Source organism: Antechinus flavipes, chromosome 3 (assembly GCF_016432865.1).
Source record: "Antechinus flavipes isolate AdamAnt ecotype Samford, QLD, Australia chromosome 3, AdamAnt_v2, whole genome shotgun sequence".
Taxonomy (NCBI): Eukaryota; Metazoa; Chordata; class Mammalia; order Dasyuromorphia; family Dasyuridae; genus Antechinus; species Antechinus flavipes.
In genome coordinates this window covers 522,050,887-522,195,065 of record NC_067400.1, presented here as the reverse complement: position 1 = coordinate 522,195,065, position 144,179 = coordinate 522,050,887, and the positions used below count along the sequence as shown (strand labels likewise).

Sequence of the window (144,179 nt, the reverse complement as noted above, 5' to 3'; positions counted from 1 at the left end):
CTTGTTCAGAAACCCTGTTCTAGAGGATTTCTGCAGAACCTCAAATCAATTAGAAAAAAAATTATGAAGAGGGGCAGTCAGGTGATGAAGTGGGTAGATAAAGCATGATCCATGGAGTTAGGGGGACCAGAATTCAGGATCTGAATTCAAATTTGACCTCAGACTCTAACTAGCTATATGACCCTAGGCATGTCATTTAACCTAGATTGCCTCCCCCAAAACAAACAAAAACTATGAAGAGATCTACCTACTATATGCAAATCACTGTGACTATACTGGGGCCAATTCTAACTTGCTCTCAATAGCCATTTGTCTGTTATTCATTGTTAGAATTCTAACAGATTTGGGATGGAAAATCTCATGCATGTCCAGAGGGAGAATTGTGGAAACTGAATGAGAATGGAAACATATTATTTTCACCTTTTTGTGTTGTTGTTTGCTTTTTCTTATGTTTCTTTTCTCTTTTATTCTGATTTATCTGATATATCAGATTGCTTGCTGTCTTGGGGAGGGAGGAGAGAAGGGAGAGAGAGAGAAAAAAATTTGAAATTCAAAATCTTACAAAAATGAATGTTGAAAATTATGCTATGTGAAATTGGAAGAGTAAGACACTATTAAAAATATTCATTGTTAGGATTTAAATGTCAAAACCCAGCAATTCTTATAAATCAGAGCTTGTTTATTGTTCTGCTGATTGTCTAGACTTAAGAGAGTGTTAATAATGTAGATTAAATTTTAAAATATATTTATTCTACCCTCAACTTTCAAGCTGGTTGTTAAACATTTATCATTAAACATTTATATAGCAATGCTCTATAAATATTTCTTGAGCTCAGCAGGAGTGCAGTAGAAGGCTTGGGGAATGAAGTCATTGTCCCACTGGAGGTCTGGAGACTACAGGTCAGTATGTGCTCACTCCCCATTTCATTTGCAGCTCAGCTTGGTCTGAATCCTCTTCCCTGAGTACCCCATGGTGTCCTTTAACTTTCTAGATTTTTTTTGTTTACTGTTCCTTCCTCCCCATTAAATTATAAGGTCCTTGAGGAGAAGAGATTTCCTTTTTCTTTTTTGTGTGCTTGATCCTTAACACACTGACTGGCACATAGTAGGCACTTAATAATATTTATTGAATTGAATAACAGTAATAACTGCCATTTATATGGTTCAGTTGTATCCAACTCTTGGTGACCCCATTTGGGGTTTTTATGGCAAGCATACTAGAGTGGTTTGCCCTTTGCTTCTCCACCTGTTTTAAAGATGGGGAAACTGAGGCAACAAAACTGAGGCAAATGAATGACTTGCTCAATTTGCAAGTGTTAGAGGCCAGAGTTGAACTCTTGAAGATCTAGTTATTATCCTTTCTTCTAAAAGAGAACCAAAATGACATCCCTATATTAGGATCAAGGGTACAATGTGTCTGACTGGGGTTGACCCGACCAATATGAGCTCGGAATGCTCTGCGCAGCCAGACACAAACAGTCCCTGAGAACATTTAGGTGAATTCTCTAACCTGCACATCTCAGGTTTCTTTGGAGCCACTTTAATTCTGCTTTACTCATAGTTCACAGCCCCTTAGGGCACGCCAGGAAGACGAATCTTCCAGGTCCAGCATGCACCACCTAGCTGCCCCTAAGAACACTTCTAAACATCTATTGACTCATTTGAACTTTACCACACCTGTGGCTAAGAAGACTAAAAAGAGGAAATGAAGTAGGACCTATGCTCTGTTGTGCCACAGTTCTCTTTTAGTGTCTTCCTCAGTTTCCCTAATTGTTCTGAGTTTCCCTAAATTGGTTCTGTCTTAGTTTCCCTAATTATTTTGCTTCACTAATTGTTCTGCTTCAGTTTCCCTAAATTGTTCTGCCTTAGTTTTCATAATTGGTCCTGCCTCAGTTTCCTTAATTGTTCTGCCTCAATCCCCTTAGTTGCAACCCTCCCCCCCCAGTTCATTAAGACTGGTATAACTCAAAGGTTATAAATTGTCAATGTGTAAACTCAGAAAGGGGGAATCCAGACATTCTGTCTCTAGCCAGACACTTTCCTACCTCCCAGGTAGTAAGAATTTATGGTTCTACCACACAACCTGTCAGAACTGAAGTGATGGTTCCTGCCTGAAGATTCCCACTCACCAGAGTTTGGACTCCACCCCCCCTGCCTTTGTTTAGCTACTGTGCATAAATATGTCAGGGAGAACTTCAATTGGCTGCTGGATGCAGGATGCTGGATTCTTGGAGAGGATAGTCTCTATCAGCCCTGAGACCAAACCATGGATCCATTTGGTCCCAGTAAATCTCTCTCTTTCAAATAAAATATTAAAAACTCTCTAATCTTTATCTTGCCTCGGTTTCTCCACAATTACAGCTCAAGCAGCATGCTTTCTCCAGAGGGGAGGGAGATTAACAAAGAAGAGAGGACTGGACCCCTAGGCTGGTGTGGTGGGTAGAGAGCTGAGCTTAGAGACAGAGGGATGTGAACTAACTTATTCCCTGTGGGACTAGACATGCCCTTCAGTCTTTCTGAGCCTCCTCTTGATTGATATACCTGCAATATAGAGTTGTTGTAAGGAAAAAAAAATGAAATAAAGTGCTTCAGAAACCTAAACCATTGTGATTGTTGATTGCTGATTTCACTCTCAAAAAGGACAAAATGATATCACTATGTTAGAGTTGAATTACAGGGTGCCCGATTGTGGCTGGTCAGACCAATACTAGCTCGAAATGTTCTGCCACAGGTCATATACAAATAGTCCCTGTGAATATTTGGAGTGGCTCAAAAGGACTGCCACAAACACTTTTGTGCAGGTGGATCCTTTCCTTTTTTTTTTTAAATGATCTCTTTAGAATAGTTTTCTAAAGTGATCATAAAAAAAAAAAACAAAACAAACAAAACAAAAACAAAAACAAAACGGAATTCTCTAAGGGGGAAGTGAGTACTTTCCAGAGATAGGGAACCACTTGTGCAAAGACAGGTAGGTGGGAGATGGATTAATATATGCAAGGAATAATGCCATGCTGGGCAGTTCTGTATCACTGTCTCCCATAAGATGCAATCAATTGTAAAGTTCTTAAGAGAGATCTTGAGAATATGTTTGTATCACCTTTTCTGACTATCTTGGGAGCACTTGCCCTAAGTGAGCTCTCCATAAAACTAGCCTTTTTGTCAAGCTGCCCCTAAGAGCACTTTTAAGCTTGCCAAATTGTTGACTCATTTGAACTTTACCACACCTGTGGCTAAGACTATGAATAGAAAATTAAGTAGGATCTATGCTCAAGCAGCATGCGTTTTCTAAGGGGGAGAGGAAGGGGGGGAGAAGGTTGGCATTCAAACAGTTGTAGTAGCCCAAAGGAGTTGCTTGCCCTCTGCAGCAGAGTTGGAATGCTTGGGAGTTTAGTTTGAGAAAGAACCTCAGTGTCTGGTATTTTTTCCTGCCAGGTGATCTTCGGAATCTTCTTAACACAATTCAGACAGAAACAATTCACTTTCCTAGCCTGGCGCTGGTATACCAGTCAGATTTCCCAGGCATGCATCAATGAGATCAGACAACAGCTCTGTGGTCCTGCAGTTGGGCAGTCTAATACGTCTCCTCTCCCATACTATGGGAGCCTCCCAAACATTGAGCTACTCCAAGAAGCTGAAGCAAATTATTACTATGTGCATAGAGAAGTAATTAGAAATCTTATTTAGAGCAGTGGGTAGTAATCAGAAGTAATTTCAAGAAGAGGGTTTTGAGTAGTGATGAGATATAGTTGATCATTAAAAACAGAGTTACTGCAGACCAAAAATAAAAAGAGGGTTTTGAAAATCAAGTTGACTTGGTGAGCCAGTATTCCCAGGCCAGCTTGTCAATCATTGTAGAAGGAAGTGTTGTTCAAAAAGAAACATTTGTCGCGTAGCCAACTCACTCCCACCTAGGATCTTTGTACCACCTGCCTGCAAAGTGTCATTTTTGATACCTCTGGGAGGCACTAAGATGCTATGGTTCAATCTCTTTTGCTGATGTGGATCTATCTGAATTGTCTTAAAGTTACCTATAGAAGCTGGCCCCACCTTGAATCTACTGCTGATCTCCAGTGATCAGCCTGTCCAGATGTGGCTACCTTAACTTACTTATAATAAACTCCTTTCTCTTTGTCCTTAGATTGCCGTGTTGGTCACTATGAAAGTCCAGACAAAGAATTTTCCTTTCAATGAGGGGATGAGGGAAAGGTTCCTGTAAAAGGTAGAACCTTTGAAGGAAGCCAAGAATTCTCTCTCCCTCTCTCTCATAATAATGTTTTTTTTCCCCCAAGATACATGTAAAGATAGTTTAACACTCACCCTTATAGTGCACTTTTTCTAAACATATTTCTACATTTATCATGATACAAATCAAAGGGAAAAAAATGAGAAAAAAAAACAAGCAAGTAAACAACAAAAATGGTGAAAATACTATCCACATTCAGTCTCCATAGTTCTCTCTCTGGATGGCTCTCTCCATCTCAAGTCTTTTGAAATTGGCTGAATCACCTCATTGTTGAAAAGAGTCAAGTCCATCACAGTTGTTCATCACATAATCTTGTTGCTATGTTCTGTTGGTTCTACTTGTGTGGGACAATAGTATTGAAGTTGGGGAGGGACCCCAAAAGGTTGGGATCACAGACCGATGTTTCAAAGTATCTCAAACAAATTTACAGGCTTGAACCCATTTCCAAGTCAAGGGGACAAAGTTTATTCTAATTGTAATGCCAATTTAAGCGATCTAAATTCCAAGAGAATTTAGCAAAGAAACAGAAGCAAGGAGACACATTTACCTAGTTCTCCATGTTATAGATATGCTAATTTTATGGTCCAAAAGTAGAACCAAGGAATGGTCTCTGTTATCACTGACCAACGGACAATAATGTTTATTGACAGACATACTGTTAGAACAACAGTATTCTTAGTGACCTCAATGACTTTAGAATCTCTGACAGATTATTAGAAAAGAAGCCCCTAAGGTCAGGGGACCTTAATATTATTGCTGTCTCCCCTAGAAGCTATATTACACCAGTAGCAACCACTAAAACAATCAGAAGTCCGAGTATGAATGTAGGAAAACGTTTATTTTTTTTCCCATGAGAGTGTGCAGCTTCTGACACACAAAGAATGGTTTTAGATAGAGACACACATTCAGGTTTAGGACATTCCCTTTTTTATTCCCTAATGTGAGCTCCTTTCCTCAACCTCCTGGCTTCTTTCTTCATTGTCTAGGATTTCTAAAGCACTGTTTCTAAAAAAATAACACAAAGTCTGAGGCTATAAAATGCTTAACAGAGTAAGAGTAGGGTGTTTCCCACTCAATCCAGTCCCTATCCCCAAGGAGCTTCCATTCTTAGAAAGGAAAATTACAATGGAAAGCTAAGGGCAATGAAGAAAAGAATTCTTTTCAAATCTCAGGTCACCAGCCCTGATTACAAAACACAGTCCCTGCTCCTAAGGACCTTAAATTCTTACATTCTTTTGGACAAGATAATTTTCAGCCCCCCCACTGCCCTGTGGGTTTTAATTTTCTAATTTAAGTTGCATTTCTCTAATTTAATTTTTAAACTGTGGAAACCAATTATCCATTTCTCACATACTCACTTCACTCAGCATCAGTTCATGTAAGCCTCTCCAGGCCTTTCTGAAATCATCCTGTTGGTCATTTCTTACAGAACAATAATGTTCCATTACATTCATATACCATAATTTATGCAGCCATTCCCCACCTGATGGGCATCCACTTAATTAAAAAAAATATCTGGGGGAAGCTAGGTGGTACAGTGGGTAGAGGACTATCCCTGAAATCAGAAAGACCTGAATTCAAATCTGATGTCAGACACTTAATACTTCCTAGCTGTCTTACCCTGGGCAAGTCACTTAAATTAATTCAATTTAATTTTAAACTCATTTGCTTCAGGAAAAAAAAATCCTTACCACCACCTTGTATGTGTGTCCTTTTCCCTTTTTTATGATCTCTTTGGAAGGCTAGGAATTCTCTAAGATGGAAGAGAATACTTTTCAGAGGCAGGAGAGCCACCTGTGCAAAGTATTGGTGAGAGGTGGAATAACATGTACAAGGAATACCTAATGTTCTAATTAAACTGAAACGGAGTGTGTGTGAAACAAGTGGAGAAAATCTGAAGCAAAAAGCTATGCAGGGTCATTGTTGTCAAAGTATCTGTGCATATGTTTTGAAAATAAAAGGCTTTGTTTAAAAAATACAAAGTGAAATCAAATATGATTGGAAAGGCAAGTGTGAGCCATACATTTTAATGACTTTAAACAGTAAGCAATGTTGATATTTCTTCCTAGAATCAAAGAGGAATCACTTAAGATTTTTGAGTAGGAGAATGATAGTCAGATTTAAGTTTAGAAGTATCAATTTGGCAGCCGTTGGATGATAGGTTGGAGAAGGAATTTGTTTTTACTCAAGACCATGTGGCTCTAAGTATTGGAGCCAGGAGTCAGAACATTATAGCTCAGAATCTCCTCTTCCAAGGAAGAAGGTGGATGAGTCCAATGGGAGAAAGAGAGCTTCCTTTCAGGAACCACAGAGGGTTTCTGCCCATACACCAGTACCAGTTCAATGTCCTAGCCACTTATCTACTTATCAGCTAAAATCTAGGGACCCTAATGAGGGGTAGCAAAGCAGGGTAAAAATCTGCAGTCTTGGATCTCTGAGTCTCAAATCTAGGCCAGGGTTGGGGGTGGAGAGCCAAGGTGCTTGTGGGGGCAGGAAATGTATTGTGCTGTGCACAGTAACTCCCTATTGTGCCCCAGGACCCTGGCACTTCATGGGTGAGTCATAGCTGCCCAACCCATTCCCCCTTACAAGGCGGGAGCGGGAAGCTCTGATGGCTCAGCAGGGATAGGAGCTGATCTCCAAGTGGGGGCAGGGCTGGAAGGACTAGGCAAAAATTCACCAGGGCAACTCAGGACATGGCCAAGGAGTCTCCCTGCTGAATTCTGACACCCATTTAGAGCATGCTCTTAGTGTGGTGGCTTGGATTAGGAATTGGACAAACTAAATTCAAGTCCTGATTCTGATATGGAACAGGAACCTTTAATCAGTAACTTTAATTCATCCATCCTATCTCTATTAAAGTTACTGATTAAAGTTTCCTATTTCACATCAGTTCTAACATAGCCTCACTTTTGGAAAAGCCACTTTCTCTCTCTGGATCTCGGTTTCCTTCTCTGAAAAAATGAGGATAATTTTGATTTTTTAAAAAAAATTTCCTGGCCAGATTCCCCCAGAAGGCTAGCATTGTAAGATCAGAGATGGGTGGAGGAGTGCCTAGGAAAGTAAGAAATACTGCAGAGCAGAGGGATTATTATTATTATTGGGAGGAACCTGGGAACAAAGAATGTCAGATCTGGAAGGGACCTTAGAATCTGGCCTGGCAGGATAGGAAGGGCCCTTTGAAAAAAGACTATCAGAGCTGGAAGGGGCTTTAGAACATAGGATGTCAAAGCTTATGGAAAGCTTTGTCATACATCACACATAATAATAATAATAATAATAATAATGATATCAATTAATTTTTATATAGTGACAGCTCTGTGAAGACATTGTTTCTAAACATTCATTTTTTCCTGCTACTTGTCATCCTTTGCTCACAGGATTGTTGTGAGGATCAAATAAGGTCATTCATGTGAAGTGCTCTGTAAATATTAGCATCGTTATGGTCCTCCATAAATGACCATCTGCTTTTTCCTAGTAAGTGGTTTGGGCTTGATAATTAAGCTGTACTTGAAAATCATTTTATTATCAGTTCAATGGGAAAAATACTGCCTATCAATGAGGTAGAACACCCAAGGGCTAGATAAATTTGCCTCCTCGCTCGTGGTTCTTTGCTAAATTCTTTTGGAACTTAGTCCTCTTCAATTGAATTACAATTACAATAAACTTTGCCCCTTAACCTGGATATGGGTACAAGCCTACAAGTTCTTTTGAGGGACCTCACAACAGCATGTGACCCCAATTTTGGGGGGTCTCCTTCTGCACGTCAACATTTGATGGCTCATGCAGAGTGAGTATGGCCTCCCCTGGTTTGATTCTTTCCTTGTCAAGATATGTGCCCCCATTTTTTTCTCCCTCACGCCTATAGCTGGGACACCCCAAGCAACTGGGAGAAAGCTTATCTGGATCATTTTGAGCTCCACTCTCAGTAAATTTTCCTTGATTGGGGGCACTTATACTTGGAAATTCTTGTAATTTTGGCAAAGATCCTAGGGAAAGTTTGTCATCTTTTTACCTTCTCTGGGAAGCCAGAGAAACTGCTATAGGATGACTTTAGGCAAAGAAATTTTTTGACTTTTGGCAAAGATGGGACAATCCTCTTTCATGTCATTTTTGTCTATGTCTGTGTATTTGTGTAGAATGTCTGTATCATGTTTGTTCTATGAGCTAGATTTTGTTACCGGGAAAGATTTAAAATGCAACCAGCAAGAAAAAACTTCAATGCTTTAGTTAGAATGCTGGGAAGCTTTCTTAATATCTTTGACTTTAACCTTAAAAAGGGAAAAAGCCTAACTTTTTCTTGTGGAGCTCAGCTCTGGCCAAACAGACATAAAGTTAACTAATTAAAATTAAAATACCATCTTAACAGATTCTCAAGACTCATTTTGAGAGTAATGAGTAAGACATTTGGGGGCAGCTAGATGGCACAGTAGCTAGAGTGCCAGCCCTGAAGTTGTAATGGGCTGAGGCTTGAGTTGATGCACTGAGGTCCCAAGCACATGAGGCTAAATAGTAATTGGACCATACTCTATTAATCTATATGCTTGAAGAAAGAATGGCCCCCGCCCACTCTTTGTGCAAGTCCTGATGTATTGTATAGGAAATGATGATTTTGGTGGGTGGAGGCAGGGGAGTGGAAAAGGAAGGAGAAGAAGAGACTGCTTGCATTGCCATTGCAATGGCCCCCTTTCAGCTCAGATACCCCTCTGTTAGCTGGCTTCCTGTCGCAGCTGCCCATATTGCTATCGCAATCCTTATTCACCTCTTCACTTCAATAAAGATTGAAGATTTTTCCCTTAACCTGAATTCTTGACTCTGGCTGATTTTAAATAACCGGTCATTACAGTTGGTGCCCAAGCGTGGGAACCAAGGACCCTACTTTCACTGAAGAAGTCTCCAGTGACCAGGAACTTAGGTGAGTATAACCTTTTTTGGCTGAAATGGGACAGATCCTAGCTAAATATTCTCCATCCCCCACCCTTATCCCCCCACCCCCAGCCACACCCAGGAGTGGCCCTATAGAAAGCCTGATTAAGCTGATAGAAGATCAAGGGCTACTTATAACTTGGGAACAGACAGCCAGACTTCTGGGGAACAGGCAGCTAGACTTCTGGGGAACAGGCAGCTAGACTTCTGGGTACATTAAAACTCCCCTCCCCTTGGTTTTTAGAAGAAGAGCAAATCTCTGTAGATAACTGGGCATTAGTTGGTCAACAGCTCTCCGCATATTACAATGAAAATGGTTCTTATTAAATTTCCATTGAGACATTCTATTTATACAATATAATACAGTTGGCCTTAAGATACCTAATAAGTTCTAGGAGAAAAGGAAAAAGCTCTAGGAATAGACAAATGGGGAAGCCTGAGATAAAGGAGGAAGACAAAGAACAGATTAATGGCCATATCCCCACAGGGCATGGAGACTTAAGTGAGGCTCAAGGATGGGATGAATCTGAGGCAGCTTCAGCCCCACCTAAGGAGCAGGTAATTGACTCTCCTCCATCAACTCCATCCTCCAGGATGGAGGGAGGAGGGGTAGTGGGGGGGGAGGGGCAGTGACAGCACCAGCACCTCCCCCCCAGCATCCAGCTGCTCCTATGACTAGATTGCAAAAGGGACTAATTAAAGGCCAAAGAAGAAGGGAAAAATGTATCAGAATTTCAACACCACATTTTTCCAATAATTCAACAGTTTAATTCTTCAGGTCAAGAAAGTAGAAGATACTCACCTTTTGATAGAAATCCTCAAAGACCTGAAAAAAGCTTGCACTCTTTATGGGGCTACATCAGCTTATGTTAAGATGTTATTACAGAATTTGGCTTTTGAAACCTTGACCCCTAATGACTGGAAATCTATAGCAAGGATATGCCTAGAACATGGACAAAACTATTTGTGGCTTTCTGAATATAGTGAGCTCTGTAGGATACAAGCCCAACAAAATAGTCACAGTAGAGTTCATACTGCAATCACCTGTGACCTACTAACAGGTGTAGGTCCTTATGCAGATGTCGCAGTACAAATTAATTATTCTGTAGCCACATATGAGCAAATTGCTGCTAAAACTTGGGGACATCATTGAATTCCCTGATATGTGAAGCAATGGACAATAGATTGTTTTAGGACTATCTCTTGGCTGCTGAAGAGGTATATGTGTGACTGCTGTTTACATACTCTCCTTCTAGGACTTCTGGCAATCTTTTACAACACCATGTTGATTTATATTGTTTGTTATACCGTTACTTGGGTGTATAATTCATGTTTGTTACACCACATCAAGCCTGCACTGACTGTGGGGAGAGTCATCACTAATAGCCTCTGCGTTGTTGCTGTGTACTTGTGTAATACTTCCCATGCTGATGGGTTTGTGCATAATAAGACCCTTCAGCCCAGAAACCTGCTAGCAACCCCCACTTCCCTTTGGTGCTTTTCATCTCCCTTCCTGAGATATCAGGGGGGTCGTGATCACCTCCTTTTCGGTGCTTTCACCTCCTTTCCTGAGAAGTCAGGGAGGATGTGATCACCTCCCCTGGGGGGCTCTGACCTCCCTGAGGAGTCAGGGATGGCATGATCACCTGTGTTCTAAAACAAAAGAAAGCGGGAGATGTAATGGGCTGAGGCTTGAGTTGATGCACTGAGGTCCCAAGCACATGAGGCTAAATAGTAATTGGACCATACTCTATTAATATATAAGCTTGGAGAAAGAATGGCCCCCGCCCACTCTTTGTGCAAGTCCTGATGTGTTGTATAGGAAATGACGATTTTGGTGGGTGGAGGCAGGGGAGTGGAAAAGGAAGAGGCAGGAGAGACTTTTTGCATTGCCATTGCAACGGCCCCCTTTCAGCTCAGATCCCCCTCTGTTAGCCGGCTTCCTGTAGCAGCTACCCATATTGCTATCGCAATCTTTCTTGCCCATATAGCTATCGCAATCCTTATTCACCTCTTCACTTCAATAAAGATTGAAGATTTTTCCCTTAACCTGAATTCCTGACTCTGGCTGATTTTAAATACGCAGTCATTACATGAAGTCAGGAGGACCTAAGTTCAAATCTGACCTCAGACACTTAATATATTCTAGCTATGTGACCTTGGGCAAGTTACTAAATCCCAATTGCCTCAGCAAAAAAAAAAAAAAAAAAAAAAAAAGAAGAAGAAGTTTGGCAATTAGTCATTTTAAGATTGCAAGAAACAGTTCTTGAAATATTGGGGATAATTATGGGAATTTATTCCATTCTGAAAGAAAAGAAAAAGAAAAAAACAAACTAGGTAAATAGTAACTTTTTGCTAACTCTTCCTTGACTCCTATTTATCCAGATTCTCCTTCTGCTCTTTTGGGATAGCACCTCAGAAGGTATTAAGGGACCCTCTCTACTCCACTCCTCAGAGACCTGATGTATTTCAGTTGTGGAGATTGCTAACAAGATCAATATAGCCCAAATCCCTCTGTTTGCTAACTCCTCTCATCTCAGATCAGATTAAGAAAAAGAAAAGGACTGTGGGGAAACTCAAATTCTGCCTCATCTATAGACACAGGAGAAACAGCAATAGCTATGGGGACCCCACACAACCTTGTCCAATCACTTCCCTAACACAGTTTTGGGGAATGGAGATGGAGTGAGAATCTGGCCCCATGGTCAGCATTCCCTGAACCATGGCACCTGAAACTACCATTAAAGGGAAATTCTGGCATCAATCACCCCAGCCTTCAGCAGGTTCTGTCCAGCAACTTCTGGCAGCACCCAGCATAGCACTGTGAGGTGAGAAAGACAGTCAGCCTCTGCATTTGGTAAGCCCACCATTCTCTGTTTCAATTGCAGAAATGTATTTATTATGTAATTTATGACAAATTATTTTATCTCTGCCCAGTTTTATGATTTATAAATAGAAATAATAATTGCTGTTGTGAAGATCATATGACTGCAAAAGAGCTTAGCATAAAACAAATGCTATATGAATGTTAATTGCTTTATTGGACATAATTGCTTCATATTTGATAACTTTTTTAGTTTTTAGATATGACCAACATATGATATTAATGTTGTGATAAATGATTTCTATGTGTGTGTGTGTATAAAGTAATTTAGAAGCAAATTCAGCTAAATTAAGACCTCCCCAGGACTAGGAGGATAGTGCATAGAGAAAAGAGAGTTTCTCTTTCTTCCCTCTTCCCTCCTTCCCTGACTGCAACAGAGATATATGGACAAAAGAATGAGAGGAGAAAAAGAAAATATACTCACTCAATTCAGTGAAATTTGTTAGTTGAGATATGAGATATGACAATAAAAGCAATTTTGAAGGAGCTCTAGTCAAAGTCCACTAAAGAGATATATAAATTGTAATCTATTTGCTCTGATAGTGTTAACAGAAGATTTAAGAGTTTGGGAATTTTAGGAAAACAGAAAAGCAATTTGCTGCTACTTTAAAAACTGGCAACAAACAGCCTGCTTTTGAATTATTGAAAGTCAAATTCCTGAAGGCCCTGTAAGTAAAAAATTAGCACTTTAATCCTTTCCTGGCTAACAAAGGAGAAATGGTTTGTGTGAATTGGAAAATAACCAGTCCTGAGAAATGAGACTGTTTAGGATGTATGATTCCTAAACAAGGAATGTGTTTACTAAGAATCTATAAGCTTGTGGGGTTTTGGATCTTGTTCTCTCACCCTGTCTTCTCTATCTCTATGCCAACATTGAGCTTTCAGATGCCACCATTCTCTGTTTCAGCTGCAGAAAGGTTTTGCAAGGGTCAGTGTTGAAAAATTGCCCATGCATATGTTTTGTAAATAAAAAGTTTTAATTTAAAAAAAGAATCATTTATTTTGACTTTTTTAATCTTTTCTAATAGAACAATAATATTCCATAACACTAATATACCATAATTTATTCAGCCATTCTCCAACTGAGGGGCATCCATTCAATTTCCAGTTTCTAGCCACTACAAAAAAGGCTGCCACAAACATTTTTGCACATGTGGATCCCTTTTCCTCCTTTAAGATCTCTTTGGGATATAAGCCCAGTAGAAACATGGCTGGGTCAAAAGGTATGGATAGTTTGATAACTTTTTGAACATAGTTCCAAATTGCTCTTTAGAATGGCTGAATCAGCTCATAATTCCACCAACAATGTCAGTGTCCCAGTTTTCTCACTTCCCCTCCAACATTCATCATTATCTTTTCCTGTTATCTTAGCCAATCTGAGAGGTGTGTAGTGGTACCTCAGAGTTGTCTTAATTTTCATTACTCTGATCAATAGTAATTTAGAGCACCTATTCATTTGACTAGAAATGGTTTTAATTTCTTCACAGGATGAGTTTAAACATACAAAATATGTTAAACAAAATCTTCTATCGTGTGGGTCCTGGTAAACTTTTAAAAATAATTTATCTAAGCCTTGAGTTGCAATTAGTAGAATTTGCTATTAGAGATAAAATCTCTTGGGACTATAACTGATGTTCTCTTGAGTTTTGAATTTGGATATGATTACCTAATGAATCATTAAGTCAGTAACCCAACATTTGAAAGAAATGCCATAAGATACTCCTGAACTATCATAGACATCTTATCTGATAAAAGAGCTGGACAACCTTAGTCTCTGCCCAAGGTTGGATCCTTCTGACTCAGTTTCCAGTTCTGTTTCTTTGTTTCCCACCCAATTATACCTGAGTCTGGCTATAAAGTCTAATTGTTAATTGATTGTCAAACAGAGCTGTGCTTTCTCCCGTCATGTGTGTGCTCTCAGGCTGAAGCCTGAAGGACTTGTTTTGAAGTTATTATAATTATGTCCCTGCTTTTTCCTCTTATAGCAAAGTTCTATAATCAGAGCAAAGGAGCAGTAGAATATGAGCCCAAAAAGTATTGGGGGGTGACACATGATGATTTTCTTCTTTAGATCTTAAAGATGCTTCCTTTTGCATACCATTGAATAAACACACAATTTCTTTTTGTCTTTGAAGGAGCAAATCCAGGGGAACATAATCCCCATCAATTGACATGGACAGTCATGTCCATAACATGGAGGTAGCTCAGGGCTTCCATCATAGCCACCCTATATTTGGACAGGCACTGACTATCCGGTATGTAGGTGATATCTTGATCTGCAGCCCAACCTGAGAGGCTTCTCTGACCGCAGCCATAAAAACCCTTAACTTCCTGTCCCCCTACTCACCCAATGTCCCACATTGCCTATCAATTTGTTTGAGTATTTGGGCCATGAATTAACTCCCACCTCCCATCCCCTCACAGCTGAGAGGAAGTAGACAGTCTTATCACTCCCTGAATCTTTCTCAAAAAAAAACCAAAAAAAAACCAGAGTCTTACTTTCCTGGACATGGCTGGATTTTGTAAAATCTGGATACCTAACTTTGATTATCGCCAAGCCCTTCTATAATTCTATTCAAGGCCCTGACACAATTCCCCTTTAATGGAGCCCTGATCCAGCCAAGGCTTTTAATACCCTGAAAGCTAATCTGTCCTCTGCCCCAGCCTTAGCCCTACCTAAAGTCTTTTACTCTGTATGTTGATGAAAGACTTTCATTCTTGACTCAATCCCTGGGACCCTATCCTAGACCCTTTATTTACTTCTCAAAGAAACCTGGTATCTGTAGAGTGACGCTCCTTCCTTAGAGCAGTGGCAGTCACAGCCCTTCTAATGGAGGAAGCCTCTAAGCTCACCCTAAGCCAGCCATTGGAGGTTCTAACCTCCCACCAGGTTCAGAGCATTTTTGCTCTCACCAAAGCTTTAGAATTGGAGAAAGGAATGATAGTGAACATTTATTCTGACTCCAAATATGCCGTTCATGTTTTGCATGCTCATTGGGCTATGGGGAAAGTAAGGGGACTTTTGACGGCAAAAATAAATAAATAGTTCCCCCATTAAATATGCAGGGGAAATTCTACAATTATTGCAAGCTGTCCATAGACCTATAGAGGTTTCTGTTAGGTTTTGTAAAGGACAACACAAGGGGGATTCACTTCAGGCCAAGGGAAACAGGCTTGCAGATTCAGCTACCTGTGCTGCTACCTATTTATCTCTAACCATGGCATCTTTAATTCCCCAATTTCTACACTCTCATATATCTCCCAGGAACAAGCCCTTGCTAAAGAAAGGGCATACACCCTTTTTCCTTCTGGGTAGTTTCAAACACCTTCAGACCAATTTTTAATCCCAGAGGCCAGCCAGTGGAAACTTCTCTTTGACCTACACCAAGCTACTTATTCGGGGAAAAAATGCTCTCCAATCTCTTGTGAAACCTATTTTCACAGGTCATAAGTTAGGAGAAGCAATTAAACAAATCTATCAGGTCTGTCATGTTTGTGCCCAAGCAAATTCTGAAAGGGCTGTTAACCCCCCCATCCTGAAGCTTATCTGGAGGAGGGGTACATACTCAGGGAAGGACTGGCACATGGATTTTACACATATGCCCCCTCACAGGGGGCAAACTGCTTTTAGTTTTTGGTGACACATTTACTAATTGGGTAAAAGCCTTCTCTTGTAAGACTGAAAAGGCTCAGAGGTTTTTGTTAAAGGAGATTAAACCCATTTAAAATTAATTATTATCTCCACTCTGCCTGTCATTCTCTCTACCCAATGCTTAATGCCTTTTAAACATTATGATGTTTGCACCCTAGGCCACTTGAGCATTCCTTTCACTATGTATAATGCCACTGTTCTACCCATTTCCCCTATTCTTTCAAGGAAATAGAAGCAGGAATTTGGGGGGAAATGTTCTTTGATATTTACCCTAGGAAAAGTTGTCTGGATGTGAGACATTCATAATAGCCTCATCTCTTCCCTCCCTCCCAATTTTCCTCTAGGTGGGCGTTCTTGATTACTGTTGCTAGTAACCCCTATACTAACTCCATTTTTGTTTATCTTTTTTTCCCCTCAATCTACTTGTGAGATTTGTTTCCTCCAGGTTCCAGCTGAACCTCCAACTACTTGTTGGACCTGAATGCCATTGGCTAATTGATAATCCCCTGGATTCTGCTGCTGCCACCTTCAACTCACTCTTACTCTCTTCAGTCTGAACCTCCACTAGGCTGGAACAGCCCTACATCCCTTTTCAGCATGAAGCAGTTCCAGAAGATGAGATCTCTGTCTCTTTGTTCCAAATGAATTTGGGTTTCAAACTGTCTGAGCGGGGAGATGAGGGGGTACAGCTCCTAAAGGAACATAGTAATGATGGAACCCTGCTTAGGGTGCTTTTGTTCTCACAATCTGTCTCATTCTAAAGTCTTCTGGTCTTAGAATAGTCTTACAAACATTGTTGACTGTCAAATAGATATTCTATTGGACAGTGATAACAAAATTCCTGAGACAATAATGATTAGACCATTCCTCAGTTCTTTCTTTATGCCATAAAATTAACATATCAGTGGGATGAACTGGATAAATTTGCTCCTGATTCTTTGCTAAATCCTTTTGGAACTTAGTCCTCTTCAATTGGCATCACAATTACAATAAACTTTGCCCTTTGACTTGGAAACCCATTTCCAATGTAGTGGAACAATCAACAATCTGGCCAGTCATCCTTTTTATATCAATCTGCTCTGGCTCAATACCTCCTAAGTCATTGGTTCTTCTGTCTTGTCATTCACAGGCGAGGCTTTTCATCTTTTCTAGAAGCAGGAATAATGTCTTTTTCATTTCAGTGTCAATATGTTCTCTCACATTTTCATTCATCATAGGGCCCTGAATTAAGGGGGATTATAGTAGAGAGTCCTATATCTTTCATGATGCACACAATTTTCAGATTTTATGTAACCAATCTAGTTACATAAAATGCCATGCCATTTTATTTATTGTTTCAGTCTGTCTTACTCTTTGAGACTCCATAAGAAAGAATTTTCTTAGCAAAGATACTGAATTAATTTGTAATTTCTTTCTCCGGCTTGTTTTATAGATAAGAAAACTGAGGCAGAGTTAAGTGACTTGTCCAGGATCACACAGTAAATGTTTGAGGCACAATTTGAATTTAGGAAGATGAGACTTCCTGACTTCATGCCTTTCACTCTACCTACTGTGCCACATAACTGCCCCATCCCTTACCATATAGTAGCAAAATTTTGAGGGCAGAATGCTAGACTTTGACTCAGGAAAGCTTAGGGCAAATGCTCCTAGAACCTCAGTTTCTTCATCCATAAAATGAGGATAAAAATCCCTGAAGTCCCTACTTCAAGGGCTGTTTTGAGGCTCAAATGAGATAATACATTAAAAGTATATTACCATAAACTGCTTGCATTTTTGTTTTTTTTCCCAGGTTATTTATACATTCTGAATCCAATTCTCCCTGTGCAACAAGAAAACTGTTCGGTTCTGCACACATATATTGTATCTAGGATATACTGTAACCTATTCAACATGTAAAGGACTGCTTGCTATCTGGGGGAGGGGGTGGAGGGAGGGAGGGGAAAAATTGGAACAGAAGAGAGTGCAAGGGATAATGCTGTAAAAAATTACCCTGGCATGGGTTCTGTCAATAAAAAGTTATTAAAAAAAAAAAGACACTTAAATACATTTTGAATAAAAAAAAAGAAAGAAAGTATATTACCCACTTGGTAAGTCCTGTATTTTTCATGTGTCTCTTGAGAGGACACTATGATAGCATATCTTTTGAAAAACATATTATTTTAAAATATTTTATTATTTGCTTCATTAACTATTTCCCAATTACATTTACAAAAAATTTTAACATTCACTTTAAAATTTTTTGAATTCTAAATTCTCCTTCTCTCATTCCTATCCCTCCCCCCATGCCTTGTATGACAACATATTTTAAGGCGGACTTGATCTCCCACTTCTGCCTTAGAAAAGGAAAAGCCATTACGGAATGCTTCAAGGGGAAGTGAAATTCCAAGCATATTAGGTGTAAATATCTATGAAATCATCAAAGCAAGGACAATAAACTGGTTTGGCACATGGGATACACCCTAGATTTAGAAGTGGAAAAACTGAGTGTGAATCCTGATTTTGCCACTTAAAACTGGTGTGACTTTGAGCAACTTGGTGAACCAGAACTTCCTCCTTTTTTTTTTTGTTTTTGTTTTTGTTTTGGCAAGGCAAAATTGGGATTAAATGACTTTCCCAGGGTCACTCCACTAGGAAGTTTAAAAGTACAAGAGATCAGATTTGACTTCAGGTCTTGCTGACTCCAGGACTGACTCTATCCATTGTACCATCTAGCTGCCTCTAACTTTCTCCTTTATAAAATAAGTGGTTTGAACCAAACCATCTCTAAGGTCCCTTTTAGGGTGATGAAGCTGGTGAGGGTTAAAGCCAGGAATTGTACTGGGCTTCTTTGGGATGTTCTGATGTCTAATGTTCTTTCTGCATGTATAGAAGGCAGCCTTTTGACAGATCAGACCTGGAAGGTGCCTTAGAATACCAGAAATCCAGGTATCTGACTCTCCAGCCATATAGCCTTCCAACGCATTCCTTTGTGTCAGATCTTTATCCCTTTGAGTGTAGGACAGGGAGTGACAGGTGGGATTCAGATACTGTTTCTCCTATAAGAAACCTGAGCCTACAAGGATTTCTCAAGGACTCCCAGGGCAAAAGCTGGAGCCAGCCTTCCTTTCTCCTTCCCTTGAGATTAATGGAAATGTCTCTGTAAGGTCACAGAACCAGAGAATGTCAGAACTGAAAATCATTTTGAAGATTAACTAGTTTAAGTTTCTCATTTTGTAAAATGAGCAAACTGAGGCCCAGAGAAAAGGGATTAGTGTAGCCAATGGTAAGTGGCTCAGTCAATCCTAGAACTCAGGATTACAGATTGTCAATACAATGCCTTTTACCACTAGAGGAAGTTCTCAGAGAAATTCTCTCTCTTCCTCCGCCCATTGTGAAGACAAGCAATGTGATATCAATTATATATATATATATATGAAATTGTTCAAAATATATTTCTATATTAGCCATGTTGCAAAAAAGAAAAGCAAGAAAAATTAAATGAAAAAATTATGCTTCAATCTGCACTTGGATTATTAGTTTTCTCTCTGGAGATGGATGAAATTTTTCATCACTACTCCTTCAAATTGTTTTGCTCTGTATTGATCACTGTATTGATCATAGTGGTTACATTTTTCACATCTAATCACTGTTACAATATTGCTGTTACTATATACAGTGTTGTAATTCTGTTTACTTCCCTCTCTATCAGATCATATAAGTCTTCCTAGGTTTTTTTCTGAAACAATCCCTTTCATAATTTCCTATATAATAAACTAGTATCCTGTCACATTCCTATACTATAATTTGTTCAACTGTTTCCCAACTGATAGATATTCCTTCAATTTCTAATTCTCTGCTACTGTAAAAAAAAAGTTACTATACATTTGTTAGTGCATATAGCTCCCTTTTCTTTTTCTTTGATTTCTTTAAGGTACAGACCTAGTACTCTATTGCTAGGTCAAAGAATATGTATAATTTTGCAGCCTTTTAGGTGTAATTCTCCATAGACCTGACAGGTAGATTTTTCCATACTCCTTTAATTTGCTTATTATATGATCCTTTATGTCTAAATATGATTCACTTTTGATTCTTCTGTTCTTCCTATCTGGTCTGCTAGATAGGAATAGCAGAAGTAGAAGTTCATGGACTAAAAAATCGGACCCACAGCTTCTTCTATTAATACCTAACATAATTACAACCTAATTTCTCCTATCTATTTCTCTATCCTTCCATTTATCCATCCACCCATTCATTCATTTATTCAACTAACCAGCCACCGAATCACCAATGTTGGTAGAAATCATGAAATAAAATAGATACCAGGAGTGGTAAATAGAACTAGATATGGGAGAGCAAAAATTGATAAAAGAATATTATATGATAGAATATAAGATAGTTTGTAAAAAGTCAAGAATTTCAAAGGAATTAATGGAAAAATGCCAAGGAAGGTGGCCTAGCTGTAACAGACCTAAAACTAAATTATAAAGTGGTGGTCATAAAAACCATTTGGTACTGTCTAAGAAACAGAATAGTGGATCAATGGAATAGATTAGGTTCACAAGACACAATAGTCAATTACTATTGTCATTTATTGTTTGATAAACCCAAAGACTCTGGTTTGTGGGATAAGAACTCCCTATTTGACAAAAATTGCTGAGGAAACTGGAAAATAATATGAGAGAAACTAGGCATTGACCAATACCTAACACTCAATACCAAGATAAGATATACTAAGATACTAAGATAAAGTAAAAATGGGCTCATGATTTAGACATAAAGGGTGATAGCAATTTAGGAGAACAAGGGATAGTCTATCTTTCAGATCTATCGGAGAAAGAAGGAATTTATGGTCAAAGAAGTAGGGAACATTATGACATGCAAAATGGATAATTTTAATTACTTTAAATTAAAAAGGTTTTGCATAAACAAGATCTATGCTGTTAAGATTAGAAAGGAAACAGAAAGCTGGGATTTTTTTTTTTTATTTCCACAATTTCTGATAAAGATTTCATTTCTAAAATACATAGAGAATTTACTTAAATTTATAAGAATACAAGCCATTCCTCAATTGATAAATGGTCAGGGACATGAACAGACAATTTTCAGAAAAAGAAATTAAAGCCATTTCTTGTCATATGAAAAAATGCTCTAAATCACTATTGATTAAAGAGATGCAAATCAAGACAACTCTGAGGTACCACTACATACCTCTCAGATTGGCCAAGAGGACAGAAAAAGATAATGATAAATATTGGAAGGATGTGGGAAAACTGGAATATTAATGCATTATTGGTGGAGTTGTTAATTAATCCAACCATTCTGGAGAACAATTTGGAACTATGCCCAAAATGCTGCCAAACAGTACATACCCTTTGATCCAGCAGTGTCTCTATTGGATCTATATCCCAAAGAGATCATAAAAAAGAGAAAAGGACCCACATGTGCAAAAATGTTTGTAGCAGCCCTTTTTATAGTAGCAAATAACTGTAAATTTGGGTGGTTACCCATCAGCTGAGAAATGGTTGAATAAGTTATGGTATATTAATGTAATGGAATATTATTGTTCTCTAAGAAATGATGAGCAAGCAGACTGATTTTAGAAAAGCCTGGAAGGATTTACATGAACTGATGCTAAGTGAAGTGAGTAGAATCAAGAGAACACGATATACAGCAACAAGATTATGTGATGATAACTGTGATGGACTTGAGATGATTCAAGGCAATTCCAATAAGCTTATGATAGAAAAAGTCATTTGCATCCAGAGACAGAACTATGGAGACCGAATGTGGATCAAAGCAAAGTATTTTCACTTTTGCTGTTGTTGTTTGTTTGCTTGGATTTTTTTTCCTATATTTTTTCTTTCCCCTTTTGATATGATTTTTCTTGTGCAGCATGAAAATATATTTAGAACAATTGCACATGTTTAACCTATATTGAATTGCTTGCTGTCTATGAGAGGAGGTGGGAGAGGGCAAGAGAAAAATTTGGAGCACAAGGTTTTGCAAAGGTAAATGTTGAAAACAATCTTTGCATGTTTTGGAAAAAAAAAACTATTTAAAAAAAAAAAGAAAGAAATTCAGTTCGCAACATGGGATACCCATGATAAAACATTCACCACAAATTACAAAATGTTGCTCTTATGTGAATTAATAAGGCAAAAGATGAGTTCCCCAGTGGAACTCATAATTAACCTGAAGGGAGGAGCCATTATAGGGAAAATTATGAGGTGGAGAATACCTCATAGCAGGCTTAGCCCTGGAAAGGATTCAGCAAAAATCATCATAAACACATCTTTTATAGAAGAAATATAACCTTGGGTGTTTCTCAGGAGAAGAATGGAAATAAAGGCAAGAACGGGGATATATACTGTGATTTTGAGACTGCCCTGAAGATACTAATAAAGACAGTCTGGGAAAGCGTAGGTTCCCATCACAGATATCTTAAAGGTGCTATTCAAGGGAGTCTAGGTACATTATGAATCTCTTAACTATGATAATAAGACAGTCTGGGAAACTAAGTTCCCTGGATTAGTGTTTTAGCATTTCCTGACAGGGGAGAGAATAATCTGGTTTCAAAATTCACATCAGAAGGATCTTTGACATCATGTTCCAAAGGAAACAACATCATTATTTTTTTTAGTTTATTTATTTTTAATACACATTGTTTTATGAATTTTACTGGGAGAGAAAAATCAGAGCAAAGGAGATAAAAAAACAGAAAAAAGAAGTAAGCATAGCATGTGTTGATTTATATTCAGTCTCCTTAGTTCTTTCTCTGGTTGCATATGACATTTTCTGTCCAAAGTCTATTGAGATTGCTTTGGATCACTGAACTGCTGAGAAGAATCAAGCCTTTCATAATTGATCATCACACGTTCTTGCTGTTATTGTGTACAATGTATTCCTGGTTCTGTTTGTTCTAGCTCAGCATCAGTTCATGTAAATCTTTTCAGGCCTTTTTATAATCAGCTTGTTCATCATTTTTTATAGAACAAAAATATCCCATTACTTTCAAATACCACAACTTGTTCAATCATTCCCCAACTGATGGGCATCCAGTCATGGAAACAACATTATTTTAGGAATAAAAAAAGACTTGTGTTCAAATCCTGATGTCACTGCTCACTGCCTGTGGGACCTAGAGGCCTGAACTTCCATTTTTTCATTTGTAAAATGAAGGGATTTGACTAGATGACCTTTAAGGCATAGTACAGCTTCAAGTCAATCATCTTATAATCTTGGAGCACAAGATTTATAACAAGAAGTGTCTTTGGAATTCTATCTGAATACTAACTGAAACACCTCATTTAGAGATGAAACTAAGAGCCAGAGAAGTCATTTTTCCATGTCCAGAGAACAAATAGAAGAGCCAGAATTTTGACTTGGGTCTTATGACTGCACCTCCACCCTCACCCCAAACCAGCATTACACTAAATTGTCATAGGATAGAGTACTGAAAGGGATCTCAAAGACCATCTAGCCCAACTCTCATTTTAGAAGTCCCAGAAAGGGAAAGGAACTTCTCTGAAGTCACATTATTGTTGTCATTTTCAAAGGGCACCAATGACATCATAGGATGTTTTGACTGGAAAATCAATGGGATTTAAATAAAGCAGAGTTACATAAAGTCACCAGCCTCTTCCTCTTCCAAAGCAAAAGTCAAAGTAACTGATGGTGTCCCAGGATATAGTGGATGACCTTGATTTCTTTGAAGTTTGACCAAGCTCTAAGCCCTCCACAGAGTCTTCTTCATACTATTGGAAGGAGTAGTTCTCATCCACTCCTTCCACCAGGGAAATGTTCACATGCTTGGGGTAGATGCCCTCCTAACACATCAATGGGTGTGAAGCCTGTTGGTTACCCTCAGCCTGTTTAGCCCTTTGCCAACCAAGATGGTTTTCCTGTGTGGGTTGCTGCGCTGCTACAGCCACTTGGAGCCACAGGTGAGAGTTGGGTGGTAGAACATCACCGAGTTTATCAGTGGCTGAATTGGGATTTGAATCCATGTCTTGCTTTTTCTCCACTAGTCCTATGCACAAACATTTACTCATCCCTCCTTTGTACAGGGCTTTAGATTCAACTACACTATGAGAATATAGCAATGAATAAAATGTGGACCTTGTTTCTCAGGGAGCTCAAATGGATGAGGAATCAGACAGGGACACACATAACTAGGGGTGATCAGGAGCATGGAAATAGGAGCCACAGGGCAAAGAGGGCTTGGAAGAAGGAAGACTCCAGAAGGATGGGGTAGGCTAGAGGGAATGACATCAGGGATCATGCAGCATCATAGATCTAGAAGCAGAAGCATCCTTAGAGGTATTCCAGTCTAGTCTCTCATTTTACAGATAAGGAAACTGAGAACCAGAGAACTTGAGTCCCTTATCTAAGGTCCCATTAGTAATATGACAGGATTTGAATGCAGGTCCTCCAACTCTAGTCCATTCATTACAATCTCATCATGTCTTCCAGGGAAGATTGCTTAGAAAAGACATCTTTGGATCTGCACCTTAAAGAGCAGGGAAGATTTCACCAGGGTTAAGTCACAGATCCAATTCCATAGTCAAAGGAACTGGAGGACTACTTGCTTAGTGTTATCGGGGAGATTCTTGTTCAGACACTGGTTTGACTAGTTCCTTGGTGGAACTGGGAGGTGGACACAAGAGTGGATATGCTTGGGATATAGAGAAGCTGAGAGCCCTGTAGCTGGCAGGCAGGAGATGCCCTCTATGGACTCACTGTGGAACAATCTCTCCTCCTCCTAGCTCCCCTGTTTGCTCTAGAGCCTCCTAACCAAGGCTTTGGTAGACTTTTCTTGGCCCGAATCAATGACCTGGCTGTAGGCCATGCCTGAGTAGGCCTTCCTCCCTGCCCATTCAGGATACTAGACTCTCCTCTGATCCTAGAAAAAGGAAGCCAAAGGCTCCAACAGGCAACAGATCCATGGGGTGGAGTCAGTGGAGAGTGACAATGGCCTCCCAGTGTCCTGCATCCTTCCACAGAAATGAAAGGGTCATAGGAATGAGAGCAGGAAGAAGGCTTAGGGACAGTTGAGTATAAAGTCTCATTCTTAAAAAAAATACCAGTCAGTCAGCAACATTTATTAAGACCTTACTCCATGCCAGGGATTGTGCTAAGCTGTTAAAAATATAAAGAAAGGCAAATGACAGATTTAGCTCTTCTCTGCAATACAATGATCCAAGACAATTCCAAGGGATTTCTGATAAAAAAAAACACTATCCAAATCCAGAGAAAGAATATGGAATCTGAATGCAGTTTGAAGCAGACTATTTTCTTTCTTTTAAAAAATTTTTCTTTCTTATGGCTTTTCTTTTTTATTCTGTTTCTTTTTTCACAACATAATTAATGTGGAAATATGTTTACATGATTGCACATGTATAATTCATATCATATTGCTTGCTGTCTTGGGGAAAAGGGAGGAAGGGAAGGAGGAAGAAAGGAAAATTTGGAGCTCAAAATTTTACATAGATGAATGTTGAAAACTATCTTTATATGTAATTGGGAAAAATGCTATTAAGTAGTTTTTAAAAAAAGAAATAAAGAAAAAGAAAGGCAAAACCATGGTCTCCACGCTCAAGGAGCTCAAATGTTAATGGGAGAGGCAATATGCAGACAATTATGTATATGCAAGATGTATTTTTCCCAAGTCACACAGACAGCAAATAGCGATATGCAAGACTTGATTGTTCTCAGTTCCTCTCCAGCTCTATGGTTCTGGGGTCAGCCTTCACAAATTGGGAAAGATCTCATACTTAGGTTGGGCATATACAAAATCATTGGTCATAGATGGTCCTCAAAGGCCATCTAGTTCAATCCCTTCATTTTACAAATTAGGAAACTGAGGCTCATTATGGTTATGTACTTTAGGCTTAAGTTCACATAGCAAGTATCAGAAACAGAATTTGAACCCAAGTCCTCTGCCTTTGTGACCAAATTAGAACTATGGAATTAGGCAAATAGACAGATAAAAAATAAATTTTGCCCATTTTACAGAGGAGGCATCAGAGGCTCAAAGATTTAATGTGAATTGTTCAAGGTCAGATGATATAGGACTTGCCTAGATGGTTATAATAGCCTCCTTTTTTAGCCTCTTTTTTGGCCTTCCCATCTCCAATCTTGTCTGCTCCATTTCTTCCGTGTATGAGGCAAGAATGAGTTTCCCACACTATAATTCTATTTCCTCTTTCCTTCTCCCTCCCAACTCTTCCTCAGGAACTTATTAGTTTGACTACTTCTGGAAAAGAATATAATTTCCCTCTTCTGGCATTCAAGGCTTCCATGGTCAAACAACAATCTATACAACCATCTCTTGGCTTCTAGATCCAATTTTGCTAACAATATGCTCTGTGATCTTGAGCAAACTAATAATTTTTCTGAGCCTGTGTTAGATTGTTTGTGAAGTAAAAATTGCAAAATCTGGCTTAAAGTTTCACCAGGATTACTAAAAGAATCCCATGAAACAATAGATGGCACAGCCTATCTGGGAAGTATCATGTTATTTACAAATACCAGAAATGTCATCTGGCTGACAACCTTAATTTTTAGTCTGGACTGAAATGGCTTTTGGGGCATGATGCATATTGGAGTGTCCGATTCTCTGGGATGGTGGGCCCTGTCTTATTCTTATTGGTTTTAATCTAGAAATGTGCACTAACTACTATATCTCATTGTTTATGCTAGACTGAGAGAAAATGAGAGAAACAGACCTGGCTCTCATTCTTAGAGGGCTCATAGTTGGAAAAAGCAGAGGGAAAAAATATACCCAGACATTTGCTAGCTTTCTGAGTCTTTCCAAGACACTTAACTTCTGTTTACCTTAATTTCCTCAACTATAAAATGGAAATAATAATAGCACCTACCTGCCAGGGAAATAAGTGAAAAGCAAATGAGATAATAATCAGCTCCTGAGTTGGCAGAAAGGACCTGGAACATTGATGGAATTGCTCCCTGCAGCAGATAAAGAAGGTCACTGATGGAGATCAGTTTAACCTCATAGTCCCACACTCTGCAGAGGTCATGGGCAGCTCCACCTTGCTATGTATGTTGGGTCAGAAATCTGAGTTATGCAATGAGTTGATTCATACCAGTTCCAATGATCTTGTGATGGAGAGAACTATCTGCATCCAGAGAGAGGATTGTGGGAACTGAGTGTGAATCACAACATAGTATTTTCACTCTTTTTGTTGTGATTTGCTTGAATTTTCTTTTCTTTTTTTTTTTTTTTGATCTGACTTTTCTTGTGCAACAAGATAATTGTCTAAATATGTATGCCTATATTAGATTTAATGTATATATATATATATTTTTTTTTTTACCATGTTTAACATATATTGGATTACATGCCATTTGGGGTGAGGGTAAGGGAAATGGGGAGGGGGGAATTGGACCACAAGGTTTCTCAGGGGTCAGTGTTGAAAAATTATCCTTGCATATGTTTTAAAAATAAAAAAAACTTCAATAAAAAAAGAAATCTGAGTTATGTCAAATCCCTGAGGTTAAATAAATCTGTCCATGGCCCATGCCATGAATTAAGTCTTCCAGGGAACTCATCGCCTTCTGGTGTCTTCCTTTTTCTCCCTCTCCCATGCCACATGGTGTCCCTCCTCTTATCTCTCACCATGTCTCTATTGTTTCTCCTTCTTATAACTAACTGATTCTTTTTAGGATGCTAAACTCCTTTATAGATTTAGCCTGTCAGCTAAGAGCATACTCCAACCTCATGGAATGTTCTCTTTCTCTTGGTTAATTTTAAGTTCCACTAGGGAACTTGTCTTTTCCATCATTGTTAAAACCTCTTTCGTTGCTATCTATATGCTCTCCCAACTTTATTTCATATTTACCAATTCAATTGTTTCTCTTCATTTTGTCTGCAAGACTGGATTAAAAGTCAGAACCCTACAATATGTTGTTTACAAGAAATGCATTTAAAGCAGAGTGATACATATAGAGTGAAGATAAAAGGCTGGAGTAAAATCTGTTATGCTTCAGGTGAAGTAAAAAAGCAGGAGTAGCCAACCTGATCTCAGATTACACAAAAGTAAAAACAGATTTAATTAAAAGAGATAAGGAAGGAAATTATATCTTGCTAAAGAATAGCATAGATAATGAAGCAATATCAATACTAAATATACATGCACCAAGTGGTGTAGCATCCAAATTCCTAGAGAAGTCAAGAGAGCTGCAAGAAGAAAAAGACTTCAAAACTGTACTAGTGGGGAACCTCAACCTTTTCTCTCAGAACTAGATAAATTGAGACAAAAAATAAATAAGAAAGAAATTAAGGAGGTAAATATAATTTTATAAAGGTTAGATATGATAGATCTTTGGAGAAAATCACTTTGCAACCTTTTCTTCTAAATAAACCTACCTTTTGCCAAAGAGAATGACCATTGTTAATTTTTCACAATACTGAACCCAAAAATTTGGTACCTCTCAACTTTTGATGCCTCTCAATATTTGGTGCTAAACTTCAAATCTATCATTTGGAACTAGAAATTACTCTCATAAAAACATCAATAATATTTGTCAAGTACTCAGCACAGTGCCTGCCACATAGTAAGTGCTGTATAAATATTAGCTATTGTTATTAGTATTATTACATATCATATCTCCCAATAGAATGTAAGCTATTTGAGGATCATTTATTTTTTGCCCTTGTATTTCTAGTGTCCAGCACAGTACCTTGAAAGTAAAAAAGCACTTAATACATATATGTTAGAGTGATCAGAATAGGAAGAAGTAGACAAAGATTTCAAAAAACAGGTCACAGATCTATCATGGAGGCATGATAGTAGTAATGAGAGTAGTAATGAGAAAATATCCCCTGCTAGATAGCAGATATCTAGATATCTGCTAAAGCCCGATCTTTCTAATGAAAGTAATGCATTTGATAAAGCCTTGAAGGACCTTAACATTAATTTTGTTCCTCAAAGGATGGAGGTACTAATGAGGGAATTTTCAATTCTAGAATTGATTCTGATTAACAAAGAGGGACTTATTGTCAGAGAAAAAGTTATGGGAACTTAGGAAGGAAGGAAAGACTTCATCTTAAAATCTATGATGTAGAAGAGAAAAAAAACTAAGATGGCCTAGCTTGTACCTGGGATTTGGCAGGATCTGATTTCCAAGCATTCAAAGTAAGATGAAGTAGAGTCTTATGACTCAAGACTCTAACAAAAGTGGATCCAAGAGGGAATGGAAGCACTCAAGAATGAAATTTTAGGGAGACAAACACAGATTATTCTGATGAAGGACAAAAGAGGCATTTGTCTAGAAACTGATGCAGAAAAGCAGGGGCCTCTCCTGCCAACTGGGATTTTTAAAAAGCCATGCATAGAAAGTGGGGGAAAAAGCAAATAATGGAGGATGAGTGCAAAAGAATGCTATGGTTGTCTCAGACTAGAGGACCTGTCCATCATAGGTCTCTATGACCTATGAAGTATGTTTCTAACAGACTGTCCTTGTTTAAGGACTTAACATACCCCTACTCATAGATATCTGCCCTCCTACTTTCTGGAATTGCTCCTTCCTTATGCTTGCATTTCCCAGCTAATCCTGTTAAACTAAGCCGTGACTAGCTTGTGCAGACTGGTATTTTTCTCCCAAGGGTTTCAAAATTGGAGGGTGTAAATAGCACCTAATTTCAGTACCTAATTAAGGGATGTATAATGGAGAGGATTGGGGAGATGATGTTAAGAAATTGAGTTCAAAACTTCTTTCAGTCTCTGTTTCCTCATCTGTAAAATGAGAGTAATGATAATTCCTACTCACTGGATTGTGAGGATCAAATAAAATAATATGCAAAGCATACTGAAAACATGAAGGTGCTATATAAATGCAAGCTATTATATTTATAACAGGAATTTATCAGGGATCTGCACCCTGAGTGAGACCCTCTTAACACAGCCCTATCTTGTGCTCTCCTTCTAGCAGCAGCCTCACGGTTTTTCTATTCTGTAACTCTTTCTGTAACACAGTTGAGTAAAAAGTACATAAAATATGCACTCAATCATCTTGCTGCATCGCCATCCCTTGAACAGTGAGTTCCCAAGACCAGAGAAATATCCCTAAAAAGCCACAGACAACATACAATAGTGACAATGTCCAAACTGCCACCACTTTTGAGTACTATAAAATTGTCTGAAACTACACAGTTCAGTATGTTTAGGAATCTGGGGGTCTATTCTGACTGTGGACATTTTGGGCATCTTTCTCTACAAAGTTGATCAACTAGGTTGCAAGTCTCAATTCTCCCTTCTAAGTGAAATAATTGACAATGACATGGCTGAAAAAGTGGAAAGGACTTTGGCCAGTTTGTATGATGATCTTGCAGGAAAAGTATCAGGAACTATAAAGTTCAGAACAAGCTAAGGCTGGTAATGATGCTACAGACAACAAAATGAAACCTTTACACTATTTTGAAAAAAGAGAAAAATTAGAGAAGAAATAAGAAAGCCTCTCTGTGTAAGTATGTAATAATAGATAATGGAAAAAAGGTAGAACTACTCAATTCTTTTTTTGACTTTTTTTTCTCTGTCAAGGAAAATGAGCTTCAGAGTAGATAGAATAGAATGAAAATGTTCAACAGGGAATTGAAATACAAGGCAGTTGAGAAGATGGTAATAGAATCCTTAACTGTCCTCAGTGAGGTTTTAGCCACCAGGTCTATACTAATAATATCCCCAAGGACCGAAAGAATTAGCACATGGGTTTGGTGAGTCACTATGAGGAAATCTTTGAAAAACTGTGAAGAATTAGGAATGATGCCTCAGGACTGAAAGAAGATAAATGTTGTTCCCTCTATCAGAAAAGGAAAGAGGGAAGATTCTACAAACTACAGGGCAAGCAGCTTAATTCCTAAGGAAATTCTAGAAAGCTCTTAATTCTCTAGACTTCTGATCTATCATGACCCAGCAGTCTTCTCACCTAGCATTTTAAGTCAAAGGCCCAAGTGCTTGTTCACTATTTCATTCCTTTCTTGCCTCTAAGCCCATATCTTCTACCTCCCCCTTTCTCAGCTTCCTTTTATGTGCCCCTTCTTCTCTATTAGAATGTAAGCTCCTAGAGGACAGGGACTGTCCTTTTTGCATTCATTTGTATTTCCAGAATTTAGCACACAGCCTGGCATATACTAAGTACTTAATAAATGCTTGTTGACATTATCTAGAAATAGGTTAGTAAGCACTTAGAAAGTGAGGCAGTGATCATTTAAAGCAGGAACAGGTTGTTCCAGTCCACTCCCATTTCCTTTTTGATAGAGTTACCAATATTATAGTTGGGGAACTTTATAGGCATAATATACCAGCATCTTGGTTAACTTTGGTAAAGTTGTTCATGCTATTTTTGTTTAAAAAAAAAAAGATTGAGAGTGGTTTAGAATGTACCTTCTTAACTTGTGGTTTGCAATCTATGTGGGGTCTCACAACTGAATGTGGGGAGTATGACACTATGATATTATCAGTAAACGTTTGATTTGCTAGATATAGGTCACATAGAATTTTCTTGGTCAAAAAGTGGTCTTCAATGGAAAGAATTTAAGAAGCCTTAGTAGGTGATAAAATACTTAAAAACAGCAGTTAGCAAGGAAAGGGGTTTTTGACAATTAACTAGAGGAAAGATAAGTTCCCTAGTTGAACTCATAATTAATCAGGAGGAAGGTGTCATTAAAGGGAAAACACTATGAAGTGGGAGTCAACATAAGAGAAATAATCTTGAAGTTGCCTGAGGTTTTTCTTCCTCTTTTCCCAGCCCCTGGGCAGGTAAGCCAAAGAAAGTGTTCCCAGGAATGATTCATATCTGGAAAACCATTAGACTCTCAGAGTGAAACTTCTTCTCCTGGCAATGGGTCACTTCCAAGTCTTCTGGGAGGAAACAGGCCTGATAGGTGTGTGTGTGTATGTTGGCACAGAGTTCAGGGATGGGCATTCCTGGCAGAAAATGGCAGGAGGGAAAGTTGGGAGGAGCTCACAGCCCTACTGATGAGATACAGCTCTAGGACAAATGCGGGAGACAGAGAGTCACAGAATTGGAAGGCTGGTTAGATATCCTATCTACCCAACCTTTTATTTTATAGGTGGAGGAACTAAGGCTCTTGCCTGGGTACTTTTGCAAGATTTAATTCAAAGCAATCTTAGATTTGTAAGAGAAATCAGAAAAAAAAATCTAGTTCAACTGTTACCTAAACCAAGAATCCCTTATATGACAATTTCAATTGGGGATCACCAGGGTCTACTTCATTAGCCCCTGGATCAGTTCCTCCTTACAGAGTTGAAATCTGCCTCCCTTCAGCTTCTTCCCATCTTCTTTCGTCTAGTAGGGCATATCTACTTTGCATGGCTGTCCTTGGAATACTTTGAGTAATCCTGCTTTCTTCCCCTCTCCCTTGATGGTTTCTCTTCTTCAGAATCATTATATCCAATCTCCATGTGCATGTTCTGGGTCCTCTCCAATTTGTCACCATCCATTTAAAATGTAGCTCTTAAAATGAGACCCAATAGCTTAGATGTTAGCCGTTGGTTTGTCAAATAATGCTCTGAAATTTACAATGACTTTCTTTCTCCTCCCTCTTCCTCTACCTTCCCTTCTTCCTCTGTGTCACTATCTCTCTGTTCCTCCTCTGTCTGCCTGTCTGTCTAGCTTTCCCTATAGAATATTTATAGCTTCTATTTCTCCTTTTATTCATTGCCACTTCCATTTTAATCTACTCTACAAATATGTATTGAGTTATTTTTTATAATGCCAGAGCTCTCTCTCTATTCCCCATCCTTATTCCATCTTTCTCCATCTCTGCAATTACCTATTATTTTCATCTCCTAGATATTTCCTTTCTTTTTTCTTCCTTCCTTTCTTCTTCCTTCCTTCCTTCCTTCCTTCCTTCCTTCCTTCCTTCCTTCCTTCCTTCCTTCCTTCCTTCCTTCCTTTCTTTCTTTCTTTCTCTGAGGCAACTGGGGTTAAGTGACTTGCCCAGGGTCACGCAGCCAAGAAGTGTTAATGGTCTAAGGCCAGATTTCAACTCAGGTTCTCCTGACTTCCGGACTGGTGCTCTATCCACTGCACCACCTAGCTGCCCCTATTTTTCCTTTGCCACAAACTCTTCCAGCCTTGGCATAAAATGTTGGACTTAATGCCAAGAAAAGCTGGGTTCACATTTTGCCTCGGGTACATACTATATGAGCCTCGGTAAATCACTGTTTCCTCATGTGTAAAATGGTGATAATAATAAGTCATACCTCACAGGGTTTTTGTGAGGATAATATGAGATAATATGTGTAAATAATTTTGCAAAATCTTAAAAATGCTATCTTCATTGAGATTATAGTGCTCCTTACTCCTAGGGATCAAGATGGGGGACTGCTTTGTAGGATTTGTTTTTTTAGCTAGTTTTATGACCTATAAGAGGTGAAAAACAAAACAAAACAAAAAAACTGCCCCCCAAACAAACAAACACAGAATAATCTTTTTTTTTTTTTTTTTAATATACACAGTGAATATATCCACACCCAAGCTTTCCCCGAAATCAGGAAACGGTTTCACCATTTCTGAGGAATCCTCTCTGGGTTTTCCCACCAAACCTCTTATCTTGACTAGAGAATTTTGGAAACCTTCAGATATGAATGTTTCAAAATAACTGCCAGGAAACTTGGCCGTATCATGTGACCTCAGACACTTACTAGCTGCCAGAATCTAGATGAATGATTTTGCCTCAGTTTCCTTATCTGAAAAATGGAGTTTATTATAGCATCTACCTAGCTAGGTTGTTATAAGGATCAAATGAGACAATATTTATAAAGCTCTTAACACAACTGGCTCATAGTTGTTTGTCCTTTGGTCTAGAAGAGGAACATGAGAGTGGGAAGGTGATGTCATGACTTGCAAGTTAACTGAATTTAAGTGAAGTCACCAGCCTCACCCACTCCTCTGGCAGCATCTGGGTCCAATGGCAAGATACAGAGCAGCAAAACTGAAACTGACCCCAAATATAGTGGGAGAACTTGGTCTTTTTATACCTTTACCCAGGTCTTGGTTTGTTTGAGGTAATATCCATTTGGTGATTAAGGCTGAGTAAAAAATGAGGTAAAAAAAGTTTCATAGTAGATGATTAATAAATGCTAATTGGCCAACTGACTGATGGGAGGTGATCACAGAAAGAAGGTATTTAATTAGTATTGAGGGTAAATGCAAAAGGTTTGCTCTGAAACGTCAGATTTTAAGCATAGTTGTGTTGGAAAAGGAGCAGTTTAGGTAGTGCAGTAGACAGAGTGCTGGCTTGGAATTAGGAAGACCTGAGTTCAAATGAATTATATGATCCTGGGGAAGCTACTTAGCCCCTTTTTAGCCTCAGTTTCTTTATCTGTAAAATGATATGGAAAAAGAAATGTCAAATCACTCCAAGTATCTTTGCTAAGAAAACCTTGAAAATGGTTATGAGAGTCAGACATGACTAAAATGATTGAACAACAATAAAAGTGGTAGTAATTATCCCCTTTGCTGAATTTCAGGGTGTGAATGCAAGGAACAGCAAGAAAGCAGAGTCACTAAATTGTAGGGTGTATGGAGAGGTAGAAAGAGGCCTTCCTGGGACCACTTTAAAATCAACTGTCAGAGTTGGAAGGGTCATTCACCATCATCCCAGCAAATGCCCTCATTTTACTGAGAAAAGAACCCTAGAGGGGAAGATCCTCAGTCAGGGTGACACATGGGTCAGGGCCAGGGCTGGGACAGTGCCCAGCTCTCCTTATTTCCATCCCTCAAGTCTCCTAACCACACTGTGTCCTCTCCTGTGGGCACTCAGGGCCAACATGGGGGAAGAGCCAGGCATTTCATTGGGAATTTGGCAACAGAACCCAAAGCGGCTGCCGGAAGAAACCCAAGTAGCCTGAAGCGAGAGTGGGGAGCCTGGCCCCATTGTAGCAGAGGAGGTCAGCCCCACCTGTAGCGCAACCCCAAAGGCCTAACCCTGAGCAGGGTCTCCAGGCTCCAAGGGAAAATGTTCTTTCTCCTTCCTGACTGACCAGAGCCTGCTAGCATCTCAGAACTGATAGGGAGCTTAGGGGAATCCTGGTCCTCCTTCCCTCCCATAGTTAAGAATCTCTTTTTCACTCTCCCCCCAGGAACTTATTTTTCTCAGCTCAGTGAGGTGAAGATTTTCTCTCTGTCTGTCTCTTTCTCTCTATCTGTCTCTGTATCTCTTCCTTTCATTCTTTCTCTGTCTCTCACCCTTTGTGTGTCTCTCTGTCTCTGTCTTTATCTCTTTATAACTCTGTCTGTCTATTTTTCTCTCTGTCTGTCTGTCTCTGCCTCTCTGAGCAAGCTGTTCCACTGTGGAACGGTCCTAACTGTTAAGATCTTTTTTACATTAAACTCTCTACACCCTCTCTCTTGGCAACCTCATCAGCTTCATAGGTTCAATGATCATATCTATGCAGAATGACTCCAAGATCCCCAGGCTACCTTCTGAGCTACAGGCCCACGTTATCACTGATTGATCAAACATTGCAAACCAGATGTCCTCTAGGTATCTCAAACTTAATATACTCAGAGCAGAATTAATTCATTGCTCTTCAGCTTATACCCACCCCTATTCCAGACTTTCCTATATTTCCAAACTATTCTATTTCTGTTGAGGGCACCATTGTTTTACACAAGTTTGCAATCTCAGAGTCATCCTTGATCCCTTGTTTTCACTCTGTCACATACTCAGTTGCCAAGTCCTATCAATTCTACCTCCAAATCGACTTTCAGATCTGCTTTTCCTTATCTGCAGTCCATGGGCACATCACCTGAGATCAGGCTGTCATTGTGTCATCCCTAGACTATTTCAATTTATATTTTTGAATAGGGTAAAACTTTGTTTTAAAACATAAAGACTATTCTTAGCTTCAGATAAGATTTGACCCAATAATTTGCCAATACCATGATCTAAGATTCTAATGTTCAATTCTACCAACATGTATTGAGCATCAGCTATGTGCCAGACATTGTGCTAACTATTGGAGATATAAACCAACAGTCCCTGCCCCAAGAATCTTAGAGTCTCCTTGGGAGGGAAGTTATATGTGTGTTCATATATATATGTATGTATGTATGCATTTATATTTATATAATATATATAGTTTCCTTCCCAAGTAGACTACAGTATAGAAATAGTATAGAATAATCTATGTGTATGTGTAAGTATATGTGTATAGTATATAAACATACATATATGTGTATGTGAATTATATACTAGTTTAATCCTGTCAATGAACAAACATTGATTAATCACTTACGAACTGTCAGACACTATGCTAAGCACTGGGATACAAGGAAAAAAACATAGTCCCTGCCTCGAGCCCCAAATGGTAAACATTGCCTGACTCACATAGGTTGAAGGAGGTTCCCTCTATCATCAGTGAAATCACAAGTGCAGAAAACAAGTTTTAAAAAATGGAAAATGATCTATCTCTACTTCACCCGGCTGTTGTGAGAAAAGTGCTCTATACATTTTGAAGAACTGCAGAAATGGGAGCTGTTATTACATATAAAGTCTTCTGATTTCTTGTTGGTGTATTGGCCCCCAAAAACAAAGCTGGAAGGGATGGATGAGCATTTCTAACAAACAGATATCAAGTGCAATGAGGAAAACCAACCAATTCAAACACTTGTTAGCAGTTCTGGAGGGTCACCTTGGGGAGGGGCTTGCCTTGCTGGGTGGTGAGCTATGGAGGCTCCAGTGTCTCAGTGGATATGACTTGCCAGTAATGTTGGGGAGGGGATTGATCCCCTTCTCAAGGTATAAGTTGTCCTGGCATCCCTCTGCAGCCCCTCTCCATTCTGGGATTCTGGGATTCTCAGAAGCTGGGTATGGAGGAGGGAGGGAAGGATTGACTGCTCTTGGATCTTTGTCTGTATTTGATGGACAATGGCCCTGGAAATCCCAGACAACAACTTGTCTGTACTTCCCTGGCCTCCACCAGGCTCTCGGAGGCTTCTGGGACAAGAGGCCAGGGCACAGAGACACTCTTGTCTTCCTCTTCCCTCCCCTGTCTCTCCCACGAACCCCTCCCCCCACGTGTTTGACCTGGAATCGGGAGCCAGTGGAGGAGGCTTGACCCAGTGTCCACTTACAGCAGTGTTGGGCAGCAGTCCGTAGGGACTAGCTTCTTTACAAATAGGAAGACTTCGGTACATTTACACGAAGCTGTATTCCTCTTTACTGAGCTCTAGGAGTCAGGCAAGATAGTAAATAACCTTTATCCCCATTTCACAGATGGGGAAACTGAGGCCAAGTGAAGTTAAACAATTTGCCCACAGTGAGTTATCACTAAGAGTTCTAACTGCACCCCATTTCCAAATTACTCCTAGCATCAGATTGATAATCCTATTTTTAGTGTAAATAGTTATTTATTTCTAGGCACATAAAGGATTACATAACTGATCCTAGTCCAAAACAGATGTCCCCTGCGGATTGAGCCACAGTTCCACATTGAATCTGACCTTGAGACAGGTCCGAGAGTTACCACTGTCCCTCCCCCCCATCCCCTCTTCCCCGACATCCTCACCCTATGAAGCAGCTGAGTGAGGGAGAGTAGCTGGCTTTATTTAGCTCCTCCCCTCTGCTGACTAGTATGCTACAGAGGGCAAGTCCTCCAGCACTGGGTCAGGAGTACCATCTTCCCCCAGTGAGGGTCTGGGAACCTTTGTAAAGGGCTGGAGCATTGGGACTTACAATAGCAGCAAAACTTATAACAATTTCCTCCACAGGTTTTCTTTTAGCCTCTGCTGGGATGGTTTTGGTGGGGAAATTCACTCTTAAGGGAGCAACCCAATCTATCCAGTTGATTCTAATCCTAACCCTACCTCCACTCTCTACCAAATGTTTAGCTATCACTTTATTTTATCTACTGGTTATATAAATGATTCTAATGATTCAGTCTGTTAACTTAAAAAAATGGTTAATTAAATTTTTTTTTAATTTTAAAAAATTCAATAAGATTTCAATTAAAGTTTTCTCAAATAAGTAGCACAGTGGATAGAGCACTGAGCCTGAAATCAGGGGGACCTGAATTCAAATCCTGCCTGAGTCATTTACTAGCTAGGTGACCCGGATGTGTCACTCGAACTCTGCCCCAGTTTCCTAATTTGTAAAGTGGGAATGATAGCCCTATCTTCCAAGTTGGTATGAGGATAAAATGAAATATTTGTAAAGTGCTTTATAAACTTTAAAATGCTACCTGTTAGCTATTATTATCATTACATGTGATTACATTGTATTGCACATGTAGAAATGTGCACATATACATTGTATGTATATATGTGGACATGCAAATAAACATAAAAATGTGTTTTGTGTATGTATGTATGGTATTATGATAAACAAACAGAAGGTGAAAATCTAGAATTGTAGATTTTATCACAACAGGGTCAATTATAAAAATAAAGATAGAGATAAAGATAAAGATGCTGATGAGGGAGATTTTTAGCCTGTGTTTATTGGCACTTGACCAGAAATGGAGGTGGGGTCTGCCATCATGCCCTAGGTAGTGCCAGCAGGCCAACAGGAACGGGGTACATTCCTGAGACAGGCAGTCGTGGGAAAAGAAGTCCAATCCCTGTGGATTCTGCTCTTTTACCCTTGCCCAGGAGGGTGGCACTAAGTTGGCACCAACTTCAAAATGCCTGGAGCCTCCTTGGAGTTTGGGGCCTGAGTGGGCCCCTCAGGGGAGGGGGATGATGTCAGTCTTTCTTACTTGCTGTGAGGACCCCTGACTCCTGCTCCCTGAATTCCAGACCTTTGACAGTTACTCAAAAGGGCTTGAAGTCCACTGGAAGGGAGGGGGGAAATTGGCAGCTTCAGGTTGGAGGCTGGGAATGAAATCACCCAGCCCACAGGACCAGCTCTAAGATGCTAAATCTTTCTATTTCCACTGACATAACATCTGAGAATCTCAGAATCGAAGACGCCCTACAATCATAGACTCTGAGACATAAAGGATCTTAGAATCATAGTCATGGAATCTCAGATTTACAATATGAGAATCTTAGAATCGCAGGTTCTTGAAGATTTTTTAACTAGGCATTTCAGGCCTTGCATAAATCCAGTTGCAATTCATTTTCCTAGATAAACTTCACATTACCCAACATTCAATTCAAAAAACAATTATTTTTCCCACTTAATAGTATTTTATTTTTTCAATTACATGTAAAGATAGTTTTTAGCATTTATTTTTGAAAAATTTTGAGTTCCAATTTTTTTCTCCTTCCTCGCCTTCCCTCCACCCCCAAGGCAATAACCTGATATAGATTATATGTGTACAATAATTTTAAACATATTTCTATTTTAGTCATTCAATAACATTTATTAAACACCTGTTATAACCCCTGCATTATGCAACATACTAAAAATACAAAGAAAGAGGAAAGAGCCGATCTTCTTGAAAGTTATATTCTATGGCAAGGTGGGATACAAAATGTATATAGCTAAGTAAGGAATAAATTCATATAAGTGAGAAAAAGTCCACTTGAAAATGTAGTGGAAAGTGACAAAAAAAGTTTAATGGGAGAAGAAGCCCCTGTGCTGGGCCTTGAAAAGAAATAAATATTCTGAAAGGCCAAGAAGAAGGACTTCATTTCAGCCTGGGTAATCCTTTTTACAATATATAAAAGCAGTTATAGAATGTCAACTTCAAGGCATCTAGAAGGCCGATATGATTGGAATATAAGAAACTAACTTGATAATATAGAATTGGTAATTTTAACCATAAATGTGAACGGGGTAAACTCTCCCATAAAGAGGAAGCAGTTAGCAGAATGGATTAAAAGCCAGAATCCTACAATATGTTGTTTACAGGAAACACACCTGAAGCAGGGAGATACATGCAGGTTAAAAGTAAAAGGTTGGAGCAAAATTTACTATGCTTCAGGTGAAGTCAAAAAAGCAGGGGTAGCCATCCTGATCTAAGATCAAGCTAAAGCAAAAATTGATCTAATTAAAAGAGATAAGGAAGGGCACTATATCTTGCTAAAGGGTAGCATGGATAATGAAGCAATATCAATATTAAACATATATGCACCAAGTGGTATAGCATTTAAATTCTTAAAAGACAAATTAAGAGAGCTGCAAGAAGAAATAGACAGCAAAACTATAATAGTGGGAGATCTCAACCTTGCATTCTCAGAATTAAATAAATCAAACCACAAAATAAATAAGAAAGAAGTCAAAGAGGTAAATAGAATACTAGAAAAGTTAGATATGATAGATCTCTGGAGAAAATGTAATGGAGACAGAAAGGAGTACGCTTTCTTTTCAGCAGTTCATGGAACCTATACAAAAATTGACCATATATTAGGACATAAAAACCTCAAACTCAAATGCAGTAAGGCAGAAATAGTAAATGTATCCTTTTCAGACCACAATGCAATGAAAATTACATTCAACAAAAAGCCAGGGGAAAATAGACCAAAAAATAATTGGAAACTAAATAATCTCATACTAAAGAATGATTGGGTGAAACAGCAAATCATAGACATAATTAATAACTTCACCCAAGAAAACGATAATAATGAGACATCATACCAAAATGTGTGGGATGCAGCCAAAGCTGTAATAAGGGAAAATTTTATATCTCTAGAGGCGTATTTGCATAAAATAGAGAAAGAGAAGGCCAATGAATTGGCCTTGCAACTAAGAAACTAACTTGAAGTTAAAGTGGGTAGAAACTAGGTGGTGGGAGTCCTGAAGTGCCAGATGGAGAGCTTGTATTTTATCTCAGAAGTGATAGAGAGCTCTGCAAGTTTGTAGCAGTAGTGATATGATCATACTTATGCATTGGGAAGATAGAAGATAGTTGTGGGAGTTGTGCAAAGGATACATTGAAGAAAGGATGAAGAAAGGAGGGCCTGGAGCCAGGGAGACCAACACGTTTCTTTCTTTCTTCCTTCCTTCCTTTCTTTCTTTCTTCCTTCCTTCCTTCCTTTCTTTCTTTCTTCCTTTCTTCCTTTTTTCCTTCTTTCCTTCCTTCCTTCCTTCCTTCCTTCTTCCTTCCTTCTTTCCTTCCTTCCTTCCTTTCTTCCTTTTTCTTTCTTTCTTCATTTCTTCCTTTCTTTTTCGCTTTCTTTCTTTTTTCTTTCTCTTGTTCTTTTTTCTTTCTTTCTTTCTTTTTTCCTTCCTTTCTTTTTTTTTTTTTGATAAAAGCTTTTTATTCTTTTTATTTTCAAAACACATGTAAAGAGAGTTCTAAAATTCACCCTTGCAAAACCCTGGGTTCCAGATTCCTCTCTCTTCCATCCTCCTCCCCTTTCCTCTAGACAGCAAACAATCCAATATAGGTTAAACATGTGCAATTCTTATGTCGTATTTCCACATTTATCATGCTGCACAAGAAAAATCAGATCAAAAGGAAAAAAAACGAGAAAGAAAAATAAAGGAAGCAAACAACAACAAAAAAAGGTGAAAATATTATCTTGTGATCAACATATTCAGTCCCCAAAATCCTCTCTCTGGATGCAGCTGATTCTCTCCATCACAAGTCTATTGGAATTTACCTGAATCACCTCATTTTGAAAAGAGCCATATCCATAAGAGTTGATCATCACACAATCTTCTTATTGCTGTGTACACTATTCTCTTGGTTCTACTCATTTTACTGAGTGTCAGTTCCTGTAAGTCTCTCCAGACCTCTCTGAAATCATCCCGCTGATCATTTCTTACAGAACAATAATATTCCATTACATTCACACACCATAACTTATTCAGCCATTCTTCAATTGATGGGTATCCACTCAGCTTACAGTTTCTTGTCACTACAAAAAGGGTTGCTACAAATATTTTTGCACATGTGGGTCCTTCTCCCTTTTTTGTGATCTCTTTCACATATAGACCCAGTAGAGACACTGTTGGGTCAAAGGTATCCACAGTTTGATAGCCCTTTGGGCATTGTCCCAAATTGCTCTTCAGAATGGTTGAATCAGTTCACAACTCCACCAACAATGTATTAGTGTCCTAGTTAAGAAGGTTATTTCAATAGTCTAAATGAACAAACACCTCAGCTAAGGAGGATGGTTGGGGATACCTCTGAAAAGGTGAGGATAGAGGTATATGTGCAGGTAGTTTTTTTTTCAAAGTTTCATTCCTCTTATAGAAGGTTTTCCCCGATTCTCCTCCTGCCTCCAAGTTGTTATTGCTTTTCTTGCCCCTGAAATTATTTTGACCTGATCAGAATATAAGCTTGTTGAGGGAAGGACAGTGTTTTTGCCTTTCTTTTTATCTCTATGCTTAGCACAGTGCCTGGAATCTAGTAAATGCTTAATCAATGTTTGTTGACTGATAGGATTGAATATATATATATATACATATACACACACACACTTATACACATATACATGCATATTATAGATAGCAGTCTATAATTTAGTTGGGAGGGAAACAATATGCACACACACACATATAAAATTATGTGTATGTGTGTATGTGTATGTACATATAAATTCTATTTCTTTCCTGAGTAGACTATAAGATGCTTAAGGGCATGGACTTTTTAGTTTATGTCTTTGTTTTTTCAACAGCTAGTGTGGTACCTGGCACATAGCAGATGTTCAATACATGTGGGTAGAATTGAACATTAGATTTCTAGATCATGACATTAGCAACCAAATACTATCCCAACCTGCTTTTGTATTATCTGAAGCTAAGAATAGTTTTTGCATTTAAAATAAAGCTTTACTGGATTCAAATATAATAAAAAATATTATTTTGATTTGATGGAAAACATAAAAATCAGGTTGGGCTAGAACAGATTTTTACCCTTGTAATAGATCATAGAGTTTTAGAGGTAGAAGGGGCCTAAATCAGAAGTTATCTAAAACTTTATCCAATCTAAGGACTCCCCAATAATGTTTTAGTGCTCTCCACTATTCCCCAAGGAAGACCATGAACCAAGCTAACCAAGATACTTCATTTCAGCCACTGACCTTGAGGAAAATCACTTTCCTTCTTTGGGGCTCAATTTCTTGATCAGTCGGATGGGACAACTGATCTACCTTCCTCCCTTCCTCTCAGAGTTATTTTGAGGTTCCAGTGAGATAATAGCCATCCATCAAAGGACTCTGAATACCCCACAAACAATAGTTATCTTACTATTGCTTCAGTCCTTTACAGAAAACCTAATAGAATCGGGATTTTTCCTAGAGGTCTTCTGTGGACAAAGAAACATCTAGCCTCTATACTTGAAGACCTCTATCATTTGGGGAGCTCATTACCTCTTGAGGTACACTATTTCACTTTGTCTCTAATTATAGGAAGGTTAATCTACTGAGCCTTAAATCTGCCTTCTTGTCATTTCCTCCTATTCTTCCTAGTTTTGTCTTTTGGGGCCAAATAGAACAAGGCTATTCTCCCTGTCCCAGGATGTCCTGCCAAATGCTTGAAGACAGGAATCATGTTCCTCTGGAGTGTTTTCAGATTCACAGAATCCCAGAGCTGGACAGGCTGTCAGCAGTAATGTAGCCTAATATATAACTGAACAGGAATCACTGTCTTCAAAATTTTGAAGGGATGTCACATGGAAGAGAGATAAGGTTTGTTCTGCTTGGCCCTGGGAAGGCAGAACTGGGAGGAACCAGAGGAAGTGGAGGAAGAACATTCCTGATGAGTGAACATCCAGCCTTTGCTCGGAGCTCTCCAGAGATGAGGATTTTATGACAAACTTACATTTTTGAGAGATTGCTCAAATTAAGCAGACATTTTTCTTTCCATTGACTTAAAATCTTTTCCTCTACCACTTCCTCCTCGCTCTGCCTTCTAGTGTTAGATTTAAGTTTATTATTACCTCTTCCATATGACATCCCTTCAACTCTTTAAAGACAATGATGCTATTCCCCAAATGACATCTTTCTAGCCTTAGCACCCCTTGTTTCTTCAGCAGATCCTTCCACAAGATAGTGTGAGTAGTGGATAAAATGGTGTGCTTGGAGCCAGGAAGACTTCAAACACATATTTGCTGTGATCTTGAGCAAGTCACTTCACTTCTATGAGCCTCAGTTTCCTCATCTGCAAAATGAAGTGATTGCGGTCAATGATCTTTGATGTCCCTTCCAGCTCTAAGTCTATAATCCTATGATGGTTTTCAGTCCAATAAACCTCTTCTAGACACTCTTCAGTTTGTTTTTGTTCCTCCTATAATGTGGTGTCAGGGACTGAACAAAGTCCTACTATTCTTTGCCCTCTTTAAAACATATCTGGAACTCTCACCTTCCACACTATTACACTTACCAGCTGTGTGACACTGTGTAGACATTGAGAAAATCACTTCACTGTTCTCTGCCTCAGTTTCTCAAATGACAAATGGGACTAATAATAGACCCTAATTTTCAGTTGGTTTTGAAGGCAAATGAGATAGCAGTTTAAAGCCCTCTGCTAACTTTCAAATAATATAAAACCACCAGTTTTGATGATGAAGATGAGGATATTAGTTTTGTTGTCTTCCACATGATATTATAGCATCTCATCCAACTTGCATACACTAAAACATTGAGATCTTCTTCAGACAAACTACTATCCAGATTTTTGGGGGAGGAAGTACATTTATTTTTATCTGTTTCATCTTGTTAGATTCTGCCCATCATCATCAACTTTATGGATTCTAGTTTCTCCTCCATTGCTAAAATTCTAACACTTTTTTCATGACCCAAGGAAAAGACTCATGATTTTCTTTCTTACTCTTTTCTTGGGACTCCTCTCTCTTCCTCCACATATCCTACAGGGAAGTCTAGGGCAATTACAGAATATAGGACAGTGCTGAAGGGGTAGTGGGGAGTGGGGAAGCATTCTTTGGGTAAACCAAAGGCTATAGTCTTCCATTATTTAGACTGATGTCTTTCCCAAGCTCTCTTGGTTTTAAATCACCATTCTCTTACTCAGTGAATAATGAGAAAGTTTCTATGAGTTACAAGCATCATTCTTCTATGTGGGAATGTAAACAGATTAACCTTATTAAGTATCTTATGATTTCCCTTTCTTGATTACCCCTCTTATGTGTCTCCTGAGATCTGTATTTAAAAGTCATATTTTCTATTCAGCTCTGGTCTTCTCATCACAAATGCTTGAAAGAATTCTATTTCATTGAATGATCACCTTTCCCCCTGAAGGATTACACTCAGTTTTGCTGGGTAGGTGGTTCCTGGTTATAATCCTAGGTCCTTTGTTCTCCAGAATATCATATTCCTCTGATTCTTTAATGTAGAAGCTGCTAAATATCCTGACCGGCTTCACTATATCTGAATTGTTTCTTTCTAGATGCTTGTGATATTTTCTTCTTGGCCTGGGAACTCCAGGATTTGGCTACAATGTTTCTGGGAGTTTTCATTTTAGGATCTCTTTCAGGAGGTCATCAAAGGAGTCTTTCAATTTCTATTTTACCCTCTGATTCTAGATAGTTTTCCTTGATAATTTCTCGAAAGATGATGTCTAGGCTCTTTTTTTATCATGGATTTCAGGTAGACCAATAATTTTAAAATTCTCTCTCTTGGATCTATTTTCCAGGTTGTTTTTTTCCAAGATATTTCACATTGTTTTCTATTTTTTCATTCTTTTGTTTTTTTAATTGTTTCTTGATTTCCCATAAAGTCAATAGTTTCCATTTGCTCAATTCTAATTTTCAAGGGATTATTTTCTTCAGTGAATTTTTGTATCTACTTTTCCATTTGGCCAATTTTTTAAAAAAGTATTCTCCTTGTTAGCTTTTTATACTTCCTTTTGCAATATTCTCATTTCTCTTTCCAATTTTTCTTCTGAGTGTGTGTTATTGATCTTCTTTGTCATTATAATAACATTCGATGTTGTTTGCTCATTTTTCCAGTCCATTACTCATCTTTTAACTTTTTGTTAAGTAGGGCTCTGTTTCCTGGGGTTTTGTGAAGTTGTTTTCAGAGCAACTTCTAGCAATCTAAGTTTTTAGCTTTTCCAAGATGGCATAATCCAAGGAAAGATATGTTTACTACTCTCCTGGTTTATTGTCTTTTCTGCCCTGGAACTGTGAGGAGGGTCCCCAATCTACTCTGGTTATAAATTCTAGTATGCTAGTGCTCTTCCTTGCCCTGGGACTGTAAGCCAGGACTATAGCTCAGATCTGAGTCCTCCTTCGGTGACAGTAAAGAGACCCTTGTAATCTCTTTCTGGTCAGCTGTTTGATCCTCTTATTAGTCTGTGGGCTGAGATCTCTGGAAGTCATTTCTCCTGCTCCTACTGTTACCACTTCTACCAATCCAATGACTCCTAAGGCCTGCTCTTAGTTTCCTGCCAACCTTCCAAGTTGTCTTTGGTGTCTATGGGTTGAGAGGTCTGGAAACTGCTAATGTTGTCACTAATTCAGAGTTCCCAAGGCCTGCTCCTTCTGACTTTTTAAGTTGTCATCATCTTGAAAATTATTTTGCTTCATCTTTTTGTGGGTTGTATGCTCTAAAATTTGTTTAGAGTTATTATTTAAAGGTATTTGGGGGAAAGTTTGGGTGAGTCCCTGCCTTTACTCTGCCATCTTGCAACAGTACTAATTATTTCTCTATAAACTCTAAGAATCATAAAATTCAGAAGAGGGAAATATTAGTTTGGGCTGCAGCCCTCAATGTATCTAGAAAGGAAGTTACTCAAGACTGGCTTCAACCTTTAGGAATCTTTCTTTCCTAGATCCAGGACTAGAAGATGGAGCAGGTAAAGGGATATCAAAATAGGAGAAATTTGCAGGGATTGGAGAAGCTAGGTTTGTCACAAAACTGGAAAGTACCAAAGTGAGTACTTTCATCTATACCTCTAATGAGTGATTGATATTTACACGATGCTTCAAAGTTTGCAAAGCTTTTACATGATCTTATTTGAGTCTCACAATTAGGTAAACAGGTTAAGTGATTCCACTAAAGTCACACAGTCAAAACTGAGGTCGAATTTTAATTCAAGGCTCTATTCACTGAGCAATCTAACTTCCAGGTATACAGATGAGGAATCCAAGATATTCAGAAGCTGTTCCTTTCTTTTAGTCACTCAACTAGGGAGTGTCAGAATCAGTATTGGAACCCAGATTTTGATTCCTGGTTTTAAGCCTCTACATCATTCTGGTAATATTTTTCTCTTTGCCATATCTCTATCCAACTTTGACTTTAAGACCTTAAGTATAGGAAACTCAGCACCCAAAAGGCAGCCCATTAGCTTGGAGTTGGTAAACTCATAGCATCCTTGCCAGCTCTAAATCTGTGACCTTCCTAATATCCTTTTGAAAGATTCATTGTAGCCCAGACTTTTTCTTTATTGAGTCAAAATCTGCCTCTGTGATTTATTTGCTGTATTTTCAATTCTGCCCTCAGTAGCTGAAAAAAATCTTATCTTTCCTGTCCTTGACATATCTTCAGATACTTAGTGACAAATATCAGTTCCTCCCAGACATCATCCACTATCTCATAAATCTTTTTCCTGAGCTATCTAGTCCTTCACTGATTCACTTATACTTGGATCTGCACTCCTGTCCCCAAGCCTCAAAATATAACAGTCCCATTTGGCAAGTGGCTCCCCTAAAGCTTTTTGCACTGAACTAAATTCCCCCCTCTGGGACCCTCTCCCTCCATATCAGCACATCACAGAAAACCCCTCTCTATAAAACTCAGTTTTTGCTCTCTCCTTCAATACTCAACCAACAAGAAATTATTAAACGCTCACTAGGATTTCCTCCTATGTTAGTGATCACTCGATTCTTCTTTCTATTACCTTAATTTGGTATGGATTTTTTATTTACTTCTCTGCTTAGGGTTATTTCTCCTTGAAGTCATCTTCTACTTCATTTTGTCTTTCTATCTCTGCTACCCAGTATTGAAGATTGTTGAATTAATTACGTGGAATAGAGTGGAATGGAGTTGGGTTGAAGAGGCTGGAGGGAAGTAGAGTGAAGATGCTGGAGGGGAACAGAGTGAAAATTAGGAAGAGAAAAGGAGGGGAGGCTATTGGAGATAGGGATCTGGACTGGGGAGAGGTTATGGTTGGGGGGGTCTTTCCTCGTGTACTTACGTCCTTACTTCCCCTCCCAAGGGCGGGACAGAGAAAGAGCCGGGACCTAGGACCGACGGACAGAGGGGGCGCCCTGAGCTGCGGGATCCCGGGGCGGGCTGGGCCAGGTCAGGGGCGGGGCTGGGGCTGAGACCAGCGCGCGGGACCCAAGACTGAGTCCTGGGAGCAGGAAGCTGCCGGGGCGGCTAAAGGAGCAGCTGAATCCGCAGTAGCTGCAGTAGCAGAGAAAGGAGGGACGCGAGAAAAACTCAAAGCAGGCTCCGTGCGGGGTGAGCTGGAGATCCGGGGGCAAGTGACCAGTCTCCTGGGATAAAAGAAGGAGAGGCTGGGTGTGCGTGGGCTTGCGCGCGCGCTTGTGTGTGTGAGTTCTCGACCAACTTTGTTAGTGTGTTTGTGTGTGCGACCGTGTGACTGTTTTGATGAAATATGATTATTTGTAATTGCGATTATGCGTTTACCAATGTCTGTGTGTGATTGTGTCTTATCGGGAGTCTCTGCGACTTTCCAAGTGCGTCTGCAGTTTTATCTGCATGTGAATGAGTGGGTATGGAAGATGATTGTGTGAAGTGATTGTGGCTCACTTTGTGAGTGTGTCCTGTGAGCATGTTCTTTTGTGTCCTTGCGGTTATATTTGTGTGACTATTATTGTCACTTTGTGCGTGTTTTCTCTTCCTTCCCTTCGTCCCCAAGAATCCATCTGTAAAGGGTGTGTAAACTGTGTGTGTTTGGGCTGTGCTATCCCAGTCTGCATGGGTTTGGCCTATTTCAGAGAGAGAGAAATTGGCTTGGGGGTAGGGGTGGCGGTGGGGGGGCGAGGGGTGGTAGGTACTAGCGCTCCCTGGACTGGGGGTAGGTATATTGAGTGGATGGGTCCTGAAGACGGATCTGCTCCCGGTATCCGGCTCGCTTGACTACCTCCACTTCGCGTGCGCCCCACGCCAGTCCCCAGTGTTTGGTGCGGGCTGTTTTGTGGGGCAAGCAGAGGTCGGTTCGGCTTCCTTACTCCCGGTCACTGCCCTTCCAGCCCCTCCCCACAGCGAGTTTAGTCCCGCCCTGCCCCCCAAGGGAGTTTTAGTTCATATCACACACGTTATGTACATGTGTCCACATGCCCCCCTCGGGACACGACAGAAATGATAGTTCAGCTCAGAGGAAAAGACTCCTGTAACAGGAATTAGGAGATCAGGCTTCGAGTGCGTTCTCATATCTATGGAGCTATGTGGCCTTAGCAAGTCTCTTTGCCTTCTGGGGCCCTCCTCCCGAAGCGGGGGAGGGAATAATGTTTTATATGTCTGGTGGTACCACAGCAAGTGTCTGCATAAATATTTGAGGAATTGGCTAGAGACACACAAACTCTGCATTATATAATCATAGGTTTTAGAGCAGCTAGAGACTCTAGAACTTATATAGTTAGAGAGAAACTGAGGCACAATCAAAGAGTTATATCAGCCAGCACCAGGTCTTCTGCCACTTTTCCATATTATTTTCTCTAAGTTCCCTACATATCCCCAGCCTCTTTGGGTGCTTTGAGTGGGGAGACCCAGAACAGAGGAGAATTAAAACCTTTCCTATCCTTCCTCTGGTTGCTGGGGACCCCCTGATCCTCGCAGGGGTCCTCAAACTACGGCTTGCTGGCCAAATGGGGCAGCTGAAGACGTTTATCCCCCTCACCCAGGGCTATGAAGTTTCTTTATTTAAAGGCCCACAAAACAAAGTTTTTGTTTTTACTATAGTCTGGCCCTCCAACAGTCTGAGGGACAGTGAACTGGCCCCCTATTTTAAAAATGTGACGACCCCTGCTAGGGATTTGCCTATGTCAGTTTCGCTATAAGTCAGTTCCAGAGCTAGCAAACTGGTAGTATCCACCAGGTCCCTCTGTTCAAGAAATTATCTGTTGTTTTGGTTTATTAGTTATTTATGTTTAGACATTAACCGTTTTGGAATTAACCAATATTAAAAATTTGTTATTTTTGCATGAGCTGCTTTTTAAGATTTCCCTCTTTCAATTATTTGCTGTTTTGAATTATTCATTATTTTAGGTTATGTTTTGTTTCTTTTTTTCTTTGTATCTTTATTATCTAGTATAGTATCTGACATTCAGTAGGAATTTAATAAATGTTTGTTGAATGGAATAAAATTACTCATTGTTTTTTGATTTTTATTGCTTTTTGATTCTTTGCTCTTTTGAATTATCCAATGATTCTTGGTTTTAGATTAATGATTGTTTTTTCTAATTTTGTTTTTGCTTTGGATTATCTGATTTTTGAGATTATGCTTTCTTGTATATTTGATTTTAAATTTTTTCCTGCTCTTTGGGAATTATTGCTTTTGGAATCATCTACTTAGATATTATTTGGATTGGGGAGGGGTTCATCTATTGTCTTTAGGTCACTGACTTTTATTGCCCAAATGCTAGAGGAAACTCTAAGGCAGATGGGTGTACCTTGTGGGCCCTCATTAACTGCTTCAGAAGGGAGAGAGAAGGCAAGGAGGAAAAAGAGTCCTGTCTTGTAAGGCCCTGTAAGTATTCTCTGAGTATGATAGGCCCTGGAGGAGGAGTGGAACTTGTAATGAGACTGTGTCCTGGGAGTTGAAGAGTTTGGAAGTCTAGGAAGTGAGGGTAGGGAATACTACCGTTGGGTAAAGCAGACTCTTGTTCAATTCCATTAGGCATGTATAGACTGGCTGCCTCCCAAGGAGCCAGCCCAGGGTACTGTGGGGGAGGAAAAGGCCCTGTTTTGTCAGAGCTCCCTCTGACTGGAAAGATTGGACTATTTACTGGACTTGTGGAAGGCACAGCCTGTGGAAGGCACAGCATGTAGCACTTTAAGTCCAAAGGCCTGGGTTTAAATTCTGCCTCTGATTCTCAGTAACTGTGATTGTAGCTGATTTACTTAACAATCCTGAGCCTCAGTTCCCTCACATGTGAAATGAGGATACCATTAATGTCCGACTTAACAGTTTCAGTGAAGCTTAAATTAGTTGAAGTGATTTAAATGAGGGGAAGTGATTTAAATATGATCATGTGATAAGATAAAGTGCTTAGCAAGCAGTAAGGGCTATAGGAATGTCACTTATTGTCCAATCTTTGTTCTGTTTCTGAGGCTGTGTGGCATTCAGTCCCTTTTCCTCTCTGGCTTATAGCTTTCCCACTAGTAGGTTTGAAGGTGGGGGTAAAATGAAGCAGGTAGATGGCACAGTGAATGGAGTGTTGGGCTTGGAATCAGGAAATCTGACACTTAACTCTATTTGCCTCAGTTTCCCCATCTGTTAAATGAACTGGAGAAAGAAATGACAAATCAGTGCATTTATCAAGAAAACTCCAAATGAGATCACAAAGGATCAAACATAATTAAAATGACTGAAAAACATCCATTCGAAGAGCTTGGAAGACATGGGATCCAAATTCTCTTCCAGCTCTGACATTCTAAGTTAATTCTAAAATTAATAAATGAACAAGTATTTATGAAGTACCCACCATGTTCCAGCCTATGTGCTGGGTATAAAAGGGTAAAAATGAAATGGTCCCTGCCTTCAGAGAATTTCTGCAAAGAATGTCCCCAAAGTCTCAGTGACATTTTAAATTTTAGTTTAAAACATCATTGAGATTTTGGGAGCACTGCATCAATAAATACAAAATATGTGCAGAGTTTCCAGAAAATAAAATGTTACTGAGATTTTATGAACATTGTATCAATAAATACAAAAATATGTGCAGAATTTCTAGAAGTAACTAACTGATAATAAGAAGCCTTGAAAAAGTGGATCTTGACAGCGAGAGGTAGAAAAGTAAGCAAATCATTTCTTCTGAATGGACCTCAATTTCCTCATCTGTAAACTGAAGAGATTGGATTAAGTGGGGTCTCTCTAAACTTCAGCAGTAGAAGACTATGATCCATGCCTGGATCTTGTCTTTGGGCTCTGGAAAGAACAAGGGGAGATTTCTGTAGGCTGGAGTGGTCAGGGAAAGCTTCCTGGAAGAGACAGCATTTGAGTAGCAGCCTCATAAAGTAATCAGTTTCCCATCACTGGAGATCTTCAAGTGAAGGTCAGATGACCTTGTATCAGAAAACCCAGAGATGGAATTCCTTTCTAGGTGTGGATTAGATTAGATGTCCTCCAATACTCCTTCTGGTTCTGAGATTCTAGAATCCTGATATGTGGGAAGGTGGAGAAGACAGAGTTTGGAAATTGGTGGAGAAGCTCTAAAGGGGAAAGGGTTCTCTAGAAGGCAAGCATGGCCAGGAAGTGCAGGGGGTTTGCCCAGCAGGTGGGCTGGAGATGAGGAGATCTCTGCAGCCTGGAAAGGTTATCCAGCAGCAGGTGTCAGGGATGGGGTAGGGGGTGTGAGGTTGAGGTTGGAAGTGCCAGAAGAGCTTTGGGGTAGGTGGCTTGGAGCCATGAGCTGGGCAATGGGCCAGCCTGGGCAAGCTGTGACAGGAAGAACTGGCACTTCTGAATAAGAAATCTCTAAGTATAGTAGAAAGTTCTGGGTCGGCAGCCCTCAGTTCTAGGCCCACTCTGCTACTTCCCAGCTGTGTGATCCTGAGGAAATCAGATCTCCTCCAGGAACCTTAGTATCTTTATCTATAAAATCAAGGTAACAACACCATTTTGCCTGGAATGTTGTGGGGAAGTCACCTTAAAAGCAACATAGAAATGTGAGATTTTTTCTATCCCCAGAATCTCATAGCAGGAGAGAATCTTGGACAAAGGCTTTTCAAGTTTGACATCTATGATTCTATGGTCCTGTGATCTCAGATAGCATCTTGTCCAATCTCTTTCCCTTCTACAGCCTCTCCAACAATTAGTAAGTCGATAAGCAGGGCACTGGGCTAGGCCCTGGGAATACAAGTACAAAGAATCAAACCATTTCTGCTCATAAGAAGCTTACACTGTAATGGAGAAGACCACAAGTTCATAGGAAAACTTTTTTTTTTCTCTGTGGGTATGTCTCTTCTATTTATTTACATATATGTATATATTAATGCATATATAAGTATATATTTATTTTTCAGTTCAGTCTTTTTTTCAGTTATGTCCAACTTTTCATGACCCTTTTGGGGGTTTTCTTGGCAGAGATACTGGAATGATTTGCCATTTCCTTCTCCATCTCATTTTACAGATGAGGAAACTGAGGCAAATAGGGTTAAGTGATTTGCCCAGGGTCACCTGGTGCCTGAGACTGGATTAGAGCTAAGGAAGAGGAGTCTTTCTGATTTCAGATCCAAGGATTTTCCCATGGCTGTACTAGCTGTATGTGTGTGCATGTATGCATATATGCATGATAGGGATATCTGAATCCATGTAGATATGCATAGGTGTGTATGTATGTAGATATGCACATAGATTCTTTAGGGATTTGACTATTTTCCTTTTATTTTTGTATTTTCAATATCTAGCAAGATACCTACTGAACAGTAGCTTCTTGAAAAATACTTGTTGCTGTGTTACAAGTGTCATTCCCATTTTATTGGGAAGAACCTTGAGACTTAGACTATTAGGGAAAATTTACTTCTCTGTGGGCACACAACCACTAGAGTCAGACAGAATTTGAATTTAGAGCTCTTGCCTCCAAATATAGATATAGTCTGTTCCACAACAGCTCCTGCCATATAGGTTCCTGCTTCAGGTGCAGGTTAGACTATGTCCTCTGAAGTTTTTTCTTCTGGGAGAGTTTAGAATTAGCTGTGATTTTTTTTTTTTTTTTTGCTAGGGGGTGGGGTGGGAGGATAGGGTGAGGTGGGAGCTTAACTGTCATTTTTGGATTGTAATTATAATAATACGACTACTCTGCAGTGCAGTGGAAAGAATGATGCATCTTGAAGTCTCAGGACATGGAAGTCAGCAAACCTGGACTCAGATTCTTATATTGCTACTTACTACTTATATAGCCTTGGGTACAAATTCATTTTCTTATTTTTTTTCTCATTTTTTAAAATTAACTCAACCTCCCAAGTCCTGGGTTCCTATGGTTTGGGCCTGGGGATTACCCCCAAATAGTATATCTTGAGCTCATTGCATCCACATCCATGGTTACTCTAGGGAATTTCTGAATATAGTTTATTTCTGAATCTCCACAGATGTGAAAAAAAACATACTGTACGTGGAGTACAGGAAATTAATCCATTTATTGGGTACAACCTTTTTGTTTTCACTGGACAGAAAATGAAGACAAAAGACTTAGAAGATACATAAAGTTTTCATAGTAGCTCATCAACAATCAGTACAGTTTCTCTTGGAGAAGGAATCTTAAAGTCATCCAGATTTAGCACCACTCCAAGGATTTCACTCTCCTTTGTAGGGAACTGACCTTAAGAGTCCCAGATGAGTAGCATCCCAGCCTTCTGATTAGTCCCTTTTTCACCCTAATGAATCCCTCTGAAAGTCTGAATATGGTTGTCTCTACTATAAGGAATCCATTAATATCTTTTAGAAAGATGATTCTCTCCATTCCCTCACCTCCTAATTGTCATGCTCCCAGGATCTCTCTAGAAGGAAAACAGAAGTGGGGGAAAGAATGAAAAATATAAAAATGGTTTGTCAACCCTGTTTACTAGGTAGAGCAACACAAAATGCTGCTGATTCTTCTCATAGCAGTCTGTCCTCCCAGATTTGTTGACATTTTTCAGCATGTCTGACTCTGTTATCCCATTTTAGGTTTTTATGGCAAAGATACTAGAGTGGTTAATCATTTCCTTCTCCAGATAATTTTACAGATGAGGAAACTCAAGCAAATAGGGTTAAATGATTTGTCCAGAGTCACATGGCTAGTAAATATCTGAGGCTGGATTTGAAGCCCTGCAGTAATATGTCACATAATTGTTTATGTCCTCCCAGAGGTCCAGGCCAAAATAGTTTATCTGGGGGCATCCCCATCCACCAAGACTTAATTAAGATATTATTTTTGTCCTTTCCATAAGGTGATACTTTCAGAACTCCCTAATAAAGACTTTGAAACTCATTAATGCATTAGGGAATTCTCCTGAGAAGTGTGTGTGTGTGTGTGTGTGTGTGTGTGTGTGTTTATATAGATAGTAACATATATTACTTCTAAAGTCTTTTTCAGCTATAATTTATGATCTTATTAATAAAATTTTAATAAGGTAGTTAACTAAAATGCAAAAATAATTACATGAAATTAATGATAATGTGAAATCTCAAATAATTCACTAAAGAAGATATTTTAAGTAAAACTAGGAAAACATTAAAATCATAAAGACTTCTAAAAAACTGGATTTGATCGGTAGAGAGCACTGAATCAGAAAATTAAGGAATATTTCTTTTTTTCCTTTTTTTTCTTTCTTTCTCAGGCAATTGGGTTAAATGACCTAGGGTCACACAGCTAGGAAATGTTAAGTGTCTGAGATCACATTTGAACTCGGGTCATCCTGACTTCAAGACTGGTGCTCTACCCACTGCACCACCTTCGATGCCCCTTTTCCTTTTTTTTTTCTTTAAATGGTCAAGGTGTGGATTTGCTTTACTTAACAAGGCTTATTTGCTACAGGGTTCTGTTTTTGATTTCTTTTCTTTAGTTTGGGAGCAGAAGAGCATCTCTGTAACTAGATCTGATCAAGGTAATGAATTCGTATCCAAGAAACCAGTTGATAACTTTTTGCATTCTTACATAGGTTCTATTTTAGCATAAAGCCAAAGAATTAAAACTAGAGGAACCTTCACTTATTCATGCAGTAGCATAACAAGATGATTCTCAGTTTTGCTGGCATTTAGTCTCATTAAAGTTGTAGTCAAGAAGTAGAGAGGCTGTACTTCTGGGTTGAGTCTTTTTTTGTGTGTGTGCATTTTGATGGAAATGTCTCTTTGGGGAAACAGGGGGAAGATAGGAACTGTGACTGAGTATAGACTCAGGAAGATGGAGTTGTGGGAAAAAAAAGTAGACTGAAACAGTTTTTGGAGAGGCTAGACTGGACATGAATCCTGGTCATTCCCAGTCCCCTCTAGGGAAAGAAGCTTGAAAGCAAAAACTCCACTGACTCATTGATGAATACAGGAAATATTTATTTTTACATTCTTGCAAGAATGGTGCCTAGGTGAGTAGACACCGTAAAGACAATTTTTACCGTTCATTTTTTAAAATTTTCCTTTCCCCCTTCCCTCCCTTCTTCTCTTTCCCCTTCCCAAGATAGCAAGCAATCTGATATAGGTTATACATGTACAATCATTTTAAACTTATTTCCATCTTAGTCATGTTATAAAAGAAAAATCAGAACTAAAAGAACAAGAAAGAAAAAGCAAAAAAAAGTTTAAAATAGCATGCTACAATTTGCATTCAAGCTTCATAATTTCTTAATACATCTCCCAGTTTCCTTTCCCACCCAATCACCAGCCCAGGCAAAGGGACACATTCCATCTCCAATTTCCCAAATAGAGCCTATGAACCTTGACTACTCGGAAGGAAGGGGGGCGGAGAACTTTGCAAGATGTGTCTTCCTCCCCTGCCCTACTGAGGTTGGTGATAAAAGGGAATCCAGGCTTGGTTAGGGAGAGGTGAGGGCTTAACCACTTGCTTCTGAGAGGTAGGGAGCATTTGGGATAAATCTTTGGTTAGTGGCCTCTTTCCAGGAAGGAACAGGAAATGTGATTAAAAGCAAAAGAAATAAGCTAGAGTAAGTGGAGCTGGAAGCTACTGAAGTCTTTCTCTCTTCAGAATCTTCCACTGGGATTCTAAATGGTCACCCTGGGAATCCTCTTGAAAGATTCTAAATGTTCCTCTCAGAAATCATTGGCAGAGGTGGAGATGGGGAGAGTAATGGAACAGGAGGAGATAAGTTTACCTGCTCTCTCCAGAGTTCTTCTGAAGGAATCTAAATGCTCTCCTTTGGAATCCCAGAAATATATTCCAAATGTGTCTCATTCAGGGCTGGGGAAGGTCAGGAGAAGCTTATTTGGAGGAGGAAAAACTTTTTTCATTTTACTGCTATGTTCATTCACAGCTAATTTATCCATCTTTCTTCTTCAACTCTCAAAATAAGATTATAAGATAATAGAGAAAACCCTAGATTTAGGATCAGCTTGAGTCCCAGGCTAGTCTTGTACCACTTTTTACTATTAGGTAAAACACTATTTCTTCATAGGTAAAATAAATGAAATAAACTTTTCTCACAAATCATTTCTTTGCTCTGAGTCTCAGTTCCTCATGTGTAAAATGGGAAAAAGTGATTCCTTCTTAGGAGTGCTGTGAGAGACAGATGAAAGAATGGCTAAATAAGTTCTTTTGAGCCTTGTGATTGGCTGGTTTGTACAGTGAATGGAGGCTCTTTCCCCTTCCCTATAGAGCTTCATCCTCCCAATCAATCTGACAATTTGAAGAGTGCTTGACACATAGGAAATGTTTGGGGAAGGGAGAGATAAATAAAAAAAGAGAGAACATTAGAAGTAGAAAGATCCTTGCATAGAGTATTTGCTTAGACCTGGAAGGAAACTGAGGATAGACTACAGAGTTCAAAACCCCATGGCTTAGCATGGAGTTCTTTTGTTTGATGGACTGTGAGAGTCGAGGAGGGAAAAAGACCAAAGGTCATTACTAATAATCCTGATCTTCCTCCAGTATCCTAGTCTGCTTCTAATTGTTTGAATAAAACATTCTGTGCAAGCAGAGATAATGAAGGGACTGGAGAGGAAGGGATTCAATGCTTCTGAGAACAAGATAAACGCTCATATTTGCTATTTGCCTGATAAGTAGAATTTTACCGATTTTTCTCTCCCTGTGAACTGATGTTCCCACCTACCACCAAAAGGCCAGCTTCTCTGCTCCTTATCAGGTGCAGCTGGAAGGGTGGGGCCTGGGAAAGTGGGTTGGTGAATTAGGGTTCTAGTCCTACCTTACTTTGAAAATTTAGAGAAGTTCCTTTCCTTTTTTAGGCTTAGTTTTCCCCTATGTGAACCAAAAAGGTTAATCTAGATGAAGAGTATAGAGAAAGATTTGCTTTTATCATCCTATCTAATCTGTGATCCCATTTGGAGTTTTTTCTTGGCAAAGATTTGGAATAGTTTTCCATTTCCCTCCTCAGCTCATTTTACCGATGAGGGATCTGAGGCAAACAGGACTAAATGACTTGCCCAGGGTCACATAGCTAATTAATGTTTGAGATCTGCTTTGAACTCAGGAAAATGAGTCATTCTCAGTCCAGGTTGGGCATTCCATTTAACTGCCCCTAGGGAAAGGAGGTAGCATTTGAATGCGGATGGGGCTTGAAAGACATTTAAATCATCCCTGCTGTTTGGTTGAGACTCTGGAGAGCTATGTGTGAAATGGTTGGAAACTGAAATGGAAGTCAGGTTGTAGAAGGTTGCCAGGATCAGAAATTCAAACTTTTTTCCTGAAGCCAGTGGAGCAAATAAGATAATTTATATGAAAATCAAGTTAACAAACATTTATTAAGTGCTTATTGTGTGTCAAGCCATGGTAAACTCTGGTGTTAAAGAAGGGCAAAAAAACCTCTAATGGAGAAACTTCGAAAAGGGTAAAATGCTATACAAATGAAAATAATTATGATTAATAATTGAAGGGACCATTGGATATGGGTTCCAGTTGCTGGCTGTCACTAACATGCTGTGTGAGTGGGCAAAATAACTTCATATCCCTAAATCTTTTTTTTCTTTGCTGAGGGGTTTAAGTGACTTGTCACATATTATGCTAGGTGCCTTACAATTTTTTGATCTATTCTTATTTTTATTTTTAAAAATTTTGTTTTCATTTTCTTTTTTTTAGTTTAATAATAGCCTTTTATTTTCAAAATACAAGTAAAGATAGTTTTCAACATTTACTTTTATAGTGCTTTACAAATATCTGATCTCCCCAACAACCCTGTGAAATAAGTGCTTTTTTTCTTTCTTTCTTTTTTTTTTTCCTGAGGCAATTGGGGTTAAGTGACTTGCCAGGATCACACAGCTAGGAAGTGTTAAGTGAGTGAGACCACTTTTGAACTCAGATCCTCCTGATTTCAGGGATGGTATTCTATCCACTGCACCATTTAGCTGTCCCAATCATCCTCATTTTACGGTTGAGAAAACTAAGGCAAACAGTTAAGTAATTTATCCAGGATTACACAGCTAGTGAATATCAGAGACTAAATTTGAATTCAGGTCCTTCTTTACTTCAGATCTAGCTCCTTATCCAGTGAGCTACTTAGTTACCTAATAGTTTTAATTGTTTGCTGTTTCTTGAAGAAGACCAGATCTGGGAGGTAATGACTTGTAATTGAATTGTAAAGACATCAATCTTATACATAATAAGTATACATGACCAAACCGTTATTTTGCTGTACAAAAATAATCGGACTCTGAAATGTTGTACAATTAGTCTGTGAAGGAAATCCAAAATGCAGGCAGGCAAAAATATAGGGATTGGGAATTCTATGTAATGATTCTAGTCATCTCCCAGAGTTCTTTCGCTGGGCATAGCTGGTTCAGTTTATTACTGCTCCATTGGAACTGATTTGGTTCATCTCGTTGCTGAGAATGGCCAGGTCCATCAGAATTGATCATCATTTAGTATTGTTGTTGAAATATATAATGATCTCCTGGCCCTGCTGGAATGTGGCTCTTTTCAACAATGAGGTGATTCAGGCCAATTCCAATACACTTATGATGGAGAGAGTCATCTGCATTCAAAGTGGACTGTGGGGACTAAATATGGATCACATTATAATATTTTCATCTTTTTATTGTTATTTGCTTGTTTTTTTCTCTGTTTTTTTCCTTTTTGATCAGATTTTTCTTGTGCAATATGATAATTGTGGAAATAGGTATAGAAGAATTGCACATGTTTAACATATATTGATTACTTGCTGTCTAGGGAAAAGGAGGGGGTGAAAGGGAAGGAGAAAAATTTGGAACACAAGGTTTTGAAAAGGTGAATATTGAAAACTATCTTTACTTGTACTTTGAGAATAAAAAGCTATTATTTAAAAAAAAAAAAAAAGGAAATTTATCCAAGAGATGGAGAGACATCTATATTAGTGGCCTTGAAACTTGTCTAATTTAAATACCAGAAACCTTATATATTATAATAAAGTTTGGACTTAGAAAAACTAGCTGTTTATTCAAGCTATATTTAATATCCAATATGATAAAAGTATGGCTTCATAGAATATTTATCCAATATATTGTAAACTAAATGCCAAATCATATAAAACAAAGTATTACAGGAAATACAGGATATAAGTGTATTAAAATTTTTTTCATGTAAAAAAAAAAAAAAGACATCAATCTTAGTCTGTTCTACAAAGTTTTCAGAGTCCAGAGGTAAGATCTAAATCTAAGGACTGGCTATTTGTTTAAGCTATAATCCCCCATGTGGTTGAATGAGAAGAATATGGTGAGAGTTTAGACTTCCAATACTGCCTAAAGGGATTTTCACCCTCTACCCAAAATCTTCTTCAGGTTTGTTAATAAGATAATGATGGTTCATCCTGGTGAGAAAAGGGTGGGGCTCAGTTTTCTTCATTGGAGGGGCAGCCTGGGAGGAGTTTGGTTTCTCTCCTTGTCTATACTAACCATTCCTCCCTTTCTTCCTCTCCTTTCCCTACCCACTTTTATTCCTTCCCTTACATATTCTTCCTTCTCTAGATCTCCTTGATATCTATATCTCAAGCTCCCAGCCCAAACCATTCCTGGAGTCTGATGTTTGCAGGATAGAAGTCTAATGGTCTTTGGAAGCCAGTGGGGATTTGGGCTTATTTGTGCCCTATGAGTTCATTGTGGAGTATTTCTGCACTCAGTTCCCCCAAATAGCCATCAGTGTCTTGCCTGGGGAAATCTTCCTGATGTCCATTATAGTTCTCCAGCTCATTTTATAGATAAGGAAACTTCAGTTTTGCTTCAGCAAACAGGGTGAAGTAACTTGCCCAGGTTCATGTAGGGCCAGATTTGAACTCATGAAGATCATTCTTTCTGATTCCAAGTCCAGGGTTCTAGCCAATGCACTACCTAGCTTCCCATGGCATAGAGGAACCTGGTAAATGCTTGTTGATTGAATGATTGCATGATCATGTCCCTTCTGAAGGGAAAAAACCCTTGGCTAAGTCCCCACTGCCAACCAATAAAACAAACTTTTCAACCTGCCATTTACTGTCCTCTATTCCTTGCTTCAACACCTGTGCTACTATATCCACTGTAAATTCATGTTATATAATGTGTGGGACAGTATCGACCACAAAAAACAGACTCTCTGAGTAAGAAAAAGAAAAAAGGGGGTTATTAGGACCTCCTGAGAAAGGGCATCTCCCATCTGACAAGGTATTTGTTAGTAAAAATAAAGTAAAAATTGCAAAACACAAGATTAAATAGCCTGAATGCAGAAGCCCCCACCCCTCCCAGCCTGGCCTTTTCTCCCATTGTTTGGGGTAGTCCAGGCTGACATTCTACTCAAATCTAACCCAGAAACAAAAGAATAAATTGCCTTTAAAAGAGGTACTTAAATATTAATTAATAACCAGCGGTGGGAAACCCGATGGGACAAACACCTGCAACTTTTTAGCTATAGCTCTATTTGTTAGTATAAAGTCTCAAGTCACAATTAAGGTATAGTTTAAGGCTATATTCCCATGAGAGTGTCTTCACTCAGTTAATCCCACACAATAACCTCAATCTCTCCCTGAAGCAAGGCCATGCTTTTGGATTCCTCCCCAGTTGAGTCCCTATGTCATTATCTACAGACACTATTCCAAACCTCATCTTTCTGTAAGCCTCCCACATTTCTCCCTAACAGCTCTCTAAGTTCAGCTCTGATTTTTCTGAGAAAACTGAGGTCATTCACTTCTTCTCTCCTTCTCTTGGACTCCAAAGCCCCTGACATCACTTCAAGTCTCCTCTCTCTAACAAAGACACGACCCTTCTTGCCAAGGCCAATCCTTCTGCATGTGCTCTTGATTCCAGCCCCTACTAAATTCTCCATTAGACTGCATTTTCAAACAGTCTTTCTTTTCAAAAATCTCTTGAATTCCCTCTTTATTTCCCTAGGGTCTGCTCACAAACCCAAGTTCCCCCATTCTAAAACAAATATCTCCTCAAGTTATACTATATCTGACTATACTCTCTGACCATTCTCTGTCAAATTCCTAGAAAAATCTAGATACCCCTCTTTCGCCATTTCCTGTCCTCAGTCATTCTTCAACCTTTGCAATCAGGCTTCTGACTTCACTCAACCAAAACTACTCTCTCTAAAATTGCTAACAATCTTATAACTGTCAGATCTGATGGTCATTTCTCAGTCCAGCAGGTAATCTTGCACAATCCTTCCTGATTTAAATCCAATTCACTTGCATATCCTGGCATCACCTCCCTGATCTCATGATCTTCTTCGAGAACAAAGGACAAGCAACAACCTGTTGTATTTGACATTGCTGATCCCCTCCCTCCTCGAGGCTTTCTCCTCTCTGGGTTTTTATGACACTATTCTTCTTGGACTCCTCTTACCTGTCTGACCAATCCTTCTCAGTTTCCTTGGATGGAGCTTTACTCATATTATGTCCCTTAACTATGGGTGCTTCTCTCTGTATCTCAATGTTAACCTTCCCTTATCCCTAGAATTCATTCCTACCTCACCTCAGCCTCAAAGAATTTCTCTCTTCTGTCAAGACTGCTCAGTTACCATCTTCTGTACAAAACCTTTCCTGACCTATATTTCTTCTTGCTAATGCTTATTCTTTAATTACCTGATATTTGTTATTTATCATATGGTAATTTATTCCAAATATTTACCTATGTATAATATATACAGATAGATATGTGTAATAGAATGTAAGAGAGAGCATAGCTTGTTCCCTTTTTTGGAGTTTGCATCAGAAGAGCCTGGCACATAATGGTGCTTAATAAATGTACGGTGATCTTTTGAAGAACTGATTCCTATCTAATCTAATTCATACATTCCAGCCATTCTATTTTTCCCGAATTTTAACCACACTATTCCCTAGATTTAGAATATAGATTCCTAACTTACCCCACCTCTCATCCCTCATTTTCAAGTCCTTTCAATTATGGGCCAGAACTCTGAACTTGAAACAAAGGATTCTTACAAGTTACTAAGTCAGTGGAATTGATAGAGACAGTGGTTATCTAGTTTAGCATGGTTCAGTATGATTGATTTAATCCTATAAGGAGATGTTATGGGCCAGAACTTGAAACAAGGTACTAAGTGGAACTTAAGAAGACAATGGTTAGATGTAGTTTATCGTTGATTTAATTCTACAACAAATAATGGTTTTCTAGTGATATAATGATTGGTTTGTACTCAGTGTGGAGCATATAAGCTAGAAGCCTCAACCAGGGAGATTCAGAGATTCAGAGACAATCAGACAGAAGGCTGGAGCACAAACCGTTGGACTCAGACAGATTCATCTCATCTCACACCACCTTGGTGGCAGGCTCTCCTCCTTCGCTTCCCCACTAAACCAAGACTCCGGAAAGCCTCCAGAAAATTAGCCGAGCCCCAAATTGAAGGAGATAGGACTTAGAAAGAGGCAATAAAGGATATGGACTTTAACACCTGGCTGCACTTGTGATTACTGAACTGCAATGAAGGCTGCTCTCAGAGACCCCAAGAAAACCTCAACAGAAGAACATTACATTTTAGAGAGAATATTATACCTTTCCTTCTTCAGAATTGTCCAGGTATCTTTCCCTGAAAGCATTTTTCTAGAGCCCTTGAACTGAAACTTTGCCATCCCCAAACTCTTATCTTCCAAATTAGTTAACGTATTTATGTACCCATTGTACTCCTTTTATGGGCTGTTGTTGTTCATCTCTCCTTTTCTAAAGAAGAGGAGTAGAATGACATCATGGAGTGATGCCTTGATTTGTGAATGAATTGGATTTAAGAGAGGCAGAGTTACACAGAGTCATCAGTCTCATTTTTTCAAAGTCATTTAAGTCCAGTGATAGGACAAAAACCAGGATGACTGGTGATGGATGGCTCAGATTCAGTGGATGATCTTTGCTTCTATGAAGTCTGACCAAGCTCTAAGCACCTTCATAGCCATTGGAACAAATTGTTCTCATCCATCTATCCATCCATCCATCCATCTTTGCATGCTTGTGGTAGAAATTCCTCTAACTCATGACCCCTTGATTGTCATCAGACTAGTTTAGTCCGTCTCTAGATGGTTTACTGGGGTGTGACTACCCATGTATATTATAGCTTCTTGGAGCCGTAAAGATAGACACCAAAAATGGATGAACAGCCCTGAAAAGGATTTGGCAAACCCTCACACTAGAGCTGCTACTTCTTCTGAACATTTCAAATAATTCTGAACCTTTCCTAGGCTAGGTTCATTGAGGGCAGGAATTATATGATTTTTCATTTTTTACCCACTCTGAGCATGGAGCTTCAGTACATGGTAGACACTTACCATGTTTGGTGAAGTGAGTAATTCATAATAATAATTCTCATTTCTATAGTTTCCAAAACATTTTCTCCACAACAGTCCTATGAAACAGATAGTACAGTTCCATTTTCTTGAAGGGTAAACTAAGGTCTTCTGACTTGAAACCGAAAACTCTGGATTGAGTTTCCTATGTTCATAGCTATTATGTATCAGACCTGATGTTACATTACAACAAGTTTCTTCTTATAAATATGGCCATCAGGATATACTCTCCCTGTATCTACTGGTATTAGGCACAGGGCAGAAAAGTTTTGAATTTGGGTTTCCTTTCTCTTAAGTCAACAAGCTTTAATTAATTAAAACATTTAGTTAATTTAATTAATTAAAACATGCCAATAGTTCCTCTTCCCCTTTTTAAAAAAATCTCTGGGATATAAGCCCAGGTGTGGTATTGTTGAGTGAAAGGGTATGATATGCACAATTTTATTAGCTCTTTGAGCATAGTCCCAGATTGCTCTACAGAATTGTTGGACTAGTCCACAACTCCACCAACAATGCCTTGGTGTCTCTGTCTTTTCCCCCTTCCCTTTCCATCCACCCCCTTTCCTGTCTTATTAGCCAATCTAATAGGTGGTACCTTAGAGTTGTTTTAATTTGTATTTCTCTAATCAATGACTTAAAACATTTTTTCATATGACTATAGATAGCTTTGATTTCTTCTGAAAACTCCCCATTCATATCCTTTGAGCATTTATCGACTGAGGAATAGCTCTTATTTTTTATAAATTTGTCTCATAGAGTAGCCCCTTCCAGCTCTGAATTTGAGATCCTTTTCTTGACTCAGACTGAATTTCCTCATTTGTAAAATTAGGAGTTTTTGAAGCAGACATTGTCTGAGCTTTTTCTTTAGCACTGACGTTTTGTGATTCTGTAGATCATAAGGGGACAAGATGAAGACCTTGTATCCATCCATCCACCTGAGTTTTGGTGACCAGTCTTTGGTTTTTTTTTTTTTTTTTTTTTTTAATATCAGTCAGTTATCTAAGGTTTACTGTATATATGTGCATACCTACTCATCCAAGAAGCATCTGAGTACTGTGAGCCAGAAAACAAAGTCTTATTCTAAAAATCATTCAAAATCTGTGTACTTTCCTCTTCTGAGCTCAGCTTCAGTTTTCTTCTTAGAGGGTTAGACTCGTTTCCATTTTCAAATGTTTTGATCCTAATAGCCCTAGAATGGTCGGGGAAGATTTTCTGAAGGATGTAAGACTTGAGCTGGGGCCTTGAAGACCTTTATTTCATAGATTAGGGCAGATCCTTGAATCTGGTGAGTTGGGTAGAAAGCTTAGGGCTTTACTGGAGCCAGATCCTCGTTCTTTACCCATCCCCCTGCCCTGTGTCTGATCAAGGCCGTCACCTGTGGACCCAACTGGGTGGGTAGGCGACTACCCTGGCTCCCTGTAGTGGTAGCAGCTGCTGGCCTTCTCTGTTTCTTTACCCTCTCTTATCTTCAGATTTTTCCAGTGGGGAGTAATGGCATCTAAAGCTAGGGACAGATGGGGCTCCTGAGGGAAGACTGTCCACCCACACTGAAACTCAGGACCAATTTCCTTGCTGCAGAAGGCGAGATGCCCTAAACTCATGAGTCGTGCCTAGAAAGAAGGGATGGTAAAGGAAAGCATGGGAAGCAAAGTCCCATATTGTGTTTGTGAGGCAGCAGGGGATGGTAGAAGCATGCATGGATTTGGAATCAGGACTCTGTTACTTGACACTTGAGGAAGTATGGTCAAGTTCTTTAAACATTTTGGACTCTGTTGACAGCCTACAAAGCCTATATTCTCTTAATATGCCCATTTTACAGCTGAAGAAACAGAGGCACAATTAAACTTGTAAGGATGAGTAAGTTTGGTCCCTAAATGTTGATTTGACTGGCCCTTTTAGCCAGATAATTCCATCTTACCCCAAATCCTTTTGGTTTTTATAAAGTTACTTAGAGGCAATTTGATACAACTCCTGATTTGGAATAAAGAGACATGAGACATTTAACATATTGGATTACTTGCCATCTAGGGGAAAGGCTGGGAGGAGAAAGGGGAAAAATTGGAACACAAGGTTTTGCAAAGGTTAATATTGAAAAATTATCCATGTATATGTTTTGAAAATTAAAAAGCTTTAATATAAAAGATTTAAAAAGAGACATGAGATCAAATCCTTTCTTTGCCATTTATTCCCTGTGAGAAATTATTAAAAAAAAAAAAAAAAAAAAACTCAACTCCTAAAGGCAGATACTATGTCTTTTTCATCGTTGTTTCCCCCCAGGGTACTGTGGATTTGCATTTCATGTATAATGCTAGCTAGGTGGTAAAGTGGGTAGAGCACTGGTCTGGAGTCATGAAAACCTAAGTTCAACTTTAACCTCAGACATTTATTATCTGTGTAATCCTGGTCAAGTCATTTAACCCTGTTTGCCTCAGTTTCCTCATCTGTAAAATGAGCTGGAAAAGTAAATGGCAAAACACTTCCTACTTCTGCTAAGAAAACCCCAAATGAGATTACAAAGAATTGGACACGACTGAAAACAACTAGATAGGAGCAGCAGCAGCTATTTGAGCAAACCATTTTCTTCTCTTTATGGCTCATTTTCTTCCTCTTGGGAAATGAAAAAACTTAATGATACTACCAACCTGCTGGGGATATGGTGAGGGAAATGCTTTGTAAATGATGGAGTGTTATAGCACAGGAGATCTTCCTGACCTGGATTTAATAATGGCTCTATTCAATCCAGATTTTAGGTCTCAGGGGGAAGACAGCCCCTGTCCTACCAGGTCTGGGAGGGGGGGATAAGAGACATGGTCCCTGACCTCAGGAAGACTCTAGTCCTGGCCTCAGAGAACCCTTGATTTGAGAGGAGCACCCACATGTTCCCAAGCCCCAGATAATTAGAGAACAAGGCAGGATGTTCCCTGAGTGAGTTCATTAAGATGTATTTCAGACTCATAAGGGCTTGCTTGGGCTTGGATGTTCCGCAAGAACTTCCTGGGAGAGGCGGGGTTTGAATAAGGTCAGTTCAGCAGCTTGTGGACCCCTCCCTTTCTATCTTCCTCCCTCCTTCCATCCGCTTGACTATTCAGCCCACAATACTCTGGTGTTTTGCAAAAATCTTGATAACATCTATCTCAGCTGTTGCCAACACCAAGGCCAGACCACAGGCTAGGGCCAAGGATGGGGGATGGACTTAGATCTCTGCCCCAAAGTCAGGCTCTCAGGAGCTGAGCCTCCCCCAGAGTGGGAGTCACAGTAAGGGCTGGGACACTTCTATCTGAGAAACAAGTTGCATGCTGGGTCTTAAAATACACTAGATTCAAGAACTTGGGTACTGTTCCTGATTTTACCCCTTACTAGCTGTGTAACCTTGGGACAGCCCATTTATCTTTCTGTGCCTCAGTTTCCTCATCTGTGAAAGAAAGTAATGATTCAGTGATTTATCTTTTCATTCTTTTTTGCAAGGTAGCTGAGGTTAAATGACTTCCTCAGGGTCACATAGCTAGTAAATATCAAGTATCTGAGGTTGAATTTCTCCTGACTTCAGGACCAGTGCTTCTAACTTCCTCCAGTGAATTTTTTTTAAATAATAGCTTTTTATTTTCAAAATGTATGCAAAGATAGTTTTTAACGGTCACCCTTATAAAACCTTGTGTTCCCCCTAGTGATTTTTAAAATGGGAAGAGTATGTCAGATAATTTCAAAGATTCCAATAAGATATAAATACAATGTTTTGGACACATGTTTTCCCACTAACTTCAGAATTTCCATAAGCTATTTCCATATGGGATACTATTCTCAATTTCCCTCAAAGCTCTTCTTCCTGTCCCATTAACTCTGGAGATCTAAGGTAGAGGGGGGCCAGAGGTGTCTAGGGTGGGTAAGTAAGGTTTGTGTGTTTTGGGTGAGAGAGAGAGAGACAATGTAAAGGAATGGCCCACTCTAAGAAATGGTGCTAGGCGTCCATTCATACTTTTAGGATGTTAGAATCATAGAACAACTACAGAATCATGAACCCATGCAGCCATCACATTTTTGAATTTTATGAGGGTAAACTTTTAGAGTCATTAAATTCTTACTTCTTAGTTTTTGAGATGACTAAAAGCCCAACAGACAATTTCTGGGTAATTAATAATCAGTTTATTAATTAGACTAACTGGTAATCAGTAAATTAATGGTCACTGGTTTCTCTTGGTAACTAGACAAAACCATGGGGATCCCTGAATGTTTTAATACCTTTGGAAAAAGAGGCACCCCGACAGGTGAAAATCAACCCTCACTGGTGAACAACAGTTAATGAGAAGTTAGATATATTAATGAGGAGGTAGGCTAAAAGTCTAGCTCCTGCTGAGAATTTGACTTGATTATGTGACTAGGTTGCCTCCAAGCAATCTGGCCAAAGGAATTCATCTCTGTCCAGACCACCCTAGTTGATTTTCTCCTTCCTGAGCTGAGTTCCCCTGTATTGCAGTGGAAAGGTGGAAGGGCATGGCTCACTGCTTTAGGCCTGGAGTGCACCTAGATTAGATTCCATATTATCACTCTAATTTCTAGTTGGGTAGGGTCCCCCAATATCCACAGAGTATTTCTGGTTCATTCTATTGAATCCTGGAGGATCTCATTTTATCTTTAACAAGTGTCCCTTATCTCAAACCACTTCCTCCTCTGACTCCCCCAGAAGACAAAATAATCCTGGTTATCTTTTCTAGTAACATGCACTTTCTCTTATTTCATTGCTGTTTCTAGACCCAGTCTCCTCTCAACCTGCAGAAGTATACTCTTGTCCTGTTAAGGACCATGCCTAAGTGTGAAGGGGTGAGTCAGTTCTCCCCACAGCTGTGAATCATAACACATTTGAAGAAATTGCAAATCAGCTTTTACTGGTGCAGAAGTTGCTTGTGAATTGGGAGTGAAATAAATCGGATGCAAGAGGTCAGTATCATCCTCTCACAGGAAGGGATCTATTCTGCTAGTCAGAATCAGCTCCCCAGCAGCCACTAGCAGGTGGCTTCGATAATATTGTCTTATCTCAATGCATTTAATTTCTGGCCTCAAAGTCATTTTCCTTCTCTAGTGCCTCCTTAATTTTTTCCTTTATCAACAGATTCAGAATTTTGCTCACCACTTCCTCTTTTCCCTAACTCCTGCATCAATACATACATGCAATACATAGACATTGAGATTTCCTCGAATACCCTTGGCACCCATGACCCAGACTTTTACTCTTGATCAGCCACACCACAGAGATGACCATGCCCCTGACCTTCTCACTACACACAGAGTTTCCCCTTCCATATCTGATCATTGCCTCCCATCACCATTTCCATCTCTGAAATCTATTCTTTAATCTCACTTGACCTCTCTAGTTCCTCCAGTCTTAGTGCTTTCCCAGGCTATGGCTCCAGTTTAGGCTTCGCTTTCCTCTTTCTTCCTTCTCAAATTTGACCTAGGAATTTACCAGTTCAATGTCATACTGCTCTGTTCTCTTGCCACTCATGTCCCCATTATCTCCCCCAATCTGCCTCCTTGACTCTCACTGAATACATGAAAAGATAGCGTTCTGGAGAAAATCACAAAACTGAGTTGACCGAGTCCACTACAAGCTATGTTGTCTCATTTCAATAGTGCTCTTTCCACTATAAGGTAATTCTTTTACTCTTTTTAACTTCAATTTTAAAATATTTACTATTTTGTTTTTATATCACCTTCATTTCTGAATATGTCTTCCCTTCCATTATCTAGGAAGACTTTTTTTGTAACAATTTTTAAAAAAATAGGAAAAAAATAAATAATTTCACAAAACTAATCAACCACCACCACCACCACCATGGAGTTATTTTTAGAAAGGATTAGTAAATAAGACAGCAAAAGTGAAATGAGCAGAACCAGGAGATCATTGTACACAGCAACAATAAGATTATATGATGATCAACTCTGATGGACGTGGCTCTCTTCAACAATGAGATGATTCAGACCAATTCCAATAATCTTGTGACAAAGAGAGCCATCCACACACAGAGAAAGGACTGTGGGAAATGAATGTGGTTCACAACATAACATTTTCACTCTTTTTGTTGTTGTTTGCTTGCATTTTGTTTTCTTTCTCATGTTTTTTTCCTCTTTGATTTGATTTTTCTTATATTGGATTTAACATATATTTCTACCATATTTAACATTTAAAAAAGATAGCAAAACTAACCAAGATATCAACTGAAACTGATAGTATTCAGTATTTCATACCTATAGTCTCTCACTTCTGTAAAAAAAAAAAAAAATAGAGGGACATAGATTTCTGGGATACACTTGACTTGATTGATTTCCTTTAGCATTCTTCAAAATAGATGTTCCAAATCTTCTTTTCTTTCCTCAAGCCTGCCATACCACCTTCTGTTTCTTGACTCCTCCCCCAAAATAACAAAAAGTGTACCAGAACCAGCTCTGACCAGCTTGTGCTTAGTGTGTGTAATTTTCAGTGTATGCATTTGCTCCTCAGAGATCTGCTTTAAATTTAGTCTTGATCTATTGTTTTGTTGATATTCTAACTTTTAGAAAGTGTTAACAATTCAGATTAAACTTAAAAATGTCAGTGTATACATTCCCCCTCTTCTCAGGGGAATTGTTAAATATTGTAAAAATGTTACATATTTTTAACTATTTATCAACTTGAGCTCCACAAGAAAGCAAATAAAAGAAAAGGGGAAAGGAGCCATCACTGAACTGGAGTCCTGTTGACTGTAGGAAAATTTAAAATTGATATTTATATAGTCTTTTAAGGTTTGAAAAGTGCTTTACATTCTTTATCTCATTTCAGCTTCAGAACACTCCTGGCTTCCCTCTCAGTAATGGATCATAGAATCACAGATTTAGAGCTAGAAGATATGTTATGATAATCATTATTGCCAGTATTGTTGCTGTTGTTAGCTCTATGATCTTGGCTAAGTCCCTTCCTTTCTAGGTCTCAGTTTCCTATTAGAAGGAAAGTTTTCCTAGTAAGGAAAGTGCCTGCCTCACCTTGCCCTCATGGCAAAGGAGGATAGATGTGAAAGTGTTCTATAAACTGTGAACCCAGTATGATAATTACTAATGATGTTGTTATTAACCTGTAAAAGTGTTCTCTTCTGATGTTTCATTATGATTGGGCGTTTCCTTGGATTCTGGTGGGTCTTAATGGGGAGATTCTATAAGATCCTGTTAGGTCAGACAATCTAATAAAATGGAATTTAATAAAAATAAATGTAAAGTCTGACAGTTGGAGTAGTCTCAGCACCTAACAAAGTGCCTGGAACATAGAAGACACTAAATCCTTCCTTGCTGGCTGATTAGGGTGGAGGAAGGTAGGTGAGAGACCCTAAAACAACTGGAGACAAAGGAAGTAAACATGGCTGAAGACAGGTTGCGATGCAGTATTCAGCTCAGAAGCTTTACATAGAGAGTTTCCCTTCTCCATGTCTTTGCCCAGGCTATCCCTCATCCTTGGTATTTCCTCTCTTCTTATTTCTGACGCTTTAATTCCTGGTTCCCTTCAAAGTTCAGCTCAGATACTCTTCTCCAAAAGGCCTTTCCCAGTTTCCCCCAGTTCATAGTATGATAAATCATAGTAAAATAGTATATAGCACTTTTAGATTTGTCAAGTGTTTTACGTATATCATCTTGTTTATTTTTATAACAACTCTGTGAAGAAGGAGCCATTGACAGATGATGAAACAGGTTGAAAGAAGCTAGGTGACTTGACTAGGTTCACACAGAAGTCTCTGAGGCAGAACATTTAAACTCAATCCTTCTTGACTCTGAGTCCTTGTCTCAGTGACCTCAAACTCCATCCCTTTGATGGGAACTCAAGCCACCTTGCCTTCTCCCTAAGTCCAAAAAAAGACCTTAAGATCTTAAGCCACTTTTGAGACCATCTCCTTAAATCTTCCCTGATTTTGTTTCTCCAACTCTCTCCTGACTTTGTCTTTATTCATGAAGCATCTCTCTACCTCCTCCTGATTTTATTCTTCAAGCATCTCCCCATTTTATCCTTCAAGTATCTCCCCAACTATTCCCAGATTCCTTATCTCCCCAACTCTCTCCTGGTTTCTTCTCCATCTGTCTATAAAATCTCCCCTTTCCAAAGTATGGCACAAAATTTGTCCATTGGATTTGTCCAAGGCCTTTACTCACTAATAAAGGCATCTTTTGTCTAGAAGAATGCCTCATTGTGATTTTCCACAATATTTGCACTTCATTTTTGCACTCTTGAACCTCATCATGTGGCCTTCACTTTTATAGATAGGCCCAGGAGGTAAAACAACTTTCCCAAAGTCATACAGGTAGAATTTGGACCCAAACCCTCCTATTCTTAAGGCAATGTTCTTCCCTATCCCCTTCCCCTTTTCTAAACATTCTTTAGTTTTTCCTTTGTACACATATTTTGCATTTGCTTGTCTGTGTATATTTTGTTTCTATAAAGAGAATATAAGCTTCCTCCAGGGCAGGGAATGTTTCATTTTTGTCTTTATTAGCCCAGTTCTTAGCACAGTACTTGGCTCACAGTAATCAATTTGACATTTCTTAGGCATCTACTATGTCCCAGAAACTGAGGAAACAAAGAAAGATAAAATAGTCCTCTGCTCTCAAGAAACTCACAATCTGAAAGGAGAGCCAACACACAAACAACTAGATATAAACAAACTTCAGACATGGTTAATTGGATGTTTAATCAGCAGAGGAAATGCACTAGAATTAAGAGGGATCAGGAAAAGTTTCCTGTAGAAGGTGGGATTGCTTAATAAATCTTTGTTGGATTAAATTGGTTTAATTTACATGAAGAAAATAAGGAAGCTTTATTGAATTGCACCCTTGTTGTGCTTCTGAGAAGAACTTGATTTTAGACTGTATTAGTCTTGGGAGAGAGTTTTCCATACTCTTCCTGGGACAGACCAGCTCCAGAATCTTGTGTTCAGGTCTAGACTAGAGATCCTAGGAAGGTCGTTGACAGACTGGAGCATGTTTGACAGGTCTGGAGGAGATTCATGAATATCAGGAAGGCTGGCAGCCCCAATCAGAGAGGAAGGAACTGGCATAGAATGATCCTTGGCTTCCATATCTGAAGTTGGGCTGTCCTGGAAAGAAGAGAATAGACTTGTCCTGTGTGACCCTAGAGGGCAGAATGAAGAACAAAGTTGAGAAGGAGCTCGAGCCTGGCTGAGGCTCTGTATGATGAACAACACTTCCTAATAATTCTGGCTGTTTCAAAGACAGGGCAGGGAGAGGGGAGTGAGCTTCCTGACACTGTTGGTCTTTCAGCAAATGGTTACAGACCACTTGTTGGAGGCTGTAGGTATCCTTTTCATGAGGTCAGGGCAGCAATCTCTAGTTCACAATAAACATGTGACAAATTCACATTAGCCATTCTCTTTGCCAAAAGGTAGGTTTATTTAGGAGAAAAGGTTACAGATAAAATAAGAGGTAAAATAGTCCCCAGGAGTGGCAAATATGAAATAGAGTTGGGAGAGCAATAGAGTCATCATTATTAAGGAAAAGAGCTTGGGAGAATCCATTAAAGAAATATGCCATGAAGTCTGAATATACTGTTGATTAAAAAGTTAGATCCATAGAGAACTTTAATAGATTAATCAGAGTTAGTTATAATAAGGAGAAAAACGCCATTAAAGGGAAGAGACTATGAAGTGAGAGAGAGAGAATACTGCACAGTGGGCTTAGTTCTGAAAAGTGGTCAGCTAAGATTTTTATCATGAGCGGATTTTTTAAAGGGGAAATAAAAAGTCTCAGGGGCTTCTCAGGATCAGGGAAGAATTTAGTAGCTCAGAGTGAGGGATGAAGAGGTCAGATGGAATACCTGGCTGACCAGGTCGCAGACCTGTCTAAAGACACTAATCAGTCTCAAAGATTGTTTAAAGATGCCTGAAGATTTGAGGAATAGAAAATGAGTTCCATCCCCACAATGACAGTATACAAACAGGGTAGTCTGGGAATTGGTTATGTCTGATAAAACTTGATTGTGCTTCTTCCTGACAAGGGAAGAGAGAAATCTATATCACTTTGAGGTCCTGTGACTCTGAGATTCTGCAATTCTTTGTTAGGAAGTTCTTGGGCTGAGACAAAACTTGTTTCCCTTGTGACTTCCTTGTTCTGTTCCCAGAGCCACATTCTTTTTTTTTTTTTAATTTTTTATTTAATAATTACATTATATTGACACTCGTTTCTGTTCCGATTTTTTTCCCCCTCCCTCCCTCCATCCCCTCCCCCAGATGGCAAGCAGTCCTTTATATGTTGGATATGTTGCAGTATATCCTAGATACAATATATGTTTGCAGAACCGAACAGTTCTCTTGTTGCGTAGGGAGAATTGGATTCAGAAGGTATAAATAATCCGGGAAGAAAAACAAAAATGCAGATAGTTTACATTCGTTTCCCAGTGTTCTTTCTTTGGGTGTAGCTGCTTTTGTCCGTCATTTATCAATTGAAACTCAGGTCTCTTTGTCAAAGAAATCCACTTTCATCAAAATATGTCCTCATACAATATCGTTGTCGAAGTGTATAATGATCTCCTGGTTCTGCCCAGAGCCACATTCGACTTGGCTTCTGGGCCATTTGCCTCTGGATAGCCCTGGAGACCTTGGAAAGCAGTGTGACTTTATAGCATCCTCTTCTCTCTTCCCTTTGACCCTCAGTGATAATCTAGTCTGGAGTCAGGAAGACTTGAGTTTGATTCTGTCTCAGACACATGCTAGTTGTGGAATTCTGAGCAAGTCACTTTCTTTCTTTTTGCCTCAGTTTCTTCATCTGTAAAATGAGGTGAAGGATGAACTCAATGTCTTCTGAGATCCCTTCCAGCTTTAACTCCATGATTCTATGATTCTGCAAGCTGAACTAAATAACCCCTGATCTTTGTTTTCTCCTGTGACACAGTACTTGCCCATTTCTAACAAAAGCTCTCATTTCTGTATTGTTTTCAAGTTTACAAAGCGACTTCCCCACAATCTTGTGACAAAGGGCAGTGTGAGCATTATTACTATTCATGCTTGACATAAAAGTAAATTGATCAGGGAAGGGGAAAGTTTTGCTCGTTGGTGGGATAGCAGTATTTGGAACATGATTTCTCAGTGGGACATAAACTCTATGAGAGCAAAGTCTGTTTTGTCTTTGTAAACCTCAGGACCTAGCAGAGTGCTTAGTACATAGTGAGCAGTTAATGTTTGTTGCATTAAATTGTCAAGTTCTGTATTCCAAGGAGCTGGGGGTTAGAAAAATTGGAGCCAGAAGAGACCTGAGAGATGAGTCCAACAACCCATCCCCCCATTTTTCAGATGAAGAAACTGAGACCCAAAGAGCGTTCATATAGGTAGTAAATAGTAGAGCTAAGATTGGAACCCAGGACTCTAACTTCAAACCTAGTGTTCCTTCCACTATAGTTTCTTGTTATGTGTATGTGATCTCATGGGTGTAGAAAAACCCTTTCACGAATTCAGATTGTATTTTCTTTGCACTTCTACAGGTTGCCTGGGGGCACTAAGAGGTTATGGGACCTACTAGAGCCACAGAGCCAGTGTAAGTCAGAGATGAGTCAGGAACCAGATCTTTCCTGACTCCAGGGCCAGATCTGTCAAATCAGTTGTTATGCTTTTTGTTCACCATGATTTAATTTCTATGGACTCCCTCCTTGCCCTACTCCTCCCTCTTTCTCCTATCCCTGTGTACCTTTGTTTGAACCTTAACAGACTCTTGCTGGGTTTCTCATTCTAATGTGCCTACCATTTCCACCTCTCATCCAGCCCAATTCAGTCCTTATAAGTGCTTGGGTCAGGCTTCTCCATCCTGATTGACGAGGCCTGGCACATTCCTGAGCCAGCTGATGCCAGTCTCCACCTCAAAGCCTAGCAGCCCAGGCCAGGGCTGTCCTGGGCTGGGGCCATTGTATCAGGTGACTGCCCTAAATTCTGTGGGGCCCAGGTAGGGAGCGCCCTCATCCTTTGTTTCTGCCCCTGAATCTGGAAGGACTGAAGTAGATGGAAAGACCACTTAGGCAGTGGCCAGGAGCACAGGATGGGGTAATAGGAAGAGCTGTTGGCTGGGAGCCTGGAGACCTGGGAATTGGTGCCAGCCCTGCTACTGGCATTCTCTACCCTGCTTCCAAAATAATCTTTGTAATGCACAAGTCTGCCTGTTAAAGACAATGTGATGGGGAAAAGAGCCTTGGACCTGGGGGTCATTTCTTTTACCAGCCACGTGACTGATTAATCATCATTTAACCAAAAAGAGTTTCTGATGTGCCTGTTATGTGCCAGGCACTGTGCTAGGTACTGGAGAGGCAAAGACAAAAATGAATCAGTTCTCAGCCTTGAGGAGCTTATAGTCTAACCAGGAAAGACAACATGTACATGTATGTATCGACATTGGCTTCAAAATGAATACAAAATAGTTTGGGGGATGGAGGGTCCTAGGAGAGGATAAGGATAGAAGTGGGGTCAGGAAAGGCTTCATGTAGAAAGTAGTTCTTGAATCGAGTGTGTGTGTGTGAATGCTTTTAATCTCCCCATAGCATTTTATTTTTTCCAGTTACATGTAATAATAATTTCCAACATTCACTTTTCTGGGGGAATATATATTTATTTATTTTTCTCCTTTTAAAATTTTTATTAAAGCTTTTAATTTTCAAAACATATGCATGAATGATTTTCAGCATTCATCCTTGCAAAATCTTGTGTTCCAAATTTTTTCCCTCCCTCCTCTAGACGGAAAGTAATTCAATATATGTTAATCATGTGCAAAATTCTTCTACATGTGTTTCCACAATTATCGTGCTGCATAAGAAATATCAGATCAAAAAGGGGAAAAAATGAAAAAGAAAACAAAATACAAACAAACAACAACAAAAAAGTGAAAATATTATGTAGTAGTATACTCTCAGGAGTATCAATTGGAACTGAATTAGATCTTCTCTTTATCGAAGAGATCCACTTCCATCAGAATATATCCTCATACAGTATCGTTGTTGAGGTATATAATGACCTCCTGGTTCTGCTCATTTCACTTAGCATCAGTTCATGTAAGTCTCGCCAGTCCTCTTTGTATTCATCCTGCTGGTCATTTCTTACAGAACAATAATATTCCATAACATTCATATACCATAATTTATTCAGCCATTCTCCAGCTGATGATCAACCACTCAGTTTCCAGTTCCTTGCCACTACAAAAAGGGCTGCCACAAACATTTTTGCACATGTGTGTCCCTTTTCCTCTTTTATGATCCCTTTGGGATATTAACCCAGTAAAAACACTTGTTGCTGGGGGAAGACAGCAAGTAATTCGATATATATTAAATATCCCAATTCTGTTATACATATTTCCACATTTATCATGCTTCACAAGGAAAATCAGATCAAAAAACAAAAAAAAAAAAGAGAGAGAGAGAGAAAAAACAAGCAAACGACAACAAAAATGGTGAAAATACTATGTTGTGATCCACATTAAGTCCCCATAGTCCTCTCTTTGGGTGAAGATAGCTTTCTCCATCACAAGTTTATTGGAATTGGCCTTAATTACTTCATTGTTAAAAGGAACTAAGTTCATCACAAGTTGGTCATCACATAATCTTCTTGATGCTGTGTACAGTGTTCTCTTGGTTCTACTCACTTCATTTAGCATAACTTCATGTAGATCTCTCTAGACCTTTTTTTTTGAAATCATTCTGCTGATTATTTCTTATAGAACAGTAATATTCCATAACATTCATATACTATAATTTATTCAACCATTCCTCAACTGATGGACATCCACTCAGTTGCAATTCCTTGCCACTACAAAAAGGACTGCTACAAACATTTTGCCATGTAGTTAGTTTTCCCTTCTTTTTAATGTATCTCAAAGAGATACAGACTCAACAGAAACACTGTTGGATCAAAAGACATGTCCAGTTTGAATAGCTTTTTGGGCATAGTTCCAAATTGTTCTCCAGAATGGTTGGATCAATTCACAACTGAACCAACAATGTATTGGTGTCCCAATTTTCCAACACCCCCTCCAACATTTATCTTTTTCTTTTCCTGTCATCTTAGCCAATCTGAGAGGTATGTGGTGGTGCCTCAGAGTTGTCTTAATTTGCATTTCTTTAATCACTAGTGATTCAAAGCATTTTTCATATGGAAATAGTTTTAATTTCTTTGTCTCAAAATTGTCAGTTCATATCCTTTGACCATATCCTTTGACCATTTATCAATTGGAGAATAGCGTCAATATTCATTTTTGTAAGATTTTGTGTTTCAAATTTTTCTCCCCTTACCTTACCCCTTCCCAAGACAGCAAGTTATTTGATATAGGTTAAATATGTGCCATTCTTTTAAACATATTTCCATATTTATCATATTGTATAAGAAAAATGAGACTAAAAGGGAAAAAAAACTATGAGGAAAAACAAAAACAAAAAAAGAAAGTGAATATACTATGCTTTGATCTATACTCAGTCTCCATACTTCTCTCTCTGGGTGCATTTTCCAACCTAAGTCTATTGGAATTGCTTGGAATCATCATATTGTTCAGAGGAGCCAGGTTCATCACATTTGATTATCACATAATCTTGTTACTGTGTACAATGTTTTCTTGAGTTTGCTCATTTCATTCAGCATCAGTTCATATAAGTCTTTCCAAGCTTTTCTGAAATCAGACTGCTCATCATTTCTTATGGGACAATGATGTTCCATTACATTCACATACCATAATTTATTCAACCATTTCCCAACTATAGGCATCTATTCAATTTCCATTTCCTTGCCACCATAAAAAGAGCTGCTACATTTTTGCACATGTGAGTCCTTTCCCCTCTTTTATGATCTCTTTGGGATACAGACCCAGTAGTGACACTGCTGGATCAAAGGGTAGAAACATACTTATTTAAACAGTTTTTCTTATTTGTTTGCTTTTTCTTTCTCATTTTTTTTCTCCTTTTATTCTGATTTTTCTTTTATAACATGATCAATATGAGAGGATTGCACATGTATAATTTATATAAGATTGCTTGTCTTAGGGAGAGGGGAGATAAAAGAGGGAGGGAGAAAAATTGGAACCTTGAATTGAATATAAGGTAAAGAATACTAGGAAACCAAGAGTTAGGACAAAGAAGGAACGCATACCAGGGATGGGATATGGTGTGTACAAAGATATAGAGACTAGACATGGGAACATCATGCTAGAGGAATAACAGTGAGTTCAGTATAATACTTTAGAGCAGAGTATCAACATTCCCACAAGTCAGTATGTAGCCACTTTATATGTGGATTAGAGTTCCCTGCTTGCATTTGAGTTTGATACTACTGCTGTAGAGTGTATGGAGGAGGAATAATGTATAAAAAGATGAGAAAGTTGGGAATGGGCCAGATTGTAAAGGAGTTTGAATGCCAAGCAGAGGAATTTGCATTTGATCCGGGAGGTAAAAAGGTCTATTTGACTTTTTTGAGTAGAAGAAATGAGATGGCTAGATCTGTTGCTTGAGAAAAAAATCCTCAGCAGATATGAAGAGGATATATTGAAGCAGGGAGAGATTGCGACAGGGAGGCCAATCTAGAGATCATTGCAAAAGTCTAGGTGAAAGGAAGACCTGAACCAATATGGCAGCTGTGTGAATAGAATGAAATTACAATCTCCCAATTCTATAAATTAGATTTAATAATGTTTGAGGTACCTACAATATTGAAGTAGCAAGGTAGTTGGGAGGTTCAAAATATATGGAAAACACTTGGTGCATCTTTAAAAAGTTTGTCTAGCAGAACATAAGATCCCTGAGAGCAGGAATTATTTTAATTTCCCTCCCTGTATTCTTAGGGGGTGGTTAGCATGAGGTATTGTGTACAGAAAGTGATCACTGGATATATTTTGGACTAATTGTTATTCTTTGCTTAAAAAGCTTCAGTGACTTCTTATTGCATCAGGTAAAATATAAATGTCTCAGCCTGGAGTCAGATATCCTGGGTTCAAATCCCCCCTTTGCTACTGACTACTTTGGTGGCTTTGGACAAGTCATTAAATCCCTCTAAGTCTCACCTTTTCCCATTTGTAAAATAAAAGGATTAAATTACATGAACTCTAAACTCTAAATCTTTATTTCTATAATCTGACTCCTTTGGTGTTTCAAGACTATTTCATATTTTTGTTTCCCCTTTCTCATACTCTGAAAAATTATATAAGTTATTCAGATCTGGAATGTATCCCTTCATTTTTGCTTTAGAATTTTTATCTTCCTCTAAGAAGCAATATGGGTGCCATCTTTTTGAAGTCTTTCTTGATACTTTGTCTTCACTTACATCTACCTGATTTATTTCTTCACATGTTGGATTTCTCAGTGGAACATAAACTCTATGAGAGCAAAGTCTGTTTTGTTTTTGTAAGCCTCAGGACCTAGCATACAATTTTGCTCTAAGGTCCTTTCTGACTCTAGTTTACTACACAAGTTCCTCTAACAGGATCTAAACTTCATCAATAAAATGAGGACATGGATGTCTTTGTCTACCTTCACGGATGACTCTTTTATTTTATTTTTAAATAATACTTTATTTTCCCCCAGTTACCTGTAAAGACAGTTTTAAACATTCATTTACAGCATTTTTTGAGTTTTGAATTCTCTTTCTCCTTCTCTTATCTCCCCCCTCCCTGAGACAGTAAGCAATTTGTTATAGATTGTATGTGATCAGTCATGCAAAACATATTTCCATATTAGCCATGTTACAGAAGAAAATGCAGACAAAAAAAAATAAAGTAAAAAAATATGTGTTCTGATCTGCTTCCAGACTCCATCAGTTTTTCTTCTGGAGATGAATATAATCTTTTCATCATAAATCCTTTGGAAATATCTTAGATCATTGTATTATTGAAAATAGCCATCATTCACAGTTGATCATTGTACAATATTGTTGTTCCAATGTACAATGTTCTCTTGGTTCTGACTATTTCATTTTACATTGGTTCATATAAGTCTTCTCAAGGTTTTTGTGAAACCATCCTGCTCATCATTTCTTATAGCACAATACTTTCCCCTCCTTATGGATGATTCTAATGCCAAATGAGATAATGGATGTGAATGGGTGCCAAGGAAATTAAGCCAGGGACATAAATCAGTAGTGCTAAATCTTGTGAAGTCTTGAATGCCAGGCTTTGAGTTAATGGAGACCTTAGCTACTGCACACTCCTGAGCTGAGAAAGGGCTTGATGGGGCTGGGCTGTATTGGTGACTCTGGACCTATGATAGAAGGGAAAATCAGGAAGACACTGGAAGTGGGAAGGCTTGGGAGAGGCTGCTGCAATCATGGCTTGGATGCTGGGCTTCATAAGGCTGGTGAGGGGATGAGGGATGTTGGAATTTGGGGAAAAAACAAGGAATTAGGACTTGTGGTAGGACAGCAAACAGGAAAGAGGAGTCAGAGGCAGTCTGGAGACAGGAAGGTCAAGCTAGGGACAGAAAGAGGCAGGATTGGCAAGAATCAGAACGGGTTTAGGGAAGAAAGATAATGAGTTGAATCCCTCCCTAAGGGTAAAAGTGGAAAGCTGGGTTAAGCTAAGACCAAAAGAGACAAATGGGAGGTAGAAAAGAATTAGAGACAATGTAGATTATCATCCACTGTGGAATGCCTAAGCAAATTGTGGTACTTGAATGGAATAATAGTGTCCTGTAAAAAAAAAGAACAAATATGGTGAAATGGACAGACACGAGATAGACAGCTCAGACCAGATTATTTAATTTAAAGCATCCTTTAATCGCTGGCCGGCCAGGACTGACCTCCACTAGACAGGCTAGAAGAGACCAGCCCCGAACCTTTAGCCAGGTACACTTGTAAGCACATTTGCCGCAGCCTGGTACACCCTTGTGGTTACAAATTTCGGAAAGCATGACACAGTTTCTCGTTTACAATGGGGATATGTTTGGATGGGAGTGAGCTCACAACGGAACTTGTTGACATGTTTTGCAATGTTGTCCTGACTCTGTTAGGTACACACTTCTCGGAAAGACTGGGACTTCACCTGCTTCTCAGAAAGTCTAGGGTCTCATGAACCAGGGGATGGGGGCCCAGTCTGAATATAACACTTCCCTTAATTTAGTTTGAGCAATGTCTGCCTATAAACCTGAGGCCCTTTGACACAGGGATGAGGGGGCCAGTCTTTTGTCCATTTCACTAGCAAATACTAGAATTGTAGAAAGACTTAAATGAACTGATACAAAGTAAAATAAGCAAAACTAGAAAAACAGTAGAAGCAGTAACCAACAATGGAAATGGAAACAACAGCAACCACAAAGTAGTTGAAACAAAATGTTACAAAATTATAAAAAAGATCAAGGATGGCCCCAAAGAAAAGGTATAAAAGGATACTCCCTGCACTTCTTTGGCTAGGTGAGAATCTTTGGGTATGAAATATAATTACAGTTAGGTTTTTTTTTGAATGCATTTATTGGTTTTTTCTCTTCCTCTTTTTAAAAAAAAAAAAAAAACTTTGTTACGAGAGATGGCTCTCAGTGAAAATTGAAGGAACTGTTGTTGAGTTGTTTTTTAGTCATGTCTGACTCTTTGCGACCCTGTTTGGGGTTTTCTCGGCAAAGATATTGGAGTAGTTGACCATTTCCCTCTCCAGCTCATTTTAGAGAACACTGATGCAAACAGGATGAAAAGACTTGTCCAGAGTCACCCAGTTAGTGTCTGAGGCTAGATTGGAACTGAGGAAGATGAGTCTTCTTGACTCTAGGTCTGGTACTCTATCCATTGAACCACCTAGCTGCCCTAAGGGGAAATGTTAGATAATATTTTTTTTAAATCACTAAAAAAATTTAAAAAAAAATAAATGTAAGGTTTTTCTAGATCCCAAGGAATGATCCATGCTATTAACTCTGGATTCACTTCTTAACCCAGAAGTACAATTTCCTTTTAGGCTCATGCTGGACTCCCATTATCCCCAAGAGGCCATTTCTGTTGTCCCTGGCAGCCCATTATATTTGAACTCCAGCACCTCCCTTCCATTAGTTCAGCTACCTAATATTTCCATTAGCCTCATTGCCTGATTGCCTATGAGACCTCTAGCCTGATTTCCATTAGTCTTGCTGCACAATTCCTTTTAACTGCCACCCCCGCCCCCCCCCCATCTCTGCCCCAGCTCCCTCATGGATGTCCACTGATTTTCCAGAAGTTAGTTCTTCAATTGGGTTCCTTCTTCAAGGCTTGCTTCCAGAGTTCTATTAATTCTACCACCCTATTTTCTTTTTTCTCAGTGCCTGATTTCATCCAGGTCATTGGGCACCTGGTATGGGAGGTTCTGTTTGGGGCATTTCATTAATCCAGGAGAGCATCTGTCCTGCCAGAAGACCCAAAGGTTTTGGGGCTCAAAGTGACTCAAGCTTTCACTCAGCTTTTCTCACCAGTATTCTTGTCCTCTCAGGACATGCATTCTCTAGATCTGTGCCAAGTCCTAGAGTACCCTGACTGGGTGAGAATCTATCAGCTCCCTTCAGGAGTAGGGAGAAGAGGCCTGCCATAAAGGGTGGAGAAAATTTGAGATGGCCGAAGAGGAAAAAGAGGGAAGGAAAGGATTCTCTCTCTCCCTCAGATTATTTAGTCCTGAGAGCAAAGACCTAAGGAGACTTGATTACTGTATTTACATACCTGAAGGACTGGCATTTGGAAAAGAGAATAGACTTGTAGTTAGGGAATTGAAATAGGGAACTGTAGTTAGTATTAAAATTGAAATTTCAATGTCTATATTTAACAGATGGGGAAACTGAGGTTTAGAAAGGTTAAATGATTGAAAAGGTTACATAAATCAGAAGAAAAAAAGCTGGGGTTTTAATCTGGGTCTCTTCTGATTAAGTCCCAGTTAATCATAAGAAACTGCAGAGAGAGATTTCAGTTCAATGTAAGAAATAAATAGGGGCAGCTAGCTAGGTGGCATAGTGAATGGAACATTAAGCCTGAAGTCAGGAACATCTGAGTTCAAATCTGGCCTCAAATACTGGACAAATCACTTAACCCCATTGCCTCTTTCCCTGGCCCCAAGAGAAAGAAACAAATGTCCTAAAGAAAATAAAATATTTTGGGAAGAGGTCATAGATTCCTTATTGTTGGAGGTGGGTGAGTGAGACTAAATGATCAAAGTTTGCTGGGGATATTGTGGAGGTCTACAAACTGGGAGGCGTGGCTCAAGGTTGGCCTAGTTTGTAGGTACCCTGGATTGGCCTGGGATTATGAGGACCATCAGGAGGAAGTGGTGCCCTTTCCCCAGAAGCAGCACCCTTAGACAGCCTCTGTTGTCCCACTCTAGTTGTCTTCCAGTAAGTTCCCCGTTATTTGCCTAGTCCCAGTGGCAGAGGACTCCTTCTGCCATAATTATTGTTGACCTCCCTGAATCAGAACAGGTTAAGATTAGGTCTCTGTTACACATAAGCCTGCTCAGATAAAGGTTGGACTGGGCGCTTTCCTGAGTTCTCTTCCAACCCTGAGATGCTATGATGGTGCCTGAGAATGAGGTTTGGCAAATTTCCCACATGCCCCCACTCCCCTGCCACCCAGGGCGATCAGGCACTGCTCCACCATCTGTTCTCTGGGCAGCGCCAGGCCTCCTGCTGCCCCTGATCTGGGCTTGGAGCCCAGGGGCCGAGACTGGGCAAAGACAAGGGCTGAACTGGTGACAGTGGACAGAGAGATTTGAGTGAGGGATGAGGGAAGCAGCTTTAGCAAATGTCTATTGAGGCATGAGATCAAATCCTGTCTCTGCTATTTTTTTACCTGTGAGAAATTTTAAAAATTCCTTGAAGATAGGGACTATGTCTTACTCATTTTTGTTTTCCCTTAAGGCCCTATGGTAGAGCCGAGTTGCAGAAATAACATATACTGGATGGTGTAATGGATAGAGTGCTAGGCCTGGAATCAGGAAGACTCATCTTCCTACTTTAAATCTGGCCTCAGACACTTAAGTAGCTATGTGACCCTGAAAAAGTCACTCTACCCTGTTTGCCTCAGTCTCCTCATCTGTCAAATAGTTGGAGAAGGAAATGGCCAACCACCGAGTATCTTTGTCACAAAAACCCCAAATTGAGTCATGGAGAGTCAGACAAGACTGAATAATAGCAAGTTCTCATTAAACTATTGGCAGCAGCTGCTATCTTCCTACCATACAGGAGACCTAGGTCTCATCCTCAGAGCAGGAGAAGCAGATCCAAGTCTGCCTTCAAGGAGTTCTAGGTGTGAGGGACACAGGGAGGGAGGAGAGCAAAGCCATTTGGGGAGCTCTTGGCCAGCCACATGGCCTTCCGGCCCAAGGTTCTTTGAATCACTGATATAGTTCTGGAAGTTCTGAGTTGCACTGAGCCTCAGTAATAGTTTTCTTTATTCTATAGGATCTACCTCTGAGATGGACAGTGCAAAGATAATCATATGAATCTTAGAGAAAACTGAGGGATGGGGTGGGCCTTAACCTACCCTATATGATCTTGAAGGATGAATGGAATTGCTATTGACAGCAGTGAAAGAGGAGGCTATTGAGTGAGTAAAAGGGAATCCTGGATTATGTTATGAATCAAAGCTTGGGGGAGGTGGAGGAGACACTGGAGGAAGGACAGCACTTTCTCCTGATGGTCTTCATAAGCACCTTTCTATCCAGGACAACTGGCACATAATAGGTGCTTAATAAATGATTGTTTATTGAGTCTTGAAGAATGAATTTATGAGGTTTTTGAGAAATCCCTAAACCTTGGAGTCCTTTAGTTAATTCATCTCGAACCATTTTTTCTCTCATATTTTCCACTGTCCTCATCTGCACCTATCTTTACCAAGTGTCAGAGTGCACTGATTTACTATAAAGGATCCTGACAAGTTAGAATTTCTTTCTAACCCTCTTTTTTCTTTCTGAATCTTTTTTTTTAAAAAATTATATTTAACTATATACAATAGAATAGGAAAAGAGGATTGTAGTAAATAAAACTGAATGTATTGTGTAGAGCTTGCTTTTCTATTTAATAAATAAATTTCCTATATAACTTTCATTGTTTTCCTATTCTTTTCTGATTCTTTTTTTCCTGTTTGCTTCTGTGCATTAGGGGGAGTGAAATGCTTCACTGATCCTATTTTCTTCCTTTATTTTTCTTTTGGACACACTCCCTTTCTACCCACTTTATAAACTTTCCCCCAAATGGGAGGAAAATGAAAATAATATCCTTGTAATAAATATTCATAGTCAAGCAAAGTAGATATGCACATTGGTCATATCTGAAAATGTTTGCTTCATTCTTTGTCTTGAATCAGTCACCTTGATGAGAGAAGGGGTGGAAGTTTCATCATCAGTCATCTGTGATTGTGCCATTTTCATTAAAATGAACCATATTTTAATAAATAGCAAAGGAAACTAAGTTCTAGAAGGGGAATTACTTAGCCAAAGACTTACAGAGTTGACAGACTAGGACTAGAGCACAGGTTTTCTCCATTCTGGCCCAAAGCTCTTTGAATCACTGATATGGCTGTGGAAGCTCTGAGTGACTTTAGGACAGTCGCTGTGCTTCTCTTGCTCCTTTAAAAAAAATTAATTTTGGTGAGGTAGTTGTGGTTAAGTGACTTGCCTAGGATCCCACAGCTAGTAAGTGTTACCACACTTAGTCCTTATGCCTTCCATGTGTTTATAGGGTGCCGGGGACTTCAGAGACAGGGTTGGGTCCTGGCTCCTTAGAATGCCAGTGGAGCAACCAGAAGTAGCAGCCGCCCATCAAGTAGAGGGACCTGTTTTTCTGGTTTCCAGCTAATTCCCCGAAGCCCTGGTCAGGACTTGTGTATTCATGAGAGGGGACGCCTGAACAGGCCCCTGAATGTCAGCATCAAAATCTAGCCTGGTGGACAGGTAAGTGAGAGAAGGCTGGTTTGCTCAATAGCTAACACTTGATCACTAGCTCTGAATATCACAAACCAGAAGGTATGTTCTCTGAGAAGCCTTTAGCTCCAGGCTTAGCCAGGATTCTTTAACCCTAACTCTGACCCCAGATGGAGGCCTTCAAAATTATTAACCAAAAAAAGGGAGAATTTGTAATTTAATAGTGATGATAATAATAATAATCACAGGATCATAGAATTAAGAAAAACTTTCATTTGTATGGTGCTTTTAAAAGTTTGCAAACCATTTTTTTAAAAAGGTGGGGGTATTTTTTAACTGTGATTTTAAAAAAATAGCATTTTATTTTCAAAATACAGGCAAAGATTTTTTTCAACATTCACTCTTACAAAACCTTATTTTCCAAATTTTTCTTCCTCCCTTCTCCCACTCCCTCCCTTAGATAGTGGGTAATCAAATATATATTAAACATGTACAATTCTTCTATACATATTTCCATATTCATTGTACTGCACTTAATTATGATTTTTAAAATTTTATTTATTAGTTTTGGACATTTCCTTTTATAAGAGTTTGATTTCCATCTTTTTCTCCCTCCCTTTCTTCTCCCCTCCCCAAGATGGCAATAAATCTGATAAGGGTCTTCTCCCTACTCTACATGTACAATCATATTAAACATATTTCCAATTTCGTCATGTTGTGAAAGAAGAATCATAAAAAAAGGGAAAACCCACAAGAAAGAAAAAAAACAAAAAAAAGTGAAAATAGTTTGCTTCAATCTGCATTCAGACTCTGTAGTTCTTTCTTTGGATGTGGATAGCATTGTGGACATAGATGAGGAAAGGGAGACAGAGTTGTATAGCACTCAAATAAATGACAGAATGCTGAGTGCTTTATGATTATTTGATTCTCACAATAACTTTGGTAGGAAGGTGCTATTATTCCCATTTTTACAGATGAGGAAACTGAGGCAAACAGTTTAGTTACTGACCCAGGTTCAGACACCTGGGAAGTATCTCAGGTCATATTTGAATTTGGGTCTTTCTGACTCAAATTGGACCTCTAAATACCACCTGAGCTATAAATAGCAAATGAGATAATATTTGTAAATGCCTGGTACGTAATAGGTGCTATACAAATGCTTATCTCTCCCCTTCTTCAATTTCATATCATTCTCACAGCAGTCCAGGGAGTTAATGCTCTTATTATTACCGTTTTATAGATGAGGGAACTGAGGCAGAGAAACATTAATGACTTGCCCAGAATCACGCAAATAGCATGTATATAAGGCTGGATCTGAACTCAGATTTTCCTGACTGGTTTAGTGCTTTATCCTCTAAACCTCCTTACTTTAAAGCTAGAAGGAACCTAATAGGTGTTAAAGCAACAAGTTGTTGTACCTACTATGTACCAGGAATTGCATACGGTACTGCAGATACAATTGGAAAGAGGCAATCTCTACTCTGGAGATCTTCAAGCAGAAGATAAGTGGCCACTTGGCAGGGGATTTTGTAGAAAGGGTTGCCTACAGTGAGCCAGGTTAGCTGGACTGTGTGCCCTCTGAGGTTGCTTGGAAGTATAAGATTCTTTAATTCTGATCTTACCTGGAAAAATTACACCTAACAGGCTGTTGCATTTCCTGAGAGATTTCCTCAGCTGGCCCTACAGCTCTTAATGGCCCCAGGTTGCTTTGCTGGACCTCCAGGTTTTGCCAGGAAAAACTAGTGATAGCTTTTTTCCCACAGGTCTGACGAGGTCTGGAGTTCCCTGTAGGAATAAACATCAGGGAGGGGTCCCCCTGTCCCAAGAGGACTGGGCTATTTTAGACAATGACAGATGGACTAAAGTTAGGGAGTATAACAAAAGGAGTGAATAATAGTCACTTCCTTGGGATTCTCTCTTCCAGGGAAACCCCTGGCTAAGGAGAGAAAGGGGAAAGTAGTCTTGAAGGCTGGATAATTGCCTGCTTAATGTCCTTCACAGCTGGACTTCCTGAGAGGGTGAAAGCTGGGCCAGACAATAATAGAGGAGAATTTAGAGGCCCCTGTGCTTTGGGAACAACACAGGGCTAAGGTTCAGAATGCTTGGTTCTGTCCCTTGCTCTATCCCGACTCGCTTTGTGCCCATGGACATAAATGAGGAAAGGGAGGCAGAATTAAATGACTTGTCCAGAGTCACCCAGCTAGTTCATTTCTGAGACCAGATATGAATTCAGGTCTCCAAGACACCAAGAGTGGTCCTCTATCCACTGCACTACCCAGTTGCCCTGGTGTTTCTGAATGGTTCATTTGTATTCATGATAATACTAAGATGTTATTTGCCTACTAAACACTAATCTCTTTTCCAACTTCATATCTGTGTGAAGTCCAGTATATTTTCTTCATATACTTCAATCAAAAACATACTGCGATATATTGAATGCAGAAGCACATGTGAGAATCTAATGGTCTTTGATTAAGCCATATAGTAGGAGATTTGTAAAAATATGTAAAATAACTCCACTTACAAAATTGTTTTGTTTTAAAAAAGTTATTTTTGCAAAAATATGTCATATTCACATATAGAAGATTTATTATTGCCATTTTAAAATGAATAAATGAATAACTATTTTAATGATCAGTTTAAGTTTCTAATGACAATATCAATTGATATAACCTAGCTCTTTCAGAGTCTCAATCATTTTTAAGAGTATAAAGGAAATCTGAGCCAGAGAAGCCTGAAAGCTGTTGGAATGGGTGACTTCACAGTCCCTCTCCAACCTTCAGGTCTTTTGATTCCATGATTGATGTGTTTTGTAATGAGCAGGGAAGCCTTTCTGGAAGAGGTGGAACTTCTTTCTATTGATTTTGAGGAGCCATTGATGCTTCTTCAAACCAAGAAGTGATTTGGCAAAAAAAAATCTTGTCTAAGGAAACTTAGCTTGGATTTGTGTAATCTGAGTCTCCCTTTCCTCATGATGTAAGGGAAAATCTTTGGGCTGGGGTTAGGAAATCTTGATTTTTCCATTCCATCAACTCCAGATCCAATAGAAAATCCTGTTTGGCTTTTAAAGCCCTTCATAAGTTAGGCCTTCCTTGACTCTCCAATCCTTCTCTACTTTCTCTTCTTCCTCATATTCTTTGATTTGGTGACACTGGCCTGCTTAAACTGCTTTTCACATATGATACTCCAACTCCTAGCTCTGAGCATTTTCCCTGGATGTCCTCATGTCTGCAATGGTCATCCTTTTCATCTCCTTCTTCTAGTTTCTCTTGGCTTCCTTCAAATCTCAGCTAAAACCCCACCTTCTGCAAGAAGTCTTTTGTTCCCCTCAATGCTAATGCCTTCCCCCTCATGATTATCTCCAATTTAGTCTGTCCGTATCTTGTATGTATGTAGTTGTTTGCACATTGTTTCCCTCTCCGCCTATTTGACTGTAATTTTCTCAAGGGTAGGGACCATCTTTTGCCTTTCTTTGTATCTCCAGCCCTTAGCACAGGGTCTGGCTCATAGTAAGTACACTTGAGTAACTAACTTGGTTCTATCCTTGCTGTGTGACTGATGCTGTGTGGAGGGGTGAGCCTTCAGGGAGTTTCCATTCTTTTGCAGTGTTGAGGAAGTTGGTTCACCATCAAAAATATACATCTTTAATACTTATGAGGCAGGTACTACCCTAGACCTCTGACCTTATTGATCTGAATCATTTTTTCTGGATAACTCTTTTCTTCCTTTGACCTATCCTAGGTCCTTTTGATCTTGCTCTTGCTTTCAATGTTCGTATTTTTCTTTCTTTTCAGTAATTTGATCCTGAGGCTCAGCCAGGGTTCCCTAGGCCTTCCCAACCCCTAGACCTGATTCCTAAAATCCAGAGATGGGATATTCTTTTTTTATGAAAATGTTTAATAGGTTTTTTGTGAACCTGTTATCTCCATGCTTTCATAGCCCTCCCCATTAGGTTGTAAGCTCCTTTGACAGCAGAGCCAGTGTAAGATTAAACAGGTTCACAAATAACTTTAATAGCAGGGAGAAACAGGGTCAAGGGAGAGAGTGCTAGCCTAAGCTTATGAAAAAGGGTTGAGGCTGATGACTTTGCACAGCTCTTTCTCACATAAATCTAATTCATTTGCAAGTTAAGACATCACCCTTCTGATGTTATTAGCCCTCTGAAAAGGAAGAAAATGAAAAAGGGAGAAACAGCATGGCTCTAATAGCTGGAGAGTTGCTCCTGCAGTCTGGAAGACCTTAGTTCCCATCACATCTTTAAAGCATACAGATTGTGTGACCCTGGGCCAGTCACTTAACTTAAAATCAGTATCCTAGGTAACTCTGTAAGATAATAAGTAATAAATGAGACCATATGAAAATACTTAGTAAAACCTAAAGTTTATAAATTATTATACATTGAAGACTAGGTGCTGATCTGCATTGAGAAATGGAGTTTCTTTCCACCAGGAGTAGCTTGTACCAATGAGGGCCAATTTAAAAAAAGAAATAGATCTCTTACATTTGAGTCAAGACTTGCTGGAAGAGGTGGTGACTGATTAAGCCTTGAAAGTTGGGAGGACCTTCAAAAGATTCTTAATTACTTTCTCCATAGTCCATGGTCTGTTGCCACTGATAAGGACAGCAACTTATTTCTAAGTATTTTAAGGTTGAGAATAGATTTAGATCTGAAAGGATTCTTGAAGGTCATCTCGTCCAATATTTATTTCCCAGAATGACTAAACTACAGTCTAATATAGGCAGAAAAGGTAAAATGAGGCTTCAAGCCTAGGTCTTCAAATCCAGAATTCTAATTCCGAACCTAGAATTTTCTGTGATGCCATTGACTTGACTGAACCAAATAAAATCATTAGCAATCTAACCATTTTACAGCTGAGGGAACTGAGGCTTAAAGATGGGAAATGGCATGTCCAGGAACATAGAACTGCTAAATATTACAGCTGAGATATAAATCCAAGTTTCCAGACTCAGTCCCACAGGACATTAGGGTGTTGCTCAAGAAGGAAGATGTGTATGTTTTGGGAAGCAATCACCCAGAAAGGGGGTGTTAGGGAATAAATGGAACCTGATTTTCAGCCTGGGCTGTCCTAATATTCTTGTGCTCATTATAAGAGTCATATGTCTGTATGTATATATATCCAGGAAAGGAACAAAGAACGAAAGGAAGAAAGGAAATCACTTAATCCTATTTACCTCGTTTGCTCATCTATAAAACGATCTGGAGAAGTAAATGGCAAGCCATTTCAATATCTTTGCCAAGAGAACCCAAATGGGGTTCAAAATGGACCCTAGACTATTAGTCTGTGAGCAAGTCACTTAACCCTATTTATCTCAGTTTTCTCATCTGTAAATGAGCTGAAAAAATGGCAAACCACTCGTTAGTATCTTTGCCAAGAAAATTTCATATGGGTAATGAAAAGTTTGGACATGACTGAAAATGATTGAACAAGTACACAAGGTATTTTTTAAGGTCTGGACACTGTGCTTAACTTAGAAATGATGGAGCGATTAGACTTGAAGAGCATTCATTAATCGTCTGAAGTCATTGTAGAAGTTGGTCTCCAGTCCTATGGCCCAGAGATCTGTCCTGACTGTACCATTTAATGTTTTTCAATGACTCATATGGGTATATAGATAGTTTGTTAATGAATTTTGCAGATGACAGAAAAGTAAAAAAAAAAACAAACATTTTGTGACAGAGGTAATATTCAAAATCATGCCAGAGGCCAGAACTTTGGACCAAAATTAATAGTAGATAAATTTAAAAACAGTAATAGACATAGTAGAGAAGGCTTAACTAGATGACTCTCAATCTGACAAAGATTCAGGGATTTCAATAGACCATGTTTGGTAGGAATCAATGGTGAAGTGTGGCCATGAATATTGCTAATGTGATCTTGAGCTAAATTAAGAACTATGTAACATCCAGAATGAGGAAAGAGATAATCCCAAAATACTTTGCCCTGGTTACATCGGTTCATATTTTCATTTCAAAAATTTAGAACTGGTTTTTAATTATAACTTTTACATTACAAAGATGAGGAATCTGAGACCCTAGTTGTGTTCTGGTCTGAATACCACATTTCAGGAAGGACATTGATAAGCTGAACAACTTCTAAAGGAGAATGAACAGCATGGTAAGGGCTTTGAGACCATGTCTAATAATAATAATAATAATAATAATGATAATGATAACAACTAATACTTATATAGCACTTGACAGGTTATAAAGTGTTTTCTATATTTCATTTGATCCTTATGATGATTTTGTCAGTAGTACTATTCTTATCCCCATTTTACAGATGAGGAAACTCAGTCTTAGAAACTGTATCAAGATCATACAGCCAGTAAATATCTATGGCAAGATTTGATTTCAGGAATCCAAGTCTAATGTTCCATGGTTGTCTTTGAGGAATAATTGAAGGAAGTAAGGATGTTTATTCTGTAAGAAGAAAAGTTGAGATGAGGGAGATGCAAGAGAGTATTTGAAAGGCTGTCATAGGGAGGGATTAAGCTTAGTCTGTGTGGCCCCAGAACCAAAAACCATTGATAGAAACAATAAAGACAAGTTTGGCTTCATGTAAGGATGAAACATTCCCTCAAATAGAATGAGAAGTGGTGGATTCCTGTTCCTGGAGCTCTTTGGACAGAACCTGAATGGCAATTTGATGTCAAGGTTGGAAGTGGGATTCTTGTTTAGGTATGAGTGAGACTAGGTAGCCCCTGAGGGACCCTTCCCACGATGGGGTCTTCTGGAATCCCTTCTGAGCACTCCTGGGAGGGAGCTAATTCAAGGACTGTTATCTCATTTTACAAATGCCATCATCTTTGAGATTATATCTAGGTCAATCTGCATTTATTGGTCTGTTAGAAATAGCTCCTCGCATCTCTATGGCCTCTATTATTTAAAAATAGATTCCCCAACTAGTCTATTTAAAATTAAACTTATGAGCTGGGTAAGGATTATTGTACATTTGACAAACAAAAAGACTGAGATCCAAAGAGTCAAAATGTCATAGAATGGAAGAGTGGAACTGGGTATTAGAAAACCTGACCTTCATTTTCAGCACTGACACATGACCTGTATAAGTTCCTTGCCCTTTTTGGGCCTCTGTTTGTTATATGAAGAGTCACCTAGCCTGAAGGTACTGTGGGGATCAAAATTATCTATCCCACCTACAATAACAGAGACTGAGGCAGAGATTTGAGCCATTTATTAAAGGGTCCATCATACCTTCCAGTGAAGTGAACCTCAGATCTTCCTCACAATCTGAGATGCTACCTCTTCTTAGAAATATACTTTTATAGGGTTACATTATGCTAAATATGGAACAGCAATTACAAAAATATGAATACCAACAGCGTCACAAGTTGGTTGAAACTCTCATAGTCAGTAACTTAAGTGATCATAAGATGATCAGTGATCATTAGATGGTCACCAGTTCTTACTGGACAAGTGATTGCTCCGGAAGTATAAAAATATTTTGGGAGACTTTCCATGTAGTTGTGATCTCTGCCATGCTGGGCTTGGTCACCATCACAAGGCAAAACAAGAGTGGAGGACGTTTAGTTAACTTCTTATAGTTAAGCAAGTGAATTTAGAATCTGCACCTTACAGCTCTAGGACCTTATATATAGAACTTTGATATGATTCTATCAAATTGATTAATACTGGTTGGAAAGAGTAGGAGTCCAAATGAAGTATTTCTCTCAGTACTTGTCAGGGTCCAATGATGGATGATTCTTTGAGTCTCCAAAAGTAAATGGACATAAGAAGGAAGATTCTTCTTGATTGATAGATCTAGTTCATCTTTGTACCTAATAGAAAATATTTGTGGACTCAATGAATGAATGAATGAAGGGCAGCTAATTGGTGCAGTGGATAGAGCACCAGCCCTGAAGTCAGGAGGACCTAAGTTCAAATGTGGGCTCAGTCCTAGCTGTGTGACCCTGAGCAAGTCACTTAAACCCAATTAAGTTAAAAAAAATAAATGAATGAATGATATAATTGATGGGCTTGGGCTAGAAGAGAAATGGCTTCTTCAATCTTTGTGTGTGAAATACCCTTCTTGCTCATCTTTCTTACCATCTGTTTCTCCTATTTTCTTCTACTATCAGAGGCTTTCACCTCTCACCTACTCAGCTGGGCATCTCCACCTTCCCCACGTTGCAACTTGGTCATAGGATGTTCCAAAAGAAACATCTTTGGTAGTGGAACATCCATTTTTTTAAATTATATTTTTGCTAACAAAGGAGAGATTGGAAGAATTCAGGGTCATGGGGGAGGGTGGAGAAGTAGGAAAGTCAAGTAGTCAAACTCATGGCATTGTTTTTGTTGGCTCTGAGCGCTAACTGCAGAGTAACTGACTTCCATATCTCTTACTTAATAGAAATCTAGTGGCCCGTGGTGGAGGTGGGATAAATAAATTAATGGACTTTTAAACTCTTCAAGACCTAAAGCTAGAGGATATAGTAGATAGAGCACTAGTCTGGAGTTGGGAAGATCTGAGTTCAAATCCAGCCTCAGCTACTAAATACTGTAGCTGTGTGGCTATTTACTTAACTTTCCTTTACTTAAGTTTCCTCAGCTATACAAATGGGACTAGGACCTATCTCACAGGATTGTTGCAAGTACCAAATGAGATTTTTTTTTTAAGCATTCAACACAGTGCCTAGGGCATTTTAGGTGCTATACAGAGATGCTTATGCCCTTCCAGCTCATTTTCTATAAGACCCAGAGACAGTAACTTTCAAGTTAGTGACAGAGTCAAAACTAGGCCAGGGCCTAGGTCTGTGACCTTGTTGACCACAGACTATCTAACTGAGGATTCTTGACCTTTTTTGTTTCACGTACCCTTTGGGCAAAGTAGTAAAGCCAAGAGGTGGACCTTCTTTCCAAATCACATGTTTAAATGCATAAAATGAAATACAAGGGATGGTCAAGGAAAGCAATTATATTACTAAGATAATTTTTGAAGACCAACTAGGTCTAGCATATCAAAGCTGGAAGGATTCTCCCTTCTTATGTGAACTTTTTCTTCAGGCCAAACATCTACAATTCTATCAAGCAGTCCTTATATGGGAATGGGATGGGGACTTGAGTGTCATTTTAGTCAAGGACATCTGGACATACAGCAGCTTACTGATGCTCAGACTTCCTGATCTGCCTGGGAAGCATGAATTCAGTTAGTTTAATTCACTAAGCATTTATTAAGCAGCTAATATCAGATATTAGGCTAAGTGCTGAAACACAGATAACAGTGGAATGATTTCTGTCCCTGAGTAAGCTACCTTCTTTAGGGGGTAGGGCTGGGGAGAAGGGGGACATAACATATACACAATTAATAAATACCAAATATGTAGATAGTAAATACAAAATATTTGGCCAGAGGCACAAGTAATAATTGGGTAGGCTGTGTGAATGGAGGCAGCTAGATGGCCAGCAGACACAGAGCTGAGCCAGGAGTCAGGAAGATTTGAGTTTGGATTTCATCTCAGACCCTTCCTTATTAGCTGTATGACCATTTTACTTCTGTTCAGTGTCAGCAATAAAAAGGGGATAGCAATAGTGCCCACTTCACAAGGGTTGTTATGAGGATCTAATGAGGGAATATTTGTAAAATACCTGGTACATAGTAGGTGCATATAAATGCTTATTCTCTTCCCTCTGCTTTCATTCTCCTGAATGGAGTCCAGAGATTCCAAAAGCTGGATTTGAGAAGGGAGAACATTCCAGCTCACGGAGAGCCGGGCTGAAGTGGGAGAAGCCTGAATGTACTTCAGATACATTAGCTGGCTCAATTTGACTGGAATGTAGAGCATGGGGAGGGATAGTATCTACTAATATCCAAACACAATCTAGATAGATAAATTCAAGTCACATGTAGGACTTTATAAGCAAACATGGTCATTTGTATTTTATCTTTGAATGGTGAAATAAGAAGCCCTAGAGGTTTTTGAGCAAAGGATTTACGTGATTAGATCTGTGCTTTGGAAATACCACTTGTGGCAGCTGTATGAAAGAATTGGAAAAGGGAGAGATTGGAGATAAGACAACAATTTAGAATAAATCCAAGAGAAATTATGTGGACCTAAAATAGGAAGGGTAGTAGTAGTATAAGTACAGAGAGTGCAGATTAGAGAGATATTGCTAAAATTTGGTAACTGACTAAATGGAAGATGATAACTATAGTTGAAAACCTGAAAAGATGGTTGTGCTCTCAAGTTCAGAACATAGTATTTTCACCTTTTTTTGGTTGTTTATTTGCTTGGTTTTTTTTTTTCTTTCTTGTGTTTTTTTTCCCCTTTTGATATGATTTTTTTTTTTGCACAGAATGCACAAATATGTTTGGACGAGTCACACATGTTTAATCTATATCAGATTGCTTACTGTTAGAGGTTGTGGGGAGGAGAGGGAGAAAAATTTGGAACACAATGTTTTGCAGAAGTCCATGTTGAAAACTATCTTTGAAGATATTTGGAAAAATAAAATACTATTAATATGCCTCTTTGTGACTTCTACCTATTATCCCTAGTCTGGTACTCTGGGATCCAGTAGTATAAGTTTTTTTTTTCCTTTCATGTAACAGTCTTTCAAATACTCCATGATAAGAGATTCACCTTCTCTTTCCCCAAATTTCTTCTCAAAGCTAAAAATCCACAGTTCTTTTGAGCAATTTCCATATGGTGGGAATTTGAGTCCTTTCACAATCTTAGAGCTCTCTGGACATTTTTGAGATTGCTAATATCCTTCTTAAAGGATAGTGAACAGATCTGAACAAAATACTAGTGAAGTGATCTGACTAGGATTCCAGGTGATACAAAGAATAGATAGAGTGTATCGAGGAGACCCGAGTTCAAATCCACCTCAGGCATTCATTATTTTGTGATTCTAGGCAAGTAATTGAATCTTTCTCAGCTTTAGTTTTATAATCTATAAAACAAGGGTAATAATGGTATCTATTTCAGAATTGTCAAATAAGAGAATCAAATAAGTTAAATATATGTACATTTTGTTCAGTTGTTTTCAGTTATGTCTAATATTTTTGTGACTCCATTTGGGCTTTTCTTAGCAAAGGATATTGGAGTGGCTTGCTATTTCCTTCTCCAGATCATTTTACAGATGAGGAAACTGAAGCAAACATGGTTAAGTCGCTTACCCAGTGTCACTCAGCTACTATGTGTCTGAGGCCAGATGTATGTTGCTGACTTCAGGCCTAGCACTCTATGCTAGATGACCAATATATGTGTAAAGTGCTTTGCAAACCTATATGCTAGTTTTTATTATTAGTGTAATCCAAGATCTCATTAGCTTTCTTGGGGATGACATTTCTTATATTCACCCATTTTGGTTAGATTGTTAGACTTGCTCCTATAGAATTGGGCAAAATATCTTCTCTAATTATTTCTTTAATTTCTTTTTCATTGCTGGTGCTGGTGATTTCTTTTTTTTTCCTCTCCTTTTTCTGATCAAATTAACCAAAAGTTTATCTATTTTTGTTAGTTTTTTCATAGCCCCAACTCCTAGTTTTGCTTATTAGTTCAATAGTTTTCTTAGTTTCTATTTTATTATTTCTCCTTTTGAGTTTCAAAATCTCTAATTTGGTACTTAATTGGGAGTTTTTAATTTGTTCTTTTTCTAACTTTTTAGTTGTATGCCTAATTCATTGATCTTCTCTTCCTCTATTTTATTTATGTAGCTATTTAGAGAGATAAAATTTCCCCTAAGAACTGCTTTGGATGCAGGTTTTAGTATGTTGTCTCATTATTACCATTTTCTTGGATGCAATTATGGATTGTTTCTGTGATTGTTGTTTGACCCACTCATTCTTTAGAATTAGATTATTTAATTTCCAATTGTTTTTAGTCTATCTTTTCCTGGCCCTTTATTGAATATAATTTTTATTGTATTGTGGTCTAAAAAGAAAGCATTTACTATTTCTGCTTTTTGCATTTGATTGTGAGGTTTTTATGCCCTAATACATGGTCAGTTTTTGTATAGGTGCCATGTACTCCCTAGAAAAAGGTGTCCCTATTCAATTTTCTCCAGAGGTCTATCATATCTAGGTTTTCTAGGATCCTATTAACCTTCCTAGTTTCCTTCATATTTATTATGTGGTTAGATTTGTCTAATTCTGAGAGGGAAAGGTTGAGTTCCCCCACTAGAATAGTTTTGCTATCTATTGGGCTAACATTTCAAATAGTCGGCTCATAGAGCTTGCAGTCCACTAAAATGGCCAAACCCACCCTTCTCCACCCTCATATAAACTATTGTTTAAATATACATCTCCCATCTTATACTTAGGAAATTGATTTTTGGGGTACCAGAATATAAAACTTTACAGTTATCTCTATTAAATTTCCTCCTATTAAATTTAGACTAGTGTTCTAGCTTCTCAAGAGTTTCTTGGAGTTTTTCCAATTTGCCAGAGCTTGTGATCTCTTCTGAGAATCCCAGGATTATCTTCATAATAACATGAAGCATTGAGTACTTTTATTAGAAATTCAAATGTTTGTATACTACTCTACACCATTCTCCTTTGTTATTTACAGTGGTCCTGCAGGAAGGTAAAAAAAATATGATACAGTTAGTGCTCAAACATATCTCCTGACTTTCAGTCCTTTCTAATGTCAGTTTAAATGGCTTATCCAATATCATTTAGTAAGTAGTAGAAATAGAATCAAAACCTAGATCCCCTGAATTCCAAATAGAATGCCATTAAATCTATGATAGGAAGAGGAGTAATGATGGTTTCCCACAATTTTATAGGTGGAGAAAATTGAATTCCACCCAGTGTGGGGAAGTGGCTTTCTTTTAGTAACACAGCCAGGGAATGAATGAAGTAAGATTAGAATCTGGGTCTTTTAATTTCCTCCTGAGAATTCTGGTGAATCAAATTTTCACATTTATCAAATAGTCCCAGTCTTTGGGCTGACCATGCTTCCCAGGAGTTGAACTCTTAGATTTAGGATTGCAAGGGACCTTCAAGATCATCTAGTCTAACATTCTCATTTTACTGATGAAGAAAATGAGACACAGGCTGTGACTTCCTTCAAGTCTCACAGGTCGATGGATCAGAATTTGATCAGTTGATTCCAAACCCATCGATCTTGGCATTAAATCATGATGCCTCTCAAATCTTAAGAGTTTTGAAGGTTAGTCTTTTAACTATAGCCCAAGCCATAAAAAAGAAAATTGTAACAAGTAGTTACTGTATGTTTTGCTATGTCTTAATAACATAAAAACAGTGTTAAAAGTAGCAAAGAAGTAAAAATCAAAAACAGAGAACAAATTTGGTAATAAATAATCAGTAACTTTGGAAAGAGCAGTTTCAGTAGAGTGATGGAATCAGAAGGTAGGCTCAAAGGGTTGAGGAATGAGTGGAAGGAGAGAGAGTAAAGACAGTGAGTGTAGATAGTGTAGATAGCTTTTTCTGGGAGTTTGTTGAGAAAGTACAAGGATAAAGGACTATAGCTTGAGGGGATGATAGGGTCTTAGTGAAGTTCTGAATTTTTTTTTATTATTATAGCTTTTTATTTACAAGATATATGGATGGGTAATTTTTCAGCATTGACAATTGCAAAACCTTTTGTTCCAATTTTTCCCCTCCTTCCTCCTACTCCCTCCCCCAGATGGCAAGTTAACCAACACATGTTAAATATGTTAAAGTATAAATTAAATACAATATATGTATACATGTCCAAACAGTTATTTTGCTGCACAAGAAAAATCGGACTTAGAAATAAGGTAAAAATAACCTGAGAAGGAAATCAAAAATGCAGGCAGACAAAAACAGAGGGATTGGGAATTCTATGAAGTGGTTCATACTCATTTCCCAGAATTCTTTCCCTAGGCGCAGCTGATTCATTTCATTATTGCTCTATTGGAACTCATTTGGTTCATCTCATTGCTAAGATGGCCAGGTCCATCAGAATTGATCATCATATTGATCGTTGTTGAAGTATATAATGATTTCCTGGTCCTGCTCATTTCACTCAGCATCAGTTCATGTAAGTCTCTCCAGGCCTTTCTAAAATCATCCTGTTGGTCATTTCTTACCAAACAATAATATTCCATAACATTCATATATCACAATTTATTCAGCCATTCTCCAATTGATGGGCATCCACTCAGTTTCCAGCTTCTGGCCACTACAAACAGGGCTGCCACAAACATTTTGGCACATACAGGTCCCTTTCCCTTCTTTAGTATCTCTTTGGGGTATAAGCCCAGTAGAAACACTGCTGGGTCAAAGGGTATGCACAGTTTAATAACTTTTTGAGCATAGTTCCAAATCGCTCTCCAGAATGGCTGGATGTATTCACATGAATTTTTTTTATGATTGGAAAACCTGAACATATTTGAAGATAGCAGGGAAGGAATCAAAAAGTAAAGAGATTGAAGATTAGAGAGCTAGTGAGAGAATACTTCTCTTGCAGGGTGAGCTATTGGAGAAGAGAAGTGATGAAAACAAGAACCCAGGTGGAAAGGTTGGCCTTGACAAAGCAAAGGGCTCTTGTTATGAGAGATTGGGAAATAAAAGAAGAAAATGGGAATGGTAGAGAGCTGGACTTGGAGTCAGGAAGAATTGTATCTAAATTCTGCCTCAGAAATTTACTAGCTGTGTGATCCTGAGAGCAAGTCACCCTCACTTCTCTAAGTCTCAGTTTCCTCATCTAAAAAAAGAATAAAAATTGAATAGTTTCCTAAGAGGATTGTTTTGAGGGTCAAATGAGAAATATGTAAATCACTTTGCAAACCTATATAGCATTATATAAATGCCAATGATGATGACATTTATAAAATAAAGAGAGGGAAATAATAGGGCACTCATGCCAAATAGCTTCAATTTTATTAGTAAAATAAGATTTGAGAGGGGAAGAATAGAGGGGTTTAGGAAGCTTGAGAAAAGAAGGCTTAGAAGAACATTTGTTACAGAGAATAAGATAATCAATTAGGAGGCAAGGGATCCTAGAGTAGAGGACAATGTGGAGTTGAATTGGTTAACTATGAGGTCAAGATTGGGAATGTAGGAAACTGAAATTAGAGCAGGGTCAGTGGCCTAGAAAAGTACAGAGGAATACTGAAAAGATACCATAATCATTAGATGGAGGGGGAGGAGGGGGAGAGGATCTTGAATCAACCACATTGAAACCAAAAGTGTTGACATTTTTTAACTTTGAAAAAAAATTGGCATAGTGAGCAAAGTTGTTCCTGAATAAGAGATATGAGAATTCAACCCCTTCCTTTTTCTGAATAAGGCAGAAGCTATTGGCATAAAACATATATATATATATATATTCTAAGACTCTGGTTAGTTTAGTTTTGGGCAACTGATTATTTTCCCTCTTATTCTTTGTTATAATATAGTTTTCTGTTTGGAGCAATGTTGGGAAGTGCAGATGGTGGCAAAAACAAAAGATAGCAATGGGCATATTTTTAAGAGGAAAAACAATTGCCAGGTTGAATATAAAACTCCAGAAAAATATAACAGGTAGCCCTAAAATTTTCTCCTTTTTCATCTCTACCTTGGGTCTCCATAGCTTTCTTCATGTTCCAGCTAACATTTCACCTTCTACAGGCAGCCTTTCTTGATTCTTCTTAATTCTACTACCTGCTTTTTGTATTATTTCCAACTTAATCTGTGTATGTGTAGCTTTTGATATAGTTGTTTGTATATTGCTTTTCTTATTCAGTTCTGAATTCTTTGAAAGACTTTCCTTTGTCTTTCTTTGTAACTAGAATTCAGCACAGTGCTGGTGTGAAGGAAAGTGCTAAATAAATGTTTATTGACTGCATGATTTAGATGTAGCACTTAATGGAAAACTGGAGAACTTTTCGATTATTTGATTTAATGTTTTAAGATCAGGTTTTAGGATTTTGTTAATTGTTTTATTCTGAGTTTAAAAACACTTTAGATTGAGAATATATCCAGTAATCATTTGAGAAAAGTTTTGTTGCTTTTAAAATCTTCAAAGCATTTTGGTGGTCATGAGGAAGTTTTTCTTCTAAGAGTGTTAAAATGGAATTCTACTCTGTTCTTATTTTCAAAATCTAGATACAAGAATCTAGTTTATGCAGGGCACAGAACAATGAATAAGCAATCCTATCTAAACCCACGTGTCAGACATTCTTCCAATATACAGAATTATTTTTTTTAGATTATAGAAAATACTCAATGAGATCCCCCCACCCCAATGCAATTGGAATTAAGTGACTTGCTTAGGGTCACACAGCTAGAAAATATTAAGTATCTAAGACAGATTTGCATGCAGGTCCTCCTGACTTCAGGGCTGGTACTCTATCCACTGTACCATCTAGCTGCCCCACTCAATGAGATTTTAATGCAGACTTTTTCTAAATTTAGAGGACCTCCATTCATCTATGCTGCTGGAAGGATGGTAAGAATCCCTCCAAAAAAACAGCCCTAATTAAAAAAAAATTTTAACTGAGGGAGTAAGCATTTATTAAGTACTGACTGCATTACAGGTATTATACTAGGTTCTGGGCACACAAATGAAAGAGTCAATTTTCCCAGGAAAGAAAAATATTAGCATTTATTAAGCACCTACTATATGCCAGGCACTATCCTAAGTGCTATATGCGTGTTACCCCATTTAGTCCTCGTAATATTCCTATTATTAGCCCCATTATAGTTGAGGAAACTGAAGTAGAGGGAGGTTTAATGACTTGTCCATGATCACATAATGTCTGAGGTTGGATTGGAACTCAGGTCTCCCTGACTCTAGGCCCAAGACTCTATCCAGCTTTTGTGATGGTAAGAAAGAGAGAAAGGATTCTAATTATTATATAGCAATGCAAGTCTGCAGTTCTTGGTAATTGATTCAATGTGAGGAGAGGGATGAACCAGAGAGGAGAGGACTCCAAGGCAAATCTTAAGTAGCATATTTTATATACCAGAAAAATTAGGCCCAGTTGTGAAGTGACTTGTTTACAGTTATATAAGCAAAAGAACTAGAATCCATTGAATACAATTGGAGATAGAAGAGAAGGCCTTAAAGATAAAAGGAAATAGTAAAGATGGGAGGGAAAGTTTAAGTCCAACAGCCACACTTTACAGAGGCCACTGAGACTCTGATGGATTGACCAATTTTCCCAAAGGCACACAACAGTGAACAGCTGAACTGAGATTTGAACCCTTGTATTAGCATAATTTAATCCAAATGCTATGCTTTTACCACTTTATAGGTTGCTTCCTGGTATTTGAACTCAAAAGTTCTGCTTTAAAGCCCAGAAAATTTTTTTTTTTATTTATAAAACATGCATGGGTAATTTTTCAATATTGACCCTCGCAAAATCTTGTGTTCCAATTTTTCCCCTCCTTCCCTCCACATCCTCCCCTAGATGACAGGTAGTCCAATCCATGTTAAATATGTTAAAGTATATGTTAAATCCTATATATATATGTAATATTCATACAGTTGTCTTGCTGCATAAGGAAAATTGGATCTAGAAAGAAAGAAAAAACCTGAGAAGGAAAACAAAAATGCAAGCAAACAACACAGAAGGAGTGAGAATGTTATGTTGTGGTCCACACTCATTTCCCACAGTTCTCTCTCTCTGGGTGTAGCTGGTTCTCTTCTTTACTGAACAACTGGAATTGGGTTTGAATCATCTCATTGTTGTAGAGGGCCATGTCCATCAAAGTTAATCATCATATAATCTTGTTGCCGTGGATAATGATTTGGTTTTACTTATTTTACTCAGCATCGGTTCATGTAAGTCTCTCCAGGCCTCCCTGAACTCATCCTGTTGGTCATTTCTTACAGAACAATAACACTCCATAGCATTCATATACTAAATCCCAGTATTTCAGAAAAGGGTTTTAAGACCCTGGCTCTGTGACCACCTATGTAATCTTAGTGAGTTAGTTAACCTAGGTAGACTTAGTTTCCTTATCTGTAAAATGAGAGGGTTGTACTTGATAATCCTCAGGCTGTAAATCAAACTTTGTAGTTCCAATAATCTAATCAACAATTGGATAATCGATTCAATAATCAACAATAAAATTTTGAATGTCAGGAGGGAAGGTTTGGAGGGGACTCCCATCACAGATCTGTGGTAGAAATGGTTCTTGATAGCTCTTACCTGTCATTTCAGGACAATGGAGAGTGCCACCATCCCCTGGAACCAAAGTGTTAACATCACTCTGGACATGAATGAGGAGGGCTACAGGTGCAAGTTTGATGAAGACTTTAAGTATGTGCTGTTGCCAATGTCCTACGGCGTGGTTTGCGTGCTAGGGCTATGTCTCAATGCCCTGGCCCTCTACATTTTCCTCTGCCGGATTAAGACATGGAACTCCGCCACCACCTTTATGTTCAACCTTGCCATATCCGACACTCTCTACGTGGTCTCCTTGCCCCTCCTCATCTACTACTATTCCCACGGGGACGACTGGCCCTTCAGCACAACCCTCTGCAAGCTGGTGCGGTTCCTCTTCTACACCAATCTCTACGGCAGCATCCTCTTCCTGCTGTGCATCAGCCTCCACCGCTTCCTGGGCATCTGCTACCCCCTGCAGTCGCTGCGCTGGGGCAACGTGCGCTACGCCCGCCGGGTGGCTGCCGTCGTGTGGGTCATCGTGATCGGCTGTCAGTCGCCCGTGCTGTACTTTGTCACCACCAGCAGCCGGCCTGACGGGATCACTTGCCATGACACGTCAGCCCGTCACTTGTTCAACGACTTTATAACCTACAGCTCGACCATCCTCGTGCTGCTCTTTATCGTGCCCTTCCTAATCATCCTGGTGTGCTACACGCTGATGGTCCGGCAGCTTCTGCGACCCACAGTGGGGCAGCCCCGGCTCTCTCGGTCCAAGCGCAAGTCGCTCAGGATGATTATTCTGGTCTTGGTCGTCTTTTCTCTGTGCTTCCTCCCTTTCCACATCACCCGTACACTCTACTACGCCTTCCGATCTCTGGACGTGAACTGTTATTCCCTTAATGCCATCAACATAGCCTATAAGGTCACTCGCCCGCTTGCCAGTGCCAACAGCTTCCTGGACCCTGTGCTCTACTTCCTGGCTGGCCAGCGGTTCGTCAGGTTCGCTCGCCATGTCCTGACACCACCAGGGGATGGCCACAAGATGGTGATTCAGAACCCCAACACTCTGGACAGTGGGCGGACTCGAAGCAGCCCAGGCAACAGTGAGGGCCACAAAGATGCTCAGCTGTAGGGTCAGAAGGACTCGTGCGTCTTAGTCCAAGCCCCGCATGTCCCCCGTCCTCCATTTGGGTGAGAATGGGGAGCAGCCAGGAGAGGGGCTATGGGCTGCTTAGTCACACAATACGTGAAAGTGTCCACTCGACAGAGGAAAGTTTGTCCTTGGAGACCAATCACAGGAAGACAAGAGGAGGTGGACATTTGTCATCATCTGCACTGCTCCAGGAGAGACCCATGACTGTGACTGAACTGGACCTCCAGTGTTTAGTGACAGCAAGTAGAGAGGTGCTGACTGGGAAATAAGCTCCCTGGGATCTCCCACTGCCTGGATGGATGACCTGGGATAGGCCAGTACATCCCTTCCCAGCCTCAGTTTGCTCTGACTAAAAAGTAATTTGTTAGCATATTTAAGACTGGTGAAAGATGGGGGAAAGTCCTTCTCTATTAAAAGCATTAAGTTCTGTGTATGTTTAACTAGGGGAAGATTTGGGGTAGGAGGGAAAAATACTCATTGCCTTCAAAAATCTAAAGAGCTCTTATGGGGCAGGGGAAGGATTACTCTAGTCTTTGGTGCCTTGGAGAGTAGAACTTGGACAATGGTGGGACAAGGAGTTACATAAAGGCAAATGTGGGTTCCAAAAAAAAAAAGCCTAATAATAATTTCTTATGACTAGAGCTGTCCCAGAGTGGAATGTACTGCCTCAGGAGAGAGTGAGTAGGAAGGCTCTCTGCCTAGGGACAGATGGCACTAGGTGCCTTGTCAAGCGGCAGTCAGTTTCAATGAATCTATGAAAGGGTTGGACTCAATGGCCTTTCAGGCCCCTTCCAGTTCTGGTTTCATGCTTCCATACTGCCCTCTTCTCAATTCTCTTCCTCATGAATAGTAAGCCCTTTTTTTTTCTCCTTTTAAAATTCAGGCAAATGGGACAAATCAGAAAACTCTAGAGCCAAAAGCTGACATTCTCCCCTCCCAAGCCCTGGGAACAGGAGCAGGGCTTAAAGTAGCACAGGATCCTTGGACTGAGTTGACCTTCTGTGTCAGGTTGAGGGAGAAAATATTGAGTGGGAAGCTTGGTCCCATTTTACAGGTAGAGATAACAGGGACTTAGAAGAAGGGACCCTAGAACACAGAGTAGAATGTCAGAGCTGGAAGGCTCCTTTGAATATAAAATATTAGAGCTGGAAAGGATTTTAGAGTTAAAAAATCAAATCCAACAAAAATTTAGGTGCTTAACTATGTTTAGAGTTCTGGGCTCAGTATTAATGCAACAAAAAAGAAGAGCAAAGGGACTTTCCAGAGGAGAGAGTGCTTTCAAGAGGCTGGGGTGAGGTGGGTGGCAGAGATGGATTAGAGAAAGTCAGAGAAAGCATCATAGAAGTGAATCTTGAAGAGGACCACAAGGCAGACCATCAAAACTATTAGGGACCTTAGAATATGTTCTAAAGTCCTGAAGCTGGACTTTAAAAGCCATCAGTTCAAGTCTTTGGTTTCACAGATGGGGAAAACTGAGGCCCAGAAAAGAAAATCAAGTTTTTCAAAGTCACATAGGGTGTGACAGAACCAGGATTAAGACAGAAGACTTGTGACTCTCAATCCAAGTTATTAAAGCAATTCTGGACATGTTCCTTTTCTCTAAACCCTTTAGCTCTCCTTGTCTTAGAATTGAAAGTTCCCCTCTCTTCTGCTGCTTCTTCTCCCCAGACCCAGTCCCATGACATGTCTGAGAGAGACCCTTTTTGTTAAAGAGTTTCCTGCTGAGGCAACCCCTGTTGTCCCGTTCCCAGCTCCTGTGGTCTGCCTATGAGGGAGGGGAAAGGAAAAACCAAGTGGCCCTCAGGGATGTGGGGAAGAGAACTGGAAGTTGGGGTCCTGGGAGAATTTGTGTATGTTTTTGGAAACTAACTCATAATTTATAAAGAGTGAATGACTTTGTAATCATTGATTATGTCTCTTTATTTGAGGACACCTGAGCAGTTCCCCAATGAAGGTTCAACATTCCCAATTGCCTCCATTTCCCCACCTGCCTTCCCAACTTTTCTTTTTCCTCTAAAAATAATACTACCAAGTTCTTCCAAAAATTTAGGCAGCTTTCCAGGTCTTTGTGTTGACATTCCAAAGTCTATCAAGGGAATGAAGAAGATTATTATTTCCATCCTTCAAAGACTCAAGATCTCATCTATATGACTATTCCCTTCACCTTTGCAGATTATAACCCTTTCCCACATTGATAAATATCATTATGAGTTGCTGTGGCTGGTAAAAGCCATCCTCTGAAAGCGAACCATCACATTTAGCAAGGCATTAAACATGCCATTACTCACAACATCCTTGTAAGCTAAAGTTCCAGTATGGTAGGTCTTGTCTGAGCTGGTAGAGTGAATATGGATGAACTCACCCATAAAATAGAAGCAGAGAGCAAAATGGATGAGAAACCAGAATTCAGTAATGTATTGTTTACAAGGAAGTACTTGAAACAGAACACAATTAAAGAGCTACAGCACAATCTGTTATGTTTTAGCTAAAGTGAAAAGGGCAAGGGTAGCAATCATGGTCTCCAGACAAAGCAAAACCAAACAGAATTAATCAAAAGAGATAAGTAGGGAAATTTTATTTTGCAAAAAGGTGTCAGAGGCTATGAAGTAATATCGATATTAAACATATGTGTAGCAAATGGCATAGCATCAAATTCTTTTTTTTTTTTTTTTTACCATTTGACTAAATTTAATTTTTAAAGAATTATTTTCTTCACTTTTGGATCTCCTTTTCCATTTGATCAGTTCTAATTTTTTTTTATTAAAGCTTTTTTATTTTCAAAATATATACATGGATAATTTTCAACATTTACCTTTGCAAAACACTTGTGTTCCAATTTTTTTCCCTCTTTCCCCTTTTCCCCTCCCCTAGACAGCAAGCAATCCAAGATATGTAAAACATATGCAGTTCTTCTATATATATTTCTACAAATGTCATGCTGCATAAGAAAAATTAGATTAAAAAGGGAAAAAATGAGAAAGAAAACAAAATGCAAGCTAACAACAACAATAAGAGTGAAAATACTATGTTGTGATCCACACTCAGTCCCCACAGTCCTCCTCTGGGTGCAGATGGCTCTCTTCATCACAAGACCATTGGAACTGATCTGAATCATCTCATTGTTGAGAAGAGATGTATCTATCAGATTTGATCATCGTATAACCTTGCTATTGCCATGTACAATGATCTCCTGGTTCTGCTCATTTCACTTAACATCAGTTCATGTAAGTCTCTCCAGGCCTCTCTGAAATCATCCTCCTGATCATTTCTTACAGAACAATAATATTCCATAACATCTATATACCATAATTCATTCAGCCATTCTCCAATTGATGGGCATCCACTCAATGTCCATTTTCTTGTCACTACAAAAAGGGTTGCCACAAACATTTTTGCGCGTAGCATCAAATTCTTAAAGGAAAAATTAAATGAGTTGAAGTATCTCAATTTACTCCTCTCAGAACTACATAAATATAACTATAAAATAAGAAAGAAGTTAAGGCGATAAGTAGAATTTAGAAAATATACATATGGGAGGCCATTGGAGAAACTGAATGGAAGTAGAAAAAAGTATACCTTTTTCTCAGCTATACATGATAGCTTTACAAAAATTGACTTGTATATTTGGGCATTAAAACCTCACAAACAAATGTAGAAAAGCAGAAATATTAGCCTTTTCAGACCATAATAAACAAAAATTACATTCAATAAAGGATCTTGGAAACATATTAAAAATTAGAAACTAAGGAGAATGTGATATTGAGGAGCAACTAACTTCTTCACTATGTAGCTTTTATTTCACCTCCCCGGATCTTAATTTCTTTCTCTGTAAAAAGTGGAGAAGTTGGCCCAGAAGAGACAGTAAGCTTGAAATCTGGGATCCCTCTGCTGGAAGTATAGGATTCATGAAAATGATCCCTTCTTTCCTCCTTCCATAGTAGTCATGTCATCTCGACAACCCTGGGAGGTAAGTAAGCTCTCAGTCAACAAGCATTTATTAAATACTTACTAAGCATCAAACACTGTGTGAGACTCTGGGAATATAAAAATAAAAAGAAATAGTCCCTGCTCTGAAACTTATGTTCTATTCTGGAAAACAAGCAAATCTGGTTTTTATAGTGATGGAGATATACTAATTTTACATTGAAAGAAACTGAAGACCAGAGGAGGAATTGATTTGCCCCGGGTCATACAAGAAATGACCTGTGACTGCTTTAGGTCAGCTTTATAACGGGAAGATTCAGGATTCAAACCTAGGTCTTCTGACTCCAAATCCAGTACTCAATTTACAAAACTGAGTAAATAAAAGCTTGGGCAGTCCCATGAAACCACACCAGTCATGCAGTGACAGACAGAGCCTGTAACATGAGATAGCAGTTATAGACAAGTAGAGCAATTGGGTTTATTATGTTGCTTTTGCTTAGAAGGGATACATTGATTTAATAGTGTCATAATCCAAAAGAATCTCGAAAGACTAAGGCATTGGGCCTAACATAGTAAGACAGAACGTAAAGAGATGTGAAAGTAAATTCTTAAACTTTAATTCAAAAAATTAACTTCTTAAATAAGAAATAGGAAAGATATGCCTGAAAAAATCTTGTTGTTTTTAATGGACAGCAAGTTCAGTATGAATCAAACAAGTGGTCAGGCAGTTGAAAAAGCTCATGAGGATTAAGTTACATTGATTGGAGTGCAATGCCCAAGGGGGTGGTGATATTGCTAATCTCTGACTCAGTCAGATCACATCTATACTATTGTTAATTTGGCTTTTGCTACAATCTAGGAAGGATGGAATACCCAGAAGAAGATGAGTAGTATAATAAAGGACCTCTAGTTCAGTGGTTCTCAAACTTTTGTTCTTGGAATCTTTATACTATTAAAAATTATTGAGGATCTGTCCAAAGAGTTTTTGTTTATGTAGGTTATACTTATAGATATTTACACAGATATATACATATATTATAGATTTAGATAAATATTTACCATATTAGAAATAAAAACTAATTTTGAATTTGCAGACCCTCTGAAAGCTTTTCAGAGACCCTTAGGATTCTCTGGATCTCATTTTAAGAACCACTGCTCTAAATTATGCCATGTAATAATTTGTTGGGCAGTTATAGCCTAATAGTTAAGAGTGCTGAGACTAGAATCAGGAATACTTTAGTTTAAATCCAGCTTTGGAGACTTACTGTCTGACCCTGGGTAGGTCACTTAACTCTGTTTGCCTCAGTTTCCTAAAAATGAGCTAGAGAAGTAAGTGTCAAATAAGTCCATTACTTTTGCCAAGAAAAATCCAAATGGGATTGCAAAGGGTCAGACTTGACTGAAATGACTGAATAACAATAATTGGTTGAAGAATCTGGGGATGTTTAGCTTGGAGAAGCCTTGGGGGAGACCTGTACATATATTTAAAGAGATGTCATATCCTCGGGGGAGGAAAGTATTGGGATTTTTCTGGTTTGCCTCAGAAGGCAGAACTAGGAGAAACTGGAGCTGTGAGTGTGGGGAAGAGAGATTTGCAAAGAGGGAAGTTTAGACTATATGTAAGAAAAAAAATAGTCATTACAGTGGAATGGGAAGTTTGAGGAAATAATGGGCTTCCCTATTGCTGGAAATCTTCAAAGACTAATTAATGCAGATCCTTGGTTCCCTTCCTCCAGTGGTCTTGATTCTCAGAAGTCACTGGCAGAATTTGATCTTAGATATTTTGTAGAGGCCAACTTCAGTGCAGATATGGATTGGACCAGATGGTCTCCATAGTCCCCTTCAATTCTGAGTTTCTATGGTTTGAGAAGAGTAAAAAATAGCAGCTCCGGCAGCAGGAATGACTGTGCTACTGGTTGAGTGGTGGTTCTCAGGTTTCATTTCTTCTACCTTCCACTCACTTTTGTGGAAGTTATGTCCCACTGACTCCAGGCCCAGCGAGGATGATTCTGCTGGAGATTTTTAGAGGAAGGGATTCACACGTCTGAAAATGCTTTTGAGCAGAGGGAAGAATCTAGGTCTCAGGAGCTCCCTGACCTCTGACCTGACTATGCCCTAATAAATAGGGAAAGACTTAGAAGATCCTGTGAAAAAGGACTTAGCCTGCTCCAGCCTCCTGACACAGATTTATCCCAACAAAGTTCTTTTGGACTATGGGCTACATGTTTGAGATTGCTTGGTACCAAGCCCTGAATGGAAAAATATTCATGATTGCACTTGTTTAACCTATACCATATTGCTTGCTGTCTTGGGCAGGGCGGCGGCAGGGTCAGGGGGAGAACAATTTGGAACACAAAGTTTTGCAAAGGTGGATGTTGAAAACTATCTTTGCATGTATTTGGAAAAATAAGATATGACTAATTTTTTTAAATGGCAGAGAGGAAACACAAAGATATAATGTGACCCTCATAACTTTGCAACAAAGAAGATCTAGTTGTTGAACTAGTACTGGATTGGACTCCAAGATGCTGAGTTGGAACTCTAGACTTCCCAGTTACTGTCTGGGTGATAGTAGGCAAGCCATTTGACCACTAGAAATCTTCAGTTTTCTCATATGCAAAAAGAAAATATTTAAAACTCCTCGCTTCTAAGTTTACTGGGAAGGAAACACTTTGCAAACATGACTTATCCTCCATGGCAGCCCACTTCACTTTCAGACAGTTCCTAGGAAGTTTTTCCCTATGTCTAGCTGAAATCTAGGATTGAGTTGCCTGTAGATCCATTTCAGGATTTTGAGCTCCACCTGGTGGCCCAGGTTTTCCCTATTGTCCTTCTAAAGTTATTCCCTGCTTCCACATTCTGTTCTAAGGTCCTTTGCTACTCAGATACTCTCTGTTCCCAGGGTCTTCCCAGCTCTGACATTTTGTGTTCTGAAGTGATTTCTGTTGAGGTTGGGAAGGGGAGCCCAGAAGTTTGGGGTCACAGACTATCACAGGGTGCCTCAAAAGAATTTGCAGGCTTGAACCCATTTCCTGGTCAAGGAGCAAAGTTTTATTGTAATTATAACTCCAATTGGAGCAGGCTAAGTTCCAAAAGAAATGACCAACATGCTAAGAGAGAAAGGATACCTTTATCCAGCTTTCTATCATTGACATGCTAATCCCATGGCCCAGAGGTAGGGCCAGGGCCAAGAAGTGGTCTCCGGAATGTGCTTCTCACTGACCAGATTATCAGCCAGCAATGATTTGAGGAGTGCTCTATTCAGAATCAGACAGATAGTTGTGAGATTGGGAGTGTGGGAAGTCCCTGAAGCAGACTCCAAAGCCAGAAGATTTAGGATTACTGGCTTATTGTTAGAATAGAAGCCTCTCCTAAAATCAGGGGTCCTCAGAATCATTGATATATTATATCATTTTCCCCTCTTAAGCAGTTTGTGCCCAAAATCCATTTAAGACAAAGGGATGGAAGTCTCGTTTTCTGAAGCTGCTTCATGCTGATAAGAGGCATAGAGCTGTCTCTATTTAATGTGGGGAGGGAGGGGAGGGAGAGGGAGAGAGGGTCCAGACTAAGGAGGGGAGACGTGTGACTTGAAGATGGCAGCAGCAACATTCAAAAGGGTGCTGGGTGTCAGAATCAGTTAGCCATTGGTGATATTTATTGAGAATTGTGTAGTTGGAGTAAATGAGTAAGGGAGAAGACCAAGAAGATTAGTGGTTGTTATAAATAAAATTAGGGACATAAGCATTAGGGCTCATGTTCGACCAAGATTGTTGTATATTGGTATTACACAATATCAGGGCGAACAAATAGGTGGAAGTTCATAGCTTGGAGACTGGAGGAAACAACTCTACCAATAGGAGTGTTAATTATGAAGAAATTGCCAGGAAAGTGGTGTAGAAGCATTATGAGTGAGTTTGCCAGAATAATTTTGGAATGGATGTCCTACAATTATTATGTGGATAAGAGATCCTTCCTGGCAAGAAAACAGGAGATAACTGGTGAAAGTAATCTCCTTGTGGGGTAGCTAGTACAAATGGGGTGTCATCTAGGGTAAGGAATAGGACTTTTGCAAATAATGCATCAGTTCATATATGTGGGCTGCCTTGAGGATGCTGATGGGGGCACACCCAATAATCCTGAATGCCCCCACTGCCCACAGAGGTCCCTAGCCTGCCTAAAGACTAAGGAGTTATCTCCCCACTGGCAGGGACACAAAGAGAGCTGGAAAGAAAATACTAAGAGCAAAGCTCTCATCTTGTGATGTATTCTTAAAGGTACACCTGAAAAAGTAGAAAATCACAACACAGAAAGAAAGCTAATCTTAAGTGCCTCAGCCACCCTTTTGAGTTATTTGAGAAGTGAAGGCTGGGACATTGTTGCTCTGCAAAGAAATGGGCAGTCCAAAAGAAGTTCCCACTGACTTGCCTCTGGGATTAGAAGCTGGCCTAAGTATGTTTGAAACCACCCAGGAGAAACGGTGGATACCTGTATTGGGCTCATGGCTTCTACTGACTATTTGTTCTGATTATAGAAATTTGCTATAAGAGGAAGAAGCAGGAACATGATTATAACAGCATCAAAACTCTCAGGCTTCAGCCTGAGAGCACATACATGACAGGATAAAGCATCCTTAAATCTGTTTGACAGCTGATCATGCAGTAATAATTAGCCAGACTCAGAAATAATCAGATGGGAAACAGAAACAGAACTGGGAAACTGAGTCAGAAGGATCCCGCCTTAAGCAAAGGCTAAGGTTGCCCTCCCAACTCTTGCCCAGATAAGATGTCCATTTAGAAACTTATGGCATTTCTCTCTCAAAGGGTGGGCTAGTGACTAAATGATCAGGCAATCAAATTCAGAACTCAAAAGAATATCAGTTACAGTCCAAGAAATTTTATCTCTAACAGCAAATTCTACTAATCACAGCTTAGGACTAAATACATTATTTTTAAAGTTTACCAGGACACAGGAGATTTGGTTATTTTCCAGTTTATACAAATCATTCAGGAAAAGGTTAAGGTGCCAGTTTTTACTGACGGGGCCCTCGAAAGTTTGATTCTAGATAACTAGAGTTTTTAAAGTAGTCCCAAACTCTTCTGTTAACACTATCAGTAAAAATAGATCCCAGTTTACATATCCCTTTAGTGGGCTTTAATTAGAGCTTCTTTAAAATTGTTTGCATTATCATATCTTAGACAAATTTCCAAATTACTTTATAAATACAGAAATCATTTATCTGTGAGATAAAAACCCTAAAGTTATAAAATATGAAGTGATTATATTCAATAAAGCAGTTAACATTCATATAGCACATTTTATGCTAAGCAATTTTGTAATCATGTGGTCTTTATAACAATTATTTCTCTTTGACAAATCAAAAAACAAGGTAGAAATAAAATAATTTGCCATAAATTACATAGCTAATACACATCCACAACTGAAAAAGAGAATGGTGGGCTTACCAAATGCAGAGCCTGACTGGCTTTCTCATCTCACAGTGCTGTGGTGGGTGCTGCCAGGGGTACAGAATTCCCAGGCAGTTCTTGGACAGAATCTGTTGAAAGCTGAGGTGACTGGTGCCAGAATATCACTTTGATGGTAGTTTCAGGTGCCAGGACTCGGGGAATGCTGACCATAGATCTTGACCCCCCACACACACTCCCATAAAACTGGATTGGGGAGATATTTGGGCAAGGTTGTGTGGGTCCCCAGGGTTTTGCTTCTCCTATTTCTACAGGTGAGGCAGAATTTGAGTTTTAATCTGATCTGAGATGAGGTATTTGGGCTATATTGATCTTGTTAGCAACTCCCCACAACTGAGATACACTCAGGACTTTAGAGAGTGGAGTGAAGAAGGTCCCTTAATACCTTTTGAGGTGCTATCCCAAAGGAGCAGAAGGGGGACTCCGGACAAGATAGGAATCAAGGAAGGATTAGCAAAAAATTGCTATTTACCTAGTTTGTTTTCCCTTTTTCTTTTCTTCCATAATGGGGTAAATTCCTGGAATTATCCCCAATTTTTCAGGAATTTTTATTGCAATCTTAAAATGACTAATTGCCAAACTTCTTAACCATTGCTCTCAAAATTTTGAGACTCTGTTAAGATGTTATTTTAATTTTAATTGGTTAACTTTTTTGTGTAGACCCCAGTTTGGCCAGAGCTGAAGTCCACAGAAAAAAGTTTAGCTTTTTAAGAAATTTTCCCTGACATTGATGCATTGTTAATGGAGTTGTGAACGAATCCAACCATTCTGGAGAACAATCTGGAATTATGCCCAAAAAGTTATCAAACTGTGCATGCCCTTTGATCCAGCAGTGTTACTACTGGGCTTATACCCCAAAGAGATACTAAAGAAGGGAAAGGGACCTGTATGGGCCAAAATGTTTGTGGCAGCCCTGTTTGTAGGCTAGAAACTGGAAAATGAATGGGTGCCCATCAATTGGAGAATGTCTGGGTAAATTGTGGTATATGAATGTTATGGAATATTATTGTTCTGTAAGAAATGACCAGTAGGATGAATACAGAGAGGCTTGGAGAGAGTTACATGAACTGATGCTAAGTGAAATGAGCAGAACCAGAAGGTCATTATATACCTCAACAATGATACTATATGAGGATGTATTCTGATGGAAGTGGATTTCTTCAGCAAAGAGAAGATCTAATTCAGTTCCAATTGATCAATGATGAACAGAAAGAAGTAGCTACATCCAGAGAAGGAACACTGGGAAATGAGTGTAAACTGTTTGCATTTTTGTTTTCCTTTCCAGGTTATTTTTACCTTCTGAATCCAATTCTCCTGTGCAACAAGAGATGTGTTCAGTTCTGCACACATATATTGTATCTAGGATATACTGCAACATATTTAACATGTATGAGATTGCCTGCCATCTAGGGGAGGGAGTGGAGGAAGGGAAGAGAAAAGTTGGAACAGAAGTGAGTACAAGAGATAATGTGGTAAAAAATTACCCAGGCATATGTTCTGTCAATAAAAAGTTATAATAAAAAGAAATTTTCCCAGCACTCTAACTATAGCATAGAGGTTTTTTTCTTGCTGGTTATGTTTTAAATCTTTCCAGTTAATAAAATCTATCTCACAGAACAAACATGACACAGATATTCTGCACAGAGATGCAGACACAGACAAAACCAGAAGATTTAGGATTACTGACTTATTGTTAGAACAGAAATCCCTCCCTAAAGTCAGAGGAACTCAAAATCATTGCTATATTACATTACTTTTCAATTTGAATATGCTGAATTTTAAGGTCTCTTTCACCAATATTCTGTGTTCTGAGGCCCCTTCTAACTCTGATATATTATATCTTTTAAAGTTCCTTCCTTTGCTGGTAATCTGTCTTCTGAGATTTCTTTCTCTAAGATAATTGTTCTAAGGTATTTTCCAACACTCATTCCATGTCATAAGGTCTCTTTGAGCCCTGATATTCCATGTTCTAAGATATCTTTCAGCTATGATCTATAATCTACCATCACTTCTATTGCTGATATATTGTGTTCTATCTTTTGATATTCCCTGCTCTGAGATTCCTTCCAACCCCTGATATTCCATGTTCTAAGATCTCTCTGTTCTAATATTACATATTTTAAAGTTCTGCTCTTGACATTGATTCTTCCAATTTCAATTTCTCAGTTGCCCAGCAGAAGGACAATACCCACCCACCCAACCCCACCCAAAAAACCTTTAATTCAAACACCAGGTGTGTATATCTTGGATAAAGGCTGCTTAGGGACAGATATTTTTAGTTCCCTCTCCAACTCTGGGCCCTCTGCTCAGACAGGAAATGTAGGTCCAATTACACACTCTTTCCACAGTCCAGACCATGAAACATCACAGCCCCAAGCCCCTCAATCCCTTTGGAGGTTAGGAAAGTTATTCTTCATTGCCAATCCCTGTTCTATTTCTTTTTTCTTTTTTTCTTTTTTTAACATGTTAAAGAGTTTTCCTATTCATTTAATGTGAATAACTTCACAGGATCAAGCAGACAATCCAGTCATATTTAATAAGTAATTAGCATTTCAGGGTATATATAACTTTTAAAGTCTCAGGGGAGTGGGGAGGCAGAATCTACAGAGTAAGGGGGGGGGGAGAGGAATCAAGGAAGCAGGTGAAATCCATCTGACTCACTAGATCCCAGAATTGTCTAAAGATGTGCTAATCAAGGTTTCAGAGGTTGTTGTGCTGTCTTAAAGATGCTAACTAGGTAGTCTCAGAGGTTGAGTGATTTAAGAGTTTGGTCTCACAGGATTGAGATAGTAGAGGCTGAATAAGAAAAATTTTGGCCTCTCATTATTTTATACAAACTGGACAGTATGAGAGAATTGATCTGATTATGATTCTTGTTTTAACAATTCCTGAAAACAAAGTTGTTATGTGTTCATATCATGGAAAATGAGGTAGAAAGTATGGCTGGGATTTATTGTGGAATTAAAGTTGCAGGAAGACTTTATGTTCCCTAGTCACTGAGTTGCCGTCAGAATGGTCATAAAGTAAGCCAGCTTGGTGATTTCCTCTATTTTGTTGCTGTGAGAAATTGTCTTTTGTGAACATATTTCAGGATTGGTCCCTTTCATAGTATGGCTGAAAAGTAATAGGCTTCAAATCGGATTTGGAATAAATGGGAACAGCAGTTAGTTGGTAATAATTACCATTTGGTAACTTGGCTGTCTTCTGTTATCTATGTAAATGAGATGAGTAATTCCAGGATTGATTTTCCATTTTAGTTCCATGAATGGTATTATTAAGGTTGGGAAAGGGGCCCCCAAAAGCATGGAGTCATAGACCAATATCACAAAGGTGTCAAAAGAATTTGCAGGCTTGAACCCATTTCCTAGTCAAGGGGCAAATTTTATTTGTAATTGTAATACCATTACAAGTGGGCTGAATTCCAAAAGAAATTAGCAAAGTCCTAAGGGAGAGGAGACCCTTTTATCCAGCTTTCTATCATTGACATGCTAATGCTATGGCCCAAGAGTAGTCTCCAGAATTTGGTTATCACTGATAAGCTGATAGTCACTGCTGATAATCAGCAATGGACTGAGGAGTGATCTGTTCACTATTGTCTCAGGAGCTTGACCTGTGGCACTATTCTGAGGCCAGAAGCTATCTGACTGAGGAGTGGTCTATTCAGAATCAGACGGATTGAGCATGAGAGTTTTCTGAGGCAGACTCCAAAGCCAGATTTAGGACTACTGATTTTTTGTTAGAACAGTAGGCCTCCCCATCCCCAAAATCAGGGCACCTCAAATACTATATAATATCAATATTATTTGTTCAAGAGTCTTGCTGCAAGGTAACAGAAGGCTGCATAACTCCTTGAGTCCTAGTAGAATTCATTGTAGATAGGTCACACATCTTTGGCAAGTGAGATTCCTGGTCTGAAATGTTCATGCTTTTTCCTCTTCATTCTCACATTCTGGAAGCATTTCTTTTTTAACCTGCCTGTGGGTGATCCTCAGTTTCCTAGATATCTGTTCCATTTGTGGGGAATTAAGATATGCATTCTGATTGAAATAAGTATGCAGTTCCTGAAATTGTGTTTTGCTTTAGGCCATCGTCTTCCTAACTGTATTTTCCTTGTTGGAAATGTCATTCTAGGATTTGGACTTGGATTCCACTGTTGAATTTCCCATGAGCCTGTTGGTATAATTATATAATCGATGGACATGAATTTGAAAGTGAGGTCCTGGAGCAGTCTATGGTTTCCACAGGGTATCACAATCTTTATCTTGCTCTGAGGTTGAGCCAGGAGGTAGGTTTAGCCACACCAAAGAGAAAGGGCAAATGACCCTCTGTTCTATTTCTAGGCACAAAATAGACTTTCCACTTTAGTTGGAAACAATGGCTACTCTTGGCCCATTGTTGGGGTGTGATGGGAGGGACAGCATTAAGACTCCACCTGTCCCCAAAATATCTGGCCCTTAAAGGCCACTCTTGGCCCAGATACCCTGAAATCACTCCCCAGGGGTAGTCCACAAAGGCTAGGGCATCTGAGAAAGGACATGTGTGTTTACTAGTAAAGCAGAGAAGACCATGTGGAGGGAGGGTGGCGGCTCAGTCATAGACTCACAGAATGTTCCATTTGCAAAGAACTTGGAATATAAAATGTCAGAATTTGAAGAGAGACTTTAGAACAAAGAGAATAGAATGTGAGAGCTGGGAGGGATCTTAAAACACAATGGCAGAGCTAAAAGGAACTTTAGAATATACAATGTCAAACTATGAGGGTCTCATAGAAACCCTTTAGCCCAACTCCCTCATTTACAGAAGTGGAAACTGACAGTCAGAGAAGCAGGGACTTGCCTAAGATCCCAGCCAATCCTTTCAACTAAGTTCCAGGGGTCCTCAAACTACAGCCGTGGGCCAGATGCAGCAGCTGAGGACGATTATCCCCCTCACCCAGGGCTATGAAGTTTCTTTATTTAAACGCCCACAAAACAAAGTTTTTGTTTTTACTATAATCTGGCCCTCCAACAGTCTGAGGGACAGTGAACTGGCCCCCTATTTTAAAAGTTTGAGGACCCCTGTATCTAAATCATGTTCTTTTTATCTTTTGGTCCATGGCCAAAGGAAAGGGGAAACCTAGGTATTTGGGCCCAGGCAAGTTTTTTTTTTTTTGCTTGTTTATTTTTTTTTTGGGGGGGGGTTGTTTTTGCATTTGTTCTCTGAATTTCTGCAGCTGCTAAACAGATATAACTAAAGTTTAGCCCTAACCAGGATATTCCTTATCTCAATAAGCTTTAATGGCTCTCTCTTGCCTTTAGGATCAAATATAGTATCTCATGTTTGATGTTTAAAGCCTGAACAATTTGGTCCCTACCTGTGTTTCCAGATTGATTACTAATTACTTTTCTTCTTTTGAAATTTTATCCCCTTATAAAATGTAAGCTCTTTGAGGATAGGAACTTCATTTTTGTATTAGTGATGAATTCCTGGCTTCTAGGTGGAGTTGGCAGAGGTATTAATAAGTTTGCTCCCTGAGGCAAGTGGGTAAAGACACTGATGGGAATCAGCTCAGCCTTATAGTCCACCCCTGTGGAAATCTTGGGTAATCCCACATTACTGGATCCAAGCAGATCTCAAACCCCCAACATTAAGTTTCACTTTTAAATCTGTTCATGGTTCACACCAACTTTGCTGAATCCTTTTTGGGTTAGACCACCACAGTGTCCTGCTATGAAGCCTGCATTAGCACACTGGATACTTTAGAATCAGCTAGAGTCAGGATGAGCAAAAATCCTTGATCTTTATTTGTGGAGGTGAACGGAATGGCCATACAAAATGAGAGAAATCGCAACATGAAGTGACTGGCCTTCTCACTCCACCCTTTAAATCCTCCACCCAATCTCCTATACAACAGATAGAGCCCTCATAGAATGGTGGGTCGAGCCACTTTCCAAGCAAATGCTAATAGAGTATTGTCCAATTGGTAATTAGCCTTAAGTGCTAGGATCTCAGTGTATCAACTCAGGTTCAGCCCATTACATTCTGCCTCATGGATCTTTCTCCTTATTCAATCTCTCTCCCTTAACTCATGGTGTCTTTCTCCTTCCTATAGCTAACTATTTTAGGGTACTAAAATCCACTATGGTTTCAGTCTGCCATTTAATGGCATATTCTTTTTTCATGGTGAATTCCCTTTCCCCTGGCTAATTTATGAGTTCTCCTAGGGAACTTGTCTTTTCCATTGTTAATTTTTTAAAACCTTGCTAACTAAACACTCTCCTAAATTTATCTTATTTACTTCTCCCTTCATTTTGTCTGTAACCTTTCCTCATAAATAAATCTATTTTTTATTTTGCCCAAGAGAAAGATCATTCTGAATTCATCACATGACTGAATTTCAACATTTGGTGTCAAATTTTCATGTCAATTGCTTTCCTCAATCTCATCATTTGGTGCCTACATCAATTTCATCATTTGGTGTGCTCACCTCATCATTAGTGTCTCCAGAATCTAGTATAACTTTTTATGCATAGCAGGCTTTTAATACATTTCTTGATTAGGCACTGACACTCCTAAGTTAATGAAGTTCCTATTTTCATGGAGCTTACAAGTTAGAACATGTTCACATAACTATAATGCAGAGTAGAGAGGGATGGACATAAAGTGGATATACAAAGAACTCTAGAAAAATTGGGAGAGTTGGGAAAAGTCAGGAGAGAATCCCAAAAAGTTGGGAGAGGACCTAAAGCTAAGAGGATCAGGGGACTGATTGATCCTAAGCTGAATCTTGAAGGAAAAATGTATTTGGATAGGCTTGAGATAGAGAAGGAGTAAGTCCATTCAGAGCATGCAAATACAATACATGCAAATATACATGCAAATATATTTAACCAAAATTTTACAATAAGGTACTGTAAACAGTCCATAAAAGAAAAAGAAAAAAAAATTCAGACTTTCTCTGGTAGGAAAGGAGGTCAGAAAAATTTTACATGGATTTTCCAGATTGTGGGGGTATGGTATTCCTAGTCCCTGAGGACTAGGACATATAAGAAGTAGTAAAAATTGTGACAAGAAATATTGAAGTTGAATGGGACAAGTAAAGATTTTTCAGACTGTAGAGCAAGTTTCAGATTGCTCATGCCAAAAAGGGAGAAACTGTTGTACATTGGCCAACAGCCCCCTTCTGTATTTCTAAAGAATTCAGTTCAATCAAAAATCAACAGGATAAGGGAGGACTTGGGATTTTTGGCTATATTACCCAGGTTCTATCTCTGCACCGAGCCACATTCTACTAGACTGTCTAGTGACTATGTTGACTGACTTCTTGCAAGAACAGAATAAAGGCTTTCTATTTGTATCTGGAGATGCTTCCAAGTAGTCAATTTGGGTAAAAGGGGAGGTCTAGCATCCCTGTCATCCCATACAGTTTATGGGGGCTCATCCGGGATAATGTGACTTCTCAGCAAGCCAATTGGGGCTCTGATTTGAGAACAGTAGCTGGGTTGAGAGATTTTTTTTCCAACCATGCTCAGGATCAGACTCTTGGCCTCTTTCCATGAAGTATAAACCTGCTAAGGAGACACTTAAAACAGAAAGGAAAAGTAAAGTCTCAAGCCCAGTCAGATAATTTATGAGTGGGATAATCCAGAGGTAATCACTTTGTGTGAGCATTGCCTGTGCTCTTGGGCTGTCCTTAGGCTGAACTGGGATCCTGAGATCATCTTAATGATCCAAGGAAAGGGATGGCACCTAGTAAGCTAGAAGGAAGTCCTGATAAACAATATAGAGCAGGGTATTCTGAATGACTGCTTGGTGGAGACAACTCCACCCAACTTGTTGATCCAAATTGAGAAGGTGGCTCTGTGATTTTTAGGATCACAAGTCATTAAATCAGAACAGCTCTCCCCAGAATGGAAGTCAAAATGAGGAAGAAGCAGTCCAAATCCAAATCTTCAGGGCAAAAATCTAAAATAACATCAGATAGTGCACTTGATGAAATATTGCTGTTTTGTGTGGAGATGGGACAATCCTCTTTCATGTCATTTTTGTTTGTGTCTATATCTTTATGTAGAATATTTATTTCATGTCTGTTCTGTGAGCTAGATTTTGGTACATGGAAAGATTTAAAATGCAACCCGGAAAAAAAAAAATCACTTCTATTTTGTAGTTAGAACACTGGAAAAGATTTCTTAACACTCTTGATTCTACCCTAAAAGGGGAAAAAGCCTGACTTTTTTCTGTGGATCCCAGCTCTTTCCTGTTGGAATCCTTACTAACTGCTAAGTAATTAGAGTTGATCTAATCTTACAAGAAGTTGTTTTGGCCAGAACCTGAAACAAGGTACTAAGTAGAACTAATCAAGACAAGGCTTGTGTTCCCACCTTTACTCAAGGGAGTCCACACCTTAAAGCTCTTTGGGCCAGAGAGCACTATGGGAGAAAACCCATAATCCCATTCTCTCAGAAGGTTCACATATAAGGAGAGACAGCCATTCCAGAATACATTTTTTCCTCTTGGCTGGCTGATCGTGCTAGACTCGAGAGGAACGACTCTGCTGCAGAGAACACTTTTGACGGATTTCAGTGGAGCTACGCCAGAAGCCCTCTCTCCGCGGCAAGTTGGTGGCTGGGCTCCTCAGAAGGAGATAAGAGAGATCTTCCATCTCTGTTGGAGGCAGAAGAAAGCAGAGGCAGAGGCTGAAGGACAGAACCTTTGGATTTGGAGACATCCGAAGGGCTCTAAGCCTCTAAACCGGCTGTGCCCTGAGAAGAACAAACTCCAACATTTGAACTCTTAACATTTGGCGCCCAAGCGTGGGAACCAAGGACCCTACTTTCACTGAAGAAGTCTCCAGTGACCAGGAACTGAGTGAGTACAACCTTTTTTGGCTGAAATGGGACAGATCCTAGGTAAAGATTCTCCATCCCCCACCCCAACCCCCCAACCCCAGACCCACCCAGGAGTGGTGCTATAGAAAGCCTGCTTAAGCTGATAGAAGATCAAGGGCTACTTGTAACTTGGAAACAGACAGCTAGACTTCTGGCTACATTAAAACGCACCTCCCCTTGGTTCTTAGAGGAAAAGCAAATCTCTCTAAAAAACTGGGCATTGGTTGGTCAACAGATCTCTGCATATAACAATGAAAACGGTCCTCGTTCAGTTTCCATTGCAGTGTTCTATTTATACAATACAATACAGATGGCCTTAAAATACCGGGATAGCCAAAGGGGGAAGCCTGAGATAAAGGAGGAAGACAAAGAACAGATTAATGGCCATATCCCCACAGGGCAGGGAGACTTAAGTGAGGCTCAAGGGTGGGGTGAATCTGAGGCAGCCTCAGCCCCACCTGAGGAGCAGGTAATTGACTCTCCTTCATCAACTCCACCCTCCGGGATGGAGGGAGGAGAGGTAGTGGGGGGGGCAGTGACAGCACCAGCACCTCCCCCCCCAGCATCTAGCACCTTCCCCCCAGCATCCAGCACCTCCCCCCCAGTATCCAGCACCTCCTCCCCAGCATCCAGCACCTCCCCCCCGGCATCCAGCACCTCCCCCCCAGCATCCAGCTGCTCCTTTGAGTAGATTGCAAAAGGGACTAATTAAGGCCAGAGAAGAAGGGAAAAATGTATCAGAATTTCAACACCACATTTTTCCTGTAATTCAACAGTTTAATTCTTCAGGTCAAGAAAGTAGAAGATACTCACCTTTTGATATAGAAATCCTCAAAGACCTGAAAAAAGCTTGCACTCTTTATGGGGCTACATCAGCTTATGTTAAGATGCTATTACAAAATTTGTCTTTTGAAATCTTGACCCCTAATGACTGGAAATCGATAGCAAAAATATGCCTAGAACCTGGACAGAACTACTTGTGGCTTTCTGAATATAGTGAGCTCTGTAGGATACAAGCCCAACAAAATATTCAAAGTGGAGTTCATACAGCAATCACCTGTGACCTATTAACAGGTACAGGTCCTTATGCAGATGTCGCAGCACAAATTGGTTATTCTGTAGCGGCATATCAGCAAATTGCTGATAATGCTATCAAAGCGTGGGCTTCTCTTCACAATAAAGACGACAAGGGGGGGGCCTTCACAAAAATAACACAAGGGCCAAATGAACCCTTCGCTGACTTTGTGGGACGCTTGCAGACAGCTATCATAAGAACAAATGGAGAAAATGCAATAACAGACATCTTGATAAGGCAACTTGCTAAGGAAAATGCTAATGAGGTTTGCAGAAGAATTATACTAGGACTGCGCAGGGATGCTCCTTTAGAGGAGATCATAAGATGCTGTGCCACAGTGGGCACAGGTGCCTTTTATAGCCAGGCTATGATGCAGACTTCCCAAAATCCAAACATGAGAAGACAGAATCCCTCTTGGCAAGGGACTTCCAGAGAGACTCGTAGATGCTTTCAGTGTGGAAAAGTAGGACATCTGAAAGCTCAATGTTGGTATAGAGATAGAATGGGAAGACAAGGTGGGAGAACAAGACCCCAAACCCCATGTCCAAAATGCAACAGAGGTTTCCATTGGGCCTCAGAATGCAGACAGATTCAGGGAAACGGGATGAGGGGCCCAGCCCCAGGGCCCAAGGCAAAAAACACTTGGGGCATGATGGCAGCCAATGGTGCACCCAGAGAGTGCCTAGAAGTCCAGTACCCAGACATGACCAATCAGCCAGAAAGCCATATGATGGGAGAAGGGGATTACACAGTCAACCAGCCACGAAGCAACCTGATGGCAGAAGGGAATTACAATTGGGGAGAATAGAGCTGTATGTAGCTGGGACAACCGAGATACCCCCTGGAGAGGTGAAATCTGTTCCTCTCCAGCCAATGGATCCCTTACCTCCAGGCACAGTAGGCTTGACCATTTCACCTCCTTGTATGTACAAAACAGTGTCCATCCACACACTGATGTGGGAAACTGGGGAATGTGTAGATAATATCCCAGTCACTAATACAGGTAGTCAATGTGTGACTTATCACCCGGGAGACGTAGTAGCATCAGGTTTACTCATACAGAATCCTAATAAGCATCCTCGTGATAGTCACCCAGGTTCTGACTCCAGACCACAAAAACCAGGAATATACTGGACAGCAGCAGTAACGGCTGACTGACCTATGCTCACTATCTATATAAATGGCCTACCATTGGAAGGATTGGTAGACACAGGTGCGGATCGTACAGTTATTAGAGGTGCCAGTTGGCCCAGTCACTGGCCAAAGATTAAAGCAGATACCTATATGTCTGGAGTAGGAGGATCAATAGCAGCTGAAGTTAGTGCTGCCCCTATGAGATGGACTTTTGAAGGCAAAACAGGAGTTTTTACTCCTTTTATAGTTGCAAAAATCCCCATCAATCTGTGGGGAAGAGACGTTTTACAACAATTGGGGTTAAAAATGAGTACTTCGGTTTTTTAAGCAGGGCTGCTGTTGAAGGCCTGCCAACACTTTCACCTATTCCTATCCAATGGAAAACTGATATACCAGTGTGGATAGAACAGTGGCCCTTAAGTAGCGATAAAATTCAGGCCTTATTAGATATAGTACAGGAGCAGCTTGAACAAGGGCATTTACAACCTTCTCTAAGTCCTTGGAATTCACCAGTGTTCGTTGTAAAAAAGAAATCGGGAAAATGGAGGATGCTCACTGATTTAAGAAAAGTGAACGAACAGATGGAAACTATGGGAACTCTTCAGCCTGGACTTCCATCTCCTACTCAGCTTCCTAGAGAATGGCCTCTTTGGGTTATAGACATCAAGGATTGTTTCTATTCCATTCCTCTGGATAAGGAGGATATGAAGAGATTTGCCTTTTCGGTGCCCAGTGTCAATTTAGCTGAGCCTTATAAAAGATATGAATGGACGGTTTTGCCACAGGGTATGAAGAACAGCCCCACTATGTGTCAAATGTATGTTGCTGCTGCTCTTGCTCCAATAAGAAAAGCATTTCCAAAAGTTATGCTATTACATTATATGGATGATATATTGGGATGTGCACCGGAGGAACAAATTCTAGAAGCATGTCTACAAAAAACCATAGAAACACTAAGATACTACAAACTTCATATCGCTACAGAAAAAATTCAAAGACATGCTCCTTTTCAATATTTAGGATATGAAATATATCCTAAGGCACTTACACTACAAAAACTGTCTTTAAGAACAGAGAGGTTGAACACCTTAAATGATTTCCAAAAATTAATAGGAGATATCCAATGGATGCGTCCAGTATTAGGTTTAACTACCAATCAATTGCAACCCCTATATGACATTTTAAGGGGAGACACTGCTTTAAATTCACCACGCCGGCTTACAAAAGAAGCTCAAGAGACCTTGAGAGAAGTTGAACTGGCTTTATCCAATGTAGTTGAGAGAGTAACTCAAAAACCCTTGAAATATCAGTTTTTGCTACGAAAAAAGCACCCACAGCAGTCCTTCATCAAGGAGACAGTGTGATAGAGTGGGTGAACCTCCCAGCACAACCAGAACAAAGCCTTACGCCTTACCCAGTGCTTGTGGCTAGAATTCTATTAAAGGCCATTAAGTGAGCAGTACAATTATCTGGGACAAGACCTGACAAGATATATACCTTCTATACAAATGCACAAATTAATGTATGCTGTGAAACCATTCCAGAGTGGCAGATTTTATTGGCCATGGCTCCAAATTTTGCACATGGATCTCCATTAAAGATAACCAGACTACTGCATAATTGGCAATGGATTTTTGAGGAGAAGGTTTCTAAGGTTCCTCTTGAAGGACCAACCATTTTTACAGACGCAGCCAAACAAAATATTTGTGCTGTATACTCTCATGATCTAACCGTAAAAAGAGTAGTCAGAACTCCTTTTCAGTCCACTCAGCAGAACGAATTATATGCGATCATGCTAGCTCTCACTTATTACCCAGGCAACATAAATATAATATCTGATTCAGCCTATTCAGTAGGTGTGGTACAAAGAATTGCCACAGCCCAAATAAAATTTGCAGCTTCTAATATATATCAGCTCTTTAAGGAACTTCAAGAGCAAGTGAGAAAGCATCCAGGAAAGATTTATATCCTGCATGTCCATTCACATAGTGGACTTCCAGGTCCTATTTTTGATGGAAATTCAAAGGCAGATAGCCTTTTAACTATGTTGGCCAGTACTCCTTTATTTCAAGAGGCCCAGGAATCCCATTCTAAATACCATCAGGCTGCTCGAGCTTTGCGTTTACAGTTTGGGATTACAAGAGAAGAAGCTAGGAGCATAGTAAAAAGCTGTACAGCTTGCCTTCCCTTCCAAGCTCCTACACTGCCTCCAGGGAAGAATCCTCGTGGTTTGAGACCCAATGAAATCTGGCAAATGGATGTGACTCATTATAAATCTTTTGGTCATCTGTCTTTTATCCACGTTGTGGTAGACACCTTTTCAGGATTCACTTTTGCCATACCAGCAGCAAAAGAGACAGCCCGAGTGGTCACTGAATTCCTCATTCAAGCATTCACAATTATGGGTGTACCACAAGAAATAAAAACAGATAATGGACCGGCATATACCTCCAAACATTTTGAACACTTTTGTGCACAGTATAAGATTTTACACACTACTGGCATACCCTTCAATCCTCAAGGTCAAGCAATAGTAGAAAGAAGAAACAGAGACATTAAGACACTCCTCCAAAAACAAAAGAAAGGGGGAGCCATGGGTAACCCTAGAGAACTTCTAAATTTAGTTCTCTATACCATTAATTTTTTAATCTTTGATAAAGATGCACTGGCTCCAGCAGACAGGTTTTATAACCCACCAGAAGAGCAGTGTCCAGTGCGAGCAGCTCCACTATCTTTAGATAATCGCCAGGTGATGTGGAGAGACCCAGAAAGTGGTGAATGGAAGGGACCAGATAGGCTAACTGCTTGGGGGAGAGGATTTGCTTGCATCTCTACAGGTGGAGAAGGAATCAGATGGGTGCCTACGAGCCGCATTCGCCTTGTCCATCGCAGAAAGATGGAGCAGACCCTTGAAACAAAGGAGAAGACCCAAGAAATATCGGGTGGTTCTGTTGCTGATTGTGCTCACAAGAATTATTAGATTCCTGGCACATGAACTAATGGACAATGGAATCCTATTGGACTGTTTCTAGGACTTATGGACATGTGTAAATTTTCAGATTGATTCTTGTTATTTGTTACATTACTACTAGCCTGTGTTATATTGCTATGTGCTCATGTAAATTATGTATAATGCCTCCCATATTGATGGATTTATGTATACCATGTATATCTGTTACAAAGTTCTGGCCCATATTGATGGATTTATGTGTACCCCCTCAGAAACCCCCTATGTTTTAAAACAAAAGAAAGGGGGAGATGTTGGAATCCTTACTAACTGCTAAGTAATTAGAGTTGATCTAATCTTACAAGAAGTTGTTTTGGCCAGAACCTGAAACAAGGTACTAAGTAGAACTAATCAAGACAAGGCTTGTGTTCCCACCTTTACTCAAGGGAGTCCACACCTTAAAGCTCTTTGGGCCAGAGAGCACTATGAGAGAAAACCCATAATCCCATTCTCTCAGAAGGTTCACATATAAGGAGAGACAGCCATTCCAGAATACATTTTTTCCTCTTGGCTGGCTGATCGTGCTAGACTCGAGAGGAACGACTCTGCTGCAGAGAACACTTTTGACGGATTTCAGTGGAGCTACGCCAGAAGCCCTCTCTCCGCGGCAAGTTGGTGGCTGGGCTCCCCAGAAGGAGATAAGAGAGATCTTCCATCTCTGTTGGAGGCAGAAGAAAGCAGAGGCAGAGGCTGAAGGACAGAACCTTTGGATTTGGAGACATCCGAAGGGCTCTAAGCCTCTAAACCGGCTGTGCCCTGAGAAGAACAAACTCCAACATTTGAACTCTTAACACTTTCCAAGCTGGGGCATACACAAATAAAGTTACCTAATTAAAATTATAGAACTGCTAAAATGTCATTTTAGCAAATTCTCAAAGTTTTGAGAGCAATGATTAAGGAGTTTGGCAATTAGTCATTTTAAGATTGCATGTTATTGGGGATAGTTATAGGAATTTATCCCATTCTGAAAAAAGAAAGTGAAAAAAGAAAAAGAAAAATTAGGTAAATAGCAACTTTTTGCTAACCCTTCCTTGACTCCTCTCTTGTCTGAAGTCCCCTTCTGCTCCATTGGGAAAGCATCCCAGAAGGCATTAAGGGATTCTCCACAACCCTAATCACTCAGCATGTTCCACTCTCTGGAGTCCTGAGTGTATCTCAATTGTGGGGATTACTAACAAGATTGATATAACCCAAGTCCCTCTGTTTGCTAATTCCTCATCTCAGATTGGATTAAGAATGCTAAAAAAAACTATAGGGAAACTCAAATTCTACCTCACCTGTAGACTTAGGGAAAGCAGCAACAGTTGTGGAGACCACATACTACCTTGCTCAAAATCTCCCTAATCCAGCTTGAGGGACTGGGGATGGAGTTGGGGTGAGGGTCCATGGTCAGCATTTCCTGATCTTTAACACCTGAAACTACCATCAAAGGGAAATCCTGGGACCCCAGTCTTCGGCAGTTTCTGTCTGTCCAGTAACTGCCTGGCAAGAATTTGGGTGCCACTGGAAACATCTAGCATGGCGTGTGAAGTGAGAAAGCCAGTCAGCCTCTGCATTTGGTAAGCCTACCATTCTCTATTTCAGTTATAAATATGTATTAGCTATGTAATTTACAACAAATTATTTTATCTCTGCCCAATTTTTTGATTTGTAAAAAGAACTAATAATGATTGTTGTTCTGAAGATCACAAAGCAAAAGTGCTTGACATAAAACAAAAGCTATATGAATGTTATTTGCCTTATTGGATATAATTGCTTCATATTTGATAACTTTAAATTGGTTTTTAGATATGACCAACATACAATTTGCCAATGTTGAAATAAATGATTATGTGTTTAAAGTAATTGGAAGCAAATTCAACTAAATTAAGGCCTCCCCAGTACTAAGAGGAGATTGCATAGAGGAAAGAGAGTCTCTTTCTCTTTTTTCCCTCTTCCTTCCTTCCTTGACTGCAGCAGGGATACATGGACAAAAGAATGAGAGAGAAAGAAAATATATTCATTCAATTCAGTGAAATGTGTTAGTTGAGGTATAGTATAAAAGCAGTTTTAAAGGAGCTCTAATCAAAGCCCATTAAAGGGATATGTAAATTGTAATCTCTTTGCACTGACTGTAGATTTAAAAGTTTGGAAACTTTAGAAAGACAGAAAAGCAGCTCACTGATACCTTTAAAACACTGACAACAATAACAAAGTTCATATGAAAAAACAAAAGGTCAAGAATTTCAAGGGAACTAATGAAAAAAAAAAATCAAATCAAGGTGACCTAGCTGTACCAGATCTAAAATTATATTATAAAGCAGTGGGTTACCAAAACCATTTGGTATTGGCTAAGAAATAGACTAGTTGATCAGTGGAACAGGTTAGGTTCAAAGGACAAAATAGTCAATAACTTTAATAATCTAGTGTTTGACAAACCCAAAGACCCCAGATTTTGGGAAAAGAATTCACTATTTGACAAAAACTGCTGGGAAAATTGGAAATTAGTATGGCAGAAACTAGGTATTGACCCACACTTAATACCATACACCAAGATAAGGTCAAAATGGGTTTGTGACCTATGCATAAAGAATGAGATTATAAATAAATTAGAAGAACATAGAATAGTTTACTTCTCAGATCTGTGGAGGAGGAAGGAAGTTATGACCAAAGAAGAACTAGAGATCATTATTGATCATAAAATAGAAAATTTTGATTATATCAAATTGAAAAGTTTTTGTACAAACAAAACTAATGCAGACAAGATTAGAAGGGAAGCAATAAATTGGGAAAACATTTTTATAGTCACAGGTTCTGATAAAAGACTCATTTCTAAAATATCTAGAGAATTGACTCTAATTTATAAGAAATCAAGCCATTCTCCAATTGATAAATGGTTAAAGGATGTGAACAGATAATTCTCAGATGAAGAAATTGAAACTATTTCTAGCCATATAAAAAGATGCTCCAAGTCATTATTAATCAGAGAAATGCAAAATAAGACAATTTTGAGATACCACTACATACCTGTCAGATTGGCTAGAATGACAGGGAAAGATAATGTGGAATGTTGGCGGGGATGTGGGGAAACTAGGATAGGACACTGATACATCGTTGGTGGAATTGTGAACACATCCAGCCATTCTGGAGAGCGATTTGGAACTATGCTCAAAAAGTTATCAAACTGTGCATACCCTTTGATCCATCAGTGTTACTACTGGGCTTATATCCCAAAGAGATCTTAAAAAAGGGAAAGGGACCTGTGTGTGCAAAAATGTTTGCGACAGCCCTCTTTGTAGTGGCCGAAAACTGGAAACTGAGTGGATGCCTATCAACTGAGAATGGCTGAATAAATTGTGGTATATGAATGTTATGGAATATTATTGTTCTGTAAGAAATTACCAGCAGGATGATTTCAGAAAGGCCTGGAGAGATTGACTTGAACTGATGCTGCGTGAAGTGAGCACAACCAGAAGATCCTTATATATTTCAACAACATTATATGATGATCAATTCTGATGGACGTGGCCATCTCCAGCAATGAGATGAACCAAATCGTTCCAATAGAGCAGTAATAAATTGAACCAGCTACACCCAGTGAAAGAATTCAGGGAAATGAGTGGGAACCACTACATAGAATTCCCAATCCCTCTGTTTTTGTCTGCCTGAATTTCTGATTTCCTTCACAGATTAATTGTACACTATTTCAAAGTCTGATTCTTCTTATGCAGCAAAATAACTATGGACATGTATACATATATTGTATTTAACATACACTTTAACATATTTAACGTGTATTGGTCTACCTGCCATCTAGGGGAGGAAGTGGGGGGAAGAAGGGGAAAAATTGGAACAAAAGGTTTTGCAATTGTCAATGCTGGAAAATTACCCACGCATATATATCTTGTAAATAAAAAGCTATAATAATTTTTTAAAAGAATCAAAAAAAAAAAAAAAAGAAAGAAAATCCACTGGCAACAAACAGTCTGCTTTTGAGTTATTTAAAGTCAGATTTCTAAGGCCCTGTCAGGAAAAACTAGCACCTTAACCCTTTCCAGGATCACAAAAGAAAAATGATTTGTGTGAATTGGAAAATAACCAAAAGGCAATTCAGTTTGCCTGGAATATTTAATTAGAATTTAGAGAAACTTATGAATTACAGTTAAGTTCATTTTAAAATATGTTCTATCTCAATTTTAAAAATTCTCTTGTTTTCTCCCTACACAAAAAGAGAAACTTATTTAAGGAAATAGGAATCCTTCCTGAGAACTTCCACACTGTAACAGTTTGGGGACAGAATAACCTGAACAGCTAAAAGAAGTTGGAAAGGTTATTTAGCCTTGCTAATCCCATTTTATAATACTTTGTAAATGTTATCTAGTGAATTTGTTATTTTGTCTTTGCTGGAAAATTAAGAGGAAATTCCAGCTGAGACTGTTTGACTCTTACTTAGGAAAACTCTAAAATTGTTAACTAAGTTATTTGGAGTTATTGTTATCATGTTAAATCTAAAATTGGTAATTACTATGTGTGGAACAAGAAAAATGAGCTGAAAGCATTATCAGTTTATCTTCAAGTATGAGGGTGTGCAGCATCCTTTCTCCCCTTCACATGAAAAAAAGAATAGTTGGGATGGGCAACACTAAGTTCAGTCTTTTTTCAACTTCCCTTAATTTGTAAGGTTGTCGGTTTTCTTGTTTTTTTTTCCTTTCTTTTTTTTTGAATTACAACTTTTTATTTTTAAAATATATACATGGATAATTTTCAACATTTACCCTTAAAAAACCTTGTGTTCTAATTTTCTTCCTTCTCTTATTTTCACCTCCTACCCTAAATGGTAAGTGATCCAATATATATTAAATGTGCAATTCTTCTATACATATTTCCACAAATGTCATGTTGTACCAGAAAAATTTGATCAAAAAAGGGAAAAAATGAGAAAGAAAACAAAATGCCAGCAAACAACAACAAAAATTGAAACTACTATGTTACAATTCACATTCAATTCCCACTGTCCTCTCTCTGAATGCAGATGACTTTCTTCATCATAAGACCATGGAACTGGCCTGAATCATCTCATTGTTGATGAGAGCCACGTCCATCAGAATTGATCATCACATAATTTTGCTGTTGCTGTGTGTAATAATGATCTCCTCGTTCTGCTCACTTCACTTAGCATCAGTTCATGTACGTCTCTCCAGACCTCTCTGAAATTATCCTCCTGATCATTTCTTATAGAACAATAATATTCCATAACATTCATATACCATAACTCATTCAGCCATTCTCCTGCTGATAGGCAGTTTCCAGTCCTTTGTCTCTACAAAAAGAGCTACTACAAACATTTTTGCATGTGGGTCCTTTTCCCTTTTTTATGATCTCTTAGGGATATAGACCCAGTAGTGAGACTGCTGGGTCAAAAGGTATGCACAGATGATAGCATAGTTTGGGCATAGTTCCAAATTACTCTACAGAATGGTTGGACCAGTTTACAACTCCACTAACAATGTATTAGTGTCCCTGTTTTCCCACATCCCCTCCAACATTTATCATTATCTTTTCCTGTTAGCTAATCTGAGAAGTGTATAGTGGTACCTCCAGAGTTGTCTTAATTTGTATTTCTCTGATCAATAGTAACATAGAACATCTTTTCATATGACTAGAAATGGTTTCAATTTCTTCATCTGAAAATTGTCTATTAATATCCTTTGGCCATTTATCATTTGGAGAATGCTTGCCAGTTTTCTTGAAACCATCAGTGTAAGCAAGCCTGTTTAGGATGTGTAGTTCCTAAACAAGAAATGTGTTTACTAAGAATCTATAAGCTTGTTTAATGATTGATCCTTTGTAACAGAATGAATTTAAACAAAATCTCCCATGTGTGTAAGTTCTGGTAAACATTTAAAATAATATATTTAGCCCAATGCTGTGATTAGTAGAATTTGCTATTAGAGATACAAATCTCATGGGATTATACTTTATATTATTTTGAGTTTTGAATTTGGATATGATTATTTGATGGATCATTAAGTCAGTAATCTACCAATTGAGAGAAATGCTATAGTTACTGAGAAGAATATCTTCCTGAATTGTCACAGATTGATGTCTTTCTTATATGGGCAAGAGCTGGGAGACAATCTTACTCTCTGCTCAAAGTCGGACTCTTTTGATTCAGTTTCCCAGTTCTGTTTCTTTGTTTCTCACCTGATTATTCCTGAGTCTGGTTAAGAGGTGGAATTGGTTGTCAAACAGAGCTTGGATGCTTTATCCTATCAGATATGTGTTCTCACGCTGAAACCTGAAGGACCTGTTTTGATGCTATTATAATCATATCCCTACTTTTTTCTCTTATAGCAAATTTCTATAATCAGAGCAAGTGGTTAGTAGAAACCATGAGCATGATACAAGTATATAGATGATATCTTGATCTTCATCCCAACCCTGGAGGCTTCTTTGGCAGCTGACATAAACACCCTGGAGTGGGGAGGGGAGAAATGAGGTTCACATCCAGACAGCTTTTCCTAGGGTAAATATCAAAGAACATTTTCCCCAAATCCCTGCTTTTGTCTCTTCAAAGGAGTAGGGGCAATGGGTAGAATAGTGGCATTATACACAGTGAAAAGAGTGCTCAGGTGGCCTAGAGTGCAAGCACCATAATGTTTAAAAGACATTAAGCATTGGGTAGAGAGGATGGCAATGAGAGTGGAGATAATAATTAATTTTATATGGATTTGATCTCCTTTAGCAAAACCTCTGAATCGTTTTAATCTTATAAAGGAAGGTTTTTACCCAATTAGTAAAGCTGTCAACAAAAAGCAAAAGCAGTTTGAAGCGTTTTAGGTAGGGCTAAGGCCAAGAGAGAGGTCAGTTTAGCTTTCAGGTTTTTGGTATTTATCCTAGGAAAAACTGAGTGATTGTGAGACATTCATGATAGACTCATCTTCTCCCTTCCCCCTAGTCTTCCTCTGGGTGGAGATTATGGTTCCTGTCCCTAGTAAACCCTAGTAACCCCCATACTAACTCCACATTTGTTTTTATTTTTTATTTTTGCTCATATTTAGTCCTTGCATTTTTTAATATACTTGTGAGAGTTGTTTCTTTCAGACTCCAAGCCATGAAATTTCAACCATTTAGTCAACCTGAAATCACCTGGTAACTGATTCTAACACTCAGCACCGGATGCTGCTGACACCACCTACAAGTCACTTGTCTCCCCTCCTCAGTCTGGACCCCACTGGATAGAGTCAGCTCTATGCCCCTAAAGCCTGAAGCAGCTCCAGAAGATGAGACCTTCTTCCCTTTGTCCCAAATGAATCTGGGTCTGGACCGCTTGAGGTGGAAATGATGGGATAATAGCCCTGAGACCACCAGGCTTTGACAGTGTGTAGTTTCACAGATAACTGGCTTCCAGATACCAATTTACATGTCTATGATGATAGGGTTTCCAAGACAGATAGTGGGAATTGATGGAATCAGAATCTCTGATTCCTGCTCATTGTTTTTAGCAGTATTATCCTGTTACCGCTTGCTTACCTTGCATGATGCATTTAATCACTAGAACAGTTCAATAGTTCCTTAGCTAAAATGGTCTCAGTAAAAGCTTCCTCTGATGTGTTGGCTTTGAATGGTAGAGTGTAGGTTACAGTTGATACTGAAGAGAGGGACAAGCCTGAAGGCCTAAATATCATGGATGTCTTAGTGGAAGAAAAGTATCAGGACTGATGTGAGAAATTTTCAAAGGTATGAAATAAAGAGGAGGGACTGAGTGGGACAAGTCAAGATTTCTCTTGAGACTGTAGGGTAAAGTAGATCAGAATCTAGGCCTAAGTTTCAGGTTTTGCTCATGTAAAAAAAAGAAGACATTGTTGTACATTGGCCAACAGTCCCCTTCCATATTCCTGAAGAATTCAATTCAATTAATGAATTTAAAAGTCAAGAGGATAAGGGAGGACTTGCAGTTTTCAGTTATATGACCCAGCTTCGGCCTATGTATTGGGTCACATCCTATTAGACTGCTAGTGAATGTGCTGACCCACTTCTTGCAAGAATTGAATAAAGTCTTTTTGTTTGTATCTGGAGATGCCTCCAAATAGTCAATTTGGTTAAAGGGAGGTCTAGTACTTCATCCCACACAAAGTGATAATAAAGGTATCAGGAGAAGTTTTATTTTCACCAAAAGTGGTAATATGGTGTAAAAATATGGAATAGATTTGGAAGAGCATAATTGTAAAAGAATTTTATAAAAATAAAATTATAAGGATTTGGTTCATGACCTGGAGCAATCATGACAAGTAAATCCTAGATAACAGAGATTTGTTATTTTATTATGTGAATAGCACATGGGCTCAAACAAATAGGAATAGACAAGGCAGAGTCATAAATGAATGAGCAATTTGCTTTTGAGGGACACAATTTTTAAGGTGTCAGGTGAGGAGGAGGGGCAGGATCTAGATGTGTATTGAGATGTTGATCTTCTGGGGAAAGTGAGTTTCCATCGAAGCTGTCCCAAATATGCTAATCGAAGCAGTGAGAAAAAGCTGGTCTGGAGTCCCTATGAGTATGGGTTAGTGAACAGAGAGCTGATGTTAGATGCAAGGAGACCTGGATTCAATTCCTTCCTTTGGCACATACAGGTTACCTGATTGGGAAAGCAAAAATCCTCGTTGTTTTAGGGTAACTCAGTGTATGAACTGCAGAGAAAATGCTGGCCTCTGTTTGAATTTCTTCACCTTGGAACTCACAGTTTTACTCCCTCTCCTAAAAGTGATGACTATGATTATTGATATGAGCATTCATATTGACTTATTATTTACTATTATTGATTATGATCTTGTATATAGTTCTGATGAGAACTCTAAACTAGCTTGTGAATTCTAAAACAGCTTATTCTCAGGAACTGTTGAAACAAACCCATCCTATTACAAATCTTATAATCAGTTCAGTTCTCCCAGACTGCTTTGTGTAGAATGATGAAGCTGGAGTCCATTGTTAATTCATACATCCAGTCTTTAGCCTCTAAGACTGTCTTGGTTAGCATATCTTTAGACAATCAAATTCCTTCCTGGTTTCTCCCTCTACTCCCTAGATCCTGCCTCTTTAGTATTCCTCTGCTTCCCTGAGACTTTAAAAAACATGTCCCCTCAAACGCTAGTTACTTAATCACCTGACTCTGTTTTACTTGTATGGTTGATTTAAGTTCATGAACTATTTCACTTTAATAAATGGCAAATCTCTATGTTATGGTTTTTCCCCCATTTTGCTAACCACTATGCTCTCCCAAATCTGTCATATTTCTATTTCATATTACCATTTCTGATACTTTATTTTTACATCACTTCAATAAAGTAGCTAAAAAAATTCACATATTTGGTTAGCCATCTAAGTCAGATTAACTGAATAATTAATTGCTAAAATAATTGTGTCTATCTTATCTGCCAGAATGTTCACAGCTTCTTACATAATAAAGTATATTTAATTACATTATTCTTACTAAAATATTTTAATTAGAATAAGATAGCTTTTGCACCATTAATCATAAATTAATGAGAAAATAAGAAATATTGTTTAACTTTTTAAGAAAATGTTTGTTTTACATTTATAACCTTTTATTTATTTTTTGTGTTTCATAATATGACATTAGTAATACATGTATGCAATTTACAAATAGGTTCTTTAAAAAAACATTTTTAGTATAGGGGCATACTGTCAAAAAAGAATGCTGTCCTAGAGCAAAGCTTCTTAAACTTTTGTGTAACTGAATGTGGAAGTTACAAAATTATGATTTATTTTGGTAAATTTTTAATTTACAAAATTATGATTTATTTTGGTAAATTTTTAATTTACCAAATATACCAAAAATACCAAATATACCTATCTACCTGAGATCATGTAAAAATTTCTCAGGCAAAAAAGGGTCAAGAGTAGAAAATATTTAAAAACTCCTCTTCTAGACTACTGAGTTGAACGACTTGTCCAATGGGATCACTCAGCTACTGTATGTCAGGAGCTGGCTTATTTTACATTAAACTGCCTTTAAACATCTTACATTTAGCTGAAATATGCTTTCTTGCAGACTAAACCCATTACTTCTATTCTCCTCACTTGGAAGCAACAGAGAATGAAAAAGTATTTCAAAATCAAAATATACAATCCCCAAAGTTTCAAATACAGTGAATGAGATGCCTAGTCTATGTGGCACGATGGAGAGATTGTTGGACTTGAGGGAAAGAAGATGTAAGTTTAAATCCTTCCTCAGACAACTTAACCTTTGTTCCTCACTTATAAAATGTAAAATAATAGTCCCTTCTTCCCTGGAGGACACTGATCTGGTCAGGGATTCTAAAGCAGCTCTCTACCCACCTCTCATTCCTATCTCTTAATAATTTTTTGTGTCTATTTAATTTGATTCCTTCAAAGTGAGGATAGGGAGTGTTTTCCCAGTTCTAAGGTGGTTCTACTCAGGAATAATGGATCATAATTGTCATCCTAGAGGAAACTAAGAGCCCCTTAAGGACATGAGATAGATGGAACAGATATAAAAGTAGGGGATTTGAGATCAACACAGAACCCTGAATATGGTGTGCATATCCCCTGGATCTCAAGACAGGAAGATATATTTTATTATCTGAATTTTTTTCACTGAACTCCAATTTCTAAAGCACTTTCCTGTTAGTCTGGATTCCCAGGAAAGGAGAAATGTGAGTGAGGTAGAACATGACAGATGCATTGAGGTTCAGAGGAAAAAATGAACCCTGCCTCTGAAAGTAAAAACCTTGTTCTCATATCTTGCTGTAAAGTTACTTAACTAGCTTTGTGACCTCAAACAATTTTTCTTCTCTATAAAATGGGTCAGTAATACTTGCAATACTTATATAGTAGGAATTTGCCAAATAAACATGAATAATTATTTTGCTAATGTTGATGACCATTGAAGAATCCAAGACAAAGTATTTCTTTCAATAATGGAACTTTTTGAATATTCCACTGTGCTGATTCTGTCAAGTCCTGAAATAAGACACTGACATTTGCATCAATATAGAAGAGATCATCTGAACCATCCACATAAGGAAAACCCAAATGGATGAGCAATGTTGCCCAGACTTTAGAACCTTGGATGGAATTAGTTTATCAGGATGGAATTAGCCATTAGTACCTATACTTTGGGTAGATATTGCTGGCGGTTAGTAAGCCTTGTCCCTGAATACATTAGAGAAATTACACTGTTCTCTTAGATGTTCCAAGCTAACATAAAATCCCATCTTTTTACCAGCAATATTTTCCTAAGGATTCTGCATAGCCACAAATCACAGACTATCTAAATCTCAATAGAATCTTGATTGCAGAGGATCGTAATGAAGGGACCTCGAAACTCTAAAACTCCTTGAAGGACAAGTTCTCCTTGAATCCTGCCACTGTGGGGATCCCACTTGAGGACAAACAGCTTCATTCTGTTGTCTGGGTGGAGCTGGTTGAGTGTGAGATACCAATCCTACTGAATTAAAGAGACTCATTCAATTCTATTCAAATTCAGCTCAAGCTGAAATCAAGCCTATAGATAAAAAGCGGCCAACTTGGAACTCCATCTACTAGCTCCTTGGAGCAGGCTTGGCTCATAGGCAAAGACTTCCTTATAAAAATGGCAATTAAAAATTCATTTCTTTGCAGAAATCCTGACATGCCAGGCTGTGCCAAGGAAACTTCTGCCCACTGGAATAATATTCTCTTACAGTGTTGCCCTCTCTTTATCCTCACCTATTTTTCTAAAAAGACTTATGCCTCTCTTTTGGGATCGTTCTACTAGAAACTACTTCTCTGTCAGACTTTGCCTCTAAAAAATTCAGCCTTTCTATTCATGCATAGTAAAGGCTGACTTCCCAATGCCAATAATAAACCTCTTTTATCAGTCTAGTCTTTTCAAGTCTGTAAATTCCTTTACAGAGAATCTCTGTGCTGCCAGAAGAGGGTTCCCCAAAACACCTACCTTTGTGCCGAATCCCAAGGGGGTATAGGGGAGCCAAACCTCTCCATTTGGTTCCCTGAACCCCGAATCTGCCACTAGACCTTCTCATTTAACACCCTACCAGGAACCCTAATCTCATTTTGGTTCCCTAACTCTAGACCTCATTTGGTTTCCTGACAACAGGGAACCCCAAAATCTAAATCTCATCAGTAAGGGCAGGGGAAAGCTTTACAATTGGACAAGCAGGTTGCTGTTTATTATCTACAATGATTGAAAGGGAAGAGAATGATATAACTGACATTAATTGGCAGAGAGACTGCCTGATTTAATGTTGTACCAAAGTTCCCTTTAATGTTGTGACCCAGTTTCTCCAATTGTCCTATTTAGTTATTCTGCCTCAGGTTATAACCTTTCCCTCTTAATGTTTGATGAGATAAAGGTCTACCTCAGTTACTCTGTCCCAAAACCCCAGGCTATAATCATTCCCTCTTAAATGGTTGATGAGATAAAGGTTTTATATCTTTAGATAATAGACATTCCTTCTTAATGTTTGACAGATAAAGGTTTATCCTTTTTAGATGTCATTAGAATGTCAGTAACTTCCCTCCATTGTGTCATCCTAGGGGCCTTCCCCACCATTAGGTTATCCCCACCTAGGTACTTCCCCCATTGTGTCTTTGTTCTTGTTATCCTATAAAAAAAACTTGCTGTCCCAAAACTCAGGGCTGGATTCTTTGAGATGATAGTCTTGTCCAGCCCTGGGACCAAGATCCATTTGGTCCCAGTATCTCTCTTCATTTAATAAACTATTGAATTGGTCTCTAACCTCTGTCTTGCTCAGTTTCTTTGACATTACATTAGTAGTCTAATTTTGTTTTCTGCTTCCAGGGAAGGCACCACTCTAGAGCTACTAAGAGTTGTGGAGGGCAGTTCCAGTAACCTTGATGAGCTCTGAGGGAAGCTGCAGTAGCCAAAGAGGTAGAACTCTTTCAAAAATGACCTCTTAGACAGTAAGTGAAATCAGCATCTTTAGCTATCTTAGAAATGAGTTGTGGAGCCTCAGACTCGCAGAAATTTGGAATGATGAAAACACAGACCTAACCCAATGCCAGGATGTCCTGGAGGCTGAAATTTTATCAGTTTCCTTCTACCCCCTTCTCATATCATCATAGATCCTTTTAACTAGAGAGAAGTGTCCTTAGAGTATAGTCTCTCAGAGTAGAATGGGACCTTAGAAACTAGTTAGTTCAACCCCTTCAGTTTTACTGAGACTGAACTTAAGGAAAAGAGTGATTGAAGGAGCTTGCTCAAGATCACAGAACTAGCAAGTGCCAAAGCCAGATTTGGAATCCAGAACTTCTGATCTTAAGTCGTTGCTCTTTCTACAATCCCACATTTGCCCTGGACAGCCTTCTTTCCCATCTCCAATGACCACTATCATAGCATAACCACCAAAACATTTTATAAATGAGTTGGTATTTTTCTTATTATTACTTCTTTTTCTCTTTATCACCAGAGACTCTCCAGACTCCTTTTCCTTTAGTTCTGCTGCTTTGAGAAATTTCTGGCTTGAGATATCTTTCCTCCTTTACCCATCCCTCAACCCTTCCAGTTCCCTTTATATGTCTTCTTTCCCCATTAGAATATAAATTCCTTAAGGGTAGGGATTGCCTTGTTTGGATTACCAAACTTGGCCAGATTTGTCTATATTATCCCCACCCCATGGTAATAGCTAGTGCTTTTTAAAAAAAAAAAGCTTTTTATTTTCAAAACATAAGCATAGATAACTTTCAAAATTCATCCTTGCAAAACCTTGTGTTCCAAATGTTTTTCTTCCTCCCTTCTCCCACTCCTTCCCTAAGTGGCAAGTAATCTAATATATGTTAAACATGTATAATTCTTTTATACATATTTCCACAATTATGCTATACAAGAAAAATCAAATCAAAAAGGGGAAAAAAAGAGGAAAAAAACAAAATGCAAGCAACAACAACAAAAAAGTGAAAATACTATGCTGTGATCCATAGTCCTCTCTCAAGTATAGATGGCTCTCTCCATCACAAGATCATTGAAACTGACCCAAATCACCTCAATAGCTAACATTTATATAGCATTTACTCTGTGCTAGACACTGCGTTAAGTGCTTTACGATTATTATCTCATTAGATCCTCACAACAACTCTGAGAGGTATTATATAATAAATATTAACATAATAATATATTAAATATTTCCATTTTATAGATGAGGAAAGTAAGGCAGCAAAAAATTAAGTGAGACTGGATTTGAACTCAGGGCTTCCTGATGTAAGGAGTATGAGAAATTATCTTTTTACAGATTCTGTCAAAACAAGATGAAGGTAGCTGCAAAGCATCTTGTTAAAATACCTCCAACTAATCACCGTGTGAGTCAAAGAACTGGCCAAACAACAAAGATCCAACAAAGGGGCCCAGGTCTAAACTTGACCCAAATTAGGTAGAGTCAGTGATAGGGCACAAGTTTTTGACATATGGAATGAGTGAATAAAGAGGATTGTAAATCAACCTAATGGTCATTTAGAATGTAAATCCATCTAATTGTAAATCCAATC

General features: G+C 39.0%; 1 protein-coding gene across 1 annotated transcript; it reads left to right on the top strand.

Moving 5' to 3' along the window:
* Window positions 1-47,882: 47,882 nt before the first annotated feature.
* On the top strand, window positions 47,883-108,065 carry P2RY2 (purinergic receptor P2Y2). The gene is made up of 3 exons (XM_051987175.1): window positions 47,883-47,994; window positions 68,863-69,048; window positions 105,065-108,065. Exon 3 carries the CDS (start codon window positions 105,069-105,071, stop codon window positions 106,140-106,142), a length of 1,074 nt encoding a protein of 357 aa, XP_051843135.1. The 5' UTR covers window positions 47,883-47,994; window positions 68,863-69,048; window positions 105,065-105,068; the 3' UTR covers window positions 106,143-108,065.
* The last annotated feature ends 36,114 nt before the right edge of the window (window positions 108,066-144,179 follow it).

Coding starts and splice junctions, on each gene's coding strand:
- P2RY2 (XM_051987175.1), top strand. CDS start 105,069: ATGGAGAGTGCCACCATCCCCTGGAACCAAAGTGTTAACATCACTCTG.